We start from the raw sequence: 144,179 nt of genomic DNA on the forward strand, positions 1-144,179 counted from the left end.
GCCAGGCCGGTCTTGAACTCCTGACCTTAGGTGATTCACCCGCCTCGGCCTCCCACAGTACTGGGATTACAGGTGTAAACCAGCATGCTGACTGGGCATCTGTAGTTTTATAAGGCTCCCAGCTGATTCTTATGATTAGGTGATCATTGGCAAGTTTGGGAAATGTTAAGTTAATCACCATGAAATCCTTTAATGTTTCAGAAGATGTCAAGCTCTGAACACTTAAAGGAGCATTTATTGCCATTCTTATTGCAGGCCAGGGTTGCCAGTTTAGCTAATAAAAATATAGGATGTCCACTTAAATTTGTATTTCAGATAAACAAGGAATGATTTTTATTTTTAGTATATCCCATGCAATATTTGGATATACAAAAAATATATTTTTATCTGGTGACCCTATCGGATGCTTTGTGCTCCATTTATTTTATTCTATGGGAGAGGTAGGAGAAAAGTATAATCCTTAGAGGAAGAAAGTGTGCCATGGTAGAAGTGTGCACATCTTAGATTCCCCTCCGTGGGCTGCTCGGCTCGCCATTCTTTTCACGTGGCCACCACTCACCTGCTTGCCAGGAAGAGGAAGCTTGGCAGCTGGCTCTTCATCATGCCGACAAAAAACGCTGCTGTTACTGAAGAAGACAAAGAAACCACTTTTAAAGATAAAAAGAGAGGTTTTGAAGCATTACTTCGCATTCCGCTTGTTCAGATCTCATGAGACAGTGAAGCAGGTATGCCATTCATTTGCCAATGCATTTGCTGATTTCAAAATAACTTAAGTATTTCTAAGCTATACACCAGACGTGTCCAATCTTTGGGCTTTCCTGGGCCACATTGGAAGAAGAATTGTCTTGGGCCACACATAAAATACACTTAACAACAGTTGATAAGCTAAAAAAAAAAAAAAAAAAAAAAAAAAAAAAAGGAAAGAAAAAAATCGCAAAAAAAGTATCATCATGTTTTAAGAAAGTTTACAAATTTCTTTTGGGCTGCATTCAAAGCCATCCTGGGCCACCAGTTGGACAAGCTTGCTATACACATTTCTTTCCTCTGGCGAAATTTTCCAGGCCACTCAGTCCCATGTGTGGGATGCTGCCTCTGTCCGATGATAACCTGACACCAGATCAAGGGTTCTTCCCAGTATAGACACCTCTCAGTTGGAAAGGGTTACAATCGTCCCAATTTGGAAATCCCATCATCAATTGTAAAACAGACCTCCCCAAGGTGAGAGGAGGCGGGGGAACGTAGAGCTGAATATGAAATCTGAAGGACTGCGTGGACTAAGAATGAAATGTTTTCTAAATCAAATTAAGCTACACGGTGGAAATTGAGGAGAAAGTCCTTAAGATGACTTTTAAATGAAAATGAAATGTCTGTTAGTAAGTTGCAGAGGTGTAATGATACCAAGAGGCAGGCTTGTGTCTCATTAATTTCAAACATAGATTTTTATGTGAGGCTATTTGATTATAATTTGATTATCTGACCCTGTAATTAAAGTTTATTGCCAATTTGGAAGCTTACATGTAAAATGAACTGGTTTTCTTCAAAGCAATATACAATCTTTTGGACTCATTGACTTCTGGTTTTGCATTTAAATGGAAAAGTCAGTTATAACGTGACAAACAGGTTGGGGTTTTGATCATTAATCCTGCTAAAGCAATATTCATAAATTCAATTCTGAATCAGTTGGAATACTTTTCTTTTATTAGTTTCTGTGTTATTAAATGAGATTGTTTCTGACTAATATATTTCTGGACTCAAACTGTAGCTCCGAGCTGTTATTCAAATCAAATAACATGCCCCTTACTTGTGCCTCGCACTAATAAATGCCAACTTGTGATACATTTGCAAGAGACTGTCAGCAATATTAAAGGAGGCAATAACGGCATGGAGGTCTCAAAGTGAGCTGATTTTTCTAACGGCTGATATTCGTCGTTTTTCTTACACACACACACACACACCAGATATTTGAACCTTTTAGTCTTAAACCCAAAAGTATGCTTTGATTCACACAAACATAATTCACTGGCACTTTAATGACTAAGACATTGGAATTAGATAACCCATAACTTTAGGATCCTCAGTGAGAGATCCTAAAGTTTGATTCTGCTCTGCCGATTTCAGAGCAGAATCAAAGTTATCATTAGAAAGAAAAGGGCCACTTAATTTGGGAAGGAAGATGGGTCCTTCTTTTCAATATTCAGGTGGGATGGAGAGGTTACATTGCTTTTTTTTTTTTTTTTTTTTTTTTGAGGCAGAGTCTTGCTCTTCTGTTGCCCAGGCTGGAATGCAGCGGTGCGATCTCGGCCCACTGCAACCTCCACCTCCCGGGTTCAAGCAATTCTCCTGCCTCAGCCTCCCAAGTAGCTAGGATTACAGGCATGTGCCACCATGCCTGGCTAATTTTTTTGTATTTTTCGTAGAGATGGGGTTTTGCCATGTTGGACAGGCTGGTCTCGAACTCCTGACCTCAAGTGATCTGCCCACCTTGGCCTCCCAAAGCGCTGGGATTACAGACATGAACCACTGCACCTGGCACATTGCTTTTAAGTTAGAAAAACTATTCACAGATCACCTTTGGCTTCCCAGAGAAAAAAGGGGTCTCAGAGACCTTTCTCAGCCCTTTTACAGATAAAGAAACTGAGGCCCAGAGAGACATCAGCTGCTCAGTTACACAGCGAGTCAGGGGCAACTCCCAAACAGGAACCCTCTCTTAACACTCCCTGTAATATTTCCCTGATAATTTTCCCACCAACCAGCCCACAACAAGCTCATAAATGTTCGTGGAAACTTCGCAGAGGCCCAGCTCCACCACTTTGCCTGTCTGACCTCCAACTAATCACCTGAACACCAGGAGCCTCTGCCCTATGGTGTGGGTCACACCTGCCCTTCCTTCCTGTTCAAGAAGTCAATGAGACCTGATACCTAAACTTCAAGGGGCAGGTCGCTAATAATATCTAACAATTTTTTTTTTTTTGAGACAGAGTCTCTCTCTGTTGCCCAGGCTGGAGTGCAGTGGTGCCATCTCAGCTCACTGCAACCTCCACGTCCTGGGTTCAAGCGATTCTCCTGCCTCAACCTCCTGAGTAGCTGGGATTACAAGCACCTGCCACCATGCCTAGCTAATTTTTTGTATTTTTAGTAGAGATGGAGTTTCACCATGTTGGCCAAGCTGATCGCAAACTCCTGACCTCGTGATCCACCCGCCTCGGCCTCCTAAAGTGCTGGGATTACAGGTGTGAGCCAGCACACCCGGCTAATATCTTTTAAAATTTCAAGTGCTTTATTGAAGTATGATTGGCAGACAATACACTGTGAATATTTAAGCATGACATCTTTCCTAAATAATCGTAGTAGCATTGAAGTTTTCGTGTGTGGGGCAATGTTTCCCTGAATACCTATATTTGAGCCTTGGAGATTATCCTCCAGACTGAAAGCTTGGTTATTGGTCTCTCTTCCTCTGTCCCGAGAGCCCACACATTTTCCAACTCTTCTCTTGATGGATTCGGGTTGGGTGTTGCTAGATTTCTGCCTTATCACACAAACAGTATGAGCAGGAATTGTCTCTCCTGCCCCAGAAGGAAATAATTCCAACTTATTCACAAAATTCCAGTCTCTGGGTTACAAGAAAACTTCGAATCCGTCTCCTGCTCACACCTCCCAACTTCCCACAACACCTGGCAAATACTCTCCGCACCCAGCCCTCCAGCTTGGATCCTAGGCTTGAGCGCCTCTGAGTGACCCAGGCAGGAAATGCGTCCCGGTGCTGTGTCAGCAGCTGCCAGGTGCGGGGCGCGGCCCGCGCGGATGCTGACCCCATGGCGCCGAAGCAGGTGCTGCCCATTCTTGTTAACACCGTGAAGCAGGTGCCCCTTCTGAGCATTTCCTTCAAGATGGCCGAGCCCTCGCCAAGGTGATCGGCATCGTCCCACCTTCTGCTTGAGCTGTCCTTCAAGGTCGGTGTTACCCCTGCTTAGAAGTGAGGCTGGGATTGCTGGTTCATGGCTGATCTTCCTCCATCCCTCTTGCCCTGCAGGTTTATCTTACGAACCAAGGTAAGAAGGGATTCCAGGGACAAGGCAGGGCAAAAGCTGGAGGCGGCGTGTGTGAAGGTGGAAGGGGCAGGGAGATTATGGATTTGGGATGTTGGTGAGCCTGATTCCATTTCAGCAGGATCCCCCACACCCCAGGGGTTTCTGTTGGATTTTGCCACCGGAAGGTCCGATTCCACTCCTTCCTTTCAGTAGGTAACTAAAGAGCCAGGTATGGCTGGCCCCGAGGCTGTGGTGGAAACAGGCAAGGGCAGGAGGTGAGTGGTCCCGGTCTTCAGAGTTTGTCTGTGAAAACAAGCCACCTATCATGCATGGTACTTGCTGGCAGGCAGGTGTTGACACCGCTGTGGCTGCTAATGTTGCTGCCTGGTCAAGGGGAGTCCTCAGACTCAGGCTGGCCACCTTCCCAGCCAATTGCATGTGTGGCAGGTATCGACCCCCACAGGTGGCTGAACAGGCGTGACATCCTTCATGCCGGGCCTGGAGGTTCAGAGGAGGTTATCACACGTGTTGCAAGATGATGGGTCCATGCTGCGGCTTCTTGTTTTTCTGAGAGAACAGAGGTGACTGGGCCTCCCAGGGTCTGAGCCGGGCTGCTCACCGACACCCCCAGGGGAGCTCTTACAAACTATCAGCAGCACGCAAGCCTTTCTCTGCTATGCTGGCAAATCGCCCTTGAGTGTGGTGTTGGTGACTTTGAGGCTTAGCAAATATGTACCCCCTACACACAATTCTGTCTACATCACAGAAAACTTTATGTGACTGTATAATCTTCCTTTGGAAAAAAAGATATAACTTATGTACTATAAAATCCACCATTTTGAAGTATACTACAATTCAGTGGGTTTTAGTATATTCAGAAGGTCGTGCCACCATCACCACTAATTCCAGAATATTTTCATCACCCTCCAAATACATCCTGCCTTTGGAATGGAGATCAGGGTCAAGGTAGACACTTCCCTGTAGGCATGGGTGATGATGATAGTGGTATCAGTAGCTTTAATATCATTGAGTACTTACTGTATACCAGCCACTATGCTAAATGCTTTACATATTTACATACGCCTGTTCATGCAATATGAATATATATTTCACTCAGTCTTGTTACATACCAAATAGGTGAACAATATTGGTATCCTCACTTTATTAAGAGAACTGAGGCACAGAGATCAAGAGAGCAGCCTGCATCCATGGGGTTTGATCCCAGGAGATGCATACTGACTCTATGGGTCTCTCCGCTGACTTTATCGGTCTGTCCCCTGTAGAGTTTGGAAAGATCTCCCTATGCCTAGAGAGGCCCATTGTAGCTGGCTTTTCTTTTTTCCAGTTCATTAGTTTTTTTAAAGATTGTGACTAAAATGTATACAACATAAGACATATCATTTCGATCTTTTTAAGTGTACAATTATGTGGCATTAAGCAGTGATGTGGTTTGATCTGCGTCCCCACCCAAATCTCATGTCAAATTGTTATCCCCAATGTTGGAGGAGGGGCTTGGTGGGAAGTTATCGGATCTTGGGGGCTGATTTCCCCCTTGCTGTTCTTGTGATAGTGAGTGAGTTCTCACACGATCTAGTTGTTTAAAAGTGTGTAGCACCTCCACCTTCATTCTCTTTCTCCTTCCCTGGCCGTGTAGGACATGCCTGCTTCCCCTTCACCTTCTGCCATGATTGTAAGTTTCCTGATGCCTCCCCAGTCATGCTTCCTGTACAGCCTGCGGAACTGTGAGTCAATTAAACCTCTTTTCTTTATAAATTACCCAGTCTCAAGTAGTTCTTTTTAGCAAAGCAAGAATGGACCCATACAAGCACATTTACAATTTCATGTAGCTATCACCACTACCCATTTCCAGAGCTTTTTCTTTATAGCAATATAGAATGGACTCCTACAAGCACATTTATGGTTTCATGTGACTATCACCACTACCTATTTCCAGAACTTTTTCATCATTCCAAACTGAAACTCTGGACCCATTAGACACCAACCTCTCCCAGCCCCTGCGAACCTATTCTACTTCTCTGTGAATTTGCTTATTCTACATATCTCGTGTAAGTGGTATTGTACAATATTTTTCCTTTTGGGTCTGGCTTATTTCACTTAGCATAATGTTTTCAAAGTTTGCTCATTTGTAGGATTCTCAGAATTGCATTTCTTTTTATGGCTGAATAATGCTCAATTCCTTTTTGTGGCTGAAAAATTGTATATGTGTACACCACTTTGTTTATCCATTTATTTGTTGATGGACACTTGAATTGTTCCTACCACTTGGCTACTGTGTGTGTACAGGTACTTGCCTGGGTCCCTGTTTTCAATTCTTCTGGATATACGTAGGCGTGAAATTGCAGGGTCAGATGATAATTCTACATTTAGCTTTTTGAGGAACCACCACATTTTCCATCACAGCTACACCATTTACATTCCCACCAGCAATGCACCAAGGGTTCTAATTTCTTCACATCTTTGCCAACACTTGTTATTTTTCGTTTTTTGATAATAGTCATTCTACTGGGTGTGAAGTGGCACCTCACTGTGGTTTTAATTAGCATTTCCCTAATGGCGAATGATGTTGAGAGTATAGCTGACTTATTTTCAAAGGTCACAAAATGGAGATGAGATGTGTGTTTTGGGGCACAAGGAGTTATCCGGTACAGAGGGGGCTGATGTGGTAACGAGCAAATACATTCATCTGGGCCAGGTTTTTCTCTTTATTTATGAATTTTCTGATCCAGTGTTCTCAGCCTTGGCTGCCTGTCAGAATCACCAGGGGAGGTTTTAAACTATGGAGGCCAGCTGCACCCCCAGGGCGTCTGCTATGAGCTGTCCAGGTAGGGCCTCCATTTGTCCCATTGCAGGGGTGGCTCGGCTCTAATTTTTCATGAAAAAAAATGAGAGACCCTAAACCTCATGTTTTTTCATTTAAAAAATTCTCTAAAACATTTACTTCTTTTAAGCATTCGTTCTGTAATTACTGCTTTGTAGACTTACACCCACTGAGAGACTCGAGTATCTCTGAAAATCACCGCAAAACAGCACTTGAACTCAGGCCTGACTCTTCCTTTGCTGTGTCCCTTTCCCCACTCTTTAGAATGTCAGACAAAGCTCATTAATTTAGTGCAACAGCAACCTAGGACTGAGATCTCCTCCTGCTGGTGATGGTGGCTGCCCCTGCTTCGTTCCCTGACTCTTGTCACACCTCCCTAAGGCTTGACCTACTCTAGATGCCACCAAGCCCTCTGCCAGGAGGTCAGAAGGGACGTCTGGTAGGGCTGCAGAGACAGAGAAACCAGAACACAGCTGGCCTCCTGGAGTTCAGTCAGGGGAAGAGAAGGAACCAGCTCCTATATAAATTATTACAATGCACGCCAAATTCAACGTTTCTCAAAGTGTGGGAGGTGTACCTGTATGGAATGGGAAACTGTATTAGGTAGCAGGTAGACAGGGCATTAACAACACTGAGTCACCAAAGGGCAAAGTTATTCCCTTTTCAATTATCTTTTAAGCCTTCAGAGAAAGCAAGGAGAAAGTCAGTTTGGAGCTAATAGGTCTTTAACACCTCTCTTCAATCACACCTCCTTTAAAAAAAAAAAAAAAAAGCAAGCAGAGAGACTCAAGTCTCCAGCTGTAATAGTATCAAACCAGAAATTGGCAACATTGATTTGCTTTCATGGTATTTATTTTTTAGTTGGCTTCTAATTGGCTGGTCTCACTGATATTTTTCCCTCATTTATCATTGTGATATAAAGTTTACTTCTAGGCCAGGCGTGGTGGCTCATGCCTGTGATCCTAACACTTTGGGAGTCTGAGGCAGGTGGATCACTTGAGGCCCGGACTTTGAGACCAGCCTGACCAATATGGTGAAACCCCGTCTCCATTAAAAATAAAAAAATTAGCCAGGCATGATGGCGCATGCCTGTAATCCCAGCTACCCGGGAGGCTGGGGTAGGATAATCCCTTGAACTCAGGAGGCCAAGGTTTCAGCGAGCTGATATCACACCACTGAATGCCAGCCTGGGTGACAGAGTGAGACTCTGTCTCAAAAAAAAAAAGCTTACTATTGTTTGTTTATTTTTGAGACACAGTCCTCTGTCACCCAGGCTGGAGCACAGTGGTGCAATCACAGCTCACTGCAGCCTCAACCTTCCAGGCTCAAGCAATCCTCTCATCTCCGCCCCCTCAAGTAGCTGGGACTACAGGCATGCGCCACCATCCCTGGCGCGTGTGTGTGTGTTTATTTTTTGTAGAGACATGGTCTCACTATGTTCCCAGGCTGGTCTCAAACTCCTGGGCTCAAGTGATCCGCCCACCTTGGCCTCCAAAAGTGCTGGGATTATAGGCGTGAGCTACTGTGCCCTGTCAAAAGTTTACTTTTAAAATAAACCCATTTAAATTTGTTGTAAAAAGTGAGTTCATTTGAAGGAACAGGATAAGCGACCAGTAGAGCAGGTGGCCAGCAGATGTGGCATAAATCACACAGGTGGTATCCAAATGACCCTGGGAGAGGCATGGGCACGTGCTTCAGGGATTGAGGGAGCTCCCAACTTGTCACACAAGAAGTAGCGTGTCATTAAATCACAGAATGATGACTAACAATTTATAGATGGAAGGGACCTTAGAGATCCTAGGCACAACTTTAGCAGGTGAGGGAAACTGAGGCTCTGAAGTGTTGAGGGTCTGCAGCCAGGCACGATGGCTCATGCCTGTAATCCCAGTACTTTGGGAGGCCAAGGTGGGCGGATTATCTGAGGTCAGGAGTTCAAGACCAGCCTGACCAACATGGTGAAACCCAGTCTCTACTAAAAAAAAAAAAAAATTAGCCAGGTGTGGTGGTGCGCACCTGTAATCTCACCTACTCGGGAGGCTGAGGCACAAGAATCACTCGAACCCGGGAGGCAGAAGTTGCAGTGAGCCGAGATGGTGCCACTGCACTCCAGCCTGGGTAATAGAGTGAATTTCTGTCTCAAAAATGAATAAATAAATAAACAAATAAATGAGTGTTGGGAGTCTGGGGAAACACAGGTGTCAGTGGGAGAACCAGCACAGGACTCTGTGGCTGTGCAACCCCGCATGGGTCACCCCAGTCCCTGCCATCTCACTGCCTGTCACAGCTTGTGCTATGTCACGGGACACTTCTCTTTCAGCAGCTGACTCAATACAATAGTACATTTTGCTTCCAGAAATGTGAATAATGAGTAATGTGAATAACAAGTACTGTGAATGGCATGCTTCTGTCTCTTCCACCTCACAAAGCGCCAAGGAGGAGGTGCATTTGTGGAGAATCACGGGACTTTCCCTAGAAGTAAGACAGAGACATCGTTGTAACTTTTTTTTTTTTTTTTGAGATGGAAACTCGCTCTGTTGCCCAGGCTGGAGTGCAGTGGTGCGATCTCAGCTCACTACAACCTCCACCTCCCGGGTTCAAGCGATTCTCCTGCCTCATCCTCCCAAGTAGGCAGTTACAACTTCTACAATAGGCGGTTGTGCTGCCCTTCAAGTTTTCCTTCCAGCTACACAGTAGGATTGTACTTCCCTGCTCCTGCCAAGTTTAGGAATAGTTTTGCTGGCAGCAATGGATGACTCCCACAAAGTCTGGCTTTTGTCCCTTGGCATAATGTGTCTGAAATTCACCCATGTTGTTGCCCGTACCCATCGTTCCTTTTCATTACTGAATAGGAAGCCTTTAAATGGATGTGCAGAGTTTCCCTACCCATCCACCAGGTGAGGAACATTTGAGTTTTTCCCTATCTTTTGGCAATGATGAATAAAGCCACTATGCAATGTTTAACTTCAAATTTCTCTAACACAAAACTGACATTTCTCACTGTGATTCTGGAGGCCTGTGTGATCCGACCACACATACCTCTTCTCAGGCCACCCCGCCCCCTCCACTCACTCACTCTGAATAGGCCAAGTACTCCCAAGGCCTTGGGACTACCTGGCCCTTCCCACAGCTCACCCTCAGATCCCATAGCTCCTCCCCGGGGCCTTCCTGACATCTCTACCCAAAGTCACCCTCTCCCATCCAAAGGGCTGTCTGTCCGTTTTTACCCTGTATATTTCCTTCACAGCAACTGCCGTGATCTGGAATTCTTTTTTCCCTCTTGTACAGGTCTTGTCTGTCTTGCCAAAGTCCTAACATGTATTCTGGAACTTAATACAAATGAGTCAATAAGATTGGGGGAGTAACAAAGGTTCAGCTTATATGTGTCTTCAGTGTTAGGTTACAAAGTCTGCACTGCGCGTAGGCAATAGGAAAATATTGTTGAAAATGGTACTTTGGGAAAATTGTTCATTTAAAATAAAGTTTTGGTTATTGTAGGCCATAAAGCAAGGATTAGAATACATATATCTTATAGACACTGAATATCCTACCATTGGGATTTTCAATCCTGTTAAGAGCACAGGGAAATGGCAGTTAGCATTTAAGATATATCTGACTGATTTTATCCCTGAAATTTTGTAGAATTTAGAGACCTATTACTCCAAAAAATATATAGCCTTATTTACTTTCCCCTCAGACCAGTATTCAAAATTAAATAGGGAATGATGTTATCGTTGTATGTATTCTTGAACAGAAGGGCATAAAATATATTGATGGGTGTGTATCTCACTTTTACTAGCAGTAATAGTAGTATTTAAAGAAACAAAAGATATGCAGTTCTCTGCTGTGGTGCACAGTGAGCTATACACTTACTTTAAATGATGGGATCTTAAAATACTCTTCTGAAACAACAAACAAAATTGATAACGTTTTATAAAAAGATTGGCACACCAGAAATCACCTAATTTGTCTCTCACGTTTCTGCCTGTTTGCAAATTTGTAAAAGAACACACAAGTGTTTTGGCCTTATTGTTGTGATGTGGTTGAGACACCAAATTTAATAATATTCCCTGGAACCCATTAGAGCAAGTTTGTCCGACCTTTGGCCCAGGGGCTGCATGTGGCCTAGGTTGAATTTGTAAACTTTCTTAAAACATTATGAGATTTTTGGGGAATTTTTTTAAAGCTCATCAGCTATTGGTAGTGTTAGTGTATTTTTTATGTGTGAGCCAAGACAATTCTTCTTCCAGTGTGGTCCAGGGAAGCCAAAAGATTGGACACTCCAGCATTAGAGAAATACTTTAAAGGAATATAGGAGATTGGCCACTTCTCCCACATAAGTTCACATTCACTTTATTCTCTTTTTTTTTTTTTTTTGAGATGGAGTCTCGCTCTTGTCACCCAGGCTGGAGTGCAATGGCACAATCTCTGCTCACTGCAACCTCCACCTCCTGGGTTCAAGCGATTCTCCTGCCTCAGCCCCCGGAGTAGCTGGGATTACAGGCATCTGCCACCACACCCAGCTAATTTTTGTATTTTTAGTAGACATGGGGTTTCGCCATGTTGGCCAGCCAGGTCTCGAGCTCCTGACCTCAGGTGATCCGCCTGCCTCAGCTTCCCAAAGTGCTGGGATTACAGGCTTGAGCGACTGCGCCTGGCCCGCATTCATTTATTCTACAAAACTTCATTGAACACCTACCAAATGCCTTGGATGCTCCGCTAGGACTGAGGGTGAGGATGAGTTAAGCAGTCATATTCTCTACCCTCCTAAAACTGACAGTCTAGAGGGAAGGGGAGGTGGCAAAAAGTGACTACAAGAACAACCTGGCTTAGTCCTGGTGGAAGGAACCTCTGAGCCACTTAACTTGGCTTTTGCACAATCGCACATAGATTTGCTCGTTAAAGCCAAGTGTGGCTCATGGCATTGGCAACAGGATGGACAGTGGAGGCTTCTCAGATGCAGTTTAGCTCCGAGTACCCCTTGAGAAAATGTAGCTCAGTGTCCATCACTACCCATGCCCGCTGGCGAAGCCAGGAGGGCCCCATAGATGGGGGGGTCAGCCCAACAGCCTCTTACACCATTAGCATGGAACAAGAGACATTGTTTGAAAAAATATATTAATTCCTTTTTTCTTTGGCCTTTCTGAAAACAAGCTCTCCCCAGCTGGCCAGAGGCATTGGTCATCTTCGGGGAGTGGGAGAGGTCACACTTGTTTACAGTGGAAATGCAAGAGAAATAATTATGCTCAGGTTTTGACATTCATAACTGGATTTTGCATGGCAAACCAGACTTGTCTTGAAGATTTCCTCTTCTTTTTTTTAAAGAAAAATGTCCTCAGCATGTCGAGAGCTAGGCTAGGGAGCCTCAGTGCTTGGAGATCTCCCGTGTGGAGAAGACAGCCCTGTGTCCCTTGGGATATTCAGCCTGTTGCTCTGTGATAGAATATCAATGCAGAAGAGTGGCTGTCACATATTTTTTCCATGACCCACAGCAAGACATCTGTGTGTGCACACAGACACGTACACAAATTTTAGAAAACAATTCTTAGCCTTGTTATGTATGACATTTTCTCATTTTTAAAATTCTTTTAAAATTTGTATCAATGCTGATCATAACCCCCTGACTTCAGTCACTCCCCCAGGAATGGGTCATGACTGGTAGCATGAAAACATTGAAAACCATTGGCAGATGCAGGAGGAGGAAGGTGAGAGAGACAGAGATGGGCGAGAGGTGAAGCTGGATGTATGTCCTGACCTCTCTCCTTCACATCTTGGCCGGGAAAGGGAAAGGTATAAGATAAAGGAATGGGAGGAGGCTAAAGGAAGAGGTTATCTCTGCCCCAACTCCCTTTAAGAAACTGGAAATAGATCCCCTGCTCACTGTCCATCCACCTGGATGAGCAAAGTAGGCTGGGTGGTCGTGGTCCGGCAGAGGTGCTGCATGGGCTTTCTGAGCTGCCTTCCCCTCCCTCGAGGTGTGGACACAACCCAGGCACTTCCCCCACAGGACAGGCCAGGAGACTCCACAGCAGATGAGGGAGTCCTAACGAGGCCAGAAGGCTGGGGGAGGGCGAGGCTGAGCCAGGCCCGGAGAGTGACCAGGCCGAGGGAGACCAGAGCCTGAGTTCAGCCGTTTAGGATGCCAGCAAGGTCAGCAGTAACCAGCAGATAAGGACACCTTCCACAAGACCCAGGCATCTATGGCAACACCCCCACGTCCCACCCCATTTACTCCAGCGCTGCCTCAGAGAGGAGCTTAGAAGCCAGAGTACCCGAATTATTTTCCCAAAAGAGGTAGAAAATCACCTAGAGAAGTTGTTAGTATTATTGTATAGGCTGGAGTGAGTTCAGCCTTTTTCTTCCCTCTTGTTTTGCACCAAATTGGCATTCATAAAGACTCAGTTCTAGGTAAAATAGCCATGTGTCTACGCCCTGAGTCAGCCAGTGGAGTGCGGTTAAAATGTTTAAAAACAAGCTATTAGGGAGGAGTCCTGATTTATAGTGCTTGCCAATTTCCATGGTGTAAATACTCCCACTATGGCCAATTTCCATGGTGTAACTACTCCCACCAATTTCAAGCTATTGTAGAGGCCACTGGATGCAGATTTATCTTAAATGAGGCACAGTGGTCTCTGAGCCTGGACAAGCTGACTAGCCACCAGGCTCCCTGGCCACCCAGTCTCAGTAGGCAAGACTTCTGAATGTGCCCATGAGTCTGAGGGTCAGATCAACTTTCCAGCATAAATATTGCTTTCTGTCACACTGGTTTCACTTACTCTATGGAAATGGCTCTCTGCTTTGCGTAAACAGAACCTCAATGTGGACAAGTAGGCTGCCCTTGTCTCCATTTTCTTCAAGCCCCTCTTCCAGGAAAATTCTCAGGGTCTGTCCACCTACGCAGGACAATCTTTTGTGTGAGCCAGCCTGACTGACAGAATCGGAGCAAACCACCCCCTGAAGGGAGCTCCAGAGGTCATCGTGGCCAGCCCCCTGCCTCTAGGCAGGTCTCCCCCTAAATCGTCCTAGACAGAGCCTTCCTTATGCTGGGCCGTTTGCTCGGAGCTCCCTGAGCAGCTGAGTAAAGTTTTGTGCTGACTCCGTGGAGCTCTGACGACGGCAGGCGCTCCCCCAGCTCATAAGGGAATCATTAGTGAGACGTAGCCCTGAACGAGGGCCCGAAGGCCTGTGGCAATTAATCACCTTTCCTCACTCAGCAGCACCAGCTGTCTCAGATGCAGCCATCCTCGAGGTAGCCCTTTAATTGTCCCTGGAGAAGGCAGGTGGGTGAGGGGCCACCTGTGCTAGCGTTAGCCAGCAATCCTTCCAAATTAAAAAAAAAAAAAGAAATTTTTTTTAGAGTGTTCAAATATTTCTTCCTTACTTTCCAGAGTCTGTTATTGGTATAAAGGTTGAAGCTCAGGCAGCTTAACTGTTATGTGGAATGACCTTTAGTTTTAATATTAATATATTATCGTAAAATCTATGTGAATCATGAATGCAATTTTGGTATTCATATAAAATGCCACGAGCTGAACCCATTGCAACTTTTTTTTCCCCTCTCGTCCTCCAGTAGGCTGCAAACTGGGTGAATTAATATGCGTCATATTCCTCTCCCCTTTATTTACTTAGAGAGGGTGGCCAGGCAACTTTATCAAGAGTAACATTATCAAGAGCTTTGCTGCAAGCTTCTTTATCATATTCACATCCGCGTCTGCTCGACACTTGTCAGTGTCAATCAAATCGCAATAATACGCAGATGATTTGCTCATTTGGTTTAATAAAATCTTTCTGCTTATTTGCGCTGCCTCCATTACACCACATAATTGCTGTGCCGCGGAGGTGAAAGGCAGCCAGTTGCCTGGGGGATAAGAGGAGCCGATTGCTATATGAAGGATTTGTTTCTTTGCCTCTGTCTCTCCCCAGTCACTCATATTCCTAAAATTAATATTGTATTTGAATCCAGCCCTGCTATTCTTATGCAGGCTAACATTGTTATTACTTATTATTTGGATGTGAAGTCATTTATTTTTAGTTTTATGTCCAAGCTGTCAAGCTAAATTTCATTGTGAACTGCCACATACAATTTTTAACTGCCATTTAAAACGAGATTCAAACTCGAAATTATGGAGTGAGCTTGTTCAAAGGGCCAGCCTGACAGGAAGTGCAGCAAGGAGCCCCAATTTCCCTGGAAATCAAAGGGGTTCCCAGTGATTTTTGTGGAATGGAAAGCGCACAGCCTTAGTACTTCACAGTCACCCTGATGGTGGCCGGACACCCGGGGTGGCATTCAGAGAGAGATGGGCGTGTGCAGGTGGCTGCGGAGCCCAGGGCTGTGCTCAGAACCCACTCAGCACCTGCACTCGAACGTGGCCTGCTTCTTGGGAAAAGTCAGTTGCCTGCCAGGAGGGTGGAGACCCATGTGGCCCACCCTCATGGTGTGCTAAGGCAAGCTTGCAGACAGGATGCCAGCCTGCAGGGACAGGAGGGGCCAGCCCGCTGGAAGGGTGACTTGATATGGGGCCCCGGGGCTGCTGTGTAACCCTCCAGGAGGCAAGGCAATGCCAGGGCGTGGCTGGAGAGAAGCCACAGTCCACCTTAAAGTGGTTCAGGGTTATGCTTTGGTATTCATAGAGGAAGGGCTCTTCCTGGAGCACAGCCAGACATTCAGAAGGAGGGAGCGGCACCCAAGACCTTGTCTCACCAGCTCAGCTAGAGCCTGGTCACATCGGGGTACCATACTCCCGTCCGGCGTTAACATTCAGGTGGGAACAAACTTTCCACCTATCGCAGCCTCTTACTAGGCCCCTGTGGTTGGTGCTTCCTGTGAATCCGCTCATTAAACATCCATAAAGACAACTGTCTCGGATAAGTGTCATTCTTGTCCTGCTGATGAAAAATGAAGATGCTGAGATTTAAGGAGGCTGAGGTGATGAAGGCTCTGGAAGCAGCTGGTCGAGCCCATAAGGGGACACAGGGAAGGGGTGTGGCCAGGAGCAGGCCCCGAGAGCACAGCAAGGCGGAGAAAGAGGCAGTGGCCACAGCAGCTTGGGCCACTGCTTGTCACCAGCAGTCCTGTCACCAGGTTGTCACTGAGGACCTAGGCTTGCTTTGCCTTCCAAGACGGTCCAGTATTCAAAGAAGCCAGTGACAGACCATCCCCAAGAGAACGCATGTCATCGCCCCTCTCAGTAGCACTTTAACATTTGCGGCCAAGCCCCAGGACTCCAAAATGCTTCCTATGCACTTTGTTCAAAGGTGTCAGTGCTCAAAAATTGACACAGAGGATCCCTGAGTCCTGTGCCCACACCCACATCGGTCTCTACCAAGCTGGGCTGTTTCTGGCCAGACCCATGGCTGCAGCGGTTATGCTGCCACAGGTCCTCAGGTTTGGTTGGTGGTGGTGGTGGTTTTTTGAGACAGAGTCTCACTCTTTCGCCAGGCTGGAGTTGCAGTGGCGTGATCTCAGCTCACTACAGCCTCCACCTCCCGTGTTCAAGCTATTCTCCTGCCTCAGCCTCCTGAGTAGCTGAGATTAAAGGTGCACACCACCATGCCTGGCTAATTTTTGTATTTTTAGTAGAGACAAGGTTTCACCGTGTTGGCCAGGCTGGTCTCAAGCTCCTGACCTCAGATGATACGCCCACCTTGGCCTCCCAAAGTGCTGGGATTACAGGCGTAAGCCACCGGGAACACTCCCACACAGGGAACACTCAAGTCCCTCCTCTTCCTCCTCTTGGCTGATTTCTGATCCCCCCATCTCTAGTATTAAGAAGGACTTAATTCTAAGTACACACATGTCGTCTTGGGTGCTGACGTGAGTTTATAAAATACAGCATGCACGCAGTGGCTGTGGAAGGCTGAGATGAGGCCTTCTTGGCTGTTTGGCTGGGACAGGGTGTTGGGGACTTCTCTTCTGTCCCTTCCTTGCTTTGGCATAGCTGAAGAGGCTGTTGTTCCATCCACAGGTTGCGGAATCCCAGAGTTGGAGCCGAATCCTGGTCAGGGGGAGAGTCTTTTCTGAAAGTTTCTAGTCCAGGCCCTCCCTGCACCTGAGCGTGTCTCAGGCTGTGGTTTCCAGTGGGCATGCCACGGCACGTGGTGTTTTGTGAATTACCCACGGGTGTGCCACCAACTTTGACATTTTTAAATGGCTCTATTGAGATATAATTCACATGCCACACAATTTTTTTTTTTTTGAGATGGGATCTCGCTCTGTCACCCAGGCTGGAGTGCAGTGGCACAATCTCAGATCACTGCAACCTCCACCTCCTGGGTTCAAGCACTTCTCCTGCCTCAGCCTCCCCAGTAGCTGGGATTACAGGTGTGTGCCACCACCCCCGGCTAATTTTTGTATTTTTAGTAGAAACGGGGTTTTGCCATGTTGCCTAGGCTGGTCTCGAACTCTTGACTTCAAGTGACCCACCCTGCTCAGCCTCCCAAAGTCCTGGGATTACAGGCATGAGCCACGGTGCCCGGCCAGTTCTCCTATTTAGTGTACAATGTATGGACTTTTGTATATTCACAGAGTAGTGCAACCATCACCACAGTCAATTTTAGAACATTTTCATGACCTCAAAAAGAAATCGCTTACCTGTAGCTAGCTACTACCCCTATAGGCCGCCACCCAACCATAAGCAACCACTAACTGACTTTCTGTTTCTATAGACTTGCCCACTCTGGACATTTCAGAGAAATAGAATCATGATAGGTGGTCTTTTGTGACTTCTTGCGCTTAGCATGATATTTTCAGGGTTCATCCATGTGTAGCCTGTATCAGAATCTCATTCCTTTCTATGGCCAAATAATATTCCATTGTAGAAATACAGTTGGCCCTTGAACAATGTGGGTTTGAACTGTGAGGGTCCACTTATACACAGATATTTTTTAACCAAATGCAGATCAAAAATACAGTATTTGTGGGATGTGAAACCTGTATATGTGGAGGGCTAACTTTTCTTATGAATTCCTCAGGGCCAACTGTAGGACTTGAGTATGCACAGATTTTGGTAAACTTAGGGGTCCTGGACCCAAGCCCTCACTTATACCAAGGCACAACTGTCTATGACTTTGTTTAGCCATTCATTTGTTCATGGGCATTTAGGTGCTTTCCACCTTTGGCTCTTGTGAATAGGGCTACTGTGAACATTCGGTACACGTTTTTGTTTGAACACCTGTCGTCAATTCTGGATATATGTCCAGGAGTGGAATTGCTGGGTCAGTGCTACTAACTTCTGATCAATATTTAAAACTAATTTTTGCCACAATGGCTCATGTCAGTGGTTGTCTTCCCTCCTCATTCAAGTTCCCCCCCAAGGTGAATTCCACTGGGACAAACATTGAGTCAACTGCGTATATTTTACTGAAAAGGGCTTTGTATGAAGAGCAAGGGAGGGGTCGACGCTGAACACCCTGCAGTTCTTGGTAAATAAAAAACTCCATTTCACCTCCCTCATTCTCAGTCTCTCTTCCCTCCTGCATCCCCAACCCATCGTCCACCTGCCTCCCAATCTTCTCCCTAAGTTTTGTTCTTTCCACAAAAGCACTAAAACTCAGTCTGGGCCTTCCAAGCCTGCCTCCCTACATGGACTCATTCACATTTTCTTCAAGCAGAGAAAAGGCCATTGAAGGCCATGCAACAAAGAGGGTGGTCCTGAGCTCCATGAACAAGATTCTCCCGGGACCCACCCTCCTTAGAAAACTATGGGAGAGGCCGGGCGCAGTAGCTCACACTTGCAATCCCAGCACTTTGGGAGGCCAAGGCAAGTGGATCACCTAAGGTCAGGAGTTTGAGACCAGCCTGGCCAACATGGTGAAACCCCATCTCTACTAAAAATACAAAATTTAGCCGGGCGTGGTGGTGGGTGCCTGTAGTCCCAACTACTTGGGAGGCTGAGGCAGGAGAATGGCTAGAATCCAGGAAGTGGAGGTTGCAGTGAACCGAGACCATACCACTGCACTCCAGCCTGGGTGACAGAGTGAGACTACATCTCAAAGAAAAAAAAAAAGAAAACTATGGAATATAATAAAATAGAATTTTTTTCTACCAAGTTACACTGCAGATAAAGTCTATCACAGAACATCTCCCCTTCACCCAGTCAGAAGGTTTCAGCTTTCTGGTCAAGGTCTATACAGATGCCACAGACTTAAGACCTTGAAGATGTGCATCATTTATTAAACTTTCAGTGTTGAAAATTTTTCTAACTTCATTTAACAAAACATTTGTGGCTATATGGTAGGTATATATATTTACGTTGAGAATGTTTAAGTCTTCTGCTTTTAAAAGTTAAGAGCCATTTAATTGTCTATTTATTTATGGAGACACCATTTCACTGTGTCCGCCAGGCTGAAATGCAGTGGCACGATCTCAGTTCACTGCAACCTCCACCTCCTGGGTTCAAGTGATTCTCATGCCTCAGTCTCTTGAGTAGCTGGGATTACAGGCATGCACCACCACACCCAGCTAATTTTTGTATTTTTAGTAGAGATGGGTTTTGCCGTGTTGGCTAGGCTGGTCTCAAACTCCTCACCTCAAGTGGTCTGCCTGCCTCAGCCTCCCAAAGAGCTGGGATTATAGGTGTGAGCCACCATGCCTGGCTTTATTTATTTATTTATTTATTTATGAGCTGGAGTCTAGCTGTGTCACCCAGGCTAGAGTGCAGTGGCACAGTCACAGCTCACTGCAGTCTCAACTGCCTGGGCTCAAGTGTTCCTCCCACCTCAGCCTCCTGAGTAGCTGGTACCACTGGCATGCACCGCCACATGCAACTAACTTTTAAAAAATGATTTGTAGAGACAGGGTCTCGGTGTACCGCCCAGGCTAGCCTCAGACTCCTGGCTCAAGCACTTCTCTCATCTTATCCTCCTGAAGCGTTGGGATTGCAGGCATGAACCATGGCACCTAGCCGTCCCATTTAAAAAAAAAAAAAAAAAAATCCAGATTTCCACTTTCCCTTGAAAAACCAAAGACTTTTAATGACTGTAACACACATCCATGCCTGGTACCCGCTGGCCAGAGCTGAGCAGTGGCCGTCCCTCGGGCTGGGCCTGTACCTTCCCTCGCCTGGCCTGAGTCCCTCATTTCTGTGACCTGTCTGGCCTCCGTGGGCATCTGGACATCTGATCCGTGCTCCAGGGTAACTTCAGAGCAGCTCCAAAGGCAGAGCAGACATTAGGACTCTGCCTGGGGAGTGCAGTCAGGGCAGTAGCCCATGCAAGGTGTGATGCCGAGGCCTGCAGTGTGCACCTGTCAGAGAAGCCCCCGAGGAGGGGCCGGTCCACGGTGGAGCACGGACACAGGCAGGCCGGCAGCCACCGACCAGGAGCCGAGCAGAGGACTCACTCATTCCACAGATATTCATTCAGCACCCGCTAGGTGCATTGTTCCAGACGCTAGGACTGCTGTGAGCATTCCTGCCCTCGTGGAGCGCCCTTTCCAGGTAATATACACAATAAGTAAAGCCCACGGTTTGCTGCATGGCAAGAAGGGCTAGGGAACCAGCGGGAGAGGGAGTGTTGGCGTGAGGTAGGCAGAGAGAAGGAGGCCGAGGGCGGGAGGCTTGCAGCTGTAGATAGAGGGGCCGAGGAAGACCTCTCGGAAAAGGTGCTGTTTGAGTAAAGGCCTGAAGGAAGTGGGGAGGCAAGCGATGTAGTTGTCTGGAAGAATTTCAGGCAGAGGGAAACAGCAAGTGCAAATGCCCTGTGCTTGGTGCACTCGAGGCAGAGCCAGAGGGGACTGGGACTGTGGCCACCACTGCAGGAGCCCGGGAGGAGAGTGGCAGGAGACGAGGGCGAGGGAGGAGGAAACTCGGACAGGACCTGATGGTACGGCACAACCACTCTGGACTTTACTCTGAGATGGGAAAGCTCTGGGAGCTTAACAGAAGAGTGGCCTGAGTTAGGCTTTAACCGGATCACGGTGGCTGGGTTTGTGGGAGGAATGTGGAGAAGTCAATCCACAGGCTCTAAGAGTCATCCAGGTGAGCGAAGGGAGTGGGGAAGAGGGATGGCTGCAGGCAAGGCAGCAGGAAGTGACTGGATTCTGGATACAGACGAAAATGGGGCTCCTGCATCTGCTGACGAGCGACGTGTGGGGCATGAGATGAGAGGATGACCGTAGGGTTGTGGACCCGAACAGCTGGAAGCGTAGCATTGACATTTACAAAACGGGAGGCCCTCAGAGGTGAGGTACGCTGTGGCAGGGGGACGTATTGGCTTTGAGATGACCAAATTCAAGTGAAGATGAGGAGGCAGCAGCTGGTTACAGGAGCCTGGAGTTCAGAAGTCAGAAGATCAGGAGAGAGGCTGGAGCCCAGGGTGTGTCACCAAGCAGGTAACCATAGGTGAGATCTCAGGCTGAGCCCTGAGCTCGCCAGCATTAAGAAGGCAGAGACAGTTGGAGACACCAGCAGCAGGTCAGTGAAGAGAGCGGCAGGTCAGTTAGAAGTTGTTCCTCTTGAGTTTATCTTCCATAGGGAAGAAAGTGGGTAAAAAAGTTTTGCTAGGGGCTGGGCGTGATGGCTCATGCCTGTGATCCCAACACTTTGGGAGGTTGAGGCGGGAGGATTGCTTGAGCCCAGAAGTTTGAGACCAGTCTGGGCAACATGACAAAACCCTGTCTCTACAATAAATAGAAAAATTAGCCAGGCATGGTGGCCTGCACCCATAATTCCAGCTACTCGGGAGGCTGAGGTGGAAGGATCACTTGAACCCGGGAGGCAGAGGCTGCAGTGAGCTGAGATCATGCCACTGCACTACAGCCTGGGTGACAGAGTGAGACCCTGACTCAAAAAAAAAAAAAAAAAAAATTTTTTTTGCTGACTTCTTTATATAGCTAAACGAAAATAATTTCCTGTCTCCCAAGGGATTTTGGCACCCTAGATTGGGGCCAAGTTTATAGCTTTAAAATATATATATGTATTTTTGAGACAGTCTTTCTCTGTCGCCCAGGCTGCAATGCAGTGGCACGATCTCGGCTCACTGCAACCTCTGCCTCCTGGGTTCAAGTGATTCTCCTGCCTCAGCCTCCCGAGTAGCTGGGATTACAGGTACCTGCCACCACGCCCAGCTAATTTTTTGTATTTTTAGTAGAGATGGGGTTTCACCATGTTGGCCAGGCTGGTCTTGAATGGCTGGCCTCAAGTGATCCACTCATCTCAGCCTCCCAAAGTGCTGGGATTACAAGCGTGAGCCACCATGCCTGGCCTAGCTTAAAATGTTTTAATATAATTTTTGGATAGGAGATATACTCACCATATGGTTCACATTCAAAAAGCACAGCAGTCTTCCCCTCACCCTTGCTCCTCAGCCCCCTGACCCCTTACGCAGAGTCAACCAGGTCCCCAATTTCTTACAGTCTTCCAGAAGTGTTCTTGGCATATTCTATGTACATTTTTTTAGATAGTGCTATTCCACTTAAAAGGTTACAGTATAAGGCTGGACACAGTGGCTCATGCCTGTAACCCTAGTGCTTTGGGAGGCTGAGGCGAGAGGATTGCTTGAGTCCAGGAGTTCAAGACCAGCCCCGTTTCTACAAAAAAATACAGAAATTAGCTGGGTGTGGTGGCGTGTGCCTGTAGTCCCAGCTACTAGGGAGGCTGAAGTAGGATCACTTGAGTCTGGGAGGTGGAGGTTGCAGTGAGCTGATTGTGCCACTGTACTCTCGCCTGGGAGATAGAGTGAGACCCTGTCTTTAAAAAAAAAAAAAAAAAAAAAAAAAAAAAAAAAAAAAAAAAAAAGACAATATAAATCAGTTGTATAGTGTAAATGTAACTTTTTTTTTTTTTGGCAGGCGGTGGTGGGGGGGATGGAGTCTCCCTCTGTTGCCCAGGCTGGAGTGCAGTGGCTCACTGTAACCTCCGCCTCCCGGGTTCAAGCAATTCTCCTGCCTCAGCCTCCCAAGTAGCTGGGATTACAGGCGCCTGCTACCATGCCCAGCTAATTTTTGTATTTTTAGTACAGACAGGATTTCATCATGTTGGCCAGGATGGTCTCGAACTCCTGACCTTGTGATCCACCTGCCTCAGCCTCCCAAAGTGCTGGGATTACAGGCGTGAGCCACCGTGCCCAGCCTGTAAATGTAACTTTTATATGCACTGGGAAGCCAAAAAAAATGCATGTGAGTTGCTTTATCTCAGTGGTCTGGATCGAAATCCCTCAATATCTCTGCGGCATGCCTGTACAAGCATGAGGGTGGCAGGGGGTGTGAGCACACACTCTTCCCTTTGCCCTTCATTTCACAAATGATAGCATATACCCGCTGTTCATTTAACACATCTCAAAGACCATTCCTTGAAGATCGTGTACTAATATACAAATAAAGAACTTACTCATTCTCTTTTTTCTCTTTTGTGCATGTGCCGTAATTTGCTTAACCAGCCCCTTACCAAGGGACTTTTACGTCGCTTCCCATCTTTTGTTGCAATAATAACCTTGCTCGCCTGTAATTTTGCACCTGTGTGAATATAAATCAGTTGGATTAATTCCTAGAAGCAGACTTGTTAGGTCAAGGGGGATGTGTATTTGCATTTTTAATAGAGATCCCCAGAGGTGGTAAAGTTTAAGCTCCCACAAGCCACATACAAGAGTTCATGTTTCGACACATTTTCCAGCATAGTCTGTTACCAGATTCTTTCTCTTTCATCTGAGAGTTTTAAATAATGGAATTTCAGTCTGCACTTCTCTTGCCATTGGTGGGGCTGCCTGTAGTTTGTTTTGTTTTGTTTTGAGACAGAATCTCTTATCACCCAGGCTGGAGTGCAGTGGCATTATCTCGGCTTACTGCAACCTCTGCCTCCTATAACCTCTGCCTCCCAGGTTCAAGCGATTCTCCTGCCTCAGCTTCCTGAGTAGCTGGGATTACAGGCATGCACCACCATGCCTGGCTAATTTTTGTATTTTTAGTAGAGACAGGATTCTGCCATGTTGGCCAGGCTGGTCTTGAACTCCTGACCTCAGGTGATCCACCTGCCTTGGCCTTCTAAAGTGTTGGGATTACAGGCATGAGCCACTGTGCCCGGCCTGCCTGTAGTTTTTGACAGGGCACCCGGAAGTGTCACTCAGCAGAGGAGTTACTGGGCTGGGTTTGCATGCAACACCCCTTTTCATTGCTCAGCCTCTACAGGGCTGTTCTGGCCCCTTTCACCCAGAAGGAGCTAAGTAGAGAAACGTATTGCCTTGAGGGTTTTAGTCACTAAAAGTGGGATATTTCTCTGAAATTACTGACTTAGAGGACAGAAATGGAGGCACAACTGCTTACCTCAGAAGTCTGACTCGCCGTGGTCGTATTTGAGGATCTGCACCATTTATTCATTCAATTCAGCAACTATTAACGGAGAGTTTAGTGTGTACCAGGGACTGAGCTGGGCTTGGAGGAAATGAGAAATTGAAGGCCCCACGCTCAAGGAAGTTTTGTGTTCCAGCATAACATACAACAATCAAGCAAACAAATGAGGATTTTAAGGAGGGATAAAGTCCAGGCACAGTGGCTCATGCTTGGAATTCCAGTGTTCTAGGAGGCTGAAGTGGAGGACAGCTTGAGGCTAGGAGTTCCGGACCAGCCTGGGCAACATAACAAGACCCTGTCTCTACAAAAAAAAAGGAAACAGTAGCCAGGTGTGGTGGCTCATGCCTGTAGTCCCAGCTACTCAGGCGGCTGAAGTGGGAGTATCCTTTGAGCCCAGGAGTTCAAGTCTGCAGTGAGCCATGATTTCACCACTGCACTACAGCCTGGGCAACAGAGCAAGACCCCATATCTTAAAAAATATATATATGTGTGCATATATATTATATATGTGTGCATATACATTATATATGTGTGCATATATATATAGAAGGCCAAGGCAGGTGGATCACCTGAGGTCAGGAGTTCAAGACCAGCCTGGCCAACATGGCAGAATCTTGTCTCTACTAAAAATACAAAAATTAGCCAGGCATGGTGGTGCATGCCTGTAATCCCAGCTACTCAGGAGGCTGAGGCAGGAGAATCGCTTGAACCCAGGAGGCAGAGGTTATAGGAGGCAGGGGTTGCAGTAAGCCGAGATAATGCCACTGCACTCCAGCCTGGGTGAAAAGAGATTCTGTCTCAAAACAAAACAAAACAAACTACAGGCAGCCCCACCAATGGCGTATATATTATATATGTACATCTAGATGTACATATAAATATATACATATATATAAAAGAAGGAGAGATAAGTGCTGTGAGGAAAATAGGATGATGTAACAGTGACAAAAAAAAAAAAAAAAGACGGAGTCAGAGAAGGCTTCTTGGGGAGGTGACGCTTTAGCGGAGGCGCGAAAGAGAAGAAGACAGGCAAAGATCTGGGGAAGGAACATCCAGGCAGAGCGGACAGGCTGTCCAAGAGGGCGTCCAAGGAGCAGAAGTAAGGCTTGTGAGTTGGTTCACGGTAGGTGAAAGGGGGAGACATAACAACTGAGCATGGAGAAGTGACCCCAAAGGCCACAGTGAAGAATCAGTTTGTCTTTCGTTGCAGTTTGAAGCTCGGGGAAGGGTTTAAGTGATGGAGTGCTGGTAAATGCTCGACTGGCTGTGGAGTGGGGACGTGGAGTCTGACAGAGAGTGTTTGCCGACTTCTATGGTGTAGATGTTCCCATCATGACCAGTTTCAAATTCCCAAAGTGTTCACTGAACTCTGAGTTAAAAAGAGACGTGCACAGACACCGGTGGGTGAAAATGATGGCTCCTTTCTTCTCTGGACTGGTTTTATTGAAAGTATGCTGCTTTATACACTTAAAGGGCATTTTATAAAACAAAACATTACAAGCTGATGAGTGGCTCCTCATACCCCTGGGTTAAGCCAGAGGGTGGTGTGCTTTGATTCCTGTTAAGACCATCTGGCTGCTGTGTGGACTTTCTTGAGCCCTTCAAATCACAGGTGCCTACCCCACTGTCACCACAGGGTCAACTGCATCACTTCCTTCCGTTCCCTTCCCACATCCTGCCTGCCTTTCCTGCTAGGGCGCAAACCACAGCCTTAGGTCTTAATCTGATCTCAACAATGGACTTGATCTTTTTTCGAGGCTGATGGATTCCAGCGCCAAAAGTGACTTCTCTTTAACTTCTTCTGCTATTGTGTGGAGAAAATCCAGAGCAGGGAAGAAAACCCCTCCTGACTGTCCACACTGTTTTGATTTCCCTCCTGCCATACATGGAGATATTGGTTCTTGTAGCGCGACCTGGGATCCTGCCCTACCTCTCTTCACTTTTGCTCCTGAAATTGTCAGACGCTCGGGAAACTGCACTCTTATTATTAGTCGATTGCCTCTGTGCTTGGCATAGCACGCGTGGGGACAGAGAGGTCTGTTTGTTTTTCATTTCCACGTCTAATTTAAAGAGGGGGTAAAAAGTGTAAACACTTTTATGATGTCTCGCCATCCTTAAAATTCTGAAATTACTTTGGTCTTTGTTGGTCAGCAAATAAATTAATTTTCACTTGAAGAAACATTTTTAATGGCTTTCATTCTGGCCTGGCCTCATCCCACGGTCCAATTACTGAGGTAACTATCGCCAGCGAGGAGACAGTAGGAGCCATAGATCAGAAATTGTTTACCAGGCTAGCAGGCATCGATTTATTCAAGTTATCTGACACAGCTGATCATATTTTATTTTCCCAAATCTTCTCTCTCAAATTGATTTTTCAGAAAGTTTTTAATACAGGTTTATTCACCTAGCTAATCCATTTATCTTCAGTTCCACCTGTAAAGTCAAGAAAATCTCTACGGGGATCTGCAAAAAGAAAGGCATTCTCTCTGCACCCCTCTCTCCCCTCCCCACACATGTACAAGTGCACGCGCTGCATGCTCAGGTCCCACAACCTCCCAAGTGCAGCTAATTATCCGTGAGACTCTCAAAACTTCTCATCTTCCTGGGCCTCCATTTCTTCTGCAAAATTTGGAGATTTATACTATTTTGTCTTTAAAGTCCTTTCTAACTTGAGATCTTCAGAATCAGAGTTTAGAGTTGGGGAGGGATGAGGGAGCTCAGTCTCCACAATTCAGTTTTGGAAGAGAAGGCTCTTCCACCAGCAATTGGACAGGTCCTGGCTAATAGCGGCAATGATGGTGGGACAAGGACTGTGACTGCATTCTTGACTACACCTCCCTTCCCTGCAGCCCGGGGTTAGTTTTCTCTATCCCAAGAGCAGAAAGATTTTAAGGCATCAAAGGCCTTTCTCTGGGGCACCCCAGCAAGTGGTCATGCTGGAAGGTGTCTTCTTATTGTTGCTGGAGCAATGGGTTGGGTAGGCAGACCCTGAAGGAGTCTTCAAATGTCTTGAACAATAATAGAAATCGGCCAGGCAGGGCAGCGGCTCATGCCTGTAATCTCAGCACTTTGGAGAGGCCAAGGCAGGAGGATCACTTGAGGCCAGGAGTTCAAGACCAGCCTGGGCAATATAGACCTCCATCTCTATAAATAAATTTATAAAAATTAGTCAGGCATGGTGGTGTACACTAGCTACTCAGGAGGCTGAGATGGGAGGATTGCTTAGCCCAGGAGTTCGAGGCTGCAGGGAGCCATGATCATGCCGCTGCATTCTAACCTAGATGACAGAGTGAGATCCTGTCTCAAAAAAAAAAGAGAAAAATAATACATGAATGATACAGGTGGCTGCATGTGCTCTCATGAAGGCTGTGGCCATCAAAGAATCTGAAGCATGATTCCAGCCCTTCTGGGCTCCTAGAGGTGTAGGTATGCTGGGAACCATATCAGGCACCAAGAAAACATGTATGGTGGAGCAGCAGTGCAAGGTTAACCTAGGTCTGCATCTCAGAGGTAGATACCTGTTCCTAGAGTCCTTACCCTTCTCTAAGTCCCAGCTGCAAAGTGAATGACTTGTTGGCCCAGCCTGAATTATGCAGAACTAGCTCATGATCCTTCAGGTCATGTTTCTCTGGAGCCAAAATACGTGTCTTGTTTCATGATCTTATTTCATTTTTTTTTTTTTTTTTTTTTTTTTTTTAGAGACAGGATTTCTCTCTTTTACCCAGGCTGGAATGTGGTAGTATGATCATGTCTCACTGAAGCCTTGACCTCCTGGGCTCAAGCCATCCTCCCACTTCAGCCTCCTGGGTGACTGGGACTACAGAAACACACCTGGCTAATTCTTAGATTTTTTTTTTTTTTTTTAAGAGACAGGTTTCACTATGTTGCCCATGCTGGTCTCAAACTCCTGGGCTCAAGCAGTCCTCTCGCCTCAGCCTCCTAAAGTGCTGGGATTACAGGCATGAGCCACCACACCTGGCCGTGGAGATGGTTTTTACTGTGCTGTTCTCATGATAGTGAATAAGTCTCACAAGATCTGATGGGTTTATCAGGGGTTTCTGCTTTTGCTTCCTCCTCATTTTTCTCTTGCCACCACCACATAAGAAGTGCCTTTTGAAGTGCCTTTCACCTCCCAGCATGATTCTGAGGTCCTCCCAGCCATGTGGAACTGTAAGGCCAACTAAACCTCTTCTTGTTCCCAGTTTCAGGTATGTCTTTAACAGCAGTGTGAAAACAGACTAATACAGTAAATTGGTACCGGTATAGTGGGGTGTTGCTGAAAAGATAGTTGAAATTGTGGAAGCAACTTTGGAACTGGGTAACAGGCAGAGGTTGGAACAGTTTGGAGGGCTCAGAAGAAGACAGGAAAATGTGGGAAAGTTTAGAATCTCCTAGAGACTTGTTGAATGGCTTTGACAAAAATGCTGATAGTGATATGAACAATAAGGTCCAGGGTGAGGTGGTCTCAGATGGAGATGAGGAACTTTTTGGGAACTAGAGTAAAGGTGACTTTTGTTTTGTTTTAGCAAAGAGGCTGGTGGCATTTTGCCCCCGCCCTAGAGATTTGTGGAACTCAGGAGAGATGATTTAGGGTATCTGGTGGAAGAAATTTCTAAGCAGAAAAGCATTCAAGAGGTGACTTGTGTACTGTTAAAAGCATTCCATTTTAAAAGGGTAATAGAGCACAAAAGTTTGGAAAATTTGCAGCCTTACTATGCAATAGAAAAGAAAAACCCATTTTCTGTGGATAAATTCAAGCCAGCTGCAGAAATTTGCAAAAGTAGGAAGAAGCCTAATGTTAATCTCCAAGTCTACAGTGAAAATGTCTCCAGACCATGTCAGAGAACTTCCAGGCATCCCTTCCCATCACAGGCCTGGAAGCCCAGGAGTAAAAAGTGGTTTCATGAGTTGGGCCCAGGGTCCCCATGCTGTGTGGAGCCTAGGGACTTGGTGCCCTGTGTCTCAGCTGTTCCAGCCATGGCTGAAAGGGGCCAATGTATAGCTCAGGCTGTGGCTTCAGAGGGTGGAAGCCCCAAGCCTTGGCAGCTTCAACGTGGTGAGCCTGCGAGTGCACAGAAGTCAGGAATTGAGGTTTGGGAACCTCCACTTAGATTTCAGATGTATGGAAACGCCTGGATGCCCAGGCATAAGTTTGCTGCAGGGATGGGGCCCTGAATGGAGAACCTCTGCTATGGTAGTGCAGAAGGGAAATGTGGGGTCAGAGCCCCCACACAGAGTCCCTACTGGGGCACTGCCTAGTGGAACTGTGAGAAGAGGGCCACCGTCCTCCAGACCCCAGAATGATAGATCCATCAACAGTTTGCACCGTGTGCCTGGAAAAGCCACAGACACTCAATGCCAGCCTGAGAAAGCAGCCAGGAGGGTGGCTGTACCCTGCAAAGCCACAGGGGCAGAGCTGCCCAAGGCCATGGGAACCCACCTCTCTCGCAAAGTGCGACCTGGATGTGAGACCTGGAGTCAAAGGAGATCATTTTGGAGCTTTAAAATTTGATTGTCCTGCTGGATTTCAGACTTGCATGGTCCCTGTAACTGTTTTGTTTTGGCCAATTTCTCCCATTTAGAACAGCTGTACTTACCCAATACCTGTACCCCCATTGTATCTAGGAAGTAACTAGCTTGCTTTTGATTTACAGACTCATAGGCGAAAAGGACTTGCCTTGTCTCAGATGAGACTTTGGACTGTGGACTTTTGGGTTAATGCTGAAATGAGTTAAGACTCTGGGGAACTATTGGGAAGGCAGGATTGGCTTTGAAATGTGAGGACGTGAAATTTGGAGGGGGTAGAATCATATAGTTTGGCTGTGTCCCCGCCAAAATCTCCACTTTAATTGTATTTCCCAGAATTCCCACAAGTTGTGGGAGAGACCCAGGGGGAGGTAACTGAATCATGGGGACCAGTCTTTCCCATGCTGTTCCTGTGGTAGTGAATAAGTGTCATGAGATCTGATGGGTTTATCAGGGTTTCTGCTTTTGCTTCCTCCTCATTTTTCTCTTGCCGCCACCATGTAAGGAGTGCCTTTCACCTCCCGCTATGATTCTGAGTCCTTCCCAGCCATATGAACAGTAAGTCCAATTAAACCTCTTTTTGTTCCCAGTTTTGGTTATGTCTTTATCAGCAGTGTGAAAATGGACTAATACAGGGTTTTTTTTATTTTGTTTTGGGGGGTGTTTGTGTTTGTTTTGTTGGTTTGTTTTTGTTTTTGAGACAGGGTCTTTCTCTGTCACCCAGGCTGGAGTGCAAGTGGCACAACCAGAGCTCACTGCAGCCTCAACCTCCGTGGGCTCAGGTGATCCTCCCACCTCAACTGGGACTACAGGCATGTGCCACCAGTCCTGGCTAATTTTTGTTTGTTTGTTTGTTTGTTTTTTGAGACAGTCTCGCTGTCGCCCAGGCTGGAGTGCAGTGGCGCGATCTCGGCTCACTGCAGGCTCCGCCCCCCCCGGGGTTCATGCCATTCTCCTGCCTCAGCCTCCCGAGTAGCTGGGACTACAGGTGCCTGCCACCTCGCCCGGCTAATTTTTTGTATTTTTAGTAGAGACGGGGTTTCACTGTTAGCCAGGACGGTCTCGATCTCCTGACCTCGTGATCCGCCCACCTCAGCCTCCCAAAGTGCTGGGATTACAGGCATGAGGCACCGTGCCCGGCCCAGTCCTGGCTAATTTTTTATTCTTTTGTAGAGTATCACTATGTTGCCCAGGCTGGTCTCGAACTCCTGGCCTCAAGTGATCATCCCATCTCGGCCTCCCAAAGTGCTGAGATTACAGGCATGAGCCACTGTGCCTGGCCCCCTCATAGGCTTTTAGTCCATGTGAGATTGGGAACCTCCAGAGGGGTCTAAGCAGAAAGTGACCTGACCTGACCCAGGTTCAGCATGGTCACTCTGCTGGCCACGCTGAGGGCAGATGAGAAGGATGGAGGGGAGGCAGAGTCCAGCAAGGAGTCTGGCACCCTCACCCAGGCCAAGGGGCATAGGGCATGGTTGCTCAAACCAGGGTAGTAGCAGTGGAGGTGTGGGAACGATTTGGGGGGTTGCCTGTTTTGTGGGGTAGCCTTTGCTCCCCCTGCTGCCCTCCGTCCATGTGTGACCTTGCCCTTTGCTGGAGAGCGATATTTCTGGTCAGGAAGCAATAGCAGCACACCCTCTAATCAGCTCATATTTCTAGAAGGGCTGCCTCCGACACGGGTGGCTGTGGCTGTTCCAGAAGGGAAGATAAGCAGAGGCTAAACGGGGTCACCTACCATGCCCCATGCCATGTGACTTAAGGTAGAAGCACCCCAGGAAGCACCGGGGCCCATTATGAGGATGTGGACAGGAGGTGGTTGGGGGCTGAGGGAGCTCTCCCACATTCTCTTTGGCCCCAGAGGGCTCAGCACCTGGCTTCATCTGTTTTCCTGCCTGAATCCACTAGTACCGACAGCCCAGTGGCTCTGTTTGGCCAGTGACTAAATAAATATTTGTCCTGAGAAGCTGGGTCGCATGACCCTTGGGTGACGGCCTGGCTCCTCAGTGACTTGTATCACTAGGAATGTTGCACCTCCCCAGTGACACCTCCACCCCCGATTTCCACCTAAACACACCTTGCTCAGAGATGCTGTGTCCCCATTTACATACCTCATCCTTAATTGCGTGGGCAAATTTGGGGCTGGCCTTCATCCTAGGCCACGTTACCATGCTCCTACATAGTGTAAGCGTGGAGCCTCGGGAAGGGGTGTAGTGATCCCCGCTTCTCACAGCCCCTAGCCTCTCCCCAGTCCCTTCACCATCCCCCCATTTCCTCGGACCATCTGTGATGGAGGAGAGAATTTGTCGTCATGCTCTGGGCCCGTACTGGAAACTCCACCATTATTGACTGATCTCTTTAATGTAGGGCTTTAAGTCCTAATGTATGTGGAAGGATTAAACTCAGTCATTTATATTTAGGGAATGAAGATTCCAAGGTTTGCTTTTGATGTGGAGGGAGAGATGTAGTTGTAGATGGGGGATTCTGGGGGCTAAAGGCCTGAATTTCCTCAGGTGTGGCAGCCCTGCGGAATGGCTTCTTACAGGATCTTTATGGCGTCTTAGATGGAAGGCTCAGTAAAAATGTTTTGCTAGAATCCACCCCTCATCTCCGTGTACTCAAATCTTTGGTGGAGATGCTACCCTGCTTAAGACTATTCAACCCTTTGATTAAGGAAAATATAAAACTTTTAGGAATGATTTTTAGGAATGCCAATGTAGACTTAGGATTTTTTTTTTTCTTTTAAGGGAAGGAGTTTGTTTAAAATCTGTATGAGCAACTTACTTGAGAAGATAATTTCGGCTTTGCTACTTGCATTCTTCCTATTGCCCACCAGAGGGTACTCAAGCACCCGCCAGGCGGAGTTCCCTAACCCGTGGATTCCTTAACCTCACCCAGCACCTTCCCAGGCTGGAGCTGAGTTAGAACAAGGGAAGGTTGACCCGCTTCAGTGTCTTCTGAAAGGGCCATCTAAATGGTGTCAAGAGAAGCTGCCGCCTGTGACTGAGAAAAATACAAATGACACTCATGCGAGCCCAGTAGGATGTACAGCCACTTTCTCTCTGCGGTCACGTTTGCTGTGTTATTCACATTCCCAGAGGAAAAAGCTGTGCGCCTGGCTTTAGCATTCTTTCCAGCAGTCTTTATTTCCTCTTCTTGGGCACGTTAAGGAATGTTTCGTACCTTACCACATCAGAGGAAAAAAAAAAATGGACGTTCTGCAGAGCGAGTTTAGGGCACACCAGTTATCAGGGACCCGAGGCCTGACTTGGCCAGAGGTCGGATGCGGCAATACCGAGTGCGGAGTGTGTAACCACCCACCCGGGCCGGGGCTTCCCTCGCTAAAGTTCAGCAGCACGGCAACCGCAGTTCGCCACTTAGTGTCTCCTGCACCGCATCCGGCGTATTTTAAAACTGGATTCGACTGGGCTAGCATAAAGTAGGCAGCAAGGGCCACGAGAATAAGTCTGTTATGGACTCGACATTCATAATAACAAAGTTATTGACAAGAAGTTCAGTCTTAAAATTAAGTGGGAAGTAGGAATGACCCTAATACCCTCCTGGAAGCCTCATTATTTTCTCATTATCGTACAGTTCCAGATATATAGGTAACTTTTCTTAGCAGACTACATTTCTGTTTTTAATCGTTGGTTCATGCAAAACCATTAGGATGCAATTCTTACTAAATCAGTGGCTCCAGCCAGGCACGATGGCTCACACCTGTAACCCCAGCACTTTGGGAGGCCAATACGGGAAGATGGCTTGAGGCCTGGAATTTGAAACCAACCTGGGCAACATGGCAAGGCCCCCATCTCTACAAAAAAAAAAAAAAAAGAAAAAAATTAGCTGGGTGAGGTGGTGGTACACACCTGTGGTCCCAGCTACTCAGAAGGCTGTGGCAGGAGGATTGCTTGAGCCCAGGAGTTTGACATTGCAGTGAGATATGACTGCAACACTGCACTCTATCCTGGGGGACAAAGGGAGACCCTGTAGACAGCTCGAGGAGCCACAATAAGCTTCTCACCCATGAAGCACTCCTGCCAAAAATGACGACGAATCCAATCAAGCCTTCACACCTGACAGTTTATAAGAAATACAAGGATAGAGGATCAAGTTAAACATCACAAGAAAACAGCCAAATCCGAAATGCAGAATACTCTGATCTGTTGACCTGTTCAAATTGTCAATATTATTGGGGGGAAAAAGGTGGGAGGGCTGTTCTAGAACAGAGATTAAAGGGATATAACCAAATGCAATGACTGAATCTTGATTGAATCCTGGTTTAGAAAAATAACTGTCTTAGTCTGTTTGGACTGCTATAACAAAATACCATAAACTGGGCAGCTTATAAACAGCAGAAATTTATTTCTCATAGTCCTGGAGGCTGGGAAGTCTGAGAGCAAGGTGCTGGCAGTTTAGCAGTCTGGTGAGTTCTTGCTTCTTCAGGGACAGCATCTTCTCACTGTGTCCTCACGTGGTGGAAGAAGGAAGATCGCTCTCTGGGGTCCCTTTTATAAGGGCACAAATCCCATGTATGACTAACTCATGACCCAGTCATCTCCAAAAGGCTTCACCTCCAAATACCATTACATTAGTTATTACGTTTTCAACATACAAATTTTGAAGAGACAAACATTCCGTCCTTAACTATAAAAGTGTTTTTCTTGGTGTGTGACAATTAGGGCAATTTTAATAGGTCTGAAGGCCAGGTGCGGTGGCTCAGGCCTGTAATCCCAGTACTTTGGGAGGCCGAAGTCGGCATATTTTGAGACCAGCCTGGCCAACAGGGCGCATCCCCGTCTCTACAAAAAAAATACAAAAGTCAGCCTGGTGTGGTGGTATGCACCTGTAGTCCCAGTTACTCGGGGGCTAAGGTGGGAGGATTGCTTGAGCCCAGTATGCTGAGGTTGCAATGAGCCATGATTGTGCCACTGCACTCCGGCAAGGGCAACAGAGCAAGATTGTGTCTCAAAAAAAAAAAAAAAAGGCCTACAAAGTCTAGGAATGTGGAGTGAATTTTCTCAGGGGTGGCTGTGGCACTGTAGTTCTGTAAGGGAATGTCCTTGCTCTGAAGAGAAACACCCTGGGAAGCACTAAGGAGTGAAGGGCATGATGACGGCAACTTATTTTTAAATGACTCAGGGGGAAAAATAATAGATGAAATATGGCAAAACTTCAACATTGTTGAATCTAGATGGTGAGTGTAAGGGAGTTTGTTGTCCTCTACTCTTTGGTATGACTGAACATTCTTATAGTAAAATATTAGAATAAATGATGGTCGCAGTGTCATTTGCTTTGGGTGGGTGACTCTCAAGATCACTGAGCTTCCCTATTTTTCATGGAATCACCATTTACCTATTGCAAGAAAGAAAAGGTGTCTGTGCCTGGAATAGTACCCTTCCCTGAATGAGTATTGTTTTCTCTCTCTCTGATTTTCTGAGTGTGCCACTCTAGATAAAACTAACTCAAGCCTTTATCATCATTCCAAATGCTTTGAAACCACAGTGAGGTGGTTTCCCAAAGATAAACTGAATCAAAGAGAACATTGCTCTTATGGCTGTGGATACAGTCATCAGCGTGCTGAGGGAGTGGGGGTTATTTGTGGTGTCAGACCATGTTCAAAATGCTGTTTGATTATAAAAGGAAATCAGTTCTCTTCAGCCCTGAATGAGCAGCAATATCATATATTGGTTGCTTTTCCTTAAAACATTAATATTTGCAGTGCTCCATCAGCTACTCTGATTTCATTTTGAAATGTTGTAGTCTGTCTGTAAAATTCATTCCTCCACCCACCCACCCACTTACTCAGGGATGGGAATTATGGGTAATGGGGCAGGGAGGAAAACGTGATGCAACCAAAAACTGGAAGCACATTTGTGATGTTATAAGCAAGAACTGTATTGCTTGATGAGCATATGGAAAGGAAAAAAGCCACATCATCCGTCTATAGCAGTATTTCTAAACCTTCAATAATTCTTAAAAATTTGTGATTTCTGTCTTGTCTGAGGATCATTATTAACTATAGGAAAATTATCTGATATCCTCCCTTAAGTCCATTTACTTAAAAAAAAAACATTAAATGCCTACTTTGGTCTCATCCTAGACATTATTACCCATAAAGTCATGGCTTTAATGTGCTAATTTTATTTTTTCAAAGACATTATGCATAGCTAGATCATCCTCCCATATTTTGAACAGTATATGTAATCAGTGACATGTATACAGGAATCTACTTTTCAGAAAAGGACTTGGGGGCAAATGGATTGAGCTAAAAACATTGGCTTCTATGTGTGCCTGTGTATAAAACATATGCATTTTAACTAACCTTCATCATTTTATCCTTTCCTTCTTTCTGTGAAGGCCTTTAATAGTAAGTCAGTGATCTAAACAGCTTTGTACAGTTACTTTTCCAGAGTCCAAAAGATGTATGATTCAGGGAATATTTTGCTGATTAGAACACGAGCAGAAGTCCTGAATACTCAGAGATCACATATCTATTAAGTTCGGATGCAAAAAGAACCTTTTGATGCAAATATATCAAATATGCTTCAAAAATTTAGAATAGGAAATGTAATATGAAGCGACTGAAAATGTTTTATAAGCAAGGTTTTGGGCCCATTGAGATTTTTCTCAGCACTTTGTTTTAGTCTTAAAGAAATGGTACCTTGAGGCCACCTCCTCATTTCCCTTTGCATAAATCATCCTGATTTTCATAATGAGTTGCTTTCTTGGTGCAGACCTGTGGGCATGCATGTTGGTGTTTCAAATGTACTTTTCTTTCTTCTGTCCTTCATTTGGCAAATATTTGTTGCATGCCTACAACATCTAGCTTTTGGGGGCCGGGGAGACAATAAAAGCGAAAAAATAGTTCCTCCTCAGGAGCTTACAGTGTGGGAGACAGACACTAATAATCTCCCAAATCAACAGCAAATTGCCCCCAAGGAAGTAGTGTTAGAGCTGAGATCTGTGTAGGGGATTGAAGAGAATGAACCAGGCAAAGGGAACGTTCACTGCAAAGGCCCCTTTTGTGGCAAGACAGGTAGGGGAGCATCTCCCTTCCAAGGAATTGGAAGAATGTCAGAGTGGCTGGAGTCTGTGGCCACCTGGGGCTGGACCACAGCCATGGTGAGGAGTTTGGTCTTTACCCAATGGGGAACCACTGAAGGGCTTAAATTCCTCAAGAAAATGGAGGTTCTGTCAGCAATGAAAAAGGGAGAAGTGGGTATCAGGTACACAGGCAACAGTGCTTACAGAAACACCCCAAACATACCTACCCAAAACAGAACCCAGATTTTCCCATTTCCCACTGTCCCAAACCTGCTTGTGGTTCACTGTTTCTCACCTCAGTGAATGGCCTCACCATCCATCCTGTAGCTCATGCTAAAAATCTAGGTGTCAGCCATATCTGCCTCTTCATCCCCCATACCTAGTCCACGGCCAAGCTCTGTTCATCCCACCTGTATGAATCTATCAGTGTTGCTATAAAGGAATACCTGAGGCTGGGTCATTTATTTTTAAAAAGAGGTTTATTCGGCTCATTGTCCACTTCCTTGGAGCAATGAGCCATTGATTTGGGAGATGACTTGATTAGCATCTACCTCCTGTAGCTCCATGAGGAGGAACAATGTCTGTTTTGTTCTCCATCGCCTCCGCAGCATTTAAAGCCTAGATGTCATAAGTATGCAATAAATATATGTCAAATGAAAGACAGAGGCAACTAAGTATATTAGTATAAGAAGCATGGCACCAGCATCTTCTGGTAGGGACCTCAGGAAGCTTCCATTCATGGCAGAGGGAGAGGCCAGCAGGAATCATTTGGCAAGAGAGAAAGCAGGGGTCAGGGGAGGAGAAGGTGACAGGCTCTTTTTAACAATCAGTTCTCTCGGGAACTAACAGAACTCACTCACTACTGTCACGAACTCACTACTGCCAGGACAGCACCAAGCCTTTCATGAGGGATCAGCCCCACGACCCAAATACTCCCACCAGGCCCCACTTTCAACATTAGGGGTCACATTTCAACATGAGGTTTGGAAGGGTCAAACCATATCCAAACTATATCATCCCGTCTTAAACATCTCTGGAACTCATTCAATTCTCCATCTCTACCTTCAAATTCATGAGATTGTCTGTTGCCTGAACTACTGCCACGGTTTCTCAACTGCCCCGTGACCCTTGTGCCCCACAATCTGTTTTCCACACAAAGTGATGTTTTCAAAATACAAATCTGATCATGGCTCTCCTCTGCCTAAAGTCCAGGCACAGATCCAGGGAAAATCTCAGCCCAAGCCGATCATGGCGGACTCATTCCCCTTGCCGTTGGCTGGTTTCGCTGTGGCCAGAGACTTATTTCTGGCCATTGAAACCTGCGGGCATTTCTTCTGCAGAGCTTCTGGGAAAGGTATTCATGCATTTCAAAAGGGACCATTGGAAGAAAGGGATACTTTTAATTTTGTGAGATCCTGGGTGTGCCGTAGCCATCTTGCTACCAGCCTGAAAGTGCAATTCCAGGGACTGCGAGGAAAGCAGAGCCTGAAGACCAGGGCACCACCTCTGGAGACAATCCTCCAATGGGAGAGAAATCCCCTTGTAAGTAGGCCGGTTTGAGCTGGCTTTCCTGCCATGTGCAGTCTGATGCTGGTGTGTGTCTGAGGCAACCAGTGCCAAGTAAGCAGTTGATGACATGCATTGGAAGCTCAGTGGATAGATGTGAGCTGGAGAAATACCTATGTGGGTCCTCGGTGAAAACTGAAGGTTGGGGAAAAGAAGAAAGCAGAAAAAAAGCTTTAAAGAGGATAAGAGCTTCAAAGAAGATTGGGAGAAAATGGGCCACAGAGGTGCCAAAGGAGACCACCTGTGGCCTGAAAAAAGGATTTCCTGCTTGCCTGCCTTTCTGTATTTAAGACTCGTATTAAAAGGCATTATAACATTCCTAAATGTGTCCTAAGTGGACAAAAGGAAATGGCTCAGAAGTGTTTTCAGCTGGGGGAGGAAGCTGGGTTTCAGAACCAACCCTTGGGATTAACATCAGGAGAATCTGGCTTCCTGCCCTTTAATAAGTCACTTACCAGAATCTCAGAGGCAACCAAAAATAGACCAAACAACCCGGCCAGAGAATGCGCTTTCTCTTCTGAGTTTAAGACACTGAGGCGGTGTCACAGACAGGTCAGTGCCTCTGGTGTCTAGAGAAGGGGCAGCAGCTTGTGGGGAGAGGGCTGTCGCGCAAGTGTGGAAGTGGAGTGCCGAGATTGGAGGGACTAACCACGGGGAGGCACCGTTGGTAAGAACAGGCCTGGAAAGCCGCTGGCAGCGGTCACAGAATTAGGCGAGAGAGAGACCTCCATGGGAAAGGAGACGGGAGGTCCAAATGAGAGCGTGTGAGTTAAAAAAAAAAAAAAAAAAAAAAAAAAAAAGACCAGGAACTATGTTGCCATGGGAGAGGTTCTCCAACTTCAGTGTGCGCCAGAATCAGCAGGGGAACCGTGACAAATGTGGATTCCTGGTCTTCAGCCTCCCCCCTCCCCCCAGCCCCCGGCCCCCACTCGGATGCTGCAGGTCGGGGCCGACACGCACAGATTTACAAAGCTCCTCTGGCTGTTCCAGTGCCCAGGGCCGACTTTGAGCTGAGCTCCCTTCAGCTCCACCCTTCAGCTCCTGCACTGATGGAGAGAACGGGCGTTTCTTGGACGCCACGCCAAGAGTCCTTCTGACCCCTGGTATTCTGTGGGCCCGACGTGGCGGCCTCGGGCCTTGCAGCGCCGCCCAACGCAGTAGGACCCTGCGCTGGGAGCCACGGGGCAGTCGCGCGGCCCGGCCCTCCCCAAAAGCTTGACTCGCAGACGCTAGCCTGTGCCCCTGCCCCGTGCATGGCTGTTGCGCTGTGGCCTGCGCGAATAAACCTCCGGGCAGGTCTCCGTAGTGACTGGCAGACTCCGTGGCCAATTGTGACTCGGCGCTTGTTTGTCTCTGCCCCATCCCTCCCCGAGGAGCCATACTTCCATGACTGACAGGTCGTCCCAGACGCTGTTACGTAAGGGGAGGGTCAAGTGCAGCCCCACCCAAACCGGGGTGATTTGATTTGCAGAACCGAGCGTGGTCTTCCCGACGCCCCCGGAAGAACGTCTTTGACGGGCAGGTGTGAGAGCCAGTTGGCGCCGGGAGGCAAGGCGGAAGCCTCAGGCCCCAGGAGCGTGCAGCAGGGGGCGGAGCCCGCTGCCGAGGGCAGGGCAGGGCGGGGTGGGGTGGGGCGGGGCGGGGATCAAGCAGGGGCAGGGCTGGCTTTGCGGCCGGAGATGCTGTCGGGCCGCGACGGCGCTTGGCAGCCAGGAGCTCTGCATTGAAGGCACTGGGGTGAGGCTTACTGCCCGGCAGGCTGGTGGGTACCCGAGGGCTGAGGTGTCTGTAAATCTGGCCGCCAGCCTCCACGGGCCCGGCATTTGTCCATCTTTCTAGGCGCTCGCGACTCGGCGACGGCGGCCGCAGTGGGACACGGAGGCGGGGCCGGGCACCTGTGCGCGTTTGCAGGCACCTGCTGCGCTGGCCGCCTCGCAGCCCGGGACCGCTGCTGGGGACTGCGGCTTGAGCTGGGCCGGCCTGGCCCGAGGGAGAGGGGGGCCCAGCTGGCTCGCCCCGGTCCGTGCCCGCCCTCCCCGGCCGGGTCCCGACCCCGAGCTCTGGTTAAGGGGGCGTCGCCGGGCCCCAGAGCCCCCCCCAACTGGAGGGGCCCGCGGCTCCCGGGCCAGCCTCGAGCTAGCTGCGAGGCCAGGACAGGGCCCTCGCCTTGCATCACCTCGAGACAGGTTTGTCCAGATTCCCTGAGTGCTCAGAGACGGGTTTCCGCCCGTGGTGAGGGTGCCGGTCCGAGGCCGCCGCGGGTCCCGGCTGTCCCCAGCGAGCCTGGCCCGGGTCGTTTTCATCTTTTTTTCTGGCCCCTGCTGTGTCTCCTCTTAACGTGTAATTTCTTAAGTCCGATTCGGGGTGATGTGAGTGCGCTGTGGCATGTAGAGTTAACAGCAGCACTCATGTTTTAGCCTAGTTTTAGCTCTGCGACGCACTGTCATTCGCGCAGGCTGAAGACCCAGACTTCTCAGCTGGGTGATGTAAAGGAATGCAGCTGTGGCCAAACAGGCAGAAATTCTAAAATTGTTTCCAAGTGACAAGGATGTAACATGTCTTGCTTCCATCTATGTCATTCCTCTCAGAACACGTATGCTGTGCTTGTCCTAGGCTAGACCCTGAAAAGTGTGCTACAGTTTCTCGTGATTATGTTGCTGCTGGAAACATTGGATTAAAAGATCCATAGCAAAGTTAGGCAGCAGCAGACAGTATCTCCTGCTTAATGACAGGCAGAACCGGGGAAAAAAATTATTGGATTCTTAAAGAGAATCCTAACGCGTTAGACCTGGAAGAGACTTTACAGGTTTGCACCAACCCATTAAATGTATGTGGTGGAGCGCACCACTGTGTCCCAAGGGATGAGGTCCCGTGTTAGGTGTGTCCTAGAGGACACTGGGGTGCTGCACATTACTGCTGGATCTGAAAATCAGTGTCTTCATTTGAGCCAAACGGGAACATGCCCCCGCACATTTTTGATATCCCAAGTATATTCAGTGTGTCATACTCACCTTTAAAGGCATATTTGCGTAGAACTGTTGTTACTTGTTGCATGTTATCCATGCTAGTAGAAGAACCAGGATCTTCATTCCTCTGATTTAATTACTGGGTGGCATTTTCTCTTGGAAAACAAAACAGCAGTAATAGGCACTGGCAAGGTATGGATGACCTGGGTTGGGTACGTGCCTGGATGTCACAAGCTCGTCAGAGAAGACAAATTGTTGCTGACTGGGGACATTTAGTACATGGTTTGCTCATGATCTGTTTAAGAAATTAGGAAAACGTTGCTTAGTTTTGACCCTTTTCACCTTCAGCCTTTTGATTGGTGCAAGTAGGAATTCAGAGAAGGAGCTCTGCTTTAAAGGTAACAGAGCCTGGGGGGAAATCAGCAGGGCAGGGAAGTTGTTGTTCTTACAGCTGGGCTTGGCTGCTTTTCCTTTGCTTCTTTGTATTTTTAGTAAATGACCCACTGACTTTATGACCTTTGAGACATGCTTTCTTATCCACGACTTGAAGCTTCGGCTGGAAGATCTGTACTTGTGAAATGTCTCTCTTGCGTGCCTCTGTTGCATTTGTCTGGATTGCTTGGCAGTTCCTTAAGTACATGATCCTGCAGTTTCTATATGTTTCGAAGTTGTAGAAGGCAGTTTTTTGGGGGATGGTACTGACAGGTAACTTCTTCTGTCTTCTTAGTGACATACGTGTGCTCTGCCTTCCCTGTTTTCTCTCATTTCTTTGGCTAATACTTTGCTGGAGGAATCGTTTTGTACTCAAGTGAGTTGAGGCAGCGCTTAAACCAGCCTCCTTGTATCTTTATTGTTTGTTCCCATAACCCTGGGAACAGTGATACAACTTTTGTATATGTGGGTACAGTGCATTCTGAATCTGGCTTTCCTGTTAAATGCCGAGATGTGCTAGTAACAACTGTTGTCCGTATCTTCTGAATTTCTGGCACCAAAGCTCATCTGTATCACTGAGTAATCTGAATCCTAGCCAAGGGACCTGGTGCACAGATTCTTATAGACATCTAAGTGTGAAAGAAATTAGAACCAGAAAAGGAAGTGGGTATAGAAGGAAACTATTTCTGAAGATGCCTGAAGACCCTTTCCTAGGTTTTTATAACCCCTTGTTATATAACATTATATCGTATATCTAGGGTGTCATAGTTAGTTATTCATCATTTCAGAAGTCTTAACTGTTGGCCAGGCATGGTGGCTCATGCCTGTAATCCCAGCACTTTGGGAGGCTGAGGTGTGTGGATCACTTGAGGTCGGGAGCTCGAGACCTGCCTGACCAACATGGTGAAACCCTGTCTCTACTAAAAATACAAAACTTAGCTGGGTATGGTGGCAGACACCTGTAATCCCAGCTACTCAGGAGGCTGAGACAGGAGAATCGCTTGAACCCAGGAGGTGGAGGTTGCAGTGAGCCGAGATAACACCACTGCACTCCAGCCTGGGCAACACAGTGAGACTCCATCTGAAAAAAAAAAAAAAAAGTCTTAACTGTTGGCGTTGGCATGTTTCTATGTTTTCCCGTCTTGTTTTAAGGTAAAGTGAATGCTGAAGACAGAAGATTTGGATGATACACCACTGAATTTCTTTGTTTGGAATACACGTTATGAACCCTTTCTGGAGCATGTCTACAAGCTCTGTACGCAAAGTAGGTATAGTTGATAAATTCAGGAAGGAAACCCATTTGCTTCTGTGTCTGAAAACAGGGTCAGAATGAAGGCTAAAATAATCTGTCACGGTCACCTGTAATCTTGACAGAATTACCTGTTTTTTCTAGTTAAGGGTTTACTCTTGAGAAATAATTATTTTGTTGGTTAAAGTCTGTTTCTGAGACTGGGATTGCATCTCAAATAGAAATTGTTCTGGTCATCACAATTCTGAGATGATTTAGGTTATATTTACACATGATGAAATTTGTAACATTGTAGTTTTCTACTAAACTTCAAGGTTCTACGACTAGAACAGCTGTGGGAAAGGCAAGTCTAATATCATCAAGTCAGACTTGAGGGGCATTAATTTAGTTTTTCTAAATAAGATGATTTTTTAAAAAATATATTTTCATTTTAGGAAAGGTTAAAATAGGCAAACAATAAAAAAATAAAAACCAGCTGGGCACGGTGGCTCATGCCTGTAATCCCCAGCACTTTGAGAGGCTGAGGTGGGCAGATCACGAGGTCAGGAGATCGAGACCATCCTAATATGGTGAAACCCCGTCTCTACTAAAAATACAAAAAAATTAGCCGGGCGTGGTGGCGGGCGCCTGTCGTCCCAGCTACTCAGGTGGCTGAGGCAGGAGAATCGCTTGAACCCAGGAGGTGGAGGTTGCAGTGAGCCAAGATCACACCACTGCACTCCAGCCTGGAGAGCGAGACTCCATCTCAAAAAAAAAAAAAAAGAAAGAAAAACCATAATCTCACCTCTAGGAGAACAAACACCACTATTACTTTTTTTCTGTGTACATGACATCTCTTCCTTACTTGTACATAGTAATGGGGTACAAGTGCAGTTTTGCTACATTGGCATATTGCATTGTGCTGAAGTCAGGGCCTTTAGATGCCCCCATCACTGGAGCAATGCATATGCTATACATGTTTTTATATAGCTAATTAAACAGCCTTTGGTTGTACTTGCGCCAAGGAAGTACCTATGAGATGGTAGTTTAGTCTCTGACTCATGTCGACCTTTGTCTTTGACGAAGGATGACCGTTTATGCTGGTGATATTTGAAATGTCGAAACATACCCAGTAGGGACAAATCAAAATCAGACCCAGGCAAGTGAGATAATAGTTTCATTCTTTGTTTCTAACCCAAGTGCTAACAGGCAGTGACTAATTTCAGTCATCCACACTATTTTAAGCTTCTTAGCACCTAACCTTCTGTAGCATCTAAGTGCTGGGGGACTTTTCTAGCCTTGTACAGTTGTCTAATTGCTTAATAACTCCTTGCCCTCTTTTTGGGGCCACTAGGAAAAAACATTTCTGTGTTTCAGTTAATCCTGTACACACTGATTGTATCATCCTTATAGGATGAGTTTCCCTATATGAAAGAGTTTCTCTAATGCTTTGATCTTGCTTCAGGTTTGTCTTCTCTTTATATGACCTGCCTGCCCAAAGGAACTTTCTAGTTGTCTTGGTCACGGTGTTAGAATGTACTTGTAAAGGAGTAATTCCAGCGTTTAGGCCATGGAGCTAATAATGTACTCTTGTGATTTAAGAATCATCCTAACAGATACTCTTACAACTTCATCTTGTATAGAGATCTGAAGGTGAAGAGAAGACATTAACAGGGGACGTGAAAACCAGTCCTCCACGAACTGCACCAAAGAAACAGCTGCCTTCTATTCCCAAAAATGCTTTGCCCATAACTAAGCCTACATCTCCTGCCCCAGCAGCACAGTCAACAAATGGCACGCATGCATCCTATGGACCCTTCTACCTGGAATACTCTCTTCTTGCAGAATTGTAAGTCCGTAACAAACTATTTGGTTAAATTAGGAATGATCCTTTAAAGTGAAGAATGAAATTTATTCTGATGGACGGAGTAAAGGGCAGACATTTAATCTCAAAGTTCAAACCTGTCCCTTTCCAGTATCAAACTTAATAAATATAAAACTATAGGCTATTGCTGGTGATAAAATGTTTCTTAACCAAGACGTAGGTAGAGATATAAAAATAGCCTCTCTTAAAGATTCTTTAGAGCTCGAGTGAATAAGATTTAAAGGCAGAGGGTACTTTAATTTCCATGTCTGTTTTGGAGAGTAAAAGGAAGAAACTAAGGTTTATTAAGAACCTACAGTAGATTGGCCAGGCATGGCGGCTCACGCCTATAATCCCAGCACTTTGGGAGGCCCAGGCAGGTGGATCACGAGGTTCAGGAGTTCAAGACCACCCTGGCCAAGGTGGTGAAACCCTGTCTCCACTAAAAATACAAAAATTAGCCAGGTTTGGTGGCAGGTGCCTGTAATCCCAGCTACTCAGGAGGCTGAGGCAGAGAACTGCTTGAAGTCGGGAGGTGGAGGTTGCAGTGAGCCGAGATTGCACCATTGCACTCCAGCCTGGGCGACAAAGCGAGATTCCGTCTCAAAGAATCTACAGTATATTAGGAACTTAATAAATTTGGTCTTTATGTGAAGTGAGGAATTCGCCTCCTGGAGGTTTTTCTAGAGAGTGGGACAGTGGGAGAGTGGATGTCTCTGCCTTCTTGGGTCAGACTGATCTGGAGGGTGGTGCTCCATTTGGTTGTCACCTTGTAGGCAGCCTCCTGACAGATGGAGGAGAAGGCCTAGCAGGGAGGGACCAGGAAGGCCAGACCTTAGGGATCAACAGTTGAAGGAACTAGAGAAGTTTTCTTGGAGAAGAGACAGCTTAAGCACATATTAAAGTTGTCTTAATATATTTGAAGGTCTGTCACAAGGAAGGATCTTATTCTATATGACCCCCAAAGGCAGGACTTAGCAATTCTAGGGAGAGACAAAGATGTGGGCTCCATGTAAGGAAGACGCTGACTGGTCACCGAGGTCTGCAGCTGGGCTGCAGTTGCACCTGGTTGTGGAGTGCAAGAAGCCAAGCAGGGTGTGGAGTGCTGGCAGTGACCCTGTGGTGCCTGGCACACAGAGGGGCTCCAGCACTGCACAGATGCAGGTGGCATTTCATTTGAGAATTTGTTAAAAGGACAGAAAGTTTGGAGAATTGTTAATTTCCATCATTTAAAAATTCCTTTGTATACAGTTATTTTAAAAGCATCCTTGATTGAGAGGCCGAGGCGGACAGATCACGAGGTCAGGATATCGAGACCACAGTGAAACCCCGTCTCTACTAAAAAAATACAAAAAAAAAAATTAGCCGGGCGTGGTGGCGGGTGCCTGTAGTCCTAGCTACTCGGAGAGGCTGAGGCAGGAGAATGGCGTGAACCCGGGAGGCGAAGCTTGCAGTGAGCCGAGATTGCGCCACTGCACTCCAGCCTGGGCGACAGAGCGAGACTCCGTCTCAAAAAAAAAAAAAGCATCCTTGAGCTAGGCACAGTGGCTTATGCCTGTAATCCCAGCTACTTGGGAGACTGACGCAGGAGGATCACTGGAACCCAGGAGTTCAAGACCAGCCTGGGCAATAGAGTGACCCCGTCTCTAAAAAAAAAATTACAAATTTCCCAGCTGCAGACCTATAGTCCCAGCTACTCAGGAGGCTGAGGTGGGAGGATCACTTGAGCTCTGGAATGTGAGACAAGCGTAGGCCATATAGTGAGACCTCATCTTTTTTTCTTTTTTTTTGAGATGGAGTCTCACTGTGTCACCCAGGCTGGGGTGCAGTGGCACAATCTCAGCTTACTGCAGCCTCTTCCTCCTGGGTGCAAGCGATTCTCCTGCTTCAGCCTCTGGAGTCGCTGGGACTACAGGTGCACGCCACCATGCCCGGCTAATTTTTGTAGTTTTAGTAGAGACTGGGTTTCACCATGTTGGCCAGGCTGGTCTCAAACTCCTGACCTCAAGTGATCTGCCTGCTTCGGCCTCCCAAAGAGCTGAGATTACAGGCATGAGCCACCGGGGACAGCCTATGAGGCCTCATCTTTTTTTTTTTTTTTAAACCAAAAAAAAAAAAAAATCCTTGACCCCTCCCTCAATGTATTAATGTTGTAATGGTCAGAGGGTCTGAGGCCCCAGTGTAACTTTTTAACTGTATACAAAGGCTGGGTGTGATTTGGTAGTAATGGCCCCTTTGGCTCTATAATGGAGGCCTTGTGTTTGAGGCTGGGCAGTGAGTTGGACAGGCCTCTATTGGGGTGATTAAATCTGTATTAGAACTGCCTTTTCTGGCAAACTTCACTGTAGTAGATACATCTGCTGGCCACGTTGCTGTTGACATGCTGAATTTTAGCAACTTAAAAATGAACTGGATAATAACTCAAAAATGATTAAAAATAAGTGAATGGAAAGTAGGTAGTAAAAATGATAAACTTAAGGCCTGATAAACTAGTTCTTGATGGAATCCAGGATTGGCAGGTTAATGTGATCAGAATGGCTGTGGGTGGGTAACTGGGTCCCAGAAGAACCAGTGTAGGCTTTGTGTCAATACACTTGTCGTTTCTTGTTTTCAGCACCCAGTTTCCCATTCCCTGGCAAGGCCCACAGAATTCAGGTGTCTGCATCAGGGTGTCCATTTGAGAGCAGGGCGTGTGAGAGCCGCACAAGGATGCCTGCCCTCCCCAGGCAGCACTGCGAGTCTGAACATTGCCTTCTGCTATGGGATCTTGTGATTAAAATGTAAAATGACAACTTTGTGACCCAATTCCAAGAAATCTTAATTTACCTAACATTGTATTTTAAAAGTGTTTGAATGATCATCCAGTCACAAAAGCATAATTTTACAAATACTCTCATTGACCTCAGCTGTACAGAACTTACCTCAGGTTGCATTATTCAGAATTACCTATAGGCTGGTTTCCAAGAGGATGTTTTGGAAGAGCGAATTTCTGGGAGGAAACTTGATTCATTTATCCCTGTTTGGCTTTAGTTCTTATTGTGGGGCCCCTGCTGGCCTGCTGGTTTCTCTGTGAGCTGCTGCTATGAGGCCGGTAGTGGGCAGCGGTCAGGGCCGGGGCTCTGAGTTGTGTCAGGTGAGAGATTGTGAGAACTCGGCTTAGAGGGTTTGGGCATCAGCTGCCCCTTGAGGGGCCATTGATTGTCGCAAAGTGAATGTGGGGTGGTTTGATCTGCATGTGTCATTTGTATCCACACAAGTTAATTATTCTGCTTTTGTTGTAGTACCTTGGTTGTGAAGCAGAAGCTACCAGGCGTCTATGTGCAGCCATCTTACCGCTCTGCATTAAGTAAGATGAGGATTCACTCTTAATTTATGGGCACATTTAGTTCCTCCCACACAAATTTAGGCCTTAACTCTTTTATTTTTTCCTACAGTGTGGTTTGGAGTAATATTCATACGGCATGGACTTTACCAAGATGGCGTATTTAAGTTTACAGTTTACATCCCTGATAACTATCCAGATGGTGATTGTCCAGTAAGTTGGAGACACAGTCTGCCTTCATTTGTGGATCAGTGAGAAGGGCTGAAAGGGCTTACAGCTTTCCTGGTTCTTTTCCTGACCTGGTACCTTTATGATTTATCTACCCAGTAGTTGTCCAGGGGGGACTTCTGTGCTTTGCAGCAGCTTCCGGCATGCCATCAGAGCTTGTTTCTCTGCTCAGGGTCTGCAAGGGAGGCTGGCTGCCTGCCATCCTGCAGCACTCACCAGGTGAATGGTGGCCCTCAGGCTCTAGTGGAGGAGAGGGAGTTTTCCCCGCTTCATTGCAAAATTTAGTTTTTCAGGAAAATGGTAAAAGTAGTTAAGTAGCCCTCTTGAGGCAGCCCTTCAGCTTTAAATAACGTGACTGCCTTGTCCTGAAGCTCTTTTTATCACCATTCCTATGGGTCTCATAAGCGCCACTGCTTCCATTAAAGGACATGTCTCTCTTTATTTAAATACAGCGCTTGGTGTTCGATATTCCCGTCTTTCACCCACTAGTTGATCCCACCTCAGGTGAGCTGGATGTGAAGAGAGCATTTGCAAAATGGAGGTAAGTAAATAAAGTGTTTCTTTTAGTGACATAATACAGCCAAGAGGACGCCTCGGTAATCACGCCATGTTTCCCTTTAGGCGGAACCATAATCATATTTGGCAGGTATTAATGTATGCAAGGAGAGTTTTCTACAAGATTGATACAGCAAGCCCCCTGAACCCAGAGGCTGCAGTACTGTATGTAACTTTTGCTTTGTTATTTAAAATAAATTTGAAGATGGAGCTAAGTAGATTAAGTTAGTAACTTTTTGACTTAAACTTTTAACACAGGTATGAAAAAGATATTCAGCTTTTTAAAAGTAAAGTTGTTGACAGTGTTAAGGTGTGCACTGCTCGTTTGTTTGACCAACCTAAAATAGAAGACCCCTATGCAATTAGGTAAGTGGTGCATCCCCCAAACGAACTGTCCACTGTCCTTTCCAATATGCTGCTTCCTTTCTCCGGGTGGTCTCAGAATAGGGATTTAAAAAGGCACATGCATAAGCTGTTAGCCTACAACCTTTATAACTTGGTGCCAACTCGATTTCTGATGCCTCTGAGGCTCTTCTCTTAAACAAAAAGCTTCACATCTGACAGGCTGTGCTGACAGCACATTCTCTGGTGACTTTGGTTTCCCAGGGATCCTTGCGATATATTTATTCATTCACATGTCAGGACTCTTCTTTTCAGCTGGCAGTTTTAGCTGGAGCCCCTCTTAAACTTCAAACCCTCATAGACATTCAGATGTGGTAAAAGGAGGGAAACTGAATAGCGTGAGAATGGTGGGTTCCTGAAGCACTATGACATTTGATTTAAGGAACAGTGTCTAGAGGAGTATTGGGAATGGACGAACTGGTGATTTTGCTCTTTGGCAACATTGGTACTGCTTAGGAAGGCAGTGGAATATAGCTGTTAAGAGCTTGGACTCATGGCCAGCCGTGGTGGCTTATGCCAGTAATCCCAGCACTTTGGGAAGCCGAGGTGGGTGGATCACGAGGTCAGGAGTTCAAGACCAGCCTGACCAACATGGCCAAACCCCATCTCTACTAAAAATACAAAAATTGGTCAGGTGCAGTGGCTCACACTTGTAATCCCAGCACTTTGGGAGGCTGAGCCGGGAAGATCACCCGAGGTTGGGAGTTCGAGACCAGCCTGACCAGCATGGAGAAACCCCGTCTCTATTAAAAATACAAAATACAAAATTAGCTAGGTGTGGGTGGCGCATGCCTGTAATCCCAGCTACTTGGGAAGGCTGAGGCAGGAGAATCGCTTGAACTGGGGAGGCAGAAGTTGCAGTGAGCCAAGATCTTGGCATTGCACTCCAGGTACCTGTAGTCCCGGCAAGGCTGAAGCAGGAGAATGGCCTGAATCTAGGAGGCAGAGGTTGCAGTGAGCCGAGATCACACCACTGCACTCCAGCCTGGGTGACAGAACTAGACTCAGTCTGAAAAAAAAAGAGCTTGGACTCGGCAGATGGACTACTTGGCTTTTGTACTTTTTAGCTCTGGTAACCCAGAGCAATTAATTTTACTCTGCTTTGCTTTCTTAATCTTTAAATAATAGTACTTCAAAGGTTGGCGTGAGGCTTAAATGAGATCATTCATGTATGAGGGATAGTTATGTGACAAAATTAATGAGATAATGTCTAAAACATACATGTTGACAACAATAAAAAAAAGTACTGTGCTTTATTAAGTTAGGGGAATTGGCTTAAAGCTTAATTACTGCAAAATGAATGTTATAGAAATTTAGTGAGCCAACAAATAGTTTTAAATACTTTTCTCTTCCTTAAGCTTTTCTCCATGGAATCCTTCTGTACATGATGAAGCCAGAGAAAAGATGCTGACTCAGAAAGTAAGTGGATAACTACTTACGAAATGGCTAACTCATTGTTTCTTTTCTAAAATTTCTTCATTTGGAGACTGCTCATTACATACAAGTAACTTTTTTGGGAAACAAGTTTGTACAGTGCTGAAATCTCCTCACCAGTAATTTTTTAAATATCTGTTTTGATTGTGCCTAGAAGAAGCCTGAAGAACAGCACAATAAAAGTGTTCATGTTGCTGGCCTGTCATGGGTAAAGCCTGGCTCAGTACAGCCTTTCAGTAAAGAAGAGAAAACAGTGGCGACTTAAGAGATGGTGAATCTGGTGCACCATGCACTTTCCTGCTGGACTCTGGCCTAGTTCAAGCTGACCAATGGCAGAGGACTGCCTGAAGAGTAAAACTGTGTGAACAATGACTGACTGCCAGTGTTTTCCATGTATGCATAGGTTCTAACAGCAGGGTTTGGAAACCTGTCTCTAAGTAATGCATTACTTCTGTCAGAAGTGTCTTAGGGTGGTTATCTAGTTCAGTACTCCAAATTATTGGGGACCTTGAGGCTTAAGTAAGTATTTTTCTGAATATAATGCTAAAGGTAAGTTGCATTCATTTGAACTAATAGAGCAGACAGAATTCAGCACTACTTAATAGTTTATAAATCAGTGGTTTCAGTTGTATATATGTTAGGAAATGGAGAAGTATAGAGAGAGCAGGTTCCATAGCTCAGCACTTTTAAGTGGAAGATCATTTGAATCTCAGTCTTCAGCCTGCACTGATTTGTAGCCTGCACTGTCTTACTGATTTACAAACTGAAATCACTGAGAAATGTCTTCAGTTGAGTGAGAAGAAACCAGGACACTTGTTCCTAGTGTTGTGTTGTTTTTTTTAAGCAAATTACTTACTGTATTTTTATGGCAGGAGGGAGAAAAAGTGTTAAAACGGTTTCTAATGAAGTCCGGTATTTAAATGATGAATGACTAATGTGTTTAGTAGAGACAAAATAAACCAATAAATGTTTGTTCTTTGCCATTTATGCAGGAAACTACCCTTTTCTCAATATGACCAAACAAAGGCTAATTTATAAATGCTTTATTGAAAAATACACTTATCTTCATATAAAATTACAGTAGCAGTAAGTATCTTGAGAGGTTTTATAAATATTTTTACAGAACACTATTCTAATTGAACAGTGTAAGTTCCATATTTCTCTCAGAGCAATATGAAGTTACCTAGTAACTTTGTTTATACTGATTCAATTTACAATTGAATTTTCTCCCTAATATTATTAATTTGACTTGAAAACTGCTGGAACAATAGTGATTAATAAAGATATGTATAGATAATTCAACAGCTGTTAAATAACATTTTCTAATTTGTATAAATGGTACTGTGGTACTAATAAAAACCTAAATTCTCTAACCAATTTTTTTTAAACTGCCAGGAACACCCAAAAATATTTTTAAATATATCACCTTAATAGACATTTCTTTTAGATAACTCCCTCCTAAAGGAAGAGGTCGTAATTTTTCATATTAATCCCCTCAATTCAACTTGATTTAAAATCTTTTCTTAGCTGGTTGATCCCTATATAACAAAAAACTGGAGAATTTAAAACATATTCCCAAAAGGTGGCTATAGGGGCTTTAACAGTTTAAAAAAGTACAAAAGCATTAAAGAAAATATTGGATGTATAGCCTGGAAGTTTTGTACTTAATAAAATTCACATTGTAGAAAGTGCTATCACAAATATACAGCAAAATCTGGGTTACAAAATCATGCATTTTACAGCCCTAAAGTGCCGCCACTTATACAGGTTCACTCAGACATTGCACACCCGAACAATCAAGGACTTTTCACACTGCACCACACCGAATGGGGAGAGGGAAGACATGCACAAAGGGAACGGGAGATGAGGGCTAATGACCTAGGACCTCCATACCTGGGTGCGCTCTCCTTTGTCAGGAATGCAAAAATCACACACTCCTACCAGGTGTTTTAGGACAAAATACCTAACTTTTGTTTTGCTTTTTATGAGGACTACAGCTGACCACAGAACAGGTAGGATTGAACTTGAAACACAGTTCTTCTGTTGGAGTACATCAACAGAAGCCTCCTATGCTCACGTTTGAGTACACATCATTTTCTTGCAGTATTTCTAAAAGCTTTGCCAGAGTCAAAAATCCAAGTTTGGATTCTAAGCAGCCTTGACAGTAATCACTGACTGGTAGGGAAAAAAAGACAGTTGGGATGAATTAAAATGTTCTAAGGACACTGGAAGGAGTTAAGTCCCATTTCTCACCAAAATGTCCCCTCATGTTACTAACAGGCTGTAACTGATCAGCTGGATTAAGGAAAAAAGCTTCATAATCTAGACGCATTAAAGGCTGCTGCTAAACAGATTTTGTGAAAAGAGTTTCAATACAAGAGACTAACCTCAGTGGGAACCACGGTCATTAGCTACGTCTTGGAGACGGCGCAGTAAGGCAGAATGATTTTCTGGGCAAATTCTTTTTGCAGGTGATTCACTTCCATCTTCCAAAAGAATTCCTCTCTTTTTAGTTGGAGTTTCTCCTGTGCGTATCATACTATTAATTTCTCTCAGTCTCTATGATGGGAAAAAGATATAAAAATTTTAAAATGCAAACGCACATAGCTCAGTATTAAGTCAAAGAATCTCAAATGAGTTAAGCAGTTTACCTGGAAGAGTTTGAATACATCTACAGAGAAAAGAAACACTAAGTTACATAACCTGCCAACTTTACTTTTCAGCTGGCTGAGGCTGATGGCTATTTGAGAAGGGGCTGAGTAGTTCTATTTTTAACAAGCTCTTCCACAGGCACTTTTGACCTATACATTTCTATAATTTGTGAGTTCACAAATTTGATTTTTTTTACAATTATGGAGCATTACATTGCTATCTGATAGTCACTTAGACACATCTTTTTCTCTTTTTTAAAAGTACAATTTTATACAATATTCCCTTTTTTTCAGTCTAATGTTACTCAGTTTTTAGCAGCCATTCTCAACTGGGATTTCACTAGAAAAGTAGGCCTTAATTCCCTAAGGTATCCATTGTAGGTAATAAATTAGTAAGGTCTAGAATGGTACTATCCTTGGGAGAACTGAGGATTATCCTTGGGAGAATTGAGAAAAGTTACTCAAATTATTTTCTGGACAGTGGCTCAGATGAGGAGCTGCAATTGAGAAAGACACTGCCAGAATGCCAGAAAGACTGGCTGGCTGTACAGCGCCTTTAGCATTCAGTTTCTCCAAAGCCTCTAAAAGTCGTCTGTCACATTATTTTCTGCTAGTTTGTTGGTTAAAATTCTTTTTCATGTGCTGCTTCATCCATGTTTGCTTACAGAAAGCATACTAAGCAAATTCACAGATACAGGAAATTGTAAACATACAAAAGTAGAGAAGCATAATGCATCCTCACATACCTGTTCCTCTACTTCAGCATGTTTGGCAAGCCTTATTTGATTTATACTCTCATTCACTTCCATTGCCCAGATTATTTTAAAACAAATCCCAGACATATTTTATCATGACACTTGTTATTTTTATTCTTTAAAGTAATAAATGTTTTGGGGGTTTTAATGAAAATCAGTGTTCTTTATTAACAGATGTGCCTTCACAAGTGTTTTTCTTTTTTTCTTTTAATTAACAGTAGAAATGGGGTTGCACTATGTTGTCCAAGCTGGTCTTGAATTCCTGGGCTCAAGCAATCCTCCTGTTTTGGCCTTCTAATGTGCTGGGGTAACAGGCATGAGCCACTGCACCTGGCCACAAAATCTTAAGCATCTGAAGAAAGCTTTCCTTCAACTCTTTTTCTAGCCCCCTTTCTGCCTTCCTAAGAGTCTGGTCTGCATTTGCTATCTCTGCAATCTCCTATTTGCCTGAATATTTCTTACGCTGTTTACTGTATACATTGTTAATTGCGTATAAGCAATGACACCATAATTTATTTTTCAACAAGTCATACCAGTGCACTGACATTGCTCTGTCAAGTATCACTAATGACCAGTCTTCATCTTAACTGATCTTGTATTTGATAATTATTTTCTCATAGTAGTCTAAATGTTAGTACGTTATAGATTGGTTCTAGACATAAGCTACTTCTTCCTTTGTAATATTCTCCCCCTGAGTTTCAGCTATCACCTATTAAGATGACAAATCTTTCTCCAACCAAGTCTAACAATCGCTGCCATTTTACTGGACAGACTCCCAACTCTGTGCTGGAAATACCTACAGTCGTGTAAAACTGTTCCTCTGAAAAAATCCCTCATACTCCCTTGTCAGCCTATCCTAAACCACCACTAATGTTCTTGTCCAATAGTTTTGCCTTTTCCAGAATGTCATAGAAATGGAATCATAAGTAGCCTACTGAATCCAGTGTCTTTCACTTAAGCATTGATGCATTTGAGATTTATCTACATTGAATGTATCAGTTCCTTTTTATTGCAAAGTAGCAGTCAATTGTCTGGATGTACCACAGCTTATTTATATGCATTCACCAGCTGAAGGACGTTTGGGTTGTTTCCCACTTTTTGGCAATTAGGAAGAAAGTCACTATAAACAGTCATGTACTTGATTTTGTCTAAACATAAGCTTCCATTTCATTTGTGTAAATACCTAGGAATGAGATTGCTGGTTGTATGATAATGGTATGTTTAAGAAACAACTTTCCACAGTGGTGATGCCATTTTGCATTCACACCAGCAATATGTAAAATTGTTCCACATTGTTGCCAGAACTTATGATTTGTCACTTTTTAGATTTTAGCCATTCTAACAGACAGGCATGTAATGGGTGAAGTGTGTTCAAATCTTTTGCCCACTTTTACATTTGGTGGTTTTCCTACTGAATTTTGAGAATTCTTTAGATACTGTAGACATACAAATGCTTCATCGGATATGGAACGTGTACAGATTTTCTAATAGTCTATGGCTGGTTTTTTAATTCTCTTAACAGTGTCTCAAAGAGCAGAAATTATTCGTTTTGATAAAATCCATTTTAACAGTATTTTATGGATTGTGCTTTTGATGTATATAAAATTTTCCCATAAAACGTTCACTAAGATTTTCTGTTGTCTTCTAGAGGTTTTGTAGTTTGAGATTTTACATTTATGTCCGTGGTTCATTTTTAGTTTTTGTATATAGTGCAGGGTATGGGAATAAGTTTACTATTATTTTGTTACATGAACATCCAATCGTTCCAGCACCATCTGTTGAAAAGGCTATCCTTTCTCTACCAAATTGCCTTTGCACCTTTGTTGAAAATCAGTTTACCATATACGTGTTGTCTATTTCAGGACTCTGTTCTCTTCTATTGATCTCTGTGTCTATACTTCCAACAACACTACTGTCTTGATTACTGTGGTGGTATAATACAGATATTTTGTGTACCTTCATAATTAGTGTGAATCCTCCAACTTTGAATTATTTTAGCTATTTGAGTTCCTTTGCCTTGTAAATGACAAACTTTAGAATCATTTTTTACATAAATCTGTTTGGATTTTGACTGAAATTGGTTTGAAATTATAGACCAATTGGGAGAAAACTGCTGTTTCATTTTCCATGAATTGGAAACTAAGGTATCATTTTCATTCACTGTCATGAACATATTTCTGTATTTTCTCAGGCTTTAATTTCTCTCACCAAGCTTCTATAGTTTTCAGGATATATGTGTTGCATAGTTTTTATCATACTTACCCCTAAGTAATTTTAAAATGTTACGGTATTCAATTTTTTATTTTACTTCTGATTGTTCACTGCTAGCATATAGAAATACATTTGATTTTTGTATATTGATCACATAACCTCCCTTAGTAGTTCTAGTAGCTTTTTGTGGATTCTTTGTGATTTTTCTATGCAAACATTTCAGGCTGTATGGCTTCTTTTTCTTGTCTTATTGCACATGCTAGGACTCCCAGTTACAATGTTGAACGGGGTAGTGAGAGTGGACATTGTTGCCTTGTTCTTGATCATAGGGGCAAGGCATTCAGTCTGTCACCATTAAGTATATCTGTAGATGCTTTTGGTAAATGTTTACCAAGCTGAGGAAGTTCCTTGAGTTTTTACATTAATGAATGTTGGATTTTGTCAGATGCTTTCCTTCAAACACTAAGATGATTTATCACCTTCACTTTTTGGGAGAGTTTCTATAGAACTGGCATTATTTCTTCCTTAGATGTTTGGTAGCATTTACCAATGAAGCCATCTGGGCCTACGGTTTTCTCTGACAGGAGGTTTTTAAACCACAAATTAATTTCTTTAGTAGATACAGGGGCTACTGAGACTACTACTACTACTTGAGTTTTATTAGTTTGTATCTTTCAAGAATTTGTCTATTTCATGTGCATTGTCACATTTATTGGCATTAAAGTTTTGAAACAGGGTCTCACTCTGTTGCCCAGGATGGAGTGCAGGGGTGCCATCACAGCTCACTGCAGCCTTGACTGCGCAGCCTCTAGTGACCCTCCCACCTCAGCCTCCCAAGTAACTGGGACTACAGGTACACCTCACCAACCCCACCACACCTGGCTTTTTTTTTTTTTTTTTGAGACAAGGTCTTGCTATGTTGCCCAGGCTGGTCTTGAACTACTGGGCTCGAGGATCCTTCTGCCTTGGTCTCCCAAAGTGCTGGTATTATAGGCATGAGCCACAACATCTGGCTGGCATTAAGTTGTTCTTTATCTTTCATTATACTTTTAATGTATCCTAGTAATGTGTCATTTCTTTTTCCTGATTATTCTGTACATAGAGGAATCAATGTTTAAAATAATCTCCCAAAATACCTAGGTGGTTTTTTTTGTTTTTTTTTTTTTTGAGATGGTCTCATTCTGTCACTCAGGCTGGAGTGTAGTAATGTGAGCATGGCTCACTGTAGCCTCAACCACCTGGGCTCAAGCCATCCTTCCACCTTATCCTCCGGAGTAGCTGGAACCACAGTACAGCACCACACCCAGTTAAATTTTTTTTTTTAAAGTAGAGGCAAGGTCTTGCCATGTTACCCAGGCTGGTCTTGAACTCCTGAGCTCAGGCAGTCCACCCGCCTCAGCCTCCCAAAGTGCTGAGATTACAGGCATGAGACATGGCACCCAGCCCCCCAAAAAACCTAGCTTTTGTTTGCCTTGGTTTTTCTCTACTTTCCAGTTTTCCATTTCTGTGAGTCCTACACTTTTTCTACTTTCTTAAGCTGAAATCTTAGGTCACTAATTGGAGACCTTTTTTCTTTTGTAACATGGGTATATGTATTTCTCTCTTAGCACTGTTTTAGCTACATCCCACAAATTTTAATATTTTGGGTTTTCATTTTTAGTTCAAAATATTTTCTAATTTCTCTTGTGCTTTCTTTAACCAATAGAAATATATAGTTTCCAAGAATTGGGGGATTTTCCAGGTATCTTTTCTTTTATTGATTTCTGATTTAATGCCATTGTGATAGTGAAAACACAGTATTTCAACCCTTTAACATTTATCGAGACTTGTTTTATGGTCCAGAATGTAGTCTATGTTGGTAAATGTTCTGTTTGCACTTGACTTGTTAGTGTTCTATAAATGTCGGTCAGTTGATAATGTCTACATCTTCTGTATCCTTACTGATTTTCTCTATTTGTTGTACCAATTATGTTGAACTCTCCTATCAGTTTTTTTTTTTTTTAAATTTAGGGTTATATGTCCTCTTTATAATAGGAAACGACCCTCTTTGTCCTGATAATATTTTTTGCTCTGAAATCTACTTTCTCTGATATTAATACAGCCACTCCAACTTTCTTTTGATGAGTGGTAGCATGGTATAACCTTTTCCACCCTTCCAGCTTTATTGAGATATAATTCTTATACCATATTATTCAGCCATTTGAAGTGTACCGTTCCATGGCTTTTAGTATGTTCCCAGAGTTCCCAGAGCAGTCATCACCACATTCTATTTTTGAATTCTTTCATCACCCCAGAAAGAAACTTCTTGTCCATAAGCAGAAACTCTATTCCCCACAACCCTTGGCAATGACGAATCTCCTTTCTGCTTCTAGATATGATATTTGCCCATTCTGGACAACTCATATAAATGGAATCATAAAACATGTACTCTTTTGTGACTGGCTTCTTTCACTTAACGATGTTTTCAAGGTCCATTCATATTGTAGCATGTATCAGTACTTCATCCTTTTTATTGCCAAGTAATATTCCATTTATGGATATACATTTTTATATTTAAAGTATATAACTTACAAACAACATATAGTTTGGTCCTGCTTTTTTGTCCAGTCAGATAAATTCTAACTTTTAATTGGTACATTTAGACCATTTACATTTAAATGCTATTTTCCTGTATGTTCCTTTTTTCCTCCTTTTTAAGCTGCCTTTTGGGTATTATGATTCCAATTCATCTGCTTTGTCTATTACTTGATATTATTCTGTTCTTTTTTTCCATTTAACTCTGTTAATCCATTTAGAATTTATAGGTTACAGGATGACAGTCTAATTTAAGCCGTTAGAATCATTTCCTCCAACTCCATTTGCTTTCTGGGGCTATTACTGCCAATTTATGTTTCCAGGTTTCATAACCAGTCCTACTAGGAATATCACTGGAATTAGACTAAGCCTATATAACAGAGAAAGTATATCTTTTAAATATTTGGTCTTCTTATTCAGAAACACTGGTATGTCTTCATTTATTACAGTTTTCAAAAGTTATAATTCATTCCAAAGCACGTGACACCTTTACACCTTTTTTTTTTACTATGATAGGAAAAGTTTCTCCATTATTACATTTTCTGTTTTTCTTTGGAGACGGAGTCTTGCTCTTGTCCCCCAGGCTGGAGTGCAATGGCACGATCTCAGCTCACTGCAGACTTTGCCTCCAGGATTCAAGCGATTCTGAGTAGCTGGGATTACAGGCATCCGCCACCAAGCTCGGCTAATTTTTGTACTTTTAGTAGAGATGGGGTTTCACCATGTTGGCCAAGCTGATCTTGAACTCCTGACCTCAGGTGATTCACCCACCTCGGCCTCCCAAAGTGCTGGGATTACAGGCATGAGCCATCACGCCTGGCCCATTATTACATTTTCTAACAGATTTTTTGCTGTTCTTGTTTACTTGTTTTCTTCAACTTTTTTTTCCAAAGAGACAGGGTTTCTCACTTTATTGCCCAGGCTGGAGTGTGGTGGCACGACCATAGCTCACTGCAGCCTTGAACTTGGGCTCAGCCTCCTGAGTAGCTAGGACGGACTATAGGTGCATGGCACCATGCTCAGCTAATTTTTATTTGTTGTAGGGATGGGGTCTTGCTATGTTGCCTAAGCAGGTCTCCAACTCCTGGCCTCAAGCAATCATCTTCCCACCCCAGCCTGCCAAAATGTTGGGATTACAGGCGTGAGGCACTGTGCCCGGACTGTTTTCCTCAACTTTTTAAAAGATTGCAAGCCTACAAAGAGTTGAAAAAAATAGTACATTGAGCACCCACTTATCAATCATTAATGTCTAAGAGTTGCTTTCACTCTCTCCCTACCTAAATATATTGCAACCAACCCGTTTGAAAGTAAGCCGCAGACACTGGGACACTTTACCTCTGAATACTTTCACCACAGTCTCCTACATAATCTACTAGGCATCATCAACACCAAAGAAACTTTTAAAAAAAAATACACTGAAGGCCACATTCAAATTTTCCTCAAAATGTCCTTTATAGCAACGTTTTCCTACGCAGGATCAAAAATCATGCATTGCATTTGGATGTCATGTCTCCCTAGTCTCCTCTATGATACCTTCCCCATCCTCTACCATTTTCTTATGATACTGACCTTTTTTTGAAGAGTTCAGGCCATATATATGTATGTGTATTTCTAAGCAATCTTTTTTTTTTTTTTTTTTTTTTTTTTTTTTTTTTTTTTTTTTGAGAGTTTCGCTTTTGTCACCCAGGCTGGAGTGCAATGGCGCAATCTCTGCTCACTGCAACCTCCACCTCCTGGGTTCAAGCTATTTTCCTGCCTTAGCCTCCCAAGTAGCTGGGATTACAGGCACATGCCACCACACTCAGCTAATTTTTGTATTTTTAATAGAGATGAGGTTTCACTGTGTTGACTAGGCTGGTCTTAAACTCCTGACCTCAGGTGATCTGCCCACTGTGGCCTCCCAAAGTGCTGGGATTACAGGTGTGAACCACCACGCCCAGCCTCTAAGCAACCTTTATCAATACAAATCTCATTATGTAAGGTCCTTCACAATCCAGTTCCACTCGCTAACACAGCAGGATGCCCGTAATCGAGCTTTGGATCACTGTCTGCCTCAAGGACACTGTTTTCTTCCCTTTAACCTGCTTCCTGCTGAATGCCCTTCCATACCTCAGCAGCTCCCTGACTTTTCAACATTAAGGCCTGACTCAAGCTTCCTTCCCCTTCTTAGAATGAGGTGGCTGTTGCCACATACATCTGTGCTAATATGACTATTCCACTGCAGTGTCAAAAATGTCAACTTCTCCCATCAGCCAGAGTCCTGAGGACACTGCCTGTCCCAGAAACAGGCCTTTGGTAAGGAATCCAAAATTTCTTTCCCTAACAAATGTGGAAAATTGTTACAAATGGGATAAACACAAACTTCAGGTTTATAGCAAAATGTACAAATAGGAGAGGGAATAAAAAGAAATCCAAATCCCTTACCCTGTTTCCCACCCTAAAATTCCATCCCCTCACCCTCAAAAAAAGCAAAAAACCAAAACAAACCCTAGGTTTTGCTTCATGAGGACTGACTGATCACTGCTCCCTGGCAGCTCTCATCACTCTAATGAGTGCCTAGGCTTAGCACAAACCCTGTTTCTAGTATCTGAAGCATTTTGGGATAGGTAAAGGCCAAGATTGATGTTAGGCTCACCTTTGAAGGACTGTTGCTGAAGTAATAGAAAATCTTTTCTCGAGGAGAAAGCATTGTTTCATTTTTATGTGGGGAAATGTAGACAGGATGATTTTGAGACAACTGTATTCGGCGAGGGGAGCCTGTTCTTACAAATGGATAGGGAGAGAGTGGAGGAGCATCCATCTGTTAAAAAAAAAAAAAAAAAAATCAGTAATTCTAAGAAAAAAAATTTTCATCAGGTATTTTTATTGAAAATGATTATTGAGTGAAGAGGTGTGCTAAACCAGTAGTTTTATGAATGATAGAGTGATGTATTAGCAATAACTTAACCTAAAGAAAAATATTCTAATAGCAAACCTTAAGTGCTTAGTTTGTGCCAGTCATTTCATCCTTTACAACAACCCCATATGCTAGGAACAAGTTATATTCCCATTTTATATATGAGGAAATGAGGTACGGAGAAAATTTAATGATTTGCAAGGTTACCACCACTGTTAAGTACTGGAAAATTTGAACCCATGTAGCCTGTCTCTTGTACTACTATACTTTGTAGGGACTCCAAATACAATCTTACTCTTGTTTAATGCTTAACAACAGTAGAACTTACATTGGTTAGGTAAATTACAGACCTCCTCAGTTTTACTTAATAGAATTATTTGTAAAACTAGCTTATTTATTTATAAGACGGAGTCTTGTTCTGTCACCCAAGCTGGAGTGCAGTGGCGCAATCTCAGCTCACTGCAACCACCGCCTCCCATGTTCAAACAATTCTCCTGCCTCAGCCCCCAGAGTAGCTGGGATTACACATGTGCCACCACACCTGGCTCATTTTTGTATTTTTAGTAGAGACTGGGTTTTACCACATTGGCCAGGCTCGTCTTGAACTCCTGACCTCAAGTGATCTGCCCGCCTCAGCCTCCTAAAGTGCTGGGATTACAGGTGTGAGCCATCACACCTGGCCAAAACTAGTTTATATACAGACCAGGTGAATGGTCCATATATAAGTCATAAATGACTCCTCAATGCTCATGAGTGAAAAAAGTATGAAATAATCCCTGTCATACTTACTACATTTGCCTGTGAGTACTTCATGGCAAATGTCTTAATCTGTTTGATGTAGATGTTGTTGTAGAACTGAATGAGATCTCCCCTCTCCTCTTCTTCCATGTCACTGTTGGCACCTGTGAGGCGAGTAGGTGTAGGAGGAGCACTGCTGGGCTGTGGAACTGGCAAGGTGCTGCTTGACCTCATGACTGGACTGGAGTCTCTACTGGCTGCAGCCAGGAGAACAAAGGGTGTCAATACAAAGGCTGCTAATATAGACTGTTTTAATTTTTAAAAAGTAGGAGAAAGGGAACAGCTACCTGCACTACTTGCTAATAACAGTGAATAGGCACTCTGTTCTTCACACCAAAAAGCAAAGCTCAGCTAGGATATTAACTTTATCCTATGCCATAACCATAGCAAGGGCTTTCTGAGTAGTGTCCATTAATAAGTTACACCAAATTTTCTAGGACCTAAGCCCTGTACTAAGTGGTACAAGGCAACAGGTAGGGGATGGTATTTCCATACCATGGTTCCAATTGACATATCAGACCTTTCTGGAACTCAGGCAAGCAGATTCCTCCCTGAAAGCTCTAATTCTCCTGGAGAAAAATGTTACGTAATATGTGCCCCAAAACTATGGAATGGACAGTTTTGCCACCTAGAATATGGTTTACTGATCCATTAAACCTTTGCCTATAAAACACTTCCATAGTTTCTACAGTTATTTCATTTAGAAATGCTTAGTTACTTCTTCAAGGCTTAAAAAGTAAGAAAAGCTCCTAATTTTGTCTTGTAGTTCACAAAGATCCCACTTACTTCTATCTTTGTTTAGTTCTGTTGGAGAATTCTGATGGCTTCTGCTATCACTGCTGCCAGAATTTCTTCTTTTTCTTTTCCCTTTTATCAAAACACTTCTATACACCTTTAGAGAAACAATGAGAAGGAGACGTAAACTAGTATTTGTTGAGCACACCCTTGGTGATAGGACCTTGACGTATGTTACTTGCTTTTCACAATAACCTGTGTAGCAATAGTTGTCCTCAGAAGAGGTTGAGAAACATAAATTATAACAGATCCAGGATTCAATCAGAGCCCGTCTAGCATCACATGCCAAGTACTACCTGCAGTACTACACTGCAGTTAACAGCACCCAACTATAAAGTCAAGTCATTCTAAGTAAGATACACAGATCTGGCCGATTTGCCTCTCAGAGATGAATGGTAATAAAGGCAAAGTGGGTTTTAAATTTCCATGTGACATTCTCTTGGTTAAACCTACACTATGTTTACTAAACCAGAATGAAAGGTGACATAGAAACCAAGTAACTTCTTAATTCCTATCTGGTGATTTTTCTGAATTAAGAAGGCAATCAAATATTTAACATTGTTGCCTTTTGAGGAAAAGAGAACTTAATCAACATGTGACATCAAGAATAAAGATTAAAGTAGAAACTTCCCTTAAGTAGAGTCCCGGGTGTTTATCTTGGAAAAAAGGCCACAGAGTCAACTATGGTTAATTTTTTGTATTCATCACAGACTTTAAGCTTTATTTTCAGCCCATAGAGAAAATGTAGTTACCTGGCTCCGGGCCTGTGGCTGAGTCCTATAACAGCGCATAATGTTCTGGAAGGACTTATCTTCTTTTGTGACCTGGCAAACAATAAGAGTGCTCTGAGAGAGATAGCAACTTCCACCATAATAGTGTGCGGAGCTCTGTAAACCTGCTGCCCAGTAAAAGGGGTGAAAATTATATAAAAGCTATTTAAAGTCTCTGGAAATGGTATTAACGGCATACAGCAAATGAAGAGACATCGATTCAAGAATATCTATTAAATTTCAATAAGAACAATAGGAGTCTATAGTATGTGAATCAAGACTTAGAGGCCGGGTGTGGTGGTTCACACCTGTAATCCCAGCACTTTGGGAGGCTGAGGAGGGTGGATCACTTGAAGTCAGGAGTTCAAGACCAGCCTGGCCATCATGGTGAAACCCAGTATCTACTAAAAATACAAAAATTAGCCGGGAGTGGTGGCACATGCCTGTAATCCCAGCTACTGGGGAGGCTGAGGCAGGAGAATCACTTGAACCTGGGAGATGGAGGTTGCAGTGAGCTGAGATTGAGCCACTGTACAGCCTGGGCGACAGAGCAAGACTCTCTCTCAAAAAAAGACTTGGAGTAGAAAAGTACAGTAACTGAAATGAAAAATTCACTAGAAGCTAGGGAAAATAGATTTGAACTAGCAAAAAAAAAAAAAAAAAAAAAAGGATTAGCAAACATGAAGAAAGAGATCATGTGATCTGAGGAACAGAGAAAGAATGAAGAAAAACAGCCTCAGAGAAATGTGGCACACCATTAAGGAAATCAACATACGTGTAATGGGAGAATCAGGAGAGGAGAGAAGCAGAAAAAAATGTTCAAAGAAATACTGAAAACTTCCCAAATATATTAAATTACATATCCAGGACATTCAGTGACTTCCAAGTAGGATAAACTCATCCATACCCAGATATATCACAGTAAAAATGTTCAAAGCCAAAGAAAGAGAAAATATTGAAAGCATCAAGAGAAAAACAACTTTTCAGTTACAGGGAAACCCCAATAAAATAAAATTTGACTTCTAATCAGAAACTACAGAGGCCAGGAGGCAGTGGGATAACATTCAAAGTGATGAAAGAAAAAATATTAAACTAAGAATCCAGTATTAAAAAGTTACTCAAGATTTTTATCTGTGAAATATCAATATTCAAAATTTTTGCAAGTTATCTTTCAGAAATAAAGGTGAAATAAATATACTCTCAGATAAACAAAAACAGAATTTGGTGCTAGCAAACCCCTTACAAGAAATACTACACAAAATTCTAGAAGCCAAAAGCAAATGCCCCTGGACAACACTATACATGAAGAAAGCCAAGAGCACTGGTAAAGATAATTATGTAATCATAAATACAGTATAACTGCATATTTCTTCTTTCTTAACTGATTAAAAAATCAACTGTATAAAATAATATATATACATAATGTACCCGTAACATACAAAAATGTAATATATTTGCCAAAAATAGTACAAAGGAGGTAGACAGGAGCAAAGCCATATTGAGCAAAGGAAATTACTCCACATGGCAACTCACATACACAGGAATGAATAAGAGAAACATAAATAGGCTGGGCGTAGTGGCTACACCTGTAATCCCAACATTTTGGGAGGCTGAGGCAAGTGAACTGCTTGAGGCCAGGAGTTCAACACCAGCCTGGGCAACATGGCAAAACCCCGTCTCTACAAAAAAATACAAAAATCAGCCAGGCATGGTGGCACATGCCTGTACCCTGTACGCCCAGCTACATGGGAGGCTGAGGCAGAAGGATCATTTGAGCCCGGGAGGCAGAGGTTACAGTGAGTTGAGATTGCACCACTGCTCTGTAGCCTGGGCGACAGAACGAGACTCAGTCTTAAAATGAAAATGAAACCAAAAAGCTGGTTTTTAAAAGAAAAAGATCAAGAAAATTGACAAACCTTTAGCTAGACCAAGAACAAAAGGGAGGAGACTCAAACTACTACAAAGAGCAGGGCACGGTGGCTCATGCCTGTAATCCCAGCACTTTGGGAGGCCAAGGTGGATGGATCGCTTGAGGCCAGGAGTTCGAGACCAGCCTGGGCAACATGGGGAAATTTCATCTCTACTAAAAATACAAAAACTAGCTGGGCGAGGTGGCACAGGCCTGCAGTCCCAGCTACTCAGGAGGCTGAGGCACAAGAATCGCTGGAAACCAGGAGGCCAAGGTTTCAGTAAGCCAAGATCATGCCCCTGTATTCCAGCCTGGACAACAGAGTGAGACTCTGTCTCAAAAACCAAAACAAAATGAAAACTACAATCATAAAAGGAAAAGGGCATTACTACTGACCTTAAAGAATGAAAAAGAACAGAAGGAAATATTATAATTATTTGCCAACAATTTAGCCCAGAGGAAGCAGACAAATTCTTAGAAAGACGTACACTACCAGAACTAATTCTAGAAGAAACAGATGATCTGAATAGACCTATAACAAAGAGACGGAATTATTCATCAACAAACTTCCCACAAGGAAAATCTCTGGTCTCAACAGCTTTGCTGCTGAATTCTACCAAACTTTAAAACATTAATACCGGGCCGGGCATGGTGGCTCACGCTTGTAATCCCAGCACTTTGGGAGGCTGAGGCAGGCGGATCATGAGGTCAGGAGATCGAGACCACAGTGAAACCCCATCTCTACTAAAAATACAAAAAACTAGCCGGGCGTGGTGGCGGGCGCCTGTAGTCCCAGCTACTTGGAGAGGCTGAGGCAGGAGAATGGCGTGAACCTGGAAGGCGGAGCTTGCAGTGAGCCGAGATCGCACCACTGCACTCCAGCCTGGGTGACAGAGCATGACTCCGTCTCAAAAAAAAAATATTAATACCAAGAAGCTCATGTCCATAGGTCTTTCAGGCAGCTGTAAATTAAAAAAAAAAAAAAGGAAAAGGAAAAAAATATAATACCGACATATAGAAGAGGAGAGAATACTTCCTACTCAATTCTATGAGACCAGTATTACCCTGGTAATAAAACCAGACAAAGCCACAACAAAACTACAGACCAATGCCTCTTATGCATAAAGATAAAATTCCTCAGCAATCACTGCTGCATGTGGAAACTTGAAAAAATAAATAATTTTTTTAATTGAAAAAAAATTCCTCAACAAACTGTTAGCAAACCAAACCTAGCAACATATAAGAAGAATTATAGGCTGTGCACCATGGCTCACGCCTATAATCCCAGCACTTTGGGAGGCCGAGGCAGGTGGATCACCTGAGGTTGGGAGTTTGAGACCAGCCTGACCAATATGGAGAAACCCCGTCTCTACTGAAAATACAAAATTAGCCAGGGGTGGTGGCACATGCCTGTAATCCCAGCTACCTGGGAGGCTAAGGCAGGAGAATTGCTTGAACTTGGGAGGCGGAGGTTGCAGTGAGCCAAGATTGCGCCACTGCACTCCAGCCTGGGCAACGAGCGAAATTCCATCTCAAAATAAATAAATAAATAAATAAATAAATAAATAAATAAATGAATGAATGAATGAATTACAGCAGCCGGGTGCAGTGGCTCACGCCTATAATCCCAACACATTGGGAGGCTGAGGCATGAGGACTGCTTGAGCTTAGGAGTTCGAGACCAGCCTGGGCAACATGGTAGACCCTGTCTACAAAAAATTTAAAAAATTAGCCAGGCATGGCAGCATGTGCCTGTAGTCCCAGCTACTCAGGAGATGAAGGTGGGAGGACTGCTTCTAGTGAGCTATGATCTCACCACTGCACTCTAGCCTGGGTAACAGAGCAAGACACTGTCTCAAAGAAAAGAAAAAAATAAGAATTATACACCATGGGCCGGGCGCGGTGGCTCACGCTTGTAATCCCAGCACTTTGGGAGGCCGAGGTGGGCGGATCACGAGGTCAGGAAATTGAGACCACAGTGAAATCCCGTCTCTACTAAAAAATACAAAAAAAAAATTAGCCAGGCGTGGTGGCGGGCGCCTGTAGTCCCAGCTACTCAGAGAGGCTAAGGCAGGAGAATGGCGTGAACCCGGGAGGCGGAGCTTGCAGTGAGCCAAGATCGCGCCACTGCACTCCAGCCTGGGTGACAGAGCGAGACTCCGTCTCAAAAAAAAAAAAAAAAAAGAATTATATACCATGACTGAGAGGGATTTACACCAGAAATGCAAGGCTGGTTTAACATAGGAAGATTAATCAGTGTAATATACTATATTAATAGAATAAAAAAAAAAAACACGATCATCTCAATGGACACACAAGTATTTGACAAAATCTAATGCCCTTTCATGATAAAAAAAAACACTCAATGAACTAGGAAAAGAAGGACCTTCCTCAACCTGATAAAGGGCATCTATGAAAAAAACCATAACTAATATCATACTTTAATAGTGAAAAACTAGATGCTTTCCACCTAAGATTAAGACAAGGATTTCTGCTTTCGACAGGTCTGTTCAACTATACTGGAGGTTCTAGCAAGATAATTAGGAAAGAAAAAGAAATAAAAGGCATCCAGTTTGGACAAGAAGTAAAATTATAAGCAGATTACATGATTTCCTACATAGTAATCCTAAGGAATCTACTAGAAAACTATTAGAACTAATAACTTCAGCAAGGTTGCTGGATACTAGATCAATATACAAAAATGTTTTTCTATACACTTGCAATGAACACGTTAACAATGAAACAACTACACTTGGGAATAGCATCAATAAGAATAGGAATAAATTTAACAAAAGAATTGCAAACATACTCTGAAAAGTACAAAACATTGTTAAAAAAAACTGAAGATCTAAATAAATGGAAAAACATCCTATGTTCATGGATCAGAAGACATAAAATTGTTAAGATGGCAATAATCCCCAAATGGATCTACAGATTCAGTGCAACCCTATCAGAATCCTAAGCTGATTCCTTTGTGAAACTGATAATTTGATTCTAAAATTCATTTTTCAAGGGACTTCGAAAATAATCTTGAAAAGAAAAAAAAAGTAGGAGCACTCATATTTCCCCATTTCAAAACTTATAAGAAAGCAACTCTCTAATCTAGAGAATATGGTATTGCATAAGGATAGGCATGTAGTCCAGTGGAATAGAATTCAGAGTTCAGAAATAAACCCACATGTTGTCAGCGGTCAACTGATTTGCAAGGAGGGTACCGAGGCCATTCAGTGAGGAAAAAAATCTTCTTTTCAACAATGGTGCTGAGACAACTGCACAGTCACATAATCAGAATGGAAATGGACTGCTACCTTATACCATACACAAAAATTACTCAAAATTGATCAAAGACCTAACTATGAGATGAAACTATAAAAATCAAAAGAAAACACAGGGATAAATCTTTGTGACCTTGGGTTTGGCAACAGATTCTTAGGACACCCAAAGTGCAAGTAACAAACCAAAAAACAGGTAACTGGACTTCATCAAAATTAAAAACTTTTATGCTTCAAATGATACTATCGAGTAAGTGAAAAGATACATCGAATGGGAGAAAATATTGGCAAATCATACATCTGAGAAGGTAGTTGTATCCAAAATAAAGAACTCCAACAACTGAATAATAACACAATTTTAAAATGGGCAAAGGATTTAAAGATATTTCTCCAAATAAGATATAAAAATGGCCAGTAAGCAATGAAAAGATGCTTGACATCCTTAGTTATCAGGCAAATGAAAATCAAAACCACAATGATATATCACCCAATACCTGCTAAGATGGCTATAATAAAAATAATAAGTTGGCAAGGATGTGGAGAAACTGGAACTCTTGTGCATTACTGGTAGCAACATCAAATGGTGCAGCTTCTATGGAAAACGGTATGGTCGTTCTTCAAAAGTTAAACATAGTATCACCATATGACCCTGCAGTTCCACTCCTAGGAATAAACTCAAAAGGACTGAAAACGGGCACTCAAACAGATACATGATATACCTGTTCTCAACAGCGCTATTCACTATAGCCAACAAGTGGAAACAGCCGAATATCCATCAGTGTATGAGTGGAGAAAAAAATTGTGCCTATCCATACAATGGAATATCATTCAGTCATAAAAAGGAATGAAGTACTGATATATGCTGCAACATGAATAAACCTTGAAAATATTATCCTAAGTAAAAGGAGCCATACACAAGAGGTCACATATTGTACCATTTCTATAAACGATTAAGAACAGATAAATCCATACAGCCAGAATGCCAACTGCTGGTTGCCAGGTGCTGTAGGAGGTAGAATGGGGAGAAACTACTTAATAGGAAAGGAGTTTTACTTTGCAGGAACGGAAATGCTCTGGAACTAGATAGAGGTGGTGAGTATACAACCATTTATTACACTCAGTACTGTAAATGTGCTAAATGCTCCTAAATTGTTCAATTTAAAGTAGTTAATTTGGCTGGGCCCAGTGGCTCATGCCTGTAATCCCAGCACTTTGGGAGGCCGAGGCGGGCAGATCACCTGAGGTTAGGAGTTTGAGACCTGCCTGGCCAACATGGTCAAACCCCATCTCTACTAAAAATGCAAAAAATTAGCCAGGCATGGTGGCACATGGCTGTAATCCCAGCTGCTCGGGAGGCTACGACAGGAGAATCGCTTGAACCTGGGAGGCAGAGGTTGCAGTGAGCTGAGATGTACCACTGCACTCCAGCCTGGGTGACAAGAGTGAAACAATATCTCAAAAAAAAAACCCAGTTAATTTTATGTTATGTGAATTTCTCCTCAATAAGTTATTTAAATAAAGTAAGATAGTAAGTGTTAATGAGAAAGTGGAGAAACTAAAATCTTTATTATACTGCTGTGTAAGTATAAAATGGTACAGTACTTTGGGAAACAATCTGGCAATTCCCTAAATAGTTAAAACATAGTTAATGTATGACCCAGCAGCCCATTCCTAGGTATATACCCTAGAGAAATGAAAATACATGTCTATACAAAAACCCAAACACAAATGCTAATAGCAGTATTATGCATATATGCCAAAAGTAGAAACAACTAAAATATACATTAGCTAATAAATGGATAAAAATACTCTCGTATAACCATACAATGGAATATTATGTTCTAAAATTGTGGTGAGTATTGCACATATCTGTGAATATACTAAGACCCATTTAGTTGTGCATTTTAAATAGATGAATTATAGAGCATGTAAATTGTATCTCAAGAAAGCGGTTAAAAAATGTTCTCAGTAATGAAGACCTATCTTTGCCTTTACAATTCCAAATGGTACTCACCTTTGCCATCACATAAATGGCACACATTAATAACTGGTCCAGATGTCTGTCCATCATAAGTTCAGGACACTGAATTATGGAGAATTCAAAGCAAGTCCAGATTTTTTTCCTCAGTTCATCTGAAATATCTAGTTTAGCACAGAGATCCCGAAGGCGGACAGCTGCTAAATGGTATACCTAGGAGATAAACAAAAACATTTCAAACTTTAACACTTGTATTTCCCAAGCTCATGCTCTGATAAGGGTATGTGAAAAATTACCTTTCTAAAGAAAAGCGATAAAGAGCTGGTCTTCCTGGGTCTATTACTACTGCTGGTTACAGACTGGCCTTGCTTCTGCTGCTGGCCACCTGGGGAAATCTGTTGAATGGCCACTTGACCAGGGACTTGCAAAGTTGTTCCTGTCACCTGTTGAGAGCTCAGACTTCCAGCCAGGGCCTGAGCACTGAGGGGCTGGATGGAGCCTGTCACAGCTTGTGCCTGCCCCCCAACATTGACTTGGACAGGGAAGAATGTTATCCCTCCATTTTCATTGGCAATACCTAGTTTGTGACAGAGAAAAAAAGCATGAAGAAAATGTTGATAATAAGAGGTTCTCCGGGCAGAGGTTTACAATTTCTCCTCTCCCAAACCCTCTCTCCCCATCACTCCTCTGTCCCCTATGTCACTCTAGCCAAACCCTGGGTAACTTTTTCAATACATGCCACAGAGAAGGAACTCAATATCCAACTCTGCCTTCCTTACCTTGCACAGGAATGGTTACTGTTTGCCCATTGTTGGCTGTGACAGTGGCGGTTGCCATGGTGACCAAAGTCTGTCCAGGAACTGGTGTGACAGAAACAGTCTCCCCAGATACATTCTGCACAGGGACAGCATTGACTACGGGCTGTGGGGGCATGCGCCCAGGTGTCCCTCCATCAGAGGGGCTATCATTCTCAACAAATAGCCGCCTTCTGGTAGTGCTGGCTGGTGGGGAGCTGTACCTATCGTATAATGTGGTTGGAGATGTTATGCCTAGGGTCAAAACAAATCAAACAAAGCATTTAACTCAAGGAGACTCAGATCTGACTTCTGTCCAAGGGCTGTTATGTTAAAAAAATAACTACAGTGTTTGAAATATGTCATAATTCAAAAAGCAAACAAGAATTACAGAAGTCATATCTTACCTGTATTCATTAGTGAATTTTCATTAGTGTTCAGTGAACACTACTGAGAGCACAATTTTAAAACGGAATTTTTTGTCTTGCAGTGTTCCTTTCTCCATTCCCCCTTTCCCAAATCAGACCCAACTCTGTCTTCCACTACTAAGAACCTTCATGATTTAGGGGCAATTTAAGGAATTACCCTATTTTTCTATATTATATTTTTCTATAATATTTTCTATCATATCCATTTTCTACCTACCACTCATGTAAGATGTGATTTTACTACAGAGCCACTACTTGATAAGGGGACATGATTGGTAGTATGTCATCTAGGAGCAATTTTGATCAATTTTGATCTCTTTTTCCACATATAAAAAAGTTATTAAAACTCAATAATGTTCTTAAGCAAGGTGGACATGCATGATTTGGATTCAGTTAAGCATAATTGATTTTTTAAAAACAGTTTATATACCATAAATTTCATCTACTTAAATTATACAATTCAATGGTTTGGGGCAAATGGTTACTATTTTTTTTTATTTTTTGAGACAGAGTCTTACTCTATCACCCAGGCTGGAGTGCAGTAGCCTGATCTCGGCTCTCTACAACCTCTGCCTCCTGGGTTTAAGTGATTCTTGTGCCTCAGCCTCCTGAGTAACTGGGATTAGAGGCATATGCCACCAGGCATGACTGATTTGTGTATTTTTAGTAGAGATGGGGTTTCACCATGTTGGCCAGGCTAGTCTCTAACTGCTGACCTCAGGTGATCCACTTGCCTTGGCCTCCCAAAGTGCTGGTATTACAGGCTAGTTTTTTAAAATTGTGGTTATATATATATATAACAAAATTTACCATTCAACCATTTTTAAGTGTATGATTCAGTGGTACACAACTCATTATGGCTTAGTCTATTTTTAAGTATTCACACCAATGTCTGAATTTTTGAGAAGCATTTCTTCCTTCTTCTGTGTCCACTTCTAAGAGCTGTGCATCAGAGTGTTTTTAAAATTTAAAATATACGTAGGAAGTTTGTAAGAAGTACTGATAGGAGCAAATCCTAACAAACTGTGGCTTAACATTTCTACTTCCAGATGATACAAAAGTAAATAAACTTACTAGATTTGTATTTGGTACAAAGCAGCAGAATCAGAATAGATTATGATCATTTTTTCTCATAAAATATCAAGAGATCTCAGGAAAACTGAGAAGTGATAAGTACAAAGAAAATGAAGTTTAAAGTCAAGTCTTCCTAATCTGTAGATTAGGGAAGGGAAAATTCTACAAAAATAGACTAAGAAAGACCAGCTGTCAGATCTTTCAAAAATGAGGACTTTTCATAAGGATTATCCATGTGTATTAAGTATACACTTAGAGTGATTTTTTTTGGGGGGGGGGGTAGAGATGGCATCTTGCTATGTTGCCCAGGATGGTATTGAACTCCTGGGCTCAAGCAATCCTCCCCACTAGGTCTCCCACAGTCCTGGGGTTACAGGCATGAGCCACCATGCCCAGCCTAGAGTGATTCCTGACTTTAAAACTGGTATTTCTTCTATAGCCAGTTCTTATCAATTACATTATAAAACTGATCTAGAAATAAGAATATTCTTTTAATTGGATCCAACGATTTAGAACTCTCTGAATTTACTGAATTGCTCTTTAAAAAGTAGTTCTATCTCACGTATGTAAACTAAAACCTTTCACCTTGCAGATCTTCTAAGCAGCTGCCTAAAAAATATAAACCAGATGGATAGCAAAACTGCCCTTTTCTGTATTTCTTGGGCCAGCACTAATGTCACATTAACTAGGGTAGCACAGCTCAACAAAGTGGAACATACTCAGTTGTCTTAACTCACTGGCTTGTCTATACCTAACTGGATCGTGCAGCTCTATCTTTAAGAAGGCTTTTCTATTTCTCCTGATTTTAAAAGTAATACGTATTTGCCTTAAAAATTTTACAGAAATCACCAGTAATTCTATCACCCAACAATGATCTTAACAGTTTGGTTTTTCCCATTTCCACTATTTTGTATGCTTATAAATAAACATACACTTTAAAAATAGGGATCATATTAAATATACAGCAGTCGGCCGGGCGCAGTGCCTCATGCTTGTAATTCCAGCACTTTGGGAGAACGAGGTAGGCGGGTCACTTGAGGTCAGGAGTTCGAGGCCAGCCTGGCCAATATGGCAAAACCTCTTCTCTACTAAAAATACAAAAATTAGCTAGGCATGGTGGCGCATGCCTGTAGTCCCAGCTACTCAGGAGGCTGAGGCATGAGAATCAATTGAACCCGGCAGGCGGAGGTTGCAGTGAGCTGGGACTGGGCCACTGCACTCCAGCTTGACTGGCACAGCAAGACTCTGTTTCAAAAAATAAATAAATAAATATAGCAGTCTATCCTTTTTAAAAGTTACCTGTTATATCATGCATTTTCCTGTGTTCTTAAATAGTCTTTAAAGGCCCTTCTTCTAAGTGACCATGTGGCACAAAAATGCATGGAATATTTTCTTCTATGTATACCCTATTAACTTCACTCGTAGGGTTAGATGAAATTTAAATTTCCAGATAGTAAGCCCCAAAATATTCTCCTAGTATTTTAAACTTACTCCTTCCAAGTCCTCCAGTATCAGCACGAACTTCAGTCACCCTTCTGGGAGTCAAAGGGGAGCCAGCAATGCAAATTTCATCTGCCCTTTCCAGGTTCTGAGGTGGCATGACCTATGAAGAATTGGTTACACAGAACGCCAGTATCCAAAAAAGCACTTTAATTAGAAATACAATAGTAATCTAAGGCAGAAAAAGTATCTTAACAATTATTCCATCTAAATAAAATCAGCTGTCTTTCCCATTTTCATAATAAAGTTAAAAAAAAAAAAAAAACTTTTGGCAGTCAAAAAATTCAAAACCTTGTAATTGGATACTAAATACGAGTCAAACTTCATTACTGGTTTGGAGAGTTTGAATATCAACCACTCTAAAGCAGGGGTCCCCAACCCCTGGGCCACGGACCCTGTTAGGAACTGGGCAACATAGCAGGAGGTGAGCAGCAGGCGAGTGAGCATGTGAGCAAAGCTTCATCTGTATTTACAGCTGCTCCCCATTGCTCACATTGCTGCCTGTGCTGGCCTCCTGTCATATTAGTGGTGGCATTAGATTCTCACAGGAGTGTGAACCCTATTGTGAACTGCACACATAAGGGATCTAGATTGCATGCTCCTTATGAGAATCTAATGCCTGCTGATCTGTCACTGTCTCCCACCACCCCCAGATGGGACCATCTAGTTGCAGGAAAACAAGCTCAGGGCTCCCACTGACTCTACATTTTGGTGAGTTGTATAATTATTTCATTATATATTACCATGTAATAATAATAGAAATAAAGTGTGCAATAAATGTAAGGCAGTTGAATCATCCCAAAATCTCCCCCACCCCCAACCCTGTCCATGGAAAAATTGTCTTCCATGAAACTGGTCCTTGGTGCCAAAAAGGTTCGACCACTGCTGTATGGGAAAGAAACTTGATAAAGAAATCAAGAAAGAACACTGAGTTTTTACTCTGTCACCAAAATCTTAGGCCAACCACAAATTATGACTCGTTTCCTCTTTGACATGGGGTGAAGTGTGACAGGTCACCTACCTTACTTAAGGGTGTATGTCTGCTGCCTAAACCCTGAAGGCTGGGCAGTGAGCCAAGGCCATGGTGCCCAGCCAAGGAACAGGTATCCCTGAGAACCCCAACATCCCAGAGAAGATCTGAGAAACTACCAAGGAAAACAGTCCCATCGTGCACATACATAGTAGACAAAGAGCCAGAAAATTAGCTTAAAAGCAGCTTAGCGATGGGAGGTGGTGAGGATCTCTAGAACTGTCCTGCTGCTACCTAGGAGTACCCTGTATATAAGTCTTCTATTTTTCCCCACCACCTCTGCCTCCTCCATATGTAAGTCTTAATAAACGTATCTACTTGCCAAGCTGGACTTGTCTGAGTCATTCTTTGGTCTCTTGGCACCTTCCCAATTTGTGGGTAGAGAGGGACGTTACAGTCCAAGGTTTTTCTCATAACAAGGTGTAATTATAACATATTAAACCCAATTGCCACCCTCCCATCCCCAAAAGGATTATTAATAGATTAGATAGATGTATTCTTCTCACAAAAAGATGTTATTTTCACAAACCTCTTCACATGTAGGAACTCTGTTTTCATTGTCTCTAATTTTTTCCCAGAGTGGAGACTCTGGTTTCCATGCCAAATGATCTAAGATCTGTTCTTCAATCTGATTAAGGTGTTTTACCACCTCTCTACAAAGGCCATCTTCTGCTCTAATGAATACTTCTATCACCTGAAATAAAAAATGTCTTGGTTCACTGAATAATTATTATTTTTAAATATTTAGACAAGAAATTAGTCAAAATTACAAGTTGAAATATTATTTTGAAACAGCTGCTCTTCCTTTTACTGTCTTTGTAAATAATTATAGTTCAAACCATGAATTATATAAAATGGTTTACATTGCGATGTATTTCAAAATTTTTTAATGAAAATACATGTTTTGTACATTGTGGTTGAAAAACATTACTCTTAAAATTTCATATAAAAATCTCTAAACATTTAATCTATGCCACTATAAAAATTAGTTTTGACTATCTTATGAGAGTTAAGATAAACTCATATGCTAAGTCAGTATCAAGAAATAGCTACCAGCCTGTAATCCCAGCACTTTGGGAGGCCAAGGCGGGCAGATCACGAGGTCAGGAGATCGAGACCATCCTGGCCAACACCGTGAAACCCCGTCTCTACTAAAAATAGAAAAAATTAGCCGGGTGTGGTGGTGGCCGCCTGTAGTCCCAGCTACTTGGCAGGCTGAGGCAGGAGAATGGCGTGAACCCGGGAGGTGGAGCTTGCTGTGAGCCGAGATGGCGCCACTGCACTCCAGCCTGGGCGACAGAGCAAGACTCCATCTCAAAAAAAAAAAAAAGAAATAGCTACCAAATCAATGCTTTAACTCTATGCCTCTCTGTAACACATGAAAGAGAACTTTTTATTTTTTTTCTGACATTTTCAATGGTATTTAATTTTCATAAAATCAAAAAAGGCTGCTATACAAGATTAGCTAGTGACATGTGTGCTACTTTTTTTAAGCCTTCTCAGCTCATAAAAATCACAGTATTCTAAAAACTTTTATTAGATAGAGAGGAATCAAAGCTTTTACCCAAAATAGATCTTTCATACAATATTAAAAGAATTTACATAGGTCTTAAGATTCTATTTCTTTTCTACTCCACAAATAGAGATTAACTATGTAAATAAAAACAGAATAAATGTACTTACATGTTAACTTGAACTAAATGACTAACAACAGGAAGTTGGTCTCATCTACAATATCCCCATTAGTATCATATTTTAAAAAATACCTTATAAAAATGATAAAGAGGCACATCAAATATTTCAGTAGTAAATGGAAAATTCCCAGGAGGCTTATAAGAAAAAGTGACGACTTCAAGGCAGCAGGCCAAGAGAGATCTGTGAAACGCATCTTGTTCCAGAATACCCTATAAAATAAAGTTATTAGCATTTAGAAACATTTACTTAGTCTGAAGTCATTTCATACCCAGTGAACTTAAATGAAAATACCAAAGAAAGTCTCATTTTCTGAGTGAGTGCAAAGTGTGTCCTTATTTTCTTACAAAACCTTTCTTAATTATATAAATAAAGCCCATTTTTTAGGAGAGGAAATATATAAAAGAAATGTACGAGAATTTTAAAACCTTACCTATTATAAAATGTATATTAAAAGAGATTACATCTCTAACCAAAATACACACACACCCTGATGCTTAGAAGAACAATGACAGGGAAAGATGTTTCAAAACAGTATTTACAGTAAGTGCTATAAAAAACTGAAAGGGGGACCGGGCACGGTGGCTCACGCCTGTAATCCCAGCACTTTGGGAGGCCAAGGTGGGCGGATCACCTGAGGTCAGGAGTTTGAGACCAGCCTGACCAACATGGTGAAACCCCATCTCTACTAAAAATAGAAAATTAGCCAGGTGTGGTGGCACATGCCTGTAGTCCCAGCTACTCAGAGGCTGAGGCAGGAGAAGCACTTGAACCCAGGGGGTAGAGGTTGCAGTGAGCCGACGTTGCACCACTGCACTCCAGCCTGGGCAACAAGAGCGAAACTCTGGCTCAAAAAAAAAGGGAAAAAAAAATTGAAAGGGGCCAGGCAGGTGGCTCATACCTGTAATTCCAGCACTTTGGAAGGCCGAGGCAGGCAGATCACCTGAGGTCCAGAGTTTGAGACCAGCCTGGGCAACACTGTTCAAGAATCGCTTGAACCTGGGAGGCAGAGGTTGCAGTGAGCCGAGATTACACCACTGCACTCTAGCCTGGGCAACACAGTGAGACTCTGTCTCAACAACAAACCCAAAAAAACAGAAAGGCAGGCAGGCAGGTGACTGGCTAGATGACCATGTACCAAAAGTGAATATGTTTATCACAGGATGACATTAATCATAGGTGATTTTTATTTTCTTCTTTTTGCTTATAATTTTCCAACATTGTCAATAATTATTATTTTTTAATTAAAAGCTACTGAAGCACCAAAAGCACAGGCAACAGGCCAGGTGCGGTGGCTCACACCTGTAATCCTAGCACTTTGGGAAGCCAAGGCGCGTGGACCACCTGACATCTGGAGTTCGAGACTAGCCTGGCCAACATGGCAAAACCCCATCTCTACGAAAAATACAAAAATGAGCTGGGCATGGTGGCACATGCCTATAATCCCAGCTATTTGGGAGACTGAGGCATGAGAATTGCTTGAACCCAGGAGGCGGAGGTTGCATTGAGCTGAGATCATGCCACTACACTCCAGCCTTGGCGACAGCGCGAGACTCCTTCTCAAATAGGTAAATACATACATACATACATACATACATAAAACAAAAGCATAGGCAACTACTGAAAAAATAAATTGGATTTCATCAAAATTAAAAACTTTTGTGCATGAAAGGAGACTATAAATAAAGTAAAAAAACAACCCACAGAATAGGGCAGGAAGGAAATTGTTTCATTGCGCTGATCAATACATTGGTTATTTTACTCACAGATAAATCCATGTCTCCTAGTCTTTTTTGTTCCTGCTCAATAACAGATTCTAATACTTTATAGTAAAGCATCTCCGCAAAACGAAAATGTTTGCTGGCAATTTCTGTAGAAATAAAAAAAATAAAAAAAAAACCCATAAAAATGGCACACAAAGAAAATAAAGACCCATTCCTCCTTCTTTACTCACAAAATAAAATTTAAAAACCAACCCAATACTTTAGATATGCACACTTCTTATGATTTGTGTTTTAATTATCCCTAAGATACCTTAATTTTCTTCATGGTAACAGTCACATTTTTCTAAAATTATTAAATGAAATTTGCACATAAAGAACTGTAATATCATTTAAGACTTACACCCTTTTTTTTCCCTTTATGTTTGAACAAAACAGACCAATGCTAAGAGGTATGTAATTGGCTTACTATTCCACACCTACTTAGTTCCAATTCCTGACATCAAACAATTCCTAGGCCAGGTTTGGGCCCATAACAGTGATATTTTCTGTCCTTATTCTCAATATGTTGAAGAATCACTACACTTCTATTTAATTTCCAGTTTACAAAAAAAACCTAAAGATTTGCAGATAAAAAAGCATCAGAAGTCCAATATAATAAAGATACCACTCTAAAATTTCTATCTTACTGAGAAGGGTTCGGAAATCACTTGGTTGACCAGAAAAATTGGACAGCCATATCCTAGCCTTCAGTCTAAAGTCATAAATCTTTTCCTCACCTTTCTTAGTTAGTAAGAAATGACTCCATTTAGTTAAACTTCAAAAATAAAAGCAGAATAACAATATTAAACCTTACCTTTAGCACAATTACTGAAATCCTCATCTGGCTGGAAATGCTGAGAATATATTTCAAACATTTCTTTCAGTCTGTTAGCAATAGCCTGGGTTGGATTTCTGGAACATGTCCTAAAAAAGGTAATGAGAAATAACATAATTTAAAGGTCTTGTCAAGTCACAAGGGGTTAAAATGTTTCTATAATTTCACTAACATGTAAATATAAAACACTCTGAACAGGAACTATACACTTCCCAAATTAATCCAAGTGATCCCATACTTCCTTTTCCAAGGTGGTGGTATTATCAGTTTGAATGAAAAAAAACTTTTCTTGTGGGAGCTACACCTTTTATTTTATATATTTATTTATTTTTTGAGAGAGAGAGTCTCACTCTGTCACCCAGGATGGAATGCAGTGGTGTAATCTTGGCTCACTGCAACCTCCACCTCCCAGGTTCAAGTGATTCTCCTGCCTCAGCCTCTGAGTAGCTGGGACTGCAGGCACCTGCCACCACGCCCAGCTAATTTTTGTATTTTTAGTAGAGATGGGGTCTCACCATCTTGGCCAGGCTGGTCTCGAACTCCCGGCCTCAAGTGATCCACTCGCCTCAGGCTCCCATAGTGTTAGGATTACAGGAATGAGCCACCTCGCCAGGCCGGGGCTACACCTTTCAGTGCAGGAAGTTTAGCAACCTTGGCCCCTGGGCCCATTCGATATCTATGACTGTCCCCACCTGTCCTACACATCCCCAGTTACTGATGATCCCAAACTTGCCCTTAACTATTTCCCTAGAGGGCAGTAAAACTCCCATTAAGAACACCTGGAAGAAAATAGAATGAAGGGGTGTAAAACCCATACTACAGACTCATATAAACTGTTCCTGGCATTCTACATTTTTTTCCCGCCAATGAGGTTTATTTCAGTCTTTTTATTATTAGAAAGCAATGTATGTTCAATGCAGAAGCATTATACAAATTATCACCATGTAAGCTTTTTGTAACAACTGTTTTTATCTTGATCACAAATATATATATAATTATATACATATTCTTTGTGAAAATGAAGCAAGTTTAAAAAATTATAAAGAGAATAAAAATCAATTATAGTCCTGCTAGAGATAACTACTGAATATATATACAAGCAGAATTTTTCTGGGAACACACACACACATACCTTTCAACAAAAATAGGACCCTTTATTTTACCTAGTATTTACTGGTAATACTTATTTAACCCCACTAATGGTACCTAAGATTTAAAACACTGTTATGCCTAGTTAGAAACTGTAAAGAGATCTGGAAGATACAGAGATTAAGATGGCTTCTGAAATGTATTTATCAAATGCTTCTAAATTCAAGGCAAACAAGGTGCATCTGAAAAACATGACTCAGGAAGAGGCCACAGAGATATAACTTGTTGAGTATAAATCACAATCAAGTTTATGAATAAAGTAGACTTCACGAAAATGTGAAGGAAAAGTAGTTGGCATTTAAGAAGCCTGGCTATGAGTGGGAAATTACTTATGTGTACATATAGGGTCTTCTTGATATACCACCATCAGAAATAAAATAGGGTCCTTTTGGGTCTATGTCATCATATCATAAAGTTTTAGGACTGAGAGAGACCTTGGAGGTAACTTTTCAAATCAACTTGCCAAAGGTTATGCATAAGATGATAAGATTCAGCCTACTGGGCTTTTAATTAAAACTCAATGATATTCCTACCAGTCTCAGGGAGATCAAAGGAACTAAATGCAGTGAACTTCCTTTCCAGGATAAGGATGTTTTATAGAGCTTACAAAAGTTACAGTGGTTTTTGTCCCGCTTTATGAACGTGTGGAACTCTATTAATCTTTTCAAATCTGAGTCACCCTTCAGAACTTACCTCAGGTTCAACCCTCTTCATAAAGTCCTTTGACAATTCCCATCATCACTGAGCTTCCCCCCACCCCACCACTCCCTGAAATCTTGAAAGAACAGTTGGCAATAAGACAGTTTTGTGCTTTATTCTACAGTGTCTGGTGTTATTAGTTACTGTGTCTTGTATTATATTAAAGAAATCTAAGGAAAGAAGACCTTCCACTTATACATCTTATTGCTAGGTCCTCTATAGACTCACAACAGGACTGAGTATACAATTGATATAAAATTATTCATGGGTGAATTAAGGCACTAATAATGAAAAAATAGGAAATTGGAAAATGGTCAATAACCAAATCTTAGAAAGCAGACAGGGCTCAAACTAACCTGAGAATCTGTTCCAATTTCTCACTTGGTGCATTCCTGAGGCCTGTCAGCATGGTGTGAAGACGACTCAAGCTATGCGTAGCTGTAGAAACTGGGGTCACACAAGGGCTATTCTCCTTAATGTATCTAACACCAGTTAGTGGTGTGGAGATTCTAAGTGCTTTGGACTAAAGAAAAAAAAATTACATAGAATTAATAAAAATATTTAAAAGAACATTATTTTAGGCCAGAAAGACTTCAATTCACTTCACAACTGGGACTTCAAGCCAGTAAGACTTTATCTTTACACTATCCATAAATTTTAGTGACTCAAATGTCACCATTCTTGGAATTTAAACATAACAGCATTAAGAGCCACCAATATCCATGTGAAGAAAAAGGTGTGAAAGAATAATTTGTATTTTAGCTAACTGAAAGTTTGTCTCTTAAAAGTTAAAACTCTAAAATAAGGTCTAGCTCCGTACATTCCCTCTTGCAAAACTTATGCTCAGAGGCAAAGATAAGCATTCTGCTCACCTGAAAAAATTAAGACTATTATTCTCAGCTCTGAGAAATAGAATTTCACAATTCCCATCTACTGCTATTTTTGCAGACACTCAAAGATAAAAGAAAATTGTGAATTAAATTTGGTTCCAAAAAAATCCATGATTTAACAAAAGCCTACTGATATGGTTTGGCTATGTCTGCATCGAAGCCTGAACTTGAATTGTATTTCCCAGAATTCCCACGTGTTGTGTGAGGCACCCAGTGGCAGGTAATTGAATCATGGAGGCCAGTCTTTCCTGTTCTATTCTTGTGATAATGAATACGTCTCACAAGATCTGATGGCCTTATCAGGGGTTTCCGCTTTTGCTTCTTCCTCATTTTTCTCTTGCCACCACCACGTAAGAAGTGCCTTTCGCCTCACACCATGATTCTGAGGACTCCCCAGTCACATGGAACTGTAAGTCCAATTAAACCTCTTTTTGTTCCCAGTTTTGGGTATGTCTTCATCAGCAGCGTTAAAATGAACTAATACACCCACCATCCAAATATTCAAATTTGCTTCAGAGACGGATAATAAGTTGAACATTCCCTAAAAAGGTAACTTGATGCAGAACAGCCTTCACTGGTCTTCCTGCCCCTCCTCTACCTTTAGTTACCAGAATCTATCACAGGTTTTCCCCCTAAGGTAGACAGGTCTTCAGAGAAATAAGTTAAAGTCAACATTCTTGACAATAAATATGGAAAAGATGTGACTTGGTGTCAAAGGAGCTAGTAAAACATCTTTCTGATTTTTCAAATAAACTCTGAAAGGTTAAGATAGCTTAACAATGTCTTTTAATATTCAAGATAAACCAAATTTCCCTGTGTATTAAATGTACTTATTCTAATTTTTTAAAAAACCTAGCAAAACTTTCACCTGGCAATAGAGTCAACTATTCAAGTTTCATAAGATACAGAAAAGCACAGAAATTTACTGTATGCAGAAACAAACCTACATGTTTTCTCTATGTCTTAAAGTGCAATACAACTAAGACTTTCACTTTGTTTCAAAGAAATTCATTCTATAATTAAGTCAATAAAATGATTTGGGTAGATTAATTGCATTCAAAAGGCTGCTCCCTGCCTTACAAGGTTTCTTGCAGCCAACTACTTCACTGTGCATGAACCAATGCCTACACTGGGAGGCACTGGGAGGGAAAAACACCTTGTACACAAACAGGAGAATCAACAGCAGCCAGCAGCATATAACCACATCACCCACAGGCAGCAGTAGTTTCACAGAGGAAACTAGGTGTGACAACCACAAACAGCTTCCTGCCAGAGTCCTCAAGGTCAACATGGTGCTTCTTGGTAGCACTGTGCTTAGCTTAAAGCTTCCTGTTCATTCTGATCAGGAGGAATCTTTCTTTAACTTGGGTGCAAATATTAAGACGGTATCTTAAAAATATTAGGATGTTCCATCTCCAAATGAAGACTTACAAAATTTGGAGTGACTCTGGGCTTTGTCCTTAGTCCTCTGGTATTCTCTCTCAAATCATACCTCTAAGTAATCCCTCCTCATTTTATAGCTTTAAAAGCCATCTACGGCTGGGCACAGTGGCTCATGCCTGTAATCCCGGCACTTCAGGAAGCCAAGGCGGGCAGATCATGAGGTCAGGAGTTCAAGACCAGACTAGCCAAGATGGTGAAATGCCGTTTCTATTAAAAATACAAAAAATTAGCTGGGCATGGTGGCAGGCACCTGTAATCCCAGCTACTCAGAGGGCTGAGGCAGGAGCATCGCTTGAACCTGGGTTGGCAGAGGAAGCAGTGAGCCGAGATTGCGCCATTGCACTCCAGCCTGGGTGACAGAGCAAGACTCCGTCTCAAAAAAAAAAAAAAAAAAAAAAAAAAACCTATCTGTATCCTGATGACCCCAGGACATATACACACAACCCCTAACCTCTACTGTAACTGTGAACTCCGGTCTTGTATACCTCAACTGTCTATTCAACTTCTCTACTAGCATGCTTAAAAGACATCTCAAATTTAACATGCTAATAACCCTAAACTCTTGATTCCCCTTCCCCCAGACTTGCTCTTCCCTCTTAATAAATTTCAGTAGTAAATGTTCCCGAATGTCTACTATGTGCCAAGGGCTACATACAACACTGGTCACAGCCTTGGTGAAGCTTATATTCTAATGCAAGGAGACAGGTAATAAACAATTCTTTCTACCTACCTCCCTACTTACTGTCAGACAGTGACAAATACGAAGAGAAACACTAGCAAGCAGAGTCAGGGGGAAAGGAAGTCCTGAGGGTTGGGGAGGATGTTGTGGTTATTATTGACATAGCAGTTGGGTTATCAGAGACCAGAATGAAGTGAGAAGGAAGCCACATGAATCTCTTGAAGCAATACGGTTTAGGCAGAGGGAATTGCAAAGGCAAAGGCTTTGTGTTGCAGGCATGCTTGGCATATCTGAAGAACAAAAAAGGAGGTTAATGTGGCATAAGTGGGTGAGAAGGGAGGAAAGTAGATGAATTCAGAGAGCCAGGGCCAGATAACTTACAACATTACAGGCACTTGTCAGGATTTTAGCTTTTATATCATTCACCCAACTGGAGACATCACTGTTCTCTAATTTTCTCAAACCCTAGATCCAAACCCTCAGTAAATCCTGAGGGTGCCATCTCCAAAATATGGCCCAGCTACAAACCGTTCTCTGAAGCACGCCACCATAAACTATTGCCAGAATCTTTCCAATAGCTTCTTAACTCCCTATTTCCACCCTTGCCTCTAATCCCACTTTCCCAGAAGACCTTTAAAAATGTAAATCACTCTTCTTAATAACCCTCTTAATGGCTTTCACCTCAATCAGAGCAGAAGCAAAAGTCCCTACGATGGCTTCCAAAGCCTACATGGTCTGTCTGGCTCTCTTGTTCCCTCTTCCCTGCATTTCTTTTTCTTCTTCTTCTTCTTCTTCTTTTTTAAAGACAGGCTCTTGCTCTGTCACCCAGGCTGGAGTGCAGTGACGCGATCACGGCTCACTGCAGCCTGGAACTCCTGGGCTCAAGGGATCCTCCTGACTCAGCCTCGCAAGTAGCTGGGCCCACAGGTGGCCAGCTTATTTTTTGTATTAACATTTTATGTAGAGACGGGGTCTCACTTTGTTGCCCAGACTAGTCTTGAACTCCTGGACTCAAGCAATCCTCTGCCTCAGTCTCCCAATGTGCTAGGATTACAAGCATGAGCCACCACACCTGGCCTCCCGTCACTTCTTACCACTTTTTCCCTCACTGTATTCCTACCACACTAGCATTCTCACTGTTCCTCCAAAAAGCTAATCCTGTTCCAACCTCACGTCTTGACATTTGTTATGCTCTCAGCTTCAAATACATTTACCCAGCTATTCATATGGCTTGCTTCCTCACTTACTTGTGATGTGTGACACTGTTCCCAACCACCTTACCTACCACAGCCCACCCATCCCATTCTCCCCTCCCCTCAATATTTTGTATTACTACTCCATTTTCTTCATCTATCACCACCCAACATACTATATATTTACTTATCTCCTGTACATCTCCCCACACTGGAATATAAGCTTCTTTGGAACAGGGTTCTCATGGTTATTTTGTTCACTGCTTTATCTCCAGTGTCCAGGGCACAACCTGACATATAAAATGCCTTAGGAATATTTGTTGAATGAATAAGCAGACCAGTCTCAAGTCTGAAGCAGCTCACTTCCAGGTGAATTGGCCCTTGGATTACCCAGTGTCTCTATGGGGGCACTTGCCAGAAGTTTGGTGTTTTCTGTTCCACCACATAGCAGAAGGGAAACTCTTGGCCTGCATCACCCTAAGTGTCTGTTTGAAATAATACCACGTGGTCCTGAAATTCAGTTTAAAAGAATTTTCTTAAAGACTGTAGATCCTCAGTTTCTCCAGTCTCTTAAATGAAGGTCCCAATCAGGTCAATTATCACTTTCTAAATGCCTATACTACATTCACTACATATAAGACCATATATTACTGGCCCATCTTTTTAAAACCAACTATTATCAGCATGACACATTTGTTTAAATTTATATTAATTTCTCTTTTTCTCAGACCTCACTAAAATGAATGAAAGTTGATATTAACAAAGCAAATATCATAGAGATACCTTTTTCAATTAAGAGAAGTATGATGAGAATTTTCTCCTTCATACTGTAAGCAAGTAAAACACAAACATGAAATTACCAAAATAAAAAAGAACCCCTGGCTTACCTGCTCCTGTATTTCTACCCTTCTGGCATGGCTAAACTCACCTTGTCAAAATGCTGCTGTAAGATGTTTTTCATCTGCACCCTTTCAGCAGTCTCTGTTCCTGAACCAGCGTTCAGACACCTAGAGAGAGTCCCAATTTCCTCCTCAGCATCCTCTCCAAGAAATATCCGCTCATCTAAATTCCCAACAGATAAAACATACTCCTCATAGGCCTTATTGATGGCTTTACTATAGGAAAAACAAATACAGACAAAATGTACTCTCTCACAGAACTGCCATTTCAATTAATTATTTCATTTTTTAATTTACTAAAAGTTCTAGTAATTTTTTGAAAGTTAAACTTTGGTAGGGTAACTTGTAGTTATAAGAACTGGATGGTACAGCTGGGCATGGTAGCTCCCGCCTGTAATCCCAGCACTTTGGGAGGCCGAGGCAGCTGGATCACGAGGTCAGGAGTTCGAGACCAGCCTGGCCAATATGGTGAAACCCTGTCTCTACTAAAAATACAAAAATTAGCTGGGCATGGTGGCACGCGCCTGTATTCACAGCTACTCAGGAGGCTGAGGCAGAAGAATCGCTTGAACCAGGGAGGCAGAGGTGGCAGTGAGCCGAGATCACGCCACTGCATTCCAGCCTGGGCGACACAGCGAGACTCCATCTCAAAAAACAAAACAAAACAAAAACTGGATAGTATCACATGTAATCCTGCTATCCCCATGCTCATCCATCACACAGTACAAGTATTTTGCTGACAGTGTTTCAGCTGCTGGTAGGTGCAGCTTCTGGTGAGAAGCTTAACTATCTGTCTAGCTGCTCTAGGCACCCCTGAAGACTTCCACACTTACACATCATCAATTTTCACCCATATAGTTCCAAAAGAATGTATTACAAAATTTATAATCCAGAAGCTTAATGTAACTTCAAAAACAGCCATACAATTTTGAACACGTTTAAAAAGTGTGCTTATATTAGGTGACAGAATTTTTGCTTCCCTGTATTCTCTCACAAAACATATTCTCAGTTTCCAAAGTACAAACAATAAAAACACTAACCTCTGAAGTTTCCTAAGTATACAATTTAAAATACTAAAACATTTTATACAGAAGTACTCACAAACTCTCTCCAAAGTTCCCAGGTTCTAGAAACCCAGTGAGATTTTCTTCTTTTCCCTTAAGGAGCTATGATGAAAGAAGAGATCCTTAAGTCGTCATGTTAAATCAAGTTTTTCTCCAGAAAACATTTTCACGTTATTTCTTTGCTATTTACGAACCTTTTTTTCATAGAGTTTCCTAATATAGGGTTTCCAGAAATGTTCCTTTATCCCCTTTGCTTCCAAAACTAGGCCATCATGTAAGGAACACAGTTTCTCAATGATACAAGGGGCGTCAGAGGAAGGTTTAGAATCTTTAGCATGAAAATCTTCAGATAGGCCTATGGTGTATAGAATCACAAAACAGAGATATCAGTTAGCACACAATAAGCCAATTTGTAATAAACTAAAATGTAAAACATAGAGTATAATTAGTATACCACTTAGCATACAAATGTATAGGAAACAGTATATATGGGCTTATTTTAACACTAAGAATTTGTCAAAAAATGGCAAATAGAAATAAAGTGTATCATTACTCAAAAGATTTCAGATTTCAGTTATTCAATTATTTATGTAGAGATGGTTAAGGGAAACTTAAAACTTAAATTTTAGGATATCAAATTTTAGGATACTAAGATCTAAAAACCACAAAAATAAAATATAACTTTGCAAGTAAGTCTACTTTTAAACAAAAAACACCACTTTAAAAAAATTACACTGTTCAGAGATTATATACTTTAATTTGAATGTATTAGATGTATTTCATACTAGTTTACAATTTATTCTTGCCCTAGACTCAGCACAAAAGAAAAAAAATCAAATAAAAATAAAAGAAGTAAAGGTCGGGCATAGTGGCTCCATTCCTATAACCCACTTTGGGAAGCCAAGGTGGGTACATCGCTTGAGTCCAGGAGATTGAGACCAGCCCAGGAAACATGGCGAAACCTCATCTCTACTGAAAAATACAAAAAATTAGCTGCGTGTGGTGGTGTATGTCTGTAGTCCCAGCTACCTGGGAGGCTGAGATGAGAGGATCATCTGAGCCCAGGAGATTGAGGCTGCAGTGAATTGTGATTGTACCACTGCACCCCAGCCTGGGTGACAGAGTGAGACCCTGTCTCAAAAAAAAATTCTTTTTAATTAAAAAAAAAAAAAGGTAAAAGTGAAAGGAAGCAGCTTTTTGGGAATATAAAAGGGAGTTAGGATAGAAATGAGAGAAAGAACAGAAAAGAATATGAGGAACATTAAATTTACCATACCAGGAGCAACTGAACTCCACTAATTTTAAAAATCTACCTTGATAGACAAGCTGAAATTTTAATTGAGATCACCTCAAAACTGAGAATCACCCAGAATCCTATTACAATACTACTCAAATAGCAGCAGCAATATTTATTTTAACTCTATACATACTTTTTAATATTTGCTTTGTAAATAATTTGGGCTTGTAACTGTTTATCATTCATAGAAATTATATACCTAAGTTCTATTAAATGCAATGCCAAAATCATCATTTCCATATATCTGTTAGTTTAAAAGATGAAAGTTCATTTTCTTTATTTTAGAACCATAACTATTCTTCTGTACCAAATTCTTTTTCATCTCCTACAGTGTGTCAGGCACAAAGTTTGCCAATGTAGAAAAACACTATCAGCTTTAATGTCATCTTTGCAACTCTGAGTTTCTAAATGCCTTCTCCTTGTTGAGTATATATTTCAGAAACTTCTAAAGTTGTCATTTAAGACTTTAAACTTTGTGGTATCTGCAACTGTTTATCCAAAAATATTTTTACAGGCAGCTTGACTCTTGGTTTTAAGTACCCTGGATAACTATAATGACAGGAGCTTTTCAAAATACTGATGCTAGGAAACCTATACAACTCCAAGGGTAAACATAACACAGAAACGCAGATTGCCCAAAAATCTTTGATTTACAAACCTACCTTTAAAATTAGGGTTCACAAGTTCTTTACGATTAGAACACTGAAGTGCATTTCCATAAACTAAGTCCAAAGCACACAGCAGCAGGTGATAAGAATTGACCAAATCATCACTAATCATGGGGAAATTACCTGCAGGATTATAAGCAGTTATAGAGTTAAATTAGCATTGACTTTGTAACATTTTAAAAATAATTTCTTCCTTTAATTATTATGACATTACAAAACATTGTATAAAATTGACTCATTACAATAAGTGTTTTGGTAAATTTACATTTTGAGATATTACTCTTATATCTTAATAAATAAATAAATATTTATTTATTTATTTTTAAGAGACAGAGTCTTGGTGGGTCACCCAGGCTGGAGTGCAGTGGTATGATCATGGCTCACTGCACCCTCAACCTCTTGGACTCAAGGGATCTTCCTGTCTCAGCCTCCTGGGCAGCTGAAATTACAGGCACACGCCACGACACATGGCTAATTTAAAAACTTTTTGTAGAGATGGAGTCTTGCTATGTTGCTCAGGCTGGTCTTGAACTCCTGGACTCAAGTGATCCTCCTGCCTTGGCCTCCCAAAGTGCTAGGATTACAGATGTAAACCACCATGCCCGGCCTTTAATAAATGTCTAACAGCTTAGTGAAAACTATAACTTTACTAAAAATGCCATTCATTCATTAAGTGTTTATTAAATACTTAGTAGCTGACTAAAACTTTATCATTGGTCTTTTCTTTGAAAATTCTGAACACAAAAAAATTTATAAATTATCTCAAACTGTAAGAAATTGTTTTACATGAAAACATTTTTCTGTCATGAAAATTATTAGAAATACTTAGGAGACAGCCGAAAAAATAATTCATATAATTATTCTCATATACATTTTTTTTTTTTTTGAGACGGAGTCTCACTGTCACCCAGGCTGGAGTGCAGTGGCACGATCTCAGCTCATTGCAAGCTCTGCCTCCCGGGTTCACGCCATTTCTCATATACATATTTTTAAAAGACCAGAACTTTTTATCAGACTCCAACAGTAACATTTTTAATACTTTTCTATATAAACTCAGACAAATTAATGCAACAGGTGTACCATCAAATATCTTTCAATTCCAGAGCTAATAATCCCAAAAATAATTGCTGATGCTTGGTAACAAGGAAATAAGAAATCAAAAACCTAAATTGACAGAAACATGTCATTTCTCCAGTGCTGGTTGAACTCTAACACTGAACACATTTTTACATGTAGTTAAACCATTTTATTATTATCTTAATTTCTAGGAAATTAAGAATTATTTCTAGTTATTTTATAACTTTAAGCCCATCCCTTTTTTACTTAAACACTGCACATGTATGCTTCATGGTGGTTTTACCTTCTTGTATAATCAGATAAATTCAATTTAAATAGCTAACATACATATGAAGAATTATTTCCAAACCTCAGCATTTTCACACTTAATGCCTACCCAAGTGTATATGTACACACATGCACACACACCTGCAGCTTTGTTTCAGGTTTCCCTTTCTCTCTGTTCCTCCAAAGAAAGTTACCACTTACCTCAGCATATACAAAGCAATTCTTTTTTTGTATAGATGGAAACATTCAACAAATCAGCTTAAATGAACTAAAGAGAAAAAAAAATTCTTCTTTGCCAAAGAGGCAAATGATAATCAACACATTAAACTGTGCATTGATATAGCCAAACCAACTTGCTTGGTTCTTCTATAAAGAGGTTTAATATTAAAATATACTTGGTTCCTCATGTGTAAAAAAGGAAGTAAGTAGCACCTACTGATTTCAAGCTACCAAGCCCATCACACCAACAAGCCTAAACTTGTTACTGGTGTGCACTTGCCACAGAAGGCAAAAAAAAAAAAAAAAAAAAAAAAAAAAAAACGGCAGCACTGTAACATCTAATAAAAAGCTGAAATGCCCCTAAAGATCAGAATCCAATTTAAATTAAATTCTAGGACTCTCTCAACATGACATATTTTCTATTTCAAATCCTGACCTTACAAATAAATCTGACTTTGTGAGATATTTTATCTTTTGATCAACAAAGATAACAAGTAAATAGAAATGTTTCATCTCCAGAGTTGGCTTATTTGTCATTAGAAAGGTGGCTATAAAAGAGTACACCTTTCCCCCAAATAAATAAGAACTGAATTAAAGCAATTAAATGACTATTAGAAAAGATCATCGTGTATTATAAAAGATCACAGTGGTGGACTGTGAGAGGACAAAGGTTCTTTTTTTTTTTTTTTTTTTTTTTTTTGAGACAGGGTCTCGAAGTCACCCAGACTGGAGGTGCAATCTCAGCTCACTGCAGCCTCCGCCTCCCAGGTTCAAGTGATTCTCCCACCTCAACCTCCCAAGTAGCTAGGATTCCAGGCATACGCCACCATGCCCAAACCACAAAGGTTCTTAAGGCAGAATTATTATAAACTGAATTAATGAAATAAAAGTCAAACACTGAGTTAATTATGGAGAAAAAACCACCCCAACGGGTCCAGTGAGAACAAAATAAGGACAATGAAATTATTTTTTATTGTATTGTACATATTATATATAGTACCAAATATATTTACTTCTAAGTACACATATGCCATAAGAGACAAACAAAACAGATAAAAATCCTAGAAGTCAGACATACTTGCCCAATACAATTATATGAAAAGATTACCATCATACATAACAGCAGTCACACATTCTAAAATTTGTAGCCGCTGTAAAAATGGTTTATATACTCCAAAACCTTTATTTCATGCCACTGATCATGTCGCCTTTATCATCACTAAAGAAACATGCCAGTGTCATGTATGAAAAAAGAAAGATTTTTCTCTTGAATCAAGCATGCAGCTCAGGGAAGGATGGATGGCGGCTCTCACCCTAATTAGCTAGAGAGGGATCAGGACAAATCAAACCTGGAGACCAACAATATCACACATTCTTCCCAGAGGCCTTCACAGCCAGTATGAAACTAAGAACCAGGAACCAGGAGATCTGAGTTCAAATCTTAGCTTTGTTCCCAGCAGCTAGTTTCTGGGCTCAGCTGCCTAATCTTTAAAGTAACTAAGCTGGCTGAGCACGGTGGCTCACATCTGTAAATCCAACACTTTGGGAGGCCGAGGTGGCAGATCACCTGAGGTCAGGAGTTCGAGACCACCCTGGCCAACGTGGCAAAACCCCAACTCTACTAAAAATACAAAAATTAGCTGGGTATAATGGTGCATGCCTGCAATCCCAGCTACTCAAGAGGCTGAGCCACAAGAATCACTTGAACACAAGAGGTGGAGGTTGCAATGAGCAGAGATCATACCACTGCACTCCAGCCCGGGCAACAGAGCAAGACCCTGTCTCAAAAATAAAAATAAAAAATAAAGTAAATGAGTTAAGCTAGGCTGGGTGCGATGGCTCACGCCTGTAAGCTCAGCACTTTGGGAGGCCGAGGCGGGTGGATCATGAGGTCAGGAGTTCAAGGCCAGCCTGGCCAAGATGGTGAAACCCCGTCTCTACTAAAAACTACAAAAAATTAGCCAGGCGCAGTGGCAGGCACCTGTAATCCCAGCTACTCGGGAGGCTAAGGCAGGAGATTGCTTGAACCCAGGCAGCAGAGGTTGCAGTGGGCTGAGATCGCACCACCGCACTCCAGCCTGGGCAACAGAGTGAGACTCCATCTCAAAAAAAAATAAAGTGGCCGGGCACGGTGGCTCACGCTTGTAATCCCAGCACTTTGGGAGGCCGAGGCGGGCGGATCACGAGGTCAGGAGATCGAGACCATGGTGAAACCCCGTCTCTACTAAAAATACAAAAAATTAGCCGGGCGTGGTGGCGGGCGCCTGTAGTCCCAGCTACTCGGAGAGGCTGAGGCAGGAGAATGGCGTGAACCCGGGAGGCGGAGCTTGCAGTGAGCCAAGATTGCGCCACTGCACTCCAGCCTGGTCGACAGAGCGAGACTCCGTCTCAAAAAAAAAAATTAAAAATTAAAAAATAAATAAAGTAAGTTAAGCTAGTTAATCTAATAATGAGAATCTCTCTTATACTTATGAAACTCCTTCCAGCTCTATGATTCTTTGTTAACTTTGCATTTTATTGAGCTATCTTAGTGGCAAAGGCATTCCACATAGTATACAGAAGAAAGCTATGTAATAATATAACTGCACTTTCCTATCTACTTTAAAGAATTATTTCTACATAGAAATATAAAAAGGAACTGGGCACAGTGGCTCATGCCTATAATCCCAGCACTTTGGGAGGCCAGGGTGGGCAGATCACCTGTGGTCAGGAGTTCGAGACCAGCCTGGCCAACATGGCGAAACCCCATCTCTACTGAAAACACAAAAATTAGCTGGGCACAGTGGTGGGCACCTGTAATCACAGCTATTCGGGAGGCTGAGGCAGGAGAATTACTTGAACCTGGGAGGTGTAGGCTGCAGTGAGCCGAGATTGTGCCACTGCAATCTACCCTGGGAGACAGAATAAGACTCCATCTCAAAAAAAATAGATAAATAAATACAAAAAGGACAAAAAATAATAGAGACGTGTATTTCACTGAATGCAGACCTCGGGTAGGTTAAATGAGACGAGAAAAAAGGGAAAGAAAATAAATAGTATATAAAAGCATTTGACTAAGTATACTTATCTGAACAAGATACAAAAAAAAAATCTGAACTGTTCTGAGGTTGATCAGTAATTGCACTCAACTAAATAAGAGACATCTCATGAAAAACAGAGTTCACAATACAAGCATATACAGAATAATGTGTTTTCAGCTCATAATTTAAAAGAGTAGCTTTGGGTAGAAAAGATGTTGTATACAACAAAATTAAAGGACTTTCCATTTAATAAGAGAAGATTTCGATATTATAAAGAAATCCAATAGATCCTTTGATGAAAAGGCAATACTTAAAAAAGAATCTAGGATTAAAACCCTTGAGAAAATTTTCAGTGAAAATCTTTTCCTGATACATACTAGAAGTTGACAAAATACCTGAAAATGTAAATAGACATATTAAATCTAAATAAATATTACTATTTTCTTACCTTTTGCATATATAAAAAGCACCCAACAAAAATGGAAAATTTCAGACACAGTACAGGGCTGTCGCCTTTGGGGGAAGAAAAAAAAAGTCATGAGACAACAGAAGAATCGGAAAAAGAACATCCCAAATGACTATAAATTAGGTGTAAAATAAAACCCACAGTTAAAGGGAGAGAGATCAGATTCAGCTTCACATGGAAAACGTGGATGTTCTGCCTCAACAAAATATTGGTAGGAAATAGCTGGGATCAAGGGAAAGAGCCCATCTCAAAGAAAAGAAAATTCTTAAAGAATTTTTTAAAGTTTTTTGAGGGCAAGATAGGTGAAGTAGAAAATAAAATGAATAAAAATAGCTCTTTTGATGACATAGCAATGCTATGCTGCTTTAAGACCACTATATGCAGTCAGATATGTCCTCATTTTTTTCTCCTTTATCATAGCTAATGACCTGTATCCCTCCCTCCCTCCTTAAAGATATTCCAGACTATATCAAATCACAAAACGCCTTTTTAATGTAAATTATGAGCTTCTTACAATTCCTTATACTTCCATCCATTAAGACTACCTGTTGTATATTGCCAAGTTGTCTGCTTAAGTTTCAGACCTGCTTTAAGCTTGGCTTTTCTACCAAAACCTCTGACAACTTTTAGACAAGAAATCTGTGGTCTCCACATCCCAACAGCCTTATTCTAACAAGGTGCCCAGAAGAACGAAATTCTGTGGAGAAGATTAGATTAGATTTAGTTCCAGCACTGCCATTAGCTAGGGTACACTTGCTCACCTGGGCCTTAGTCATTTCATCTGTCAAAAGATTATTCTACTTGGGTACAATACTGTACTTAATTCACCAGTCCATGGCAAGGATTAAATGTCAGTGTTCTGCTTTTAAAAGTAGCCTCTCTACCACAGGCGCATGATAAACTATTTCTAGTTTTGGATGCCTACCAAAATAAAATTCAACTTTTTTTAGCTTAACACTTAAGCTACTCTTAATTCTGGCTCTACAACTTGAGAATTCTAGAAAAAAAAACTTGACCAACCTCCCACATTTCCTCTTGCTTTACTGCTTTTGTGTCTTTTCTTGTTTCCTCTACACAGAAGGTGCTATCTGTATCTTCAAATTCACCTATCAAAATCGTACCCATCTTTCAAGACCCATTTCTACTTATTCCATGTAAACTTACCTGACTGGCTCATCCAGAGTGATTTCTTTTCCTCCTAAGTTTTACATCTGTATTCCCTCTGGTAGTCATGGGACTTTTATAACACACTGCATTGCATGCACTGGAATCTTCATACCTGCCTCATCTCGCTGACTGTACTGTAAGCTCTCAGAAGACAGAGACTGTGGGGTTTGGTGTTTTAAAAAATGCCTGTGTCCTACGTAATAGCTAACAGTATTTCCTGTGGATAAGTGCTAAACAAATAGTGACACATTTTCAAATAGTGTGTGAGAGATGCAGTATATAGTCACAGCAAAGCACATGCGTTCCTGCAGTCAGTTTCAATAAGAGCTCCACACTTAGTTGTGCAACCCTGGCCAAATTACTTTACCTCTCTGCGGCTTATTTTCTCTATCTGTAACAACAGTATGAGTATCACAAGGTTGTCAGAGGGATTAACTGAAGTAATACATACTAAAGTCTTAAAAGAGTCCCTGCCCCAAAGTAAATGCTCAGTAAGTGCTACACATTATGACTATAGTTAGCAGAAAAAGCTAACAGAAAGTATACAAAGTGATAAAAATGTAAAATCTCTAATATAAAGTGATTTACTTTTTTTGTTTTTTTTTTTTTTTGAGACAAGGTCTTGCTCTGTCACCCAAACTGGAATACAGTGGTATGAGCACAGCTCACTGTAGCCTCAACCTCCCAGGCTCAAGTGATCCTCCCACCTCAGCCTCCCCAGTAGCTGGGACCACAGGTGTGTGCCACCACTCCAAGCTAATTTTTCTATTTTTTGTGGAGATGAAGTTTCACCATACTGTCCAGGCTGGTCTCAAACTCCTGGGCTCAAGTGATCTGTCCACTTCAGCCTCCCAAAGTGCTGGGATCAGGTGTGAGCCACTGCACACGGCCTTTTAAAATTTTCTTAATTAGAATTAGGTAGTATATACATCCTAAGAAATATCAAAACAAGTGCAATCTGAAATTATTTTCCAGATACTCCAAAGAAAGAAGATATCTTCCCATAAATGATCACATTGGCCTCACTCAGACTCAATACAAAGCTTCTATTCAAACTTTAGAATACTTCATTTTTTATTTATTTATTTGGAAACGAAGTCTCACTCTGTCACCTAGGCTGGAGTGCAGTGGGGCGATCGCAGCTCACTGAAACCTCCACCTCCTGGGTTCAAGCGATTCACCTGCCTCAGCCTCTCAAGTAGCTGGGACAACAGGCACACCACCATACCTGCCTAATTTTTGTATTTTTAGTGGAGATGGAGTTTTGCCACATTGGCCAGGCTAGTCTTGAACTCCTGACCTCAAGCAATCCACCTGCCTTGGCCTCCCAAAGTGCTAGGAGAATATGTCATTTTATTTATTTATTTATTAAAACGGAGCCTCCCTCTATCGCCCAGGCTGGAGTGCAGTGGCGTGATCTCAGCTCACTGCAACCTCCAACTCCGAGGTTCAAGTGATTCTTCCACCTCTCCCTCCCAATTAGCTGGGATTACAGGTACCCACCACCACACCCTGCTAATTTTTGTATTTTTAGTAGAGACGGGGTTTCGCCACGTTGGCCAGGCTAGTCTCAAACTCCCGACCTCAAGTGATCCACCCGCCCTGGCCTCCCAAAGTGCTGGGATTACAGGCACCCAGCCAGAATACCTCCTTTTATTTGTTTATTTATTTATTTATGAGATGGAGTTTCATTCTTGTCACCCAGGCTGAAGTGCAATGGTACGATCTTGGCTCACTGCAACTTCTGCCTCTTGGTTCAAGGGATTCTACTGACTCAGCCTCCCAAGTAGCTGGGATTATAGGCACGCACCACCACGCACAGCCAATTTTTGTATTTTTAGTAGAGATGGGGTTTTGCCATGTTGGCCAGGCTGGTCTTGAGCCCCTGACCTCAGGTGATGCGCCCACCTTGGCCTCCTAAAGTGCTGGGATTACAGGCGTGCGCCACCCCGCCTGGCTCAGAATACTTCATTTTAAATAGTCAATTCCCCAAAACCGTAAGTGAGCTAGACCAGATGCTTCTGTATCAGTGGTGCCATCTATATTAAAATGTAAATAGTTCTAGTTTTTTTTAATTTTTTTCCTTCTGGTTTGTCATTCCCCCATTTTATTTTTAAAAGGTTACACTTACTGTAAACATCCTTCACAGTCTGGGAAAACTTTTATATTTAAAGAGAAGCACACATTATTCTAGCCACATAATTTTAACTCCTTTCCCTTTACTTTTCTTGTCAACACTTTTCTAATTGTTAGAATTTTCATTTCTACTTTATGAAAAAACTTTCAATGATAAAGATGGAAAATGTGTATTCCATAACTGCCCTTATCTATCAGGAAAGGTAGAAAACACTGAGTCACAGCATGCTTATAGACTTTGCAGAAGTGATCAGAAAGCACAAATTCATAATAGTTTCAGTTCTCTTGTCTTTTTCCAATCCAGTCTCTCTATTCTTAATTCATTATAAACATCAAAATACATAGAGAAGTCATTTCAAGGGGATTATTTATTACTCAGTTTGACATAAAATAGTCTATACAATCACTAGTAGAAAATATAGTGGTTAGGCCGGGCGCGGTGGCTCACGCTTGTAATCCCAGCTCTTTGGGAGGCCGAGGCGGGCGGATCACAAGGTCAGGAGATCGAGACCACGGTGAAACCTCGTCTCTACTAAAAATACAAAAAAAAAAAAATTAGCCGGACATGGTGGCCAGCGCCTGTAGTCCCAGCTACTCGGAGAGGCTGAGGCAGGAGAATGGCGTGAACCCGGGAGGCGGAGCTTGCAGTGAGCCAAGATCGCACCACTGCACTCCAGCCTGGGCGATAGAGCGAGACTCCGTCTCAAAAAAAAAAAAAAGAAAATACAGTGGTTAATATAGTGATCTATATCAAAGGCAGTGCTCCCTTCAGCAGCACATATACTACAATTGGAACAATACATTGATTAGCATGGCCCCTGAGCAATAAAAAATATATATATCTAGACACAGATATAGATACATCTCCAAGGCAGCGAAAGGGTGAAAATCCCTGAAGTCTGACTTGTACAGTCTGCATTTTTTGTTGCTTAAATGAAAAAGGAAGGTTTCAGAACAAGGATCACTGAGGAAAAAATAATAATAAAATAAAATAAGAAAAATGAAAGTTTATAGAAACAAAGACCCATAGACATTTATCAGTATGAAAAAAGCCAAACTCTTCATGGCTAACCCACAATGAAAAGCAAAAAGGCATCATTAAAAGAAAACTACTGGGGAAAAAGATTTTTTAAATCTTATTTCTTTTTTAAAACTAGAAAAAAAAACTAGCAAAATGTCAACACTGCAGCACAGACCAATGTGTATTCCTGATGAACCAACATGAAAACCTACCGCTGTTTCCTTCCTCGCTGCTGACGAGGTTGCTCCTCTTGAGGGTGTTTAAAGATGTCCTGAAAAATGGGTTCATATTTCTTAAAAATTACAGCAGAAACAGTGAAGTTTCTTTCTAATCTCTCAGTACGTTCTCTGAAATGTGGGGGTAGATTTGCCATGTCTTCCCACTTCTTCATCTTATTAAAAAATTCAATTAAGCTGGTATTAAAGACAAACAAGATATTTCATAATTAACATAAGGGTAAAGTATACAAAAGTAAGTATTCAAAAGTAAATCAATATTATCTCATTAAATTATATTACTTTTAGACAGTGAAATAAAATCACAACGCATGTCTCTGACTAGCTTAATTTCTTACAGATTGGTATATTCCTGATCCTTCTAATCCATTTTGTTTAGGTTACCTAAAGTATTTGTTAACTATGAAATATTTGAAAATACAAACCAAAATTAACAAGAGTAACCTAGCCAACATTCACGTTGGTTCACTGCCAGATTTTTTTAATGTTAACACATTAAATAAATTTTGTCATTTTTGCTTTTTGTTTTTGTTTTTGTAAGAGATAGGGTTTCGCTCTATCACCCATGTTGGAGTTCAGCGGCAAGATCACAGCTCATTGCAGACTCCTGAGCTTGGGTGATCCTCCTACTTTGGCTTCCTAGAACACTGTGATTACAGGTGTGAGCCACCTCCCCCTGCCACTTCAGATTTTTTTTTTTAAACTAGCAACACTATAGAAACAGTCAAGGCTAGGCACAGTGGCTCATGCCTGTAATCCCAGCACTTTGGGAGGCCGAGGTGGGAGATTCACAAGGTCAGGAGTTCGAAACCAGCCTGGCCAACATGGTAAAACCCGATCTCTACTAAAAATACAAAAAATTAGCTGGGCGTGGTGGCGGGCACCTGTAATCCCAGCTACTCGGGAGGCTGAGGCAGGAAAATCACTTAAACGTGGGAGGCGGAGGTTGCAGTGAGCCGACATCACACCACTGCACCCCAGCCTGGCGACAGTGCAAGACTCTGTCTCAAAAAAAAAAAAAAGAAAAAGAAAAAGAAACAGTCAAAAGTCCCATTTTATACTCCTCCCTAATCCCATCCTTACCCTTCTACCCCAAAGGTAAACACCATTCCAAAAGCTGGTCTTAATCCTTCCTATGTTTTCACACTTACTACACATACAAATGTATGTGTAAACAATAAGCCATATCTTATTACTTATTACATGTTTTTACATTTTATATAAATGGTATCATACTTCAGTGGTATTCTGCAACTTGCTTTTTCACACTCAATAATGTTTCTGACATTAATGTTGATATGTAAGATATATTCATTTTAATTGCTAAAAACATTCTTTCATATGAACATACAATGACTTTTTGCATTCACTCCCCAACCAATGGAAATTTAGGTTGTTTCTAATATTCCATGATAACAAAAAATGTTGTAATGAAAACATCCTTATACATGTGTGCAGGAGTTTCTTTAGGGACTACTCCAAGAAGTAGAGTAAGAGAATGTGCACCTTCAATGTTACTAGATACCACCAAATTTCCTAGTAAAGTAGTTGTGTTAATTTTGACTCTCACCAATGTACACCAGCAATATAGAGTTCCTGGCTGAGTGCAGTGGCTCATGCCTGTAATCCCAGCACTTTGGGAGACCAAGGCAGGTGGATCACTTGAGGTCAGGAGTTCGAGACTAGCCTGGTCAACATGGTGAAACCCAGTCTCCACAAAAAATACAAAAATTAGTCAGGTATATTGGCATGTGCCTTTATCCCAGCTACTCCGGGAGGCTGAAGCATGAGAATCACTTGAACCTGGGAAGTGGAGGTTCAGTGAGTAGAGATTGAGCTACTGCACTCTAGCCTGGGCAGCAGAGTGAGACTCCATCTCCAAAAAAAAAAAGAACCGAAAAATAAAAAAAATAGAGTTCCTGTTTCCCTGTACAGTGACTCAACTTGGTATACCAGACTTCAAATTTTCTCAATAAGAATAAAATGTTGGCCAGGCACGGTGGCTCACACCTGTAATGCCAGCACTTTGGGAGTCCAAGGCGGGTGAATCACCTGAGGTCGGGAGTTGGAAACCAGCCTGGCCAACATGGTGAAACCCCGTCTCTACTAAAAATACAAAATATTAGCCAGGTGTGGTGGCACACACCTGTAATCCTAGCTACTTGGGAGGCCACAGCGGGAGAATCGTTTGAACCTGGAAGGCAGAGGCTGCAGTGAGCGGAGATCACGCCCCGCACCCCAGCCTGGGTGAAAGAGTAAGACTCCATCTCAAAAAAAAAAGAATGAAATGTTATCTTTCTACTTTGAAAGTCTTTATTAGTGACACTGCATATCTCTTCCTGTATCTATTAGCTATGTGAATTATAACCTTTGTGAGGTCATATTCTTTATTCATTTTATTAACCCTGTTAGTAGTTCCTTACATAATTCTGGATACTGATGCTTTGGTCAATGTAATTCAGGATGGAGTTAAAGGTTAAAAAAAGATTACTAAAATTCACAATGCCAGCTAAAACTTGACATTGTGAATTATTTTATTTTATTTATTTATTTTGAGATGGAGTCTCGCTCTTGTCACCCAGGCTGGAGTGCAGTGGTGCTCACTGCAACCTCTGCCTCCTGGGCTCAAGCAATTTTCCTGCCTCAGCTTCCTGAGTAGCTAAGATTACAGGCGCACACCACCACACTCAGCTAATTTTTGTATTTTTAGTTGAGACGGGGTTTCACCATGTTGGCCAGGCTGACCTCCAATTCCTGACCTCAAGTGATCCACACACCTCGGCCTCCAAAAGTGCTGAGATTACAGATGTGAGCCACCGCACCCAGCCTGCTAATTATTTTAATAGTAACCTTCTTTTTTTTTTTTTTGGAGACAAGGTCTTGCTCTGTCGCCCAGGCTGGAGTGCAGTGCTGCTCCATCATTCAGGGCTCAAGTGATCCTCCATCTCAGCCTCCCAAGTAGCTAGGCCTGCCAGCTATGCACAACCACACCCAGTTAATTTTTTTATTTAGTAAGTGATTTTTTTAGCCATTAACTCCATAAATTTTGACAGTGGTAATTTCCCCCAAAATGCTAAACATCATTTTTCCACTTATCTTTAATAAGCCATGTAAGAAAATTCACCTAAAAGGCACAAAAAATAAATGTAATCAATTTAATTACACAACAGATAAAGCAATTTCTGTCTCTTAAACATATTTGACCCTTTCTAAAATGGATTATAATCATGTCATTTATCCTCCAAACAGGAAACTGAGAAATACTTACATGTTCCATTTATACTAAGACCACAAATCCTGTGCACATATTTCTAAGTGTAATAGCAAATAATATTTTATTTACCTTTTCAACTTGGAGTATCTCCTAAAGTTTCTCAGTATCCTTCATTTCTCCCAATATTACACAATGTCCTAACCTTTAAAAATAAATTCTGCCATACAAGTGCCTAAAACATTAAAATTTAAGTATTTTCACCAAAGAAGTAAAATATAATGGATATTAACTGTGATATAAAGAAAGGAAAATCATTAGATGCTAGCTTTAGCATCTAATTTCACCAGTCCACAGGTACAAATGCTCAGAAAACGATAAACAGAGATAATTCTTACTATCACTATGATTTATGAGCTTACATTAGCCATACTCTACTTCTCAAACTCTAACATAGTTACCTCTGCTCTGAACATTTCAGGATTCTAGTTAAAGATACATAGTTTCCTTCCGCTGTCCCTTTGCTTACAGTTGGAACAGATTTTCTGCAAGCCACATATAAGGCACATGCTAACCAATGAAGATCATTTCCCTGTAAAAGAAGAGAAAATTGATTTTTAGTTAATAAGCTACATATATATATTTCAATATTTTTAAAAGTATGTTTAAATTGAAAGTGTTGTTTATATTTTTGTGGGAAACTTATTTTCAATGATGACCCTATGTCATACGCTCTTTTTTTTTTTTTTTGAGATGGAGTCTTGCTCTGTCACCCAGGCTGGAGTGCAGTGGCACAATCTTGGCTCACTGCAACCTCCACCTCCCAGGTTCAAGCACTCCTCCTACCTCAGCCTCCCAAGTAGCTGGGACTATAGACCCATGCCACCACACCTGGCTAATTTTTGTATTTTTTGTAGAGACAGGGTTTTGTCATGTTGCCCGGGCTAGTCTTGAACTCCTGGCCTCAAGTGATCCATCCGCCTTGGCCTTCCAAAGTGCTGGGATTACAGGTGTGAGGCACTGTACCCAGCCCCGTAGGCTCTTCTTATAATGTGACATTGACATTATTCCACTGAGAGGTAGAGAGGGTTCCCTCACCTTGGACCTAGGCAAGGGTCTGCGTTCCCTCACATTGATTAACTGTCTCTATCAATAATTGCAGAGGTAGAAGTGAAACTATGTAATTCTAAAAGATTATACAAGGCAGTATAGATTCCACTTGGTTCTCTCTCTTAGGACATGTGCCTTGGGAGTCCCGAACCAACATGTAAGAATTCAGCTACCCTGGATCACCATGCTGGTGAGACCACATGGAACAAACATACAGAGATGCCCAACGAGCTCCAGCTGTGCCAGTACCTAGTTGCTCAAGTATTCCAGGTGAGGTACCAGTCATTTTGATGCAGAAACATGACATCCACACTGTCCCTGGCCTGAATTCCTTACTCACAGAACCTGTGACCAAAACAAATTGTTTTCTGCCCCTAAGTTTTAAGGCAATTTGTTATATAGCCGTAGTAATGAAAACAATATTATTGTTTATTTTTTTTTTTTAATTTTTTTTTTGAGATGGAGTCTCACTCTGTCACCCAGGCTGGAGTGCAGTGGCTCTATCTCGGCTCACTCCAAGCTCTGCCTCCCAGGTTCACCCCATTCTCCTGCCTCAGCCTCCTGAGTAGCTGGGACTACAGGCGCCCACCACCATGCTCGGCTAATTTTTTGTATTTTTAGTACAGACTGGGTTTCAATGTGTTAGCCAGGATGGTCTCGATCTCCTGACCTTGTGACCCGCCCACCTAGGCCTCCCAAAGTGCTAGGATTACAGGCTTGAGCCCCCGCGCCTGGCCTATTGTTTATATTTTTAATCTTGCTCAAAATCTAGAAAAGTGATAGAAATACAAAATTAAGCTTGAATGGATATTCAGTCACTAATTTTATACCTAATCAAAACACATACATGAATACATAAAATTTCTTTGTATAACCAAATGAGACTATTGTGGATCCACTACCAGATATCATTCTAAAATAATAATTTTTAAGGCATTGTTTGTAAAAGATCATCATCACAATTCTTTTTATTCAAGAAGTGATACAACTTTCCTCTCCCTATAAAAGCAAGGAAGGATGGAAGATGTCCTTTAGCTTCACTGTATTCATTACTGGTCTAAATGAAAATGAGAAGAACTGGAAATTCTTCATTTTTCACATTTACACATAGACTGTCTTACAAACCCACTTATAGGTATCAACAGCATAGATGTTCTATTGTAAAAAAAAAAAAAAAAAAAAAAAAAACAGCCAAGATTTGTGTATTACATATGTCTCTGGGAGATGGTTTCATAATATTCTTGATTTATGATGTAAAAGCAAATTTAGATGCATAACTACTGCATTTCTCTACTCTACCAAGATCTCTTAGAAAGTATAAAGTTAAGTCAGTCACAGCATTATCCTGTGCTTCAATAAAGGGTTTAAAAGATAATCTATAATGTTCTATTTTAGCTCTAGAAAATTCACAACTACTTGGATGGTGGAGGGAGAAAAAAAAAAAGAAAAAAAAAGTTTACAACTATATCATTCCTAAAAAGAAGAATTAGTCTTGTGAGAATTTTACAGTGCTTAGATGACAAAATGGAGCGCGAAGCTCTTTTAAATAATTTATGCAAAGAGTAGACTCTGTACCTAGTTTACCTTTGGTCCTAAAAAATATATGTTGAAAAATTCCATAATACTAAAAAATAGTTATCCTCAAAATTAACATCTCATGGCCGTATCTTATAGGGTCAAACAGATCTGGTTTCAAATTCCGGCTCTGCCATACAGTAGCTATAACACAGGGGGGAAATTACTTAACAGTCTCAGAGGCTGCATTTTCTTGGCTGAGGACTGTAAGAATGAGTTACAGGTTAAAAATGCACAGAAAATACAAGAAATCAAGTTAAAATTCCATAACCAGTATTCTGTATTAAATATCATAAGAGCTTTATTTTCCCTTACACTCCCATGAGAATGACATCCCACATTCTCACAGTGTACCTCACTGTAAGCCCCACAAGAGCGGGTTTGCTGCTCTATATCCAGCACCTAGAACAGTGTGTAGCAAGTAATAGGTGCTCAAGAAATATTTGATGAATATTTTACTGAGTAAATCATTTACTGAAAAAACTGGGCTAAGAAGCTGAAACTAAAATCTCAGTAATCAAAATAATTGAGTAATCAAACGTGTTTTCAGAAATAATTTACTAACCAGCTATTACGTGATACTTGCTCATGTATCACTAGACTTCATACAACTTAACCGCTATGAGTTGAAACACCTCAACTAAATGGTGATAATGCTTGTTCTAATTTACAGAATTATCCTGAGGGTAAAATAAGAGCTTGTTTAGAAGCCTTTAAGGCCATTTACCAAAAAAAACCCAAAAAACAAAAAACAAAAAAAAAAGCCAACCAGTCCTTCTCTTTGCCAGACTACAGAAAGGCACCGAGAGATGGAATAGGAACATAGCTTACTCAGCCAGATCATGTAAATATACAAAGAGCTTAGTAAACTTGAAAGCACTGTCCATATGGGTGCTTTATGTGCCAGAAACTACATTATTGCCTTATTTAATCTTCAGAACAGGTCTGTGAGGTAAACAAAAATATCTCCAGTTTAGAGATCACCATACTGAACTTTTCCAGCGGTTAAGTAAATTGTTCAGTCACCCAGGTCTGTCGGGTTCTAAAGCCACCATACACTATCTTTCTTCTGCAGACCTAACAATTCAAAGAGGGAACTAGTAATTGAACTAAAATTCTATTAATGCAAATACAAATTAAAAATAACCTCACTCATCAGTACACATAGCCAAAAACATCATATTTAAATAATACCTTGGTTAGGCTTTGCATCCTGGACCTATTTGCCCTACTCTTTCTACAAACTAATTATAAAACTACTTGAGAATCAAATGGCCTCAGGTTTAAATGCCACACACACAGTCAAACAGCTGATAAACAATCCGTACTTCCGTGTCACTTCCCATTGGCCCATGAAGGGGACGTGCCTACAAAGCTGACACTCACTGGCTAGAATGGCCATTTTTCTCATCTGCAAGCCCTGTCCGAAGGCTGCGAACTAACACACCCGGATAGCGACAACAACAGGAGTCCTGTGCAATGCCCGGGGTGACCAAAAAGCCCTCGAGGTAGCCACAGTCCGGACCCTAGTGACAAATGGTGACATGTATCTATATCCGGGTCGGCGGAGGGCTCATTTCATCTGGCCTGGGGGAAAATGAGTCTTAATTTGTTTACACAGACGTAAACACAGCCCAAAACGCATCAGCCCGAAGACTCAAAAGCCTGCAACGCCTGGGAAAGGCAATTTGGTTAACAGGGGGAAGCGAACAGACGGAGACGGTTGGAGACCCAGGTGCCACAACCCGGTTAATCGCGGTGCAAATAAGGGCAAGTCCCCTCCCCTTCTCCGTGTGGTCTTGACAACGCCACTAGTTCATTCTACTAACAAGGCGGGCGGGGGGTCAGATGGGCCACGCACACCCATTTTCCTAAACGGGACCCCAGCGTGATCTCAGCCTCGCTGTGCTACTTCAGGGCAAGACGGGTTCCCCATTCGGAAGCCGCAGGGAAGCGCGGCGAGAGCGGGTCAGCCCTCGGAGCGGCTAACAGCCTCGGAATAGCGCAGAGGGAGTCCCCACCCGTCTGGGGGCTGGGAGCTCGCAACCCGCCCGAGGGTCTCTCTGGGCGCGCGACGCGGCTGGGAAGGCATCGGTTCACGCCAACTAGGCCGGAAGCGCCCCTCCGCCCGCAAGCGCACCTCCAGCGTGTAACTCTCGCTCATGCTGCGGTAGCTGTCCCAGGCCTCGGCCCGCGCCGCCTCGTCCATGTTGAGGCGGCTGCACAGCTCGTCGAACCGCTGCTGGATCTGTGGGGTGGGCGACTCGGCAGGCGGCGCGGCGTCTGCCGCCTCGCCGTCGTCCTCCTCCTCCTCATCCGAGGCTGCCGCCGCCGGAGGGGGAGGCGGGGGCGGTGGCGACTGGTCACCTCCCGACGGCATAGCGCACCCCTGGGCAGCCGTACCTCAGGTGAGGTGAGGGCCCGGGCCCGCAGCCATTCAAACCGCGAAGCGCCCGCCCGTCCGCCGCCCGCACCGCGCCTGCGCCGCCGCCAACGACGCTGACCTCCTGCAGGCACCCGTAGTGTTGAGCACGGCCTGCTGGGAAACGTAGTCCAGGCCGGCGGTTCAAGGGAGCCAAAAATCGTCTTTAAAAAAATTAGCTCGCCTAGTTTCACCAGGGGTGAAATAAAAGCACCTTCCCCGCATTTTAAGCACGTACCTCCCCATCGTGAGAACATTCAACAGGGCTGTACTGACGAGAAAATATCCAAAAGACACTGACGTGTGATGGTTTCGTATCCAGGCTGTTCCCAGAAGTAAAACTTCCTCATCGCCTGGATATCCTTATCTAAAAAATAAGGATAATAGCAAGGGCCTGTCTGTGTACGTTCACGAAACTGCCTTTGCAAAAATCCTAACAGTGAGAAAGTTACGACAGTGAAAGGGATCTGACCTAAATGACTCCACGTTTCTCACTTCTGAGCTGCCCTTGTTCACTCCTGGGCGAAGACCGAACTAACTACAGGAGGAATTTAATTTCTAGTTTCACTTTGAAACAAAGATTGTAACAGCCCTTTCCCAAAAGAAACCTCATTCTTGCCTGGGGATCAGTCTGCCCTTGTAGAACTAACAAATTAGCCACAAGATTAGAAATTATGATTTAGGAGTCTTGCAGCCAGAGGCTACAAGATTCCTAACCTCCCCAATTGCTCTCAGGGATAACATCACTATTGTAAAATCTAAGATTGGTGCTGGAGATACTTTTCAGACCGCGCATTCCGATGCACGAACTGGCGCCACTCAGACCATAATCTGGCTCAACCAGTTCTGCAATCCCACTCAGGAACAGAAGACAGCAAGAGCCCACTTCAACCCCCTATGATTTCACCTCCCACCTGACAAATTAGCATTCGCCACTCCCTGGCCCCCTACCCTCCAAGTCATTCTTTAAAAACCCCAGTCTCCGAATTTTCTGGTAGGCTGATTTGAATAACCAAACTCCTGTCTGCCGTTCAGCTGGCTCTGCGTGAATTAAACTTTTTCTTTTTCTTTTTTTGAGACAGAGTCTGGCTCTGTCGCCCAGGCTGGAGTGTAGTGGCACGATCTCGGCTCACTGCAACCTCCGCCTCCTGGGTTAAAGCGATTCTCCTGCCTCAGCCTCCTGAGTATCTGGGATTACAGGTGCGTGCCACTGCACCGAGCTAATTTTTGTATTTTCAGTACAGACAGGGTTTCACCATGTTAGCCATGGCTGGTCTCGAACTCCTGACCTCAAGTGATTCACCCACCTCGGCCTCCCAAAGTTCTGGGATTACGGGCGTGAGCCACTGTGCCCGGCCAATTCATTTTATTTCCAGTTCTCCTTTCTTTATTTTAATTTTTAAAATCGCCAATCCTTGATTTATAAATGGGCTTGATATAAAACATTTTCCAGATTGAGGAGCAATCTGAGGATTGAGCAATTTGAGGATTGAGAAGGCATTACTGTTTTGCTATTTTTGTTTTGCTTGGTGGGGTGTGTAAACTGACAGAGGGAAAAGTGCTGGGACAAAAGCAGGGGCTTATGGAAGGTACAGGTGGGAGGACAGGAAATGGAACCCTGAAGATAGGAGAAAATCAGGTAGACAGGTAACAGGATATTTCAGGAACAATTTTGAGACAATGAAACCCTTTTAAGAAAACCTTAGTAAAATTCACAGTAATCAGCAATGCTTTTGGAGTTGGCTACGTGATGAGTCTCAAGGTGACTATGGGGCAAGAACAGAAGTTGAACACAAATGGTTTAGAAGTATCTTAAGTATATAGGCTGGGCGTTGTGGATCACACCTGTAAACCCAGCACTTTGGGAGGCCAAGGTAGGAGGACTGCTTGAGTACAGGAATTCGAGACCAGCCTGGGCGACATGGTGAAACCCTGTCTCTACAAAAAATAGAAAAATTAACCCAGAGTGGTGGTACACGCCTGTAGTCCTAGCTACTTGGGAGACTGAGGTGAGAGGAACGCCTAAGCCTGGGGAGGCTGCAGTGAACTGTGACCATGCCACTACAGCCTGGGCAACAGAGTGAGACCCTGTCTCAAATAATAATAATAATAATAAATAATTTGGCAAGGCACGGTGGCTCATGCCTGTAATCCCTACACTTTGGGAGGCCAAGGCGGGCAGATCACTTAAGATTAGGAGTTTAAGACCAGCCTGGCAAACATGGTGAAACCCCATTTCTATTAAAAATACAAAAAATTAGCCAGGAGTGGTGGCTGGTGCCAGTAATCTCAGCTACTCAGGAGGCTGAGGCAGGAGAATTGCTGGAACCCAGGAGGCAAAGGCTGCAGTTAGCCAGGATCATGCCACTGCACTCCAGCCTGGGCGACAGAGCAACTCCATCTCCATAAATAAATAAAGTGTATTAAAATCTTAGTATTTTACCTGTATATACACTGGGGATATTGATTTTAAAATAATGATATTTCTTCCTTTGAAAATCATTATCAACACTTTACTATGTCAAAGCAAATAAAGAGGCCATGAGCCTGATATCATCTGTCTCTGTGGCTGGAGCTTATATGTAAGCAAACCAGAATTCAGTGTAAACAGTAAGACAACGGTAAAACAAAACTTAAGCTTAACCAATGAGAAACTGCCAACTAACCTCTAATTAGGGATTTTCCTTTTTTTTTTTTTTTTTTTTTTTGGTGACAGAGTCTTGCCTTGTTGCGCAGGCTGGAGTGCAATGATGCAATCTCAGCTTACTGCAACCTCTGCCTCCCGGGTTCAAGCAATTCTCCTGCCTCAGCCTCCAGAGTGGCTGGGATTACAGGAGCCAACCACCACACCGGCTAATTTTTGTATTTTTAGTAGACAGGGGTTTCAGCACATTGGCCAGGCTGGTCTTGAACCCCTGACCTCATATGATCCAACCACCTTGGCCTTCCAAAGTGCTGGGATTACAGGAATGAGCCACCGGGCCCAGCCCTCACACCCAAATAAGGCAAACGCCCAGCTGTAGCCAATCAAGTAATTGTTTTACTTTTCTATTAAAGCTTACTGCTCACAGGGAGGGTGAAGCGCTCTGAATATCTTCTTGTTTTAAGTGCTGCCCAATTCATGAATTGTTCTTTGCTTAAACTGTTAACTTGTCCAAAGTTTTTCTTTTAGCAACCAAGAGAAAACTTAAAATTGTTTTAACAATTAAAGTTTAACTTCAAACTGTTTAACTTAAACAAATGATGTGAAATTATCTTTACTATTTTTAGTAAAAGTTAATGTAATTTAAATAATTATTGCAATGTAAGCAAAATTGGTGGCAATAAACCATCAAATATGTATTTTATTAAAATATCCTTTGCTTGTTAATACCAATGTTTTCAAAGCCTTTTGGGATGGGGGTGGGGTGGGATGGAGGTGTGAGTGTTAGCTGAAAGGGGTCCTGATCCAGACCCCAAGAGAGGGTTCTTGGATCTCATGTAAGAAAGAATTCAGGGCAAGTCCACAGTGCAAAGCAAAAGCAAGTTTATTAAGAAAGTAAAGTGATGAGAGAACAGTTACTCCATAGAGAGTAGGACGTTCCCGAAAGTAGGAGGAAGAATGCATCCACCCTAGGTGCAATACTTGTTTATATATAGGATTTAAAAAGATCATGAGGAGATGTGCTCTGCTACAACGGTTTGTGATAAAGGATTAATCTTCCTAATTACTATGTTTTGCAAGAATTGATATTATCTTTAAAGCAAAATTAGGAATGCTTCTGTTCTCAAGATATTGGGATATCAGGACACTCCTAAGTCTGGGTCTGTTTAGTAAATGTTATCAATGTGTTCCCTTAACTATAAACATCTAGAGGCTAGGAATACCTAACTTTCTGGGAATGCAGCCCAGCCAGTCCCAGCCCCATTTTTCCTAGCCATCACTCAAGATGGAGTCACTCTGGTTTGGATGCCTCTGATATGGGGAAGTTAAATTTCCTTGAGGTTATTATTTGACTTGTGAAGCTTAGTCATAAAATGCAAGAGGTCTTTCACCTGACTGGCACATGTGCTCTCTCTATCTGTCTCTCATTCGCTCAGTCATTCTTCATTCACTCTTTGTACCTAGCCAACATACTGTGGGAAAGACCAGGTCACCTATTGTCAAAGATAAACAAAGCCGAACATTAGTTAAAGTGTGAATAACAGATTTTACTCAGTAACTACTGACAGACAGCAGGGGAAGAGCTGAGCTTCATTCCAATTTTTTTAGATGTGTCTGGGCCTTTTAAAGAAATAGTAAAGGAGGAGGGGGAGAGAGCAGAGCTTGAGTAAAAAATTACGAAAGGTGGGTCAATGTTAATGTCATTAGGCTAGTTGTGTCTACTAGCCAGCAACTATGAAAGTCAGGCTACTGTCCCCTACACAGCCTGGAAGACAGAACCCCTATTCTTCCTGATGATTTCAATGGGAGGGTGGGGGCAGGGAGCCCAGGATCATTCCAGAGAATTGACCCTAAGCTCCCAGAAGCAATGCAAAAATTGGATCCTCTCTCTCTCTCTCTCTCTTTTCTTTTCTTTTGCTCACGAAATGTGGTCATCTCTTAAGTGCAGAAGTTTGGAAGGAGACTTTATGTGCCAAGAATTCTGCAGTTATCACCACGTGGATAGGACCCAAGGCCTCTGGCCCTCAGCTATGTTGAATAAACCAGTTTGGAAGCTGAAGCAGATCCTCCAGCCTTCAGTCAAATTGTCCCAGCTGATGTTGTATACAACAGAGATGAACCTTCCCACTGAGCCCTGCCCAACTGAAATCTGTGGGACAAAAAAAAATGATGTTTGACATTAACATGCCTTCAAAGAAAGAGATTTTAAGTGCCATTTTGATCATGGAGGTTAACTGATTCTGTCTTAGTTTTTGAGCAAGATGCTAGGAGTTGAAATTGTAACTGTCCAGTGAGTTTTTCTGGCCTGCTGCCCAGACACAGCCGATTTATCAAGATAGGGGAATTGCATTAGAGAAAGAGTTTAATACACACACAGCCAGCTAAACGGGAGACCAGAGTTGTATGACTCAAATCAGTCTCCTTGAAAATTTGGAGACCAGGGTTTTTTAAGGATAATTTGCTGGGCAGGGGTCTAGGGAGTGGGAACACTGGTGGAGTTGGGGATGAAATCACAGGGAGTCTAAGCAGTTTCCTTCTGCTGTCTTCTGTTCCTGGGTGGGATTGCAGAACTGGTTGAGCCAGATTACCCATCTGTATAGTGCCAGCTGCTCCATCAGAATGCAGGTTCTAAAAATATCTCAAACACCAATCTTAGGTTTTACAATAGTGATGTTATCCCTAAGAGCAATTGGGGAGGTTACGAATCTTGTAGGCTCTGGCTGCAAGACCCCTAAATTGTAATTTCTAATCTGTGGCTAATTTGTTAGTTCTACAAAAGCAGTCCCATTTCCAGGCAAGGAGGGGGTTTGTTTCAGGAAAGAGCTGTTATTATTTTTGTTTCAAATTAAACTATAAACTAAATCCCTCTTATAGTTAGCTCGGCCTATGCCCAGGAATGAACAAGGGCAGTTTGGAGTTAAAAGACAAGATGAGATGGTTAGGTCAGATCTCTTTCACTGTCGTCATTTTCTCACTGTTATAATTTTTGCAAGATGGTTTCAAAATAAGAATCCTAGACTATGCTTACCCAACACTTCTTTCCCTTATCTTACCTCCTTGTCCTCCCAGAAGCAGGAATGGCTATCTTAATACACAAATCTGACCATGTCTTCCCCTACTTAGATGGTTTTCTTGCTGCTCTTGGCACAGAGTCTTCTGATATGGGGAAGTTAAATTTCCTTGAGGTTATTATTTGACTTGTACCTTCCGTACCATGAGTTCCCTCCCTCTTGCCCCTTCATCCTCACTGAAAATTGCCCTCCCACACTTCCCCCACCCCTTTTTCAGTCACCCTTTTCCAACAGTCAGGTACAACCTTAAATGTCTCTCTGTTATTTCTATTGAATATTCTCATGACACTTATTGTAACCATAATAAATTATTTACATGTTTGACTGTTTCATGTCTATTTTCTTCCCTATGCTTTAAGTGCTATGAGATTATGAGAAGTGGCTGTTTGTTTCTGGGCTATAACTTCAGTGCCAAATATGGGGCCGAAAATGGAGTCGACTCTCCATAATACTTGTCGAATAAGTGACTGATTATAATCAAGATATATCTTGTTCTTATTGAAGCCTCAGATTTTGTGGATGTAAAATTCTTACTCATGTTGTGATCTGATAGCACAACAGAATGTCAAAGAACATATATGTCAGTCATCTAAAAATGAATTTTTCCTTTACATTATAAAGACGTCCCTGGTATCTGTGGGGGATTGGTTCCAGGACCCTAAGGATACCAAAATCCAAGGTTGCTCAAGTCTCATATAAAATAGCATAGTATTTGCATATAACCTACTCACATCCTCCCATGTACTTTAAATCATTTCTAGATTACTTGTAATACCTAATACAATGTAAATGCTGTGTAAATAGTTGTTATGCTGTATTTTTTTTTTTTTTTGAGACAGAGTCTTACTCTGTCACCTAGGCTGGAGTGCAATGGTGCAATCTCCGCTCACTGCAACCTTCGCCTCCTGGGTTCAAGCGATTATCCTGCCTCAGCCTCCCAAGCATGTGGGACTACAGGCAGCCACCACCATGCCCAGTGTATTTTTAGTACTGATAGGGTTTCACCATGTTGGCCAGGATGGTCTCAAACTCCTGAGCTCAAGTGATTGCCGGCCTTGGCCTCCCAAAGTGCTAGGATTACAGGCATGAACCACCACACCTGGCTTCTATTTTATATTTTAATTGTATTTAATTTTTTTTCCAAATATTTTTGGTGCATGATTGGTTGAATCTGTGGTTGTGCAACCTACAGATATGGAGGGCTGACTGTATATATCACCTTAAAATATATGGCATAATTGTGAAACCTCGCATAAACATTTTATTTAATAAAACAAGTGGTCTACAAACTTTTTGGTGATGTTTCCCTAATGGAATTACCTCCTGGCATATTTTAACACCTAAACTTTTCATTAAAGGTTTAATTAGGTGCAAAGGATGCAATATCCAGCATTGTAACTATAAACCTAAAACAAAACTGATCCTAAACTTTAAATATATCTAATGGACTCTAAATATCACAACAGTTTAATACTATTATCCATTTTAAAATACATCAACAAAACTTTTACTTAATAATTAGAAATTTTATGTCATTCCTTTTTCTCCTTTAATTCATATTTTCATTCTATTTCAGCAAAATTTTAACATATTTTGGGTTTCAAAGTTATTTATTGACTTCTTTCAGATTTCCCTTCAGCAAAAATGTATGTTCAAATTAATTTTTTCGAGTCTCCTGTTTATCTTTTCTGTCAGCTTAATTGAGATATTGTTCATATGCAGTAAAATTCACCCAAAGTTTTATGAATGTTGACAAATATGTATAGTCATGGAACAACCACCACAATCAACATATTGAACATTTTCATCACCCTAAGAGTTTTCTAGTGCTCCTTAATAGTAAACCTCTTCTGGCCAGGCACAGTGGCTCACGCCTGTAATCCCAACACTTTGGGAGGCCGAGGCGGGCAGATCACGAGGTCAGGAGATCAAAACCATCCTGGCTAACCTGTGAAACCCCGTCTCTAATACTCGGCTTCCCGAGTAGCTGGGATTACAGGCATGTGCCACCACGTCTGGCTAAATTTTATATTTTTAGTAGAAACGGAGTTTCACCATGTTAGTCAGGCTGGTCTAGAACTCTGGACCTCAGGTGATCCACCCACCGTGGCCTCCCAAAGTTCTGGGATTACAGGTGTGAGCCACCGCACCTGGCCAATTGGTGGCTTTTTAAGAAGAAGAGAGTGGGGCTGGGCGCGGTGGCTCACGCTTGTAATCCCAGCACTTTGGGAGGCCGAGGCGGGCGGATCATGAGGTCAGGAGATCGAGACCACAGTGAAACCCTGTCTCTACTAAAAATACAAAAAAATTAGCTGGGCGTGGTGGCGGGCACCTGTAATCCCAGCTACTCGGAGAGGCTGAGGCAGGAGAATGGCGTGAACCCAGGAGGCGGAGCTTGCAGTGAGCCGAGATTGCACCACTGCACTCCAGCCTGGGCGACACAGCGAGACTCCATCTCAAAAAAAAAAAAAAAAAAAAAAAAGAAGAAGAGAGTGATAACTCATTCTTTCTCCACACGTGTGCAGAGGAAGGGCCACGTGAGGGCACAGTGAGAAGGCAAGAAGAGAGGCCTCCCCAGAAACCAAACCAGGCTGGCACCTTAATCTTGGACTTTCCAACCTCCAGATCTGTGAAAAAATAATGCCTGTTTTTTAAGCCACCCAGTCTATGGTATTTTATTGTGGCAGGCGAAGAAGACTAAAACAGAGTAGTATTGCCATGTTGTATGGTAAGTGTATGTCAAACTTTTTTAAAAAATGCCAAACTTTTTTTTGAGACAGAGTCTCGCTCTCTCACCCAGGCTGGAGTGCAGTGGCATGATCTCGGGTCACTGCAACCTCCGCCTTCCGGGTTCAAGTGACTCCCATGCCTCAGCCTCCCAAGTAGCTGGGATTACAGGTGTGTGCCACCAAACCCGGCTAATTTTTTGTATTTTTAGTAGAGATGGGGTTTCACCATGTTGGCTAGGCTGGTCTTAAACTCCTGACCTCAAGTGATCTGCTCACCTCAGCCTCCCAAAGCACTGGGACTACAGGCATGAGACATCACGCTCAGCCCCCAATTTTTTTTTTTTCAAAGTGGCTCTACCTTTTGGCATTCCCACTCAACTTGAAATTTAAATTCATTCCCTGTGACCATGAAAGTGTATGTGTTATTCTCTCTCAGATTGAGTTATCAGATGACTATTATTAAAACTATGCCTTCAACTGTGTTTGCAACTTTTTTATGTGTCTCCCACAGATATATTTTTTAAAAGATGGGTTGCTACCAGCATAAACTGTAGTTTGTTAAAGCAAACCAAATATGGCCTGAAAAGGACTCCGTACTTCTATACTTGAGTTGTTGTGGACAAACTGTAACCTAGACTAATAGATAGACAAGACTGAAAACCTAATTTAGGAGTATGTGCCTGAGAGCTGAGTCTTGGCTAATCCCAGTGGCTGTACTTCAATCATTCATACGCTGCTGAGTGTTCAAACTGTGAGTGCAGTGGCGCAATCTCGGCTCACTGCAAGTTCCACCTCCTGGGTTTACGCCATTCTCCTGCCTCAGCCTTCCGAGTAGCTGGGACTACAGGCACCCACCACCACACCCAGCTAATTTTTGGATTTTTATTAGAGACAGGGTTTCACCATGTTAGCCAGGATGGTCTCTATCTCCTGTCCTCATGATCCACCCGCCTCAGCCTCCCAAAGTGCTGGGATTACAGGCATGAGCCATCGCGCCCGGCCCAAACTGTGTTTAAATAAGGCAAATGCTGAGCTGTAACCAATCCAGCTGTTCTGTACCTCACTTCCCATTTCCGTGCATCATTTTCCTTTTTTTACCTGTAAATCTTCTTCCCCCATGTGGCTTCACTGGAGTCTCTGAATCTGCTGTGATTCCGGGGGCTGCCTGATTCATGAAGCATTCGCTGCTGAATTAAACTCCTTTAAATTTAATTTGGCTGAAGTTTTTCTTTCATTGGATGGTGCCAGAAGTGGGATCTGAAGTAGAGTTTCTAGGGACCCCCAGGAGGGCTCTTTTCACATTAGTGGTCCGGTTCAATCCCTAGCTTATGGGATAAGCCTTTCTGATTCATATTTGGGTGACCTTTGCCATTTTTTAGTTCTCTTCCCCTCCATAAACTGTCTTGATTTTTCCTTTCTCAGAGCACCTATGAGGTTACTTTTGGTAAAGTTTAAAAGCTGGAAATATTGGCCATTTTGTCTGGCTAAAGTCAGGTAATAAGAAATTTTAAAACAACTTTATTAAATAGTGCTATGGTTAAAAGTCAGCTTAATTAAAAGTAGATATTCAAGATCTAACAGCTTGGGACACCTTGGGAAAAACAGGAGGCACTAGAGACCCTTTCTGGGCTCTGTTCTTCCAAGGACTCCACCCTAAAGCCAATAACCAATTAAAAAACTTAAAAACTGGCAAATAAAAATCTTACAACTACTGTAGCAATCTTCTTCTGTCTGTCTGTGTAGTTATTTATGTGTTGTGTGTGTAATGTTTATATAAAAGCTAATTAATTGGCTTAAGCAAAAATAAGCACTTAAATGTTTTAAAAGAAAAATAAAAATGTTAATGCCTTTTAGTTCATGTAACTTTAGTAATCTTTAGGAAATAAAAATAGCTTTAAAGATTATTAATAAAATAAGGACATTAGTCTAAATTATACAGATCAGATATTAGGTGTGCTAAATGCTTTAAGGTCATAAACTGCTTTAACTTTAAAAAATCATTCAATTTATTTTGGAGATATTAAATTCTAAATAAGGCCTGGGGATATATGAAATTAGCCATACCCCCCAACTATGCAAAGAAGGTTATAAAGAAAATAAATTTTATACAAGAAAGGATCTGGTATGGTAAATTCTTGTCCTAAAGTAAAATGACTGGTTGTTTAAAAAGAAGGATATTTAGGACAAGTCAGAAAGTCCAAACATGTCATAGATGTTCTGTATAAGTCATGAAAGGATTCATAGAAGAAAAATTTATGCACCAAAAGTAAAAGTTGCTAAGAATTACCATGATAACATGTAATTAAGACTACAAAAGGTATAGGTTGGCCAGGTGCAGTGGCTCACATCTGTAATCCAAGCATTTTGGGAGGCTGAGGTGGGTGGATCACTTGAGGTTAGGAGTTCAAGACCAGCCTGGCCAACGTGGTGAAATCCCTTCTCTACTAAAAATACAAAAATTAGCCGGTGTGGTGATGGGCTCCTGTAATCCCAGCCACTCTGGAGGCTGAGGCAGGAGGATCACTTGAACCCAGGAGGTGGAGGTTGCAGTGAGCCAAGATCACACCACTGCACTCCAGCCTGGGTGAAAGAGTGAAACCCTGTCTCAAAAGAAGAAAAAAGAATAGGTTTACATGCAAGGTGTGTGAAGAGAATAAAATGTTTTTCATAAGAGATTATTAAAAGGCATGGGAATGTAAATTTTTTCCTAGTTTAGAGGGTTAAAGGATTGCTCTAAATAAAATAAAGCTATAGGCTTAAACAAGTTGTGGAAGGTTTGTAAAAATTAACCTTGTAAAGGAAATTCTGGCTGAGTGTGGTGGCTCATGCCTGTAATCCCAGCACTTTGGGAGGCCAAGGCAGGCATATCACTTGAGGTCAGGAGTTTACAAACAGCCTGGCCAACATGGTGAAATCCCGTCTCTACTAAAAATACAAAAATTAGCTAGGCATGGTGGTGCACACCTGTTGTCCCAACTACTCAGGAGGCTGAGGCAGGAGAATCACTTGGACCCAGGAGGCAGAGGTTGCTGAGCTGAGATCGCACCACTGTACTCCAGCCTGGGTGACAAGAGTGAAACTCTGTCTCCAAAAAAAAGAAAAAGAAAAGAAAAGAAAGAAATTCTATGTGTGAAAATATTGACTAAATTTAAATTTAAAATGGTATTATTCGATTTTTCCATAAATTGAACATCCAAATAAAAGTACAGGAAGGTTTTCTTAAAGCACTAATCTGCTCTTTAATAAAACTTTGTAAAGAGTTATAAAAGGTTTATGAAAATCTTGCCTTATGGTCAAACTGATTAAGATTGGATAGATTTGTCCATACAATTTTACTAAAAATTGGGGTTGACATTAATAGTCCACTAATGCAAATGTGAAATTTGTCTTTCTCTCTTGAACAAGATTTTCATGTAATATTAAAAGATAATCAATTTTTTTTGCCTTTTAAATGGTCTACCAAAAAAAAAAAAAAAAAAGAAGAAGGGAAAGACAAAGGACAGATTGTTTGCAAAACTAATCCTTCCCTTTATTAATGAGTAAAAGTTTTTGCCTTTTAAAAATTTTTGAGTTGTTAGTTTGGCTAAATGAATGACTTATGGTGACCTGGAATTCTTGTTCATAATAGCAAGTGTTTTAAACCTTTATCATACTTAATATGCTTCCCAAAATCAAGTTTCAGCTTCAAAATGGTCTTTTCTAACCTTTAACTTTGGAATGCTACAGAAGGCCCCTGAAGCATCCAAAAGAGAGGTAAACAGATTTGACATGTTAGGTTACATGGGAAGCTTTGTCAAAATAAAAATAATGTTTAATCTTCAGGTTATATTTTAGTAAATGATATTAATATATGTTCCAAAATTGTACAAAATTTCTAAAATTCTAATATGTCTAAGAATATGTTATCAATTATAATTATTGTTATTATGTAAAGTTATTGTACACCACAGAAATAACCAAATTTCCTTGTATAAAACTGCTAATCTAAATAGAACAAAAAATTAATTAAATACCAAGAAAATACTTTGCCAGATTTTCATGTTAACAGCTGATATTGAAATTGTTTAGACATACAATTTAAACTTCACAGTCTAAGTCAAATTACCTATAATAACCCATTAGTTATCAGTGCTATGCACCTAATTTGGGGAAACAACTGGTATTCAAGAGGACATAAGTTGAATGTTAAGCATGGATTCATGGAGAACCAGAGTGGCTGCCTTGTCCTTCCTGAGTCCTTAAAGCGTTTGTTATTGAGGGTTATGCATTCCATGACTCATGTGGAAAAAATAAAATAATCCCAGTTAAATATATTAATGTGGTGACTTATAAAATGCAAAAATAGTTTAAAACCAATGTTTGGTTCCTTATTCCTGGGAAGACAATAAAACCTTCAGGTACATTTGGCTACCTGATGGGTCACTTAAACATTTATTAAGGAATTTCATTCAACTGCCATTTTTAATGCATGTTTTAGGTTATAAAAATTATTATGCCACAGTATATTTTAATCAGGTAAAGAAAGATTTTTTATGGTTCACTGAGGACAATCAACTCCTTCACAATCTAGAACTTGAAGATTGTATCTTCTGAAGACATCAGAGAAAGGCTGTCCTTGCCATCCACATTGCAACAAAATTTTGACACCTTGAACCCTGGGTTCATAATCTTACAACTGAGAGAAGTCCCTCCACACTCTTAGAAGTATACACCCGTTGGAATCCTTAAGGTAAAACTAACTAGGAAAATTTCTCCCCAAAGGAAAATGGCATCCTTGATGTGAACAGCTTTTCCCAAGGTCACGGATCCAGACTTCTACTATCATAACGAGAGGTGACAACAAGCTAGCAGTCCTCGCTCGCTCTGGGTGCCTCCTCTGCCTCGACGTCCTCTCTGGCCGCACTGGAGGAGCCCTTCAGCCTGTCGCTGCCCTGTGGGGGCCCCTCTCGGGCTGGCTGAGGCTGGAGCCGGCTCCCTCTGGACCCGGGAGTTGTGGAGGGAGAGGCGTGGGCGGGAGCCAGGGCTGCGTGTGGCACTGGCAGGCCGGCACGGGTTCCTGGTGGGTGCAGGCTCCGCAGTCCCCGCACTCTGATCAAGCCAGCGCCTGCTAATTTCATACACAGGGAAACGCAGGCAATCGGGAATAAAAAATAAATAAATAAATAAATAAATACTGCCCTCTTAGCCCTTGGTGTCATTATAAACAATTATTGTGGCTGGGTGCAGTGGTTCACACCTATAATCCAACACTTTGAGAGGTGAAGGCGGGTGGATCACTTGAGGTCAGGAGTTCAAGACCAGCTTGGCTAACATGGCGAAACCCCATCTCTACTAAAAATACAAAAATTGGCTGGGTGTGGTGGCGCATGCCTGTAATCCCAGCTACTCTGCAGGCTGAGAAACGAGAATCGCTTGAACCTAGGAGGCAGAGGTTGCAGTGAGCCAAGATTGTGTCACTGCACTCCAACCTGGGAGACAGAGCGAGACTCTGTCTCAAACAAACAAACAAAACAATTATGGCCAGGTGAGGTGGCTCATGCCTGTAATCCTAGCACTTTGGGAGGCTGAGGCGGGCAGATCACGAGGTCAAGTTAGAGACCATCCTGGCCAACATGGTGAAACCCTGTCTCTACCAAAAATACAAAAATTAGCTGGGCATGGTGGCCCACGCCTGTAGTCCGAGCTACTCTGGAGGCTGAGGCATGAGAATCGCTTGAACCCAGAAGGCGGAGGTTACAGTGAGCCAAGATCACGCCACTGCATTCCAGCCTGGTGACAGGGCAAGACTCCATCTCAAACAAACACAAAAACAAAAAACAATTATTGCCTTATGGTGCCTACAAGGATGTTGGAGTGGTGTAGTATTATGGTATGGTATTATCTACCCTCAACTGCTTTGTAGCACTGAGGTTTTAGACATTGACATAGCTGAATATTTGTCCCCACCCAAATCTCATGTCTAATGTAATCCCCAATGTTAGGGGTGGGAGCCGGTGGGAGGTGAGGTCTGATTGGGTCGGAGCCCTCATGGCTTGGTGCTGTCCTGCAGATGGTGAATGTGTTGTCATGAGATCTGTTCAATTAAAAGCATGTGGCTCCTCACACCCTCTCTCTTGCTCCTGTACTTGCAATGTGATGTGCCTGCTTGTACTTCGCCTCTGCCATGCTTGAAAGTTCCCCAAGGCCTCCCCAGAATCCTAGCAGACACCGCCATGCTTGTGTTACAGGAAAGGGATTCCGATCCCTTTAGACATACAATTTAAACTTCACAGTCTAAGTCAAATTACCTAAAATAACCCATTGTTAGGATCTCTCACAAGAAAGAATTGGGGGAGAGTCCATGGAGTAAAGTGAAAGCAGGTTTATTAAGAAGGTAAAGGAATAGGCCGGGCACTGTAGCTGACGCCTATAATCCCAGCACTTTGGGAGGCTGAGGCGGGCAGATCACCTGAGGTCAGGAGTTTGAGATCAGCCTGGCCAACATGGTGAAACCCCACCTCTACTAAAAATACAAAAATTAGCCAGGTGTGGTGGCGGGTGCCTGTACTCCCAGCTACTCTGGTGGCTGAGGCAGGAGAATCACTTGAACCTGGGAGGTAGAGGTTGCAGTGAGCCGAGATGGGGCCACTGCACTCCAGCTTGGGTGACAGCGCGGGACTCTGTCCCCCACAAAAAAAAGATAAAAAGAAAGTAAAGAAATAAAAGAAAAGAATGGCTTCTCCACAGGCAGAACAACAGCATGGGCTGTTTAGCTACTTATACTTATTGTTACTTCCAGATTATATGCTAAACAAAGGGTGGATTATTCATGAGTTTTCTGGAAAAAGGGTGGGCAATTCCCAGAACTGAGGGTTCCTCCCCTTTTTAGACCATATAGGGTAACTTCCTGACATTGCTGTGGCATTTGTAAACTGTCATGGCACTGGTGGGAGTGTCTTTAGCATGCTAATACATTATAATTAGCATATAATGAGCAGTGAGGATGACCAAAGTTTATTTTCATAGCCATCTTGGTTTTGTTGGGTTTTGACTGGCTTCTTTACTGCAACATATTTTATCAGCAAGGTCTTTGTGACCTATATCTTCTGCTGACCTATCTCATCCTGTGGCTTAGAATGCCTCACCTCCTGGGAATGCAGCCCCATAGGTCTCAGCCTTATTTTACCCAGCCCCTATTCAAGATGGAGTTGCTCTTGCTGTAGCGCCTCTGGCACTCGTACAGCCTGCAGAACCGTGAGCCAATTAAACCTCTTTTTTTTTTTTTTGAGACAGAGTCTTGCTCTGTTGCCCAGGCTGGAGTGCAATGGCATGATCTCAGCTCACTGCAACCTCCACCTCCTGGGTTCAAGCGATTCTCCTGCCTCAGCCTCCCAAGTAGCTGGGATTACAGGTGCCTGCCACCATGCTGGCTAATTTTTTTTTTTTTGTATTTTTTTTTTTTAGTACAGACAGGGTTTCACCATGTTAGTCATGCTGATCTCAAACTCCTGACCTCAGGTGATCTACCCGTCTAGGCCTCCCAAAGTGCTGGGATTACAGGTGTGAGCCACCATACCCTGCCCTAAACCTCTTTTTACAAATTATTCAGTCTCAGGTTTTTTTTTTTTTTTTTTTTTTTTTTTTTTTTTTTTTTTTTTTTTTTTTTTTTTTTTGAGACAGAATCTCTCTCTGTCACCCAGGCTGGAGTTCAGTGGTGCGATCTGGGCTCACTGCAACCTCTGCTTCCTGGATTCAAGCGATTCTCCTGCCTCAGCCTCCCAAGTAGCTGGGATTACAGGCATGCACCACCACGCCTGGCTAATTTTTTTTGTATTTTTAGTAGAGATGGGGTTTCTCCATGTTGGCCAGGCTAGTCTCGAACTCCTGAATTCAAGTGATCCGCCGCCTTGGTCTCCCAAAGGGCTGGGATTACAGGTGTGAGCCACTGTGCCCAGCCTCAGGTGTTTTTTTTTTACAGCAACACACGAATGGCCTAACACAGACACTTTTACCTATTGTCTTCCTTCTTGCATTCAGGCTATAAGATGTGTCTTTTCACTGGGCTCACCATATGATCTCTTGGTAACGCTTTTTTTTCTGTCTTTTATTGTGGGGAGGGCTACTTGCAAACAGAGTAAGTAAAGTGTCTGGGAATATGTAGCAAGTTAAGGATGAATAGTACGTGAGTAGCCAGTGCAGTGGCTCATGCCTGTAATCCCAAAACATTGGGAGGCTGAGGTGGGAGGATCACCCAAGTCCAGGAGTTTGAAACCAGTCTGGGCAACATTGCAAGACCCTGTCTCTACAAAAAATTTAAGAAATTTGCCGAGCATTCTGGTGCATGCTTGCGGTCCCAGGTACTTGGGAGGCTGAGGAAAGAGGATTGCTTGAGCCCAGGGGTTCAAGTCTGCAGTGAGCTATGATTGCACCACTGCACTCCAGCCTGGGCAACAGAGTGAGACCCTGATTTAAAAAAAAAAAAAAAAAGCCGCGGGTGAGGGCATTGCCTTGAGTAGAGGGCATGAACATTAATGATTGAGTTTAAAAGGTTTGGTTCTTGGAGTCTGATTAGTCATTTATTCATTCATTTAGCCAGAAAGCCTGCTGTCCATCCATTAAAACATTCAATAAATGTTTAGTAAGTGCCTACTATATGTCAAATACTTTGCCAGACACAGGATATAGTAGTAAATGAGACGAGCGTGGTCCCTGCCCTTATACAGCTGTGATCTCATGGGGAAAACAGAGCTAGAATAAGAATTGGCAAATGTGAATACGACATATCATAAAAGCGAAACTTCAGGGAGCTATAGGAGTGCATCACAGAAGACCTTAACTATGTGTATGTGTTGGAGAGACAGAAAGAGGGAGAGAGAGAAAAGGAGTGAGGTGGGGGTGATTGGGTAGGTAGGGGGGGACAAAGGTTTTTCTTTCTTGCCCTTCATTTCCCTGGGGAGGAATCTGAAAGTTATAGCTAAAGGAAGGGGAGGAGGATTTGTCTCGGGTAGAGGAACACGCTTATTATGCAAAGACCCTGAATCAAGGAAAAGCATGGCTGGCTCAGGGAGTTAAATGAATGTGAATGTGGTTTAAGTATAAAAAGTGAAAGGAAAAAGGCACAAGATGTGGGTAGAGATGAAGTCAAAGGCCTAGGGAAAATATCGGCCTTGATTCCAAAGGTGATTAGAAGCCACTGAAGGTTTTAGGCTAAGGAGGGCAGTAACATTCTTCTCTCCTATTTAGTTGCTCAACTGATGAAGCGAAACACCTGGCTTGACTGACTTCCAGGCCACAGCTGAATTCTGTGCTCCTGAGATTAAATCTACCATGCTGGTAGGACGGATTCCTCAGTCATCATTCAAAATGTAAAGTCTTCTACCTGAGCCAGGATGAAATCTTTCTCTCCTTGCTATCAGCCAGTCCCTTCCTTGTGCCCCCAGAAGGCACTCTCAGCTCCTTTTTTCTTTCTTTTTTTGAGACAGAGTCTTGCTCTGTTTCCCAAGCTGGAGTGCAGTGGCACGATCTCGGCTCACTGCAACATCTGCCTCCCAGGTTCAAGCAATTCTCCTGCCTCAGGCTCCCAAGTACTGAAACTACAGGTGGGTGCAACCATGCCTGGCTGATTTTTGTATTCTTAGTAGAGGCGAGGTTTCGCCATGTTGGCCAGGATGATCTCAAACTCCAGACCTCGTGATCTGCCCGCCTCAGCCTCCCAAAGTACTGGGATTTCAGGCGTGAGCCACCATGCCCGGCCTGAGATTAAATTTTTAAAGTTTAATTCCTTTGAGGTCATTGCAAATCATTCAATAGTTCATTCCTTTTTTTATTACTAAGTACTATTCCATTGTATGGCTGTACCACGGTTTGTTTAGCCAACCACCTGTTGAAGGACATTTGGGTTTATAGTTTGGTTGTTAAAAATAAAGCTTCTGTGAAAACTCATGCACAGGTTTTTGCATGAATATCAACTTTTATTTTTCTAGGGCAAGTGGCCAGGAGTGCAGTTAGTGGGTAAACAGTTAAGCATGTTTCTAATTTGTGAAAAAAAAAAAACACCAAGCTGTTTTTCAGGGTGGTTGTTCACCATTTTTGGATGGCACTATTCAGAGACCTGTAAACCTGTGCTCTCCTAAGCACTGTTCATCCTCAAGCGGTGAAAGTAGCATAGCAATTGGGCCAATTACCTCACAGCTGCTGAATTTATGAACTTATTTCAGCCTCCCCAGTAGCTGGGATTACAGGGGTGCACCACCATGCCTGGCTAATTTTTGTATTTTTAGTAGAGATGGGGTTTCATCATGTTGGCCGGGCTGGTCTTGAATTCCCGACCTCAGGTGAACCACCCGCCTCAGCCTCCCAAAGAGTTGGGATTACAGGTGTGAGCCACTGCAACCAGCCTTAAATGCATTTTCGGCTTCTATTTTCAACTGATGATGGGCATTGTACATTGTAAAGACAATAAATCTTTCCATTAAATTAGTGGGAAAGGAGCTCAAAACCCAGCCGGGTGATTCATTATTTTAATGACTTCCTGCTTTACTGCAAAACCTCTCTCTTCATCCGGTGTCGGCAGTTTGAGCCCGTTAAGGATTTAGGCTCACAATGAAGCTTCTATAAATTTCTGGGCATCTGTCATGCTGGCATGTAGGTCATTCTCCTTTAGGATTGATGAGGAGGCTGGAAAGCGGTTGCTTCAAGGGAAGGGGGAATTCAAATCTGAGCTGTCCAAGCTCAGCATGAATTGGAGTGGACTGCTGACTCAGGGGCTAGCAGAGGCAGCCAGGAAACATGCAAATCTGCAATCCCTTCTACCAGGTGTGTCCCAGCAGGTGTCACTAAGAGGCAGCCCCATGTGCTTCTGTCACTGTGGCAGCCTTGTCAGGGGAAGTGGAAGGGAAAAGAGACCCGGTGCTGAACTCCAAGCAGAGATGCGGCTTTTCTTTCTGCATATTTTCCCTCCCCACCCAGCGTGCATTTCCAATAACATATTGATTTATATTTGTATTATGAAACAAAAATGGTTTTAAGCCGCTGCTTCTTCCTTTTACACACAATGCTAGCTCCTATTTACATTCCTGACTGAATAATGTCTAAAGAGGTAAACTGACATAAAACGCAGGTGATCTTATGACCAAATGCTTAGTGCAAAAAACAAAAAACAAAAAAAAAACAAAACCAAAAAAACCTTCAAATTGCAAGAGGAGTCCCTCCAAATATAGAAAGTACCAGTGTTTTAAGAGGTATGTTAACTAAAATGTGGCAACTAAGGAGCAGAGCAGGAAGAACATTTAAGTCCAAATCTTAAAATAAGTCAATTTTATAGTCAGTTTCCCTGGTCCTTCCACCACCACCTCTGGGAACTGTTTTCTCTACAATAGAGGTAACAATAGTAGCTATTTCAGAGCAGGGAAAGGCTTAGAGCAGTCTAGAATAGGGTCATGGCTATATAAAGTTTAGCTATTTGTATATTGTAACAAACCTGTAATTTTTTTTTTTTTTTATTGGTAGTCAATAATAGATTTCTTTTGGAAAACTAGCAGCCTCCTGTACGGGAAACACCTGCAGTTCCCACTAAGTGAACACTGGTGTCTGCTAACCTTTGCCTGTATTTCTCTCAGTAATATACTGTCAAGCTTTTCCTTGATTTAGCAATTTTATTTACTTTCTTTTTTTCCTCTCCCTTTTCCTGAGACAGAGTCCTGCTCTGTCGCCCAGTCTGGACTACAGCAGCGCCATCATAGCTCACTGCCACCTCGACCCCCAGGGCTCAAGCAATCCCCTACATCAGCCTTCAGAGTAGCTGGGACTACCTGCGTGGCCCACCACGCCCGGCTAATCTTTGTGGTTTTTGTTTTTCCCTTAAGAGACTCGGTTTCGGGCCAGGCCCGGTGACTCACGCCTGCAATACCAGCACTTTGGGAGGCTGACGCGGGTGGATCACCTGAGGTAGGGAGCTCTAGAGCAGACCGACCAACATGTTGAAACCCCGTCTCTACTAAAAAAAAAAAAAAAAAAAAAAAAATTAGCCGGTCATGGTGGCTCATGCCTGTAATCCCAGCTACTGGGGAGGCTGAGCCAGGAGAGTCACCTAAACCCGGGACGCAGAGGTTGAGGTGACCGCAGATCGCGCCATTGCACTCTAGCCTGTGCAACAAAAGCGAAACTCCGTCTCAAACAAACAAAAAAGAAGAAAGAAAGAAAAGGAAAAAAAAGAAAAAAGAAAAGAAAAAAAGAAAAGAAAAGAAAAGAAAAGAAAAAAGAGACCGGGTTTCACCATGTTTCCCAGGCCGGTCTGGAACTCCCAGGCTCAAGCGATCCGTCGCGCTCAGCCATCCAAAGTCCTGGGATCACAAGCGTGAGCCACCACGCCAGGCCGATCTATTCCTTTCCAATTAATAAATGGGCCGGGCGCGGTGGCTCATGTCTGCTATCACAGCACCCCGGGAGGCCGAGGTGGGCGGATCACCTGAGGTCGGGAGCTAGAGACCAGCCCGACCAAGATGGAGAAACCTCGTCTCTACCAAAAAATAAAATAAAATACAAAATTAGCTGGGCATGGTGGCTCAGGCCTGCAATCCCAGCCACTGGAGAAGGTGAGGCAGGAGAACCACCCAAACCCGGGAGGCGGAGGCCATGGCGAGCCGAGACCGCGCCACTGCACTCCATCCTGGGCAACAAGCGCAAAACTCCACCTCAAAAAAAAAAAAAAAGAGACCGGGTTTCACCATGTTGCCCAGGCCGGTCTGGAACTCCTAGGCTCCAGCGATCCTCCGCGACTGGTCGTCCAAAGTGTTCAACAACATCACCCAGCCTTTGAACACTCATTTATATGCCCAGCGAATGACCAAGAATGTTTAGAACTGGATTATGGGGTTTAGGGAAATGCATGGAACCACCACAAATGGAGATTTCCTGCGCTTCCCAGCGCCTGTTCCTTCTGCAGGCAGCAGCCCCAGGTTTTGTTTAGGGGCCACCTCCTCCCCAGTCCCCCAGCCCATGTGTTCCAGGGCGGGCTCCACCATCCACTCCAGATGGAGCAAAGGGCTCAAGGATAAGCCAATCGACATGTAGCGATCCCCGGCCATGGTCCTTAGCTCGGGGTGGGAAAGTAACCAATCAGCGTGTATCTCAGGCTACCATGGGAGAAGAGACGTGCGGAGAGATTGCAACCATCCTCCCACAGGAGTGGGACACATGGAGCCCCCCAGGGCCCTCATGTGGAGTTCAGAATGAAGCAAGGCAATGCTAGGGGAAAACCGGGCCCTGGAACTCAGACTTGGCCTCCCCATTATCATGCATGAGTCATTAGAGGCCACTTTTCCTTAAGCCATTTGGGTTTTGTTTTATTGTGTGATAGAAAGTACATAGTATTTATCATTTTAACCACTTAAAAGTGTACAATTCAGCAGCATTAAATACATTAATAATGTCATGTAACCATTACCACTATTTATATCAAAACCTTTTTCATCATCCTGCTGGGCATGGTTCACACCTGTAATCCAGCACTTTGGGAGGCTGAGGTGGGCGGAACACTTGAGGTCAGGAGTTTGAGACCAGCCTGGCCAACATGGTGAAACCCCACTCCACTAAAAATACAAAAATTAGCCAGGCACAGTGATGCAAGCCTGTAGTTCCAGTTACTCAGGAAGATGAGACAGAAGAATCACTTAAACCCAGGAGGTGGAGGTTGCAGTGAGCCGAGATGGTGTCACTGCACTCTAGCCTGGGTGACAGAGTGAGACTCAGTCTCAGAACAAAACAAAACAAAACAAAACTTTTTCATTATCCCCAACAAAAACTCTATACCCATTAAACAGTCTCTTCTTTCCCCTCCCCACCAGCCCCTGGTAACTTCTATTCTACTTTCCATCGATATGGATTTGCCTATTCCAGCTACCTCATATAAGTGGAATCATGTAGTATGTGTCCTTCTGTCTGGCATCTTTCACTTCGTGTCCATCCATATTGTAGCATGTATTGTTTCCCTCCTTTTTAGAGCTGCATAATATTCCATTGTATGTATATACCACATTTTGTTTCTCCATTCATCTGTTTATAGACATATGACTTGTTTCCACCTTTTGGTTACTGTGAGTAGGGCTGCTCTAAACACTCGTGTACACATATGGGTTGAAGTCTCTGCTTTCAACACTTTGAGATCTATAACTAGAAGTGAAATTCCTGGACTACATGGTAATTCTATGTTTAACTTTTTTTTTTTTTGAGACAGGGTCTCACTCTGTCGACGAGGCTGGAGTGCAGTGGTGCAAACACAGCTCACTACAGCGTTGGCCTCTTGGGCTCAAGCAAGCTTCCCACCTCAGTCTCCCGAGTAGCTGGAATTGCAAGCACAGACCACCATGCCCAGCTAATTTTTGTTTACCTTTTTGAGGAACTGCCAAATTGTTTTCCATGGTCTCTGCACAATTTTACATCCCCACTGGCAATGCATGAGAGTTTCAATTTTTTCACATCCTTGTTAATAATACTTGCTATTTACCTTTTATTATTGTTGTAGCCATTCTAGTAGGTGTGAAGTGGTAGCTCATTGTGGGGGGGGCTGGACTTTCTGTTTCTTGCAGTGAAAAGAATCCTAACATCCAGGTAACTGATATGAGAGAGGGGATCTATCTGGACTTTACACCCAGCAAGCTTTACACTTGCATCTGGAACAGGCAGCACTATAGACACTTCCCTGCTATGCAGCCACGAAGCCCTGAGTGAAACCTGTCCACCTCTGCTTTATCCTTCCCCAGTTGTGCCAGCAACGCATATCTTGTGTGTAGGGCTAATGTGTACTAAAGAAGACGCAGGTCTTATTTGCATGACATCTGATATCTCCAAAGCACTTTCATAGATGGGTTATTTGACATTTTCTCCTCCATGAGATGGGTATACTCCTTTCTTATCAGTTTTAAATGGCTTGTTCAAGGTCACGCCACAAGCCAGTATGAGAGCCAGGCTGGCATCAAAGACATTCAGAGAGACGCTTAAGGTAGAGCCTTAAGTTCTAAGGTAGGATTTCAAGTCTACATTTCTTTCTGCAGCAAGAGGTGGGGGAAATATCACAAATTATGGGTTTAGAACACCTAGGGTTATATCTCTTCTTCACCATTTCTTTGTGTGTCCTTAAACAAGTCCCCTTCCTCTCTAAGTTCTGTGCCTTCATCTGTAAAATGGGGATAATGAAAGGGCCTCACAGGGTTGCTGGGAGAGTTAAATTAGACAGTATACTAAAGCATTCAGTTGGCACATATAAATGCTCGATAAATGTTAAGTTCATATTTTTACTACTCTTCATACCAACGCACAGGAGATTTGGCCACATTCTAGTGTAACATAGAAATCTATCACTAAATGTCTTATAATTCCCCTAACAACAATTTTTTGGTTTTTTTGTGGGGTGGGGGGGAAGGTTTTGAGACAGAGTTTCCTTCAGCCACCCAGGCTGGAGTGCAGTATCGCGATCTCGGCTCACTGCAACCTCCACCTCCCCGGCTCATGCGATTCTCGTGCCTCAGCCTCCCGAGTAGCTGGGATTACAGACATGCACCACCACATCTGGCTAATTTTTGTATTTTTTAGTAGAGACGGGGTTTTGTCATGTTGGCCAGGCTGGTCTCAAACTCCTGGCCTCAAGTGATCTCCTTGCCTTGGCCTCCCAAAGTGCTGGGATTACAGGCATGAACTACCAAGCCCCGCCTCATGACCCAGTCATTTTGAAGCCCTGTGTCTGTGCACATATTGTTCCCTCTCCTTGAAAAGAGTTTCTCTCCTATTTCTGCCTGGCAAGCTCCTACTTAGCTTTCAAGACCCTGATCAAATGTCCCCTCCTCTGGGAAGCCTTTCTGGATTCACTCAGGCAGTGACTCATCCCAGTCGTAGCTCCCTTAGCATTTTGTACATATATCTCTGATCTAGCAATTACCCCTTCATACTGTGATTTATTGGGTCTTACCCCTGTACAAAACCATCTTCCCCACCCACACTGTGAGCTCCTGCTGGGGGAGCAGGGGAAATGTACGTTCATTAAACTGGCTCCAGTCCCTAGCACAGTGTCTGGACCAGGCAGAAGCTCAGAAAAGGCAAGTTAAATGAGTGGGAGGATGAATGAAGGGATGAATGAATGAAGCTCTGGGGCTCAGTTTATCCTCCTGGCTCTAAGAATTCTCCTTAAATATCACAAAACATGGGGGACCGAGCCTGCTTTTTAGTGCATCCGTCTTCCTCAGTCCCCATGCCTTTATGTTTCCTCCCAGATGAAGTGCATTGTCAGTAGGAGCCTAATCTGGATAAAGCTTCCTCCCTGAGTTGACTTCTGAGGACACAGAAAGTGTAGTGAAGAGGCTGGAAGATCTGGTTCTGTCTGCTTCGCTGACTGGGCTGCCTGGATTTTTCTCACGTCACCCCTGTCCAGAATGTGTACCACTGAAGAAGCACTTCCTAAAAACATCCCCAGGGGCTTTGCCCAGTGCACAGAGAGAATAAGCCACATCTGGACAAGAAAGAATATGGTAGCCTGAGTGCAAATGCTTAATGGTGCAGTGAAATCTGACCAATCTCATCAGTGTTTTGTTTCTGTTTTTTGTTTGCTTGCTTGTTTGTTTTTTAATAGAGTCAGGGTCTTGCTGTGTTGCAGGTTGGAGCACAGTGGCTATTCACAGGCACAGTCATAGTGTACTACAGCCCTGAGCTCCTGGGCTCAAGTGATCCTCCTGCCTCAGCCTCCGGAATAGCTGGGACTACAGCTGTGCACCACCATGCCATCCAGTTTCTAAAAAATAAAAATATGTTTCGTTTTTGTGTATAACATCATGGTTTACAAAGTGCTCTTATATATATTGAGGCCTCATTTAACCCTCAACAGTACTTCAGTGAGGTAAGCCAGGTGGGCATGAGTGGCCCAGCAGGCCAAGGAGGCCTGGAAATCGGGGCACTGGTCACCAGCTCACTACAGGCAGCCCGGTGCTGGAATCCTGGTCCTGTGACCCACCTCCTGCAGGCTGCCTGCTGGCCCAGCACTCACCTGACGGTTCCTGAGAGCAGCACTGGATCTTGAGGGATCACTGAGAGCTTGGACCGCAAGTCCTCCAGGCCGATGCTGCAAATGTCCACGCCGTCAATGAGAATCCGGCCTGCCACGGGCTCCACCAGGCGGAAGAGAGCCATGCCCAAGGAGGACTTCCCTGTGGGGCAAGAAACGAGCGGGGCCTCAGTTTCCTGCATCTGCACTAGCGGAAGCACAGGTCACACCTGGCGATCGCACCTGACCCGCTGCCCTCCGTGGCCCATTCTTCATCATTGTGAGCCCTGAAGGGGTAGGAGAGAGCTGGCATCTCTGCTCCACGTGGTACCTAATGCCATGAGCAGCTTGTTACAGCCTAGATCAGAGGGCACACGTGGGGCCCCTGGATCAAAGTCAGCCCACAGACATCTTTTGTTTCATACACACAATTTTAGAGTTATTTTTTAATTCCTTGCCAGCATTTTTAAAAATCCCAGATGTAAAAGTTCAAATTGCATGTTTCTCTTGAAACTTAGTAGAATTGGCAACACTGGACCCATATCCCCCCCAGGCAACAGCTGGGCTGGAGCTGAGCACAGCCACTTGGTTGAGACACAGTGGCATTCTCCAGTCACCACCCGCCCTCCCCAGCCCCCGTATATCACACCCACCTATGGCACTCAGCTATGTCACCTGCCAGGCTCCAAAGCATTGGAGTTTCAACCCTGTTCTCAAAGTTAAGCTCTGTGAGGGTAGAAGCTGTGTGTCTTCCTTACCTTTCGGTTCCCAGGCACATAGTAGGTGCTCGGTAAAAACCTACTGAATGAATATAGGCAGTAGGGTCAGAATCTACCGAGAGCTTCTCTCTGCCAGACCCCGGCCCTCTCAGGGTTTCCACCAATCGGCAGGTGGAAAATAGCAAGAGAGGAACACCCAAAAGAGCATATGTGGAAGCTCTTCACCCTGCAGTGCAGGAGTGCTGAGGAGACAGAGACCAGGAAGGCTCTCATCATCCATGGGACTGCCTGGAGGAGGCAGCTCTGGGGTGTCCAGGAGTGGGGGACTGGGGACAAGAACCAAGTCTTACAGTAGTTTTTGAACAATGCAAAGAGGCAGAGGGAGGGGGACTTGGGCCAGATCTCCCAGAAGTGACAGGAGAGGAAGACAGGGAGAGAAACTGAGGAGGAGAAAGGAAACTGGGAGAGGAAAGAGGAGGAGACAGAGGCTGGTGAGAGCAGTCCAGGAAGCGGGTGGGGAGGGAGGAAAAGGGGAGTCTGGATGTGACTCCTATGCTGCCCTTCATCCTGGCAGTGCCCTGCACTGCCCCTCCAAAAGTGCTCCTGCCCGGACCCTATACGCCTCAGCGTAAGCACTGGGCTCAGAACCCAGGTGTCCACAGCCCGGTACCACTAGCCCCATTATTCTGCATAACATCACCCTGTTTATTTCCTCCCTGGCAGCCACCACAGCCTGCAGCTGTCATATTTCCGTCTTTATTTGCTGGTCTATTTAACATCTCTCTCCTCCACTGGAATCCCATGATCACAGGGACCTTGGGTTTTGCTCACCAGTGTTTGTCTAGCACAGGGCCCAGCACAGCGTGAGGACCTAATACATATTTGGGGGATGACTGAGCAAACACATGCCCCCAAATAGGTCTAGTGCCCAAAGGGCAAAGGAGGAGCCGGGGATGCTCCCCCAGGAAGCTCAGCTCACCGGAGCCCGTCCTTCCCACGATGCCCACCACTTCGTGGCTGCGGATGGTCAGGTTGATGCCGTGAAGCACGGTGGGTGTGTTGTCTCTGTATTTCATGTGATAATCCTGAAATATGATTTCCCCATGCTGTGGCCACCCCTGGGGACAACTTGTGCCTTCCATGTGTAAAGGAGCTTCCGAGACACACATCTTGTTTTTGAAGAAAGAAAAATAAATCAATGGTTATCATCCATCTCGGCCCACCCACTGTGGGCCTGCCAGCCTCCCACTGTAGGGGGTGTGACCCACCCCAGCCTGCCCTGTGCCAAGGTCAAGCCCCCTGCTGTGTAATCAGAGGAACATCCCCCGCACCCCCATCACCTAAAACACAAAATTTTCCCCAGAAGAGTGAGAAACCTGCATAGCTAATTCCCTTGTTATTAACATAGAGCAATGTTCCTGATTTACTGTGTGACTTTAACAAAATAGAATCCAAGATAATGACAGTAAAGGCAGCAGAGACTCACCCCTTCGGGGGGGTTCATGGCTCAGAGCCCTTGTGCAGACTTAATCTCTCTCTATCCTCATCTTATGAGACAGGCCTTTTTGGAGGCATTTCCCAGGTGAGGAGATAGAGGATCCAACAACTTAAGATCAACAACTTACTTAAGTTTCACAACTTACTTAAGATCACACAGTTTCAGGTTGGAACTCAAACCCAGATCTGCCTAACGCCGAGCCCACTCTGCATCAAGTGCAGTTGTGTGTGTTGAGAGCAAAGAACACTGGAGAAGAAGTTGGATCTGACCATCTGGCTGCAAGCCACAACTCCCCATGCTGGTGCCGTGTCACGGCAGCGTCCCTGGGCAGGAAATCAGGGCCCTACAATTCATAAATTCCACTCATGCAAGGGGGCAGGAGACCTGGTTTGCAGAGGGCTCTGCCAGCCCCAGCCTGTGTGATCTTAAGCAAAAATTCTGCCTGGCCCAACCTCGGTTTCCTTGTCTGAAAAATGTGGATAATCATTCAATCAACATAATAAAATTGTTCCCTGATCCCATGAGATAGTCTAAATAAAGAGCTTAGCACCATGCCTGGCCCATAGAAACATCTCAATCACAATAATAAAGAACATGATGGAACCTCACTATGGGTCAGGCAATGTGCTAGGTGCTTTACGTGTTATATCATTTCAACTTTGTGATAATCTGGCAAAGCGATGCTATCATCTTTCTCATTTCAGAGATGGGGAAAAGAGAGTTTGAATAAGTTGCCCAGGTTATTCCAATGATTCAAATAGTAAAGCTTAGACTTGAACCCAGGAAATCTGGCTACAGAATCTGTGCTCTTAACTACCATGACATAAATGGAAGCAATAATAGGAACAAAGATTATTGTCATCATTATTATTGCACCGGGCAAACCTCTCATTTCCAAGAGGAGCAGATGATCTCCTCTTCCGCCTAGGAATGCTGTGAGGGATGTGGTCAAAGTGAGCAGACAGGTGTGGAAGAGCTTCAGCGAGAGGGTCAACAAAAGTCTGGGGAAGATGGGGAGGAAAGGCCAGGAGCCTGGTGTTTCCTGGGATGGTCTCAGGGCTCTGAGGCTGGTGGGGCTTGTAGAGGCCACAGAAGTCATGCCCCAACTTGCATAGCTCCCCACACCAGACCCAGACCTGGACCCCACCTTCATGTACTGCAGTGTCCTCTCTGCAGCCGTGAAGTGTGCCTCTGTCTCCAAGCCAATCCGGGCAGTGGCCTGGAAGCTGGATGCCAGCTGGAAGGAAGGAGAAGTGTCGGGGGTCAAGAGGCTGCTGGGGTGTGCTCAGGCTCTTCAACGCTCCTGATGACCACTGATTGCCATTGCCCCTGAGTGACCCCTGAAACTAAGATAATTTTCCTAGCAAGAACGGAGCAGAGGCCCCTGGTTCCCCCTCAGCCCATTTCTGAGTTTAGCTGCAGCTGCGATGGGCAATTCTGGGGGAGAACCTCCCCAGACACTGTTCCACCTCGAGTGCCCTCTGTATGTCTTTCTGCTCAAGACCTCTGCCCACATCACAGCAACCACCTAGCCTGTGCATGAGGACATCCCAGAAACCCAGGAGACTTAAGGTTACTGAGAATGAACTTTGACTGATGGGGAATAAGAGCTAGCAGAGATAAATGCTCCCATCTCCCAGCCTTTGAGGGCATGGTCCTGGAAATACCCCATATGCTTCTCAGGAGATCCCAGGACAGTTGAGCCCTAGTGACATAGAACAGGGACCCCAATGTCACACTCCCATGATGACTTCCTCCTTCCCCGTCTCACTTTTCTGCTCCCTCAATCCTGGTTCCTGGGAGCACCTCCCAAATAAGCTGCCTGCACCCAAGTTCCTGTCTCAGGTCCTGCCCTCAGGGAAACCCAGGCTAGAGGAGTTAGGGACGCTTGGGAATTGGGGGCACCAAAGATAAGGAAACTGAGGCTCCAAAAGAAGAAATTACATCCACAGAAACATCTAGAAGCTGGAGGCAGAGCTGGGGTTGGGGCCCCGGTCTATAACCTCCATTACCCTGGCCCAAGAAATGGGCAAACAGGATGTGCAGGGGGTGCTGGGTAACACATTAATCATACATTCATTCAACAAACTCTGGTGGATGGCTCTGTGCCAGGTGCTGGATCAGGCTCCATGTCCCAAAGTGCAGCAGATGTAGGTCTGCCCTCGAGGAGGTCCCAGCTGGATGGAAAGGCAGACAAGGCAACAAAGAATAAAGTGCAGAGGGGCGCACTCCACAACGGAGAAGCCCTGGAGTGCCACTGGGATGCACAGGAGGGGCTCTGGATGAGGGCACAGGGAAGGATTCCAGGAAGAGTCAGTCCTAGAGGGACATTTTTAAGGTGAAGTAAGATGCAGTGGACTAAAGATGGATGGAGAAGTGTGTTCCAAACAGAACAGCCTATGTAAGCCCGAAAGCAGCAAATTCGCAGAATACATCCAGACACCCACAAGCCGTTTGGCTATGGCTGAAACAAAAGGGTGTAGGAAGGAGGGGAAGGCCTCTGTAAGTCAGAGAAGGTGGGCACCATGATGAAATGGTGTTTAGTCTGGAAAGGAGGCCAGGGGTGGGTTGGAAGACCACTTTTCCTCCCATCCCTCAGTGTATCACACCCTGCGGGATGCCTTGCCAGTATCATGTGCAGGTGTCTGGTGGTCTTACCCTTCAGGGAAGCTTGGTTAATCCAAACCAACCACATTAATTCTACTCCTCTTGCCAGAGATTGGTTTAGGTGCGGGCTCATGATGCCATTCTGGTTGTTGAAGGATGAGAAGGCATCAGATGGGTGTATTCTTGAAAACTTCTCTTTCCTTTATAAAGGAACACATGGAAAAAGTTATCTCCTCTCCAGCCTTTGACTGTTATTGTGGGAGGATGTGTCACTTGGGGCTGCAGCAGCCATTTTGCGACCATGAATACAGACAGACTTGCAGACAAAGCCAGGTTGTGGATGCCAGCACAGAAAGGTAGAATGGTCAAGGGTTCATGCTAGGCCACTAAATGAGCCAACTGAGCATAGGCCTACCCCAGCCTTCTGGCTACATGAGAGAATAAGTTCCCAGATGGTCGAGGCCATTTTGAGTTGGTTCTTTGCCTCGCAGCCAGACGCATCTCTGGCATTTACTGAGAAGCCTCTTGGGGCTGCAAAGCAATGTGATGTGTGATTCCTGCCTCCCAACGCTAGAATGTAATTTTCTCAAAAGCGCATGCAGAAGTCAGTGAGGTTCTGGCCTGACTGGAGCAGAGGCAGCACATTGAGGTCAGGACCCCATAGCTGAGGTTTGGTAGACAGGAGACAGAGTTTTGAAGGCTTCTGAACAAGGCAGTGACATGATGAAAACTATAATGAAAGATTACTCTGGTGAGAGTGTGGAAGGTGACTTGGAAAGTACTGAAGGACTGGGAACTGAGAAGTTATTACCAGGGTGAAGATAAGATGCTTAAATAGTACAGCAGACCTTGAAAAGAAGAAAAGACCCTCAAGGGCCATTTTGAAGCAGTCAGTCCCCCAGGCAGGGTTTCCCATTAGAGTCTCCTGTGGTGCAACAACCTTCGAGCAACCGCCTGCTGTGAACGGTGCACCCTGGGAGAGACGAGCCTCTGCCTCGCTCCCTACAAGGGCTGCGCTTAGGGCAGCACCAGCACTGGGCAACCTTCGCCCTGAGCATTGCCCTCCTGATCTATGTCCTGAAGCAGCAGCAGGAGGGATTTCTGGGCCTTAGTGATTCCAAATCCCCTAAGACACTGGTGTGGCGCCTCTCCCTGAGAGTGCCGGAGGTTTGGGGGTCACTCTGCACTGGTGCATGTGTGTGTATCAGAGAGAGAGAGAGAGAATGTGAGCCTGTGCGCACACCTGTTTCTTATTGGCTGTGGGAACACAGCCGAGTTACTTAAACTCTCTAAGCCCTAAGTTTTCTATTTGTAAGACACGAACAGGAACAATGACAACAATATTTGTAAGACAGGAACAATAATTCATTGAGCATTTATTCCAGGCCAGGCACTACTCTAGGATTTTACAAACATGAAGTCTCACATTTACACATAATCCTCACAAGTCTATGATTTTGAAACTTTTATCTCCCTTTTACAGATGAGGAATCCCAGAGGTTAACCGATTTACCCAAAGCCACACAGCTGATAATGGGCAGAGCCTCTTTGAACCTGGGTATTCCAAACCACATGTTCTTTTATTTTTTATTTTTTTGAGATGGAGTCTCGCTCTGTCACCCAGGCTGGAGTGCAGTGGTGCGCTCTTGCCTCACTGCAAGCTCCGCCTCCCAAGTTCACGCCATTCTCCTGCCTCAGCCTCCTGAGTAGCTGGGACTATAGGCGCCCGCCACCACGCCCGGCTAATTTTTTTGTATTTTTTTAGTAGAGATGAGATTTCACTGTGTTAGCCAGGATAGTCTCGATCTCCTGACCTCGTGATCCGCCCACCTTGGCCTCTCAAAGTGCTGGGATTACAGGCGTGAGCCACCGCACTCCGCCCCAAACCACATGTTCTTAACCACTTTGCTCATCTCATGCAGTGTGGTGAGCACTGAATGCCTGGAAGAGAGCACGGCCAGTGCCTGGCATTGCACCAGCTCAGTGGAAGCTCCCGGTCAGCCCAGCTGCTATTGCACTCCCAGTGCATGTACGTGCTTGCTTCAGGGGGCTCAACGAGGAGCGAGATGGAGCCCCTTTCCATGCCCAAAATAACAGCTCAGCATGGAGGACTGATACATGTGCTCATGGACATACATGCACTCCAGCACACACATGCACTCCAGTACATACATGTGCTCCTGCACATACATGCATTCCTGGACATACACGCACACACCTGTGTGTGCAGAGCCTTCTGCGGACACATGGGACATTCAGACAGCTATGCGGTCCTCACCCTCAGACGTCCGGGAGTGCAATAACAGCTGGGCTGACCGGGAGCTTCCACCGAGCTGGTGCAATGCCAGGCACTGGCCGTGCTCTCTTCCAGGCATTCAGTGCTCACCACACTGCATGAGATTAGCAAAGTGGTTAAGAATATGTGGTTTGGGGCAGGGCACGGTGGCTCACGCCTGTAATCCCAGCACTTTGAGAGGCCAAGGTGGGCGGATCACGAGGTCTGGAGATCGAGACCATCCTGGCTAACACAGTGAAATCTCATCTCTACTAAAAAAATACAAAAAAATTAGCTGGGCGTGGTGGCGGGCGCCTATAGTCCCAGTTACTCGGGAGGCTGAGGCAGGAGAATGGCGTGAACCCGGGAGGTGGAGCTTGCAGTGAGCCGAGATCACGTCACTGCACTCCGGCCTGGGCGACAGAGCGAGACTCCATCTCAAAAAAAAAAAAAAAAAAGGAACATGTGGTTTGGAATATCCAGGTTCAAAGAGGCTCTGCCCATTATTAGCTGTGTGGCTTTGGGTAAATTGGTTAACCTCTCTGTGCCTGGGATTCCTCATCTGTAAAAGGGAGATAATAAAAGTTTCAAAATCATAGACTTGTGAGGATTATGTGTAAATGTGAGGCTTGATGCTTGTAAAAACCTAGAGTAGTGCCTGGCCTGGAATAAATGCTCAGTGAATATTAGCTATTATTGTTCCTGTCTTACAAATAGAAAACTTAGGGCTTAGAGAGTTTAAATAACTTGGCCATGTTCCCATAGCCAATAAGAGACAGGTGTGTGCACAGGCTCACGTTCTCTCAGGGGACATACACAAGATCCCAAGCCAATTGGAGAGAAAGCCACATAACCACAGAGGGGACAATTAATGAATAAGCCCTGGGGGAAGGAGCCCTGGACTGGTACAGCCCAGGTTCCCTTAGGCACTGCTAAGCCGGCCTCAGGCCTTGGGGCCTTCACGGATGCCCCTTCTGTGGGACTCTGTGGACAGTGAAACTTGGCTAGTCGCTCTCTCTCCACATCTCTCCCCATCTCCCAGCCCCCAGTGTGCTGGGCACAGAGGGATTCCGGCCTTGAGGTACACAGCTCACTATATCAGAATCTCCTACAGAATCCGTTTTAAAAATTAGATTCCAGGTTGGACACGGTGGTTCACACCTGTAGTTCCAGCACTTATGGGAGACCGAGGCCAGTGGATCACTTGAAGCCAGGAGCTCCAGACCAGCCTGGCCAACATGGTAAAACCCTGTGTCTAACCAAAAATACAAAAATTAGCTGGGAATGGTGGCATGTGCCTGTAATCCCAGCTACTCAGGAGGCTGAGGCAGGAGAATCAAGTGAACCCAGGAGGTGGAGATTGCAGTGAGCCAAGATCGTGCCACTGTGCTCCATCTTGGGTGAGAGATTGAGATCCTGTCTTGAAAAATAAAAAACAAATTAGATTCCAAGACCCTGGCCCAGGACCAGACTCAGAATCTCTATGGCTGTGGCCCTTGACTATGGTCCTCCTGGCAGCCCCACGCAGGCCCAGACTGAGTCAAACCCCCAGGCTAAGGTCCAGAAGTCTGTTTCAAGTCTTAGGCACATTTAAGTTTGAGAAGCCCTGTTCTAGGGGCCGGGCTGTGAAACCCACCTTTTAAGCAACCTTTCCAGGTGATTCAGAAAGGTTTGACAGCTCAATCAGGATAGGAGCGGTTAGGTACAAAGACAGCAGCCAGGAAGCCAAGAGGTCAGTATTCTTGTTCCAGTTCTGCTAACATGCATCTGTTTGGACAACTCCTTCCCTTGTCTGGGCCTCAGTTTCCCCATCTGCACAATATGAACACTGGACTCTGTCATCTGTGGGCTCCCCTTTACTCCCAGTGTCCTGTGATCCTATTAAATACCTTTGAATACAGACTTCCCAATTCAGAGCTGACCACGAGGAAACAGAGCAAAGTACCAATTTCAGAAGGCCAAGCACATAGCTCCTAAGATCACACGTGGCCAGAACCTAAGGTGTCACTGAATACCTGAGGACCCCCTAAGTCTTCCCAGAAGCTGCAGGCAGAGGATGAGCAAAGCTCAGAGAGGGCCCACACAGAGTCACCCCCTCACCTGCAGCACGATATTGACAGCCATGGCTTTAAAGGAGTAGGGGGTGGAGGAAATGCCAAAAGCCACGAACAGGGCAACAGCCAAGGTCACAATGTTGGTCATGATCTCCAGCCTCAACGCCATCCATCGCGTGGAAGATAGAAACAACAGCAGGTAATTATTCTGCGCATCAGTCAGCCTCTTAAACCTGAGAAGGAAAGCACAGACTAAGAACCATGTGTTTGTCTGACCTAGGGTCTCCCTGGGTCAGGGTAGATACCGGCTGCTTCCTCCAGCATCCAGTTCCCCACTCCCAGCAGCAGGGCCTGATTTTTCTTTGGAGAGTTCCTCCCTACCCCTTTCTCAGCCATGAATTTGGGTGAAGTTGACCTGACTCCTAACTCAGATTGAGGAGCAGGCTCTGCTGATAAGGCCCATCCTTAGCACGCTCTCCTCGCCTAACCTCTGTGACTCACTCAGGGATGGGTGAGTTACCCTAAATTGGCTACAGAGAGTGAATAAACGCCAGCACGTGTGAGTGAGTGTGGGAGTGATTCCTTTCAGTGGGACGATGGGAGATCTGAAACTACCATTCTGCTACTAGGAGGGGAGCCTGGAGCCACCAGAGGGTCTCTGGGAGCTTAAAGGTAAAATAACACCGTGGAAGGCAGAGCAGTAAAACCGAGACACCCGGGGAACATTAGCTGAGTCTCTGGATTAAGCCTCACTTTAGCAAGTCCTCCTCCCCAGCCTTTTGTTATGAAAATTTTTATAAGTACCAGGAGATGGAAAGCTTGATTTAATGAACATCTGTATACCCTCTAATGAAAATTTTTTAAAGTACCAAGAAATTAAAAAGTTGATTCCATGAACATCTGTATACCCTCTACCTAATTTAGCAATTGTTACTATTTTGCCATATTTAAGTCATATTTTTAAGCTGGTTTGCATTAGTTTTTTCTGTCACTTCCAACCAATAGAGACCTACCAATTTCCAATTTTCACATACCACCATCACAGTTTTCCATGTCAATCACAACCTACACTGTTATTTGATTAGTATTCTTATTTTACTTGCTTTGAGAATGTATATTAAAAGAAACTTTAATCACAACCTTAAATTATATAAATAATGGGTTTGATATGTTAGTTGCATTTTTTCTAAAGTACATTCAAATAAACCTTTGATTATTGAAATTAAATATTC

The 144,179-nt window shown here is 43.2% G+C and overlaps 3 protein-coding genes across 8 annotated transcripts in view; 1 reads left to right on the forward strand and 2 right to left on the reverse strand.

The window, feature by feature from the left end:
* Positions 1-39,865: 39,865 nt before the first annotated feature.
* On the forward strand, positions 39,866-52,345 carry AKTIP (AKT interacting protein). Of its 4 annotated transcripts, none has more exons than XM_012505012.1 (10): positions 39,866-40,018; positions 42,832-42,943; positions 44,551-44,756; positions 48,053-48,117; positions 48,206-48,306; positions 48,774-48,862; positions 48,943-49,041; positions 49,135-49,242; positions 50,637-50,697; positions 50,867-52,345. In XM_012505012.1, exons 2-10 carry the CDS (start codon positions 42,902-42,904, stop codon positions 50,975-50,977), a joined length of 882 nt encoding a protein of 293 aa, XP_012360466.1. In that variant the 5' UTR covers positions 39,866-40,018; positions 42,832-42,901; the 3' UTR covers positions 50,978-52,345. The 4 variants fall into 4 exon arrangements, with proteins under 4 accessions (XP_012360466.1, XP_003263098.1, XP_030652902.1 ...); XM_003263050.3 differs by having other exon boundaries at positions 50,870-52,345; XM_030797042.1 differs by having other exon boundaries at positions 39,927-40,043; positions 50,867-51,695.
* RBL2 (RB transcriptional corepressor like 2) lies at positions 51,741-108,440 on the reverse strand. Of its 3 annotated transcripts, none has more exons than XM_030797026.1 (22): positions 108,064-108,440; positions 103,700-103,830; positions 100,004-100,204; positions 95,450-95,514; positions 90,413-90,541; positions 88,648-88,808; positions 88,491-88,555; positions 87,419-87,497; positions 82,642-82,808; positions 80,417-80,526; positions 79,606-79,709; positions 77,914-78,051; positions 76,677-76,841; positions 75,109-75,220; positions 72,101-72,370; positions 71,618-71,898; positions 71,358-71,534; positions 64,145-64,216; positions 63,384-63,489; positions 62,589-62,794; positions 61,539-61,703; positions 51,741-53,271 (listed from the first exon to the last, which is right to left on the reverse strand). In XM_030797026.1, exons 1-22 carry the CDS (start codon positions 108,301-108,303, stop codon positions 53,101-53,103), a joined length of 3,315 nt encoding a protein of 1,104 aa, XP_030652886.1. In that variant the 5' UTR covers positions 108,304-108,440; the 3' UTR covers positions 51,741-53,100. The 3 variants fall into 3 exon arrangements, with proteins under 3 accessions (XP_030652886.1, XP_030652882.1, XP_030652892.1); XM_030797022.1 differs by having other exon boundaries at positions 87,419-87,605; XM_030797032.1 differs by lacking the exon at positions 95,450-95,514 and having other exon boundaries at positions 87,419-87,605; positions 108,064-108,374.
* A 24,574-nt stretch (positions 108,441-133,014) lies between these two features.
* Positions 133,015-144,179, reverse strand: part of LOC115837048 (ATP-binding cassette sub-family C member 11-like) — a 43,527-nt gene continuing 32,362 nt past the window's right edge. Inside the window, 5 exon segments of the mRNA XM_030821829.1 lie at positions 133,015-133,180; positions 133,798-133,957; positions 135,493-135,682; positions 137,159-137,248; positions 142,994-143,180. Coding sequence (XP_030677689.1) covers positions 133,015-133,180; positions 133,798-133,957; positions 135,493-135,682; positions 137,159-137,248; positions 142,994-143,180 — 793 coding nt within the window.

This window comes from Nomascus leucogenys, chromosome 2 (genome assembly GCF_006542625.1).
Source record: "Nomascus leucogenys isolate Asia chromosome 2, Asia_NLE_v1, whole genome shotgun sequence".
In the NCBI taxonomy this organism is placed as follows: domain Eukaryota; kingdom Metazoa; phylum Chordata; class Mammalia; order Primates; family Hylobatidae; genus Nomascus; species Nomascus leucogenys.

Excerpts from the sequence above, each read along its gene's own strand:
- AKTIP (XM_012505012.1), top strand. The coding sequence starts at position 42,902 with ATGAACCCTTTCTGGAGCATGTCTACAAGCTCTGTACGCAAA. Across the intron at positions 42,944-44,550 it reads CTACAAGCTCTGTACGCAAA|AGATCTGAAGGTGAAGAGAA; the intron begins GTAGGTATAGTT and ends CATCTTGTATAG. Across the intron at positions 48,863-48,942 it reads AGAGCATTTGCAAAATGGAG|GCGGAACCATAATCATATTT; the intron begins GTAAGTAAATAA and ends GTTTCCCTTTAG.
- RBL2 (XM_030797022.1), bottom strand. The coding sequence starts at position 108,303 with ATGCCGTCGGGAGGTGACCAGTCGCCACCGCCCCCGCCTCCCCCTCCG. Across the intron at positions 82,809-87,418 it reads TACAGCAGCATTTTGACAAG|TCCAAAGCACTTAGAATCTC; the intron begins GTGAGTTTAGCC and ends TTTTTTCTTTAG. Across the intron at positions 71,899-72,100 it reads AGTAACCATTCCTGTGCAAG|GTATTGCCAATGAAAATGGA; the intron begins GTAAGGAAGGCA and ends GTCACAAACTAG.